Below are 144,179 nucleotides of genomic sequence, written 5' to 3' on the forward strand. Positions count from 1 at the left end.
GTGATATTACTAACCAAGGAACCGGCTTTACTGACGAGATGCGCGTGACAATCACATGCGATTTATCGCACAGCCCTACTGTGAGCACATTTACACCTGGTACTAAGAGTGGACGAGAGAGACGCATGTTTGTTCACACCTGTCTTTTTATCAGTCTCTTTTGTCCATTTCCTGATTACTTCAAGGGATTGTCTATGGACGAGTCATTTAAGCATGAGCGGGAGAAATTACAAGTTTAAAGTGCCCATCTTATGACTGCTTTTCCACAAGTTAAATAGGTGTATGAGTTCCATAAAACTTGTTTGCTCGAAATAGCTTGTAGGAAAAGCTATAGTAGTCTCTAGTAGCCTCTGTTTCAGGGCATTTCAGTTTTGAGTTGGTCATTACATATTTATGAGATGCTGCTCCTTTGGCCACGCCCCACTACTAACATCATGTGCTCGTGCTCAGTGATATCGTGAGCAGTACAGACCATACTGTGTTAGTATTTATATATATTATTATTAACGGTTTATGTTGCCAACAGACAAATCAAGCAGAAAAGTATAGAAGAAACTCATGACACATAATGATTCAAGAGTAAATTGTGATGTAGCAGTCTCAACAATACACTCGTTATCCCTGGACAATGCTAACATATGCCTGTTATAAAACATATTCGAACCCGGCGGGGGATGTATACTGCTTGTGGACCGCATGCTAATTGCTAGAAGCTAGCTGGAGGTCCGGACCGTATCTTGGGAAAGTGATAGAGACTCAGGGGTACGTTAGCCTCGTCAGAAAAGCTGGGTCGGTAAGGCTCGGTTAGTTTGGCAAAACACTTTTAGTTTGGCAAAGCACTATTACTTAGTTCATGTAGAATTGTAAAATAAAGCCGTTAAATTTTTTTTTTTACTTTCGAAACCACGCTGCAAACTATCTGGCCTGCAAAAAATATCTATATAGCCTACTGTCTACAAACATTAATATTAACATTACTATACATTTAAAAGGTTTAATTTACGGGATTAGCATCAATGTGGTCTCTGTTTTGAGATACAGATGGTCTAACATCATAAATGCAGTATTTTGTGACAGAAGATGACAACATGCAAAATATAAACGTGACTTCTTACCTTTTGTGTTGATATAACGATCGCGAATCGAATCCAGTCTGTTTCAGATGTGTCAATAATCCATGAAAACCGTCTAGAATACATCCAATGCCCATTTTTGTCCACAAATGCGTATAATCCGTGAAATATAGATATATAGTCTGTTGTTTACATCAGATTTCGCATAAACGTTTTGTAATAGAAAATAATATTTCCTACAATCTAAGGACTATTTACGGCGTAACAAACTGTATATGAGATTTCACTTTAGGTTCCAATAAACACACGTTAAAACTTTGTTTTTAAAAGTAGGTGGGAGTATAATCCATAATATCCAAAAAGCGCTGTTATTTCCGTGAGACATGATGATATCAGCGAAGTGATTGCTCTGTGCTCTCTAGCTACCTGGTGAGTGGAGACCTGCGAGTGGGGTGGTGGGCGGGAAAATTCAAACTGAATGTGACGAAACGGTTTGTTACGTAACAACGGAGCTGAGTTTGAAACCGTGTAATCTGAGACTCAAGGCAGAGGATATTCAGAAACACCTTTATCTCACTCAAAACAGCATGGATGGATTTTTTTCCAGGTTTGTATGCGTGTGGAAGCATCAGAGACACAAATTAACACCCCGAAACCCAGAAAAAGTGAGTTTTTCATAATATGGGCACTTTAAGTTGACGCGCTTTGTACATGAGTGTGTAAGGGCTTTCTCAAAAAGTTTTAAAGCAATTGATGAAATAAGCTCGCACAACTTTCACACGCTCACAAAGTGAAACTGAAATGAAAGAGGCAGAGCGCAGCCGCTTTCGTTTTAGCAATGCTAGGCCGTTTCTCAATGTCAAGGATACTTTCTTGGCTAGGCGAGGCTCCTCTTAAGCATTTGGAGAACACGTAAATGGCTACGTCATTATGTCATTGCGTCAATGAAAGGTGTAGGGCTGTGCAAAAAATCGGTGCATGCGATTCTCATGCGCGTTTGTTCAGTAAAGCCGGTTCCGTGATTACAAGTAAATTGCCATCAGCTGCTTTCAGATGGATCGGCATTTACTTCAGAGAACCGTAGTTCACAGAGAAGCTAGGCAAAATTGACATTCTTGACATTCAGAAACGGCTTGAGTCTAAAGGCCGTGCTGCCCACTGTGGGTTTGTGCTAGAAGTTAGGACCGATGTAAAAACATTGTGCTCTGCAAATCCCATTAGATAAATGGGTGGAGATTAGGCGGTCTCTTGTGTCTGTTTGAACGCATTCGACCACATGAGCGTCTACACCACAATACCAATCAGGTGTTTTCGACTTCCTCTGAAAGTGGTTTAAAGTGGACACACTAAAAATGTTTCTGTTTACACCTGTATTTAGTGGCGTCCTCTTGTGATCTGATTGACCAGAACACATCTTAATACCAGGTGTAAACAGGACCTGTGTGTCTGTTAGGGCTGTCACGATTATGAAATTTCGCTGATGGTTGATTGACGAATAAATTGTGATGATTAATTGTCTGTTTTTTTTATTTGTTTCTTGTTTTTCATGAAATAATGGACCACATGTCTGTAGTGGCTTCAAAAAAATAAATTCCTTACAGATCCTTAAGAATTGCATCCTTCACTTCCCTAAATTTGGAATTGCTGTTTTGGAAATGTTTGTTTTACCTGGCAGTTCATACTGCTTATCAAAGTTTTGTAGCATTTCTTTAAATGCTGTTTTTTCCAATGTATTGAATGGCTTTGCAATGCATTGCGTTACACTGTCACTTAAGGAGCGCCATCTGATACTGTCTCATTCATACAGGTGCTGCAGCTCCCCCTTGTGTTTTTAAAGAGATGTGCAATCATTGCGGTGATCTGAAATCATCCGATGAGGTCAAACAATCGCGATGAGACGATTATTTAATCATTGTGACAGCCCCAGTGTCTGTAATCTGACCATAATATCTCCACAGAAATAAACTGTGTTGAGTCTGAAACACAGAATCAAAGTTGATGGGATGTTGTGTTGTCTCCATAATGTGTCAGATGGACGTTTAGGGGTGGTTTCCCAGACAGGGGTTTGCTTAAGCCAGGACTAGGCCTTAGTTTAATTATGAAATATAACTAGTTTTAACAAGCATGATATGCTAAAAACATTACTTGTGTGCATTTTGAGGCAAAACAAAGGGCACTGATGTATTTTAAGATATGTCAGTGTAAGTTGTTTTCAGTTTGGACAGCTCTTACATTTATTTTAGTCTAGGACTATTGTAACCCCCGTCCAGGAAACCGCCCCTTACAGTATCAGTATGTAATAATTTAACTCAAGATTCAGAGTTTTCTGTCTTGAATCATATGATTTTCTTTCTGATCTAGATTTAAGGGTTTGTCCTGTTGTAACAGGACTGTGACACAAACCTTTCTCAAACGCTTCAAAAACCGGTTACACTGGAAATGTGAGACAAAACTGATACAAAAGGTGCTTTAATCTGACATCTGACTCAGATCAGAGATATACTAAGCTGGGAATGTGTATATAACAGGGTGCGATTTGGGAAAAAATCAGAGGGGGGATGTTTTTCAATTTTTTTTATTTATGAAAATACATTTTTAACCACAGGCCTATATTAATTATTCAGCATATTAAGCTATTGTAACTGTTGAAATAAAATATTTATAGAAATGTAACCAGTCCTGCTCGTACCCGCACTGAGCGAGATTTGAACCGCTCTGGTCTGGCATGAGAGTCAACGTTTTGATTTAGTATTTGGCTTGATTTTCACGCTGAAATAGACTATTGGTGCTTGTTGACAATTGGAAAATCTTGGCATGGCTTTAAAAAGGATCATGATATAACCTGTCACCTATTGTCAGAAAAGCGGAAGCGCTGACAGTAATACTTAATTCCTGATTTACTGTTGTTTGCACTATTGCATGCCAGCGTTTATATACATTATTATAATAGTAATGTGTTGCATAAGTGAAACCGAGTTAAATCATCAACTATTTCCACCAATTATATAGTTAAAAGTCTTTACATGACAAGATGTTGGACAAGTTGAGAGTTGGGAAGATATTTATTGGAAATAACTTTATGAAACATTGTCAATTTATTGCCACTTACGATTTCGTTGACCTTGTCTCTCTCTCTCTTTTAGGTGCCTTTGCAAAGGTGAAGGAGTCTCAGCGTATGAGCGATGAGGGGAAAATGGATCAAGAGGAAGCTGACGGTATCCGTAAACGCTGCAGGACTGTAGGTTTTGCCCTGCAGGCCGAGATGAATCACTTTCATCAACGCAGGGAGGTGGATTTTAAAGAGATGATGCAAGCGTACATCCGCCAACAGATCGCCTTTTACCAGCGCGTGGGTCAGCAGTTAGAGAGAACCCTACGCATGTATGACAACCTCTAGATCCTTTGGATTGTAACAGAGACACGACACTCCTGTGAATGGATACGTACGAGACTTTTTTTTACTCCCAGCGCTGTTGGAATTTTTACATTTTGCGAAAAAACTGGACCTTCCTGCTTCTGCACTTAAAAATGTCACTTTTAACTACCAGAAACCAACAATATAGTTGCCTTTGATACGCCATACATGTTCATACTGTATCTTTGCGTTAACTATGACATTTATTTAAATTTCTATGAGAATATTGTTACAATGTTACACGTTCGTATCGAGTCAGGCGTGCGAGTGACGTTACCTGTGTGTGTTAGCAGGTACAGACGCTAATCAGGTTTGCCATCATGTCATATTGAAAGAAAAACATTTGAAATATTAAACGCTTGCTGTAACTGTAAGCTAGGTTTTAATATACTACGCTAGTTTGTTGTAAAACTAGCGTATGATGCAGTGCGTTTACACAAATATTTGACACAATACAATATCTCTTTCAAAACCAAAGGATGACAATTATATATTCACACTGAAATTACAGCATAGTAACACTGTCGCAAAAATTTAAGTTTCGTTGACGCAGGAAGTTGTATTTTAAAGAAATTATGAAATGCAGGTCAGCAAAAAAATGATTGGCAGTGGTTTTGTCACTTTGCACAGGATTTTACATTCGATAACGATGGAAAGTACTTGACACTGCAAAATTTCCGTTGGGTTTAGTTACAGTAGACACGTTTCCATTACTTTTCAAAATGCGCAAATTGAAATTCCGAGTTAATAATGTCCCCAACGGTAACACATCAATTTCGCAAAAACTTCCATATATCGCAAAAAAGGTTTTTAGGCTCGGGTGAGGTGGTTTTTTAGGCAATTCACAAAAGGAATATATCGCAAAACTGCATCGGAAACTTTTTTTTGCATTTACAGGTCACTTGATGTGCGTTAAAGTTATGAAGAGTTATGTTCAACAAGTGCACGACATTAAAATACAGTGAGCGCGATTAGTTGAGTCGACTGCTCTGTATGCTTTCGAGTCGCTCTTGCGGTACGTTGATGTCATCTGCATGTCGGTCTGCGTGGTGCTGTATGAAGTGGACCACACCTTTTGCCAAAATTACAGTTTGGTTGCATAATATCGCAAATATTTAGAAAATAACGCTAAAGTTTTGCGCAAATCTTTTTTAATGGAAACCAGGCTACTGAGGTGTAAATTTAAGGATTGTAACTAACTGTCTGCTGAATTTGTTGAACGTTTCAAGTAGATAAGCAGGAAACACGTAACAGGTTCGTGTGGTTACTGTTCATTTCCATAATGTTGAACTGGCTCAGATGCTGTATGAATATCGAGTTGAAAGTGAGGTTCTGCTACATTGATTGTCTTTACAAAGCGCACATGGAAGTCATATGAAATGAATTCAGGTGAGAGATTTAGACTTATTCTGATCCCAGATCCAGCATGTATCATTTTTGCATTGTTTTTCATGTTTTACATGTAGTTTACACCCTACTTCCTGTCAAGTGTTACTAAAGCTGCTGTAAGTGATTGTAGCCATTTTGCTAACTCCTGCTACACTTCATTTGTGAAAATGAACCATGGTTTTACAACAAATAAAACAAACAAACATATATAGTTTATCACAAATTAATCGTGGTTTTGCTGCAGTAACCATGAATGTTAATCTGACAAATACATGGTTACTACACTTTTACTATAATAAAACGACACTCTTAACAAAATTGAGTTGTTTTAACCCATGGTTGGGTAAATATTGGACAGAACCAACTGATGGGTTATAAATAAACCGATGCTGGGTTGTTCAGCTTAAATGCTGGCTGTTTTTACCTGTGGTTGGTTGGTTTATTTAAACCCCAATATTTTTTTTACAGTGCATGGTTCATTTTGGGGTTGGCCATTGAATTTGATCATCTCATCTCTTTAATAGTCTCTGAAAGACATGTAAGCAGCCAGAATTTCAGCAAAATGACTGACAGGCAAAAGGCATTTTTGAGCGCTAATTTAATTTGGCTAAATTGAGGATAGGCCTCCCCTGACTCTTGTTTTGATTTCTCAGGGCCCCTATGTCAAGTACGTTGAGTATGAGATCCCTTTACATCATGTTTTTTGTGAATTCTGAAGATATCATACAAAGACATTCAGAATTTCAAAGACTTTGCTGTTAGCATTAGCATTTTAGAATTAGCAAAATTGTATGTTCAGGGTTTTTTAAGGCAAAGGGGGTCTCATCCTACTCTCTGAGCCCTCAGGAAACCTCAAGAGGACGTAAACGTAACACAGTTTTTTAATGTTGATGTTGATGTTTTCATTTCCTCAGAATCTTTACATTTTATTCATTAGCTTTAAGAGGTTCATGGGTTTATGTAAATTGCGAGCTTGCGACTTTTCGTGTACCTGTAAAACTTGTCTCGAGTTTCAGATTGTGAACTTGAATATTTTTGCACACTTTTCTCGAGGACCAACGTGCAAACCTTTAGTAGCCTTGTCTACTTATAATAACTGCTCTTATTGTGAACATTCCTCTGTGCACATTTTTTAAAAATGTATTAAAAAAGTTGTCTTTATAACTCTTTCTAAACCAGTCAAAATGTAATAACATGCTACGCCTCTGATATGACTTTATTTTGGCTGACACCACCGAGCCCTCCCACCCAAACACGTCCAAATGGTGTAGATGTATTCCAGTAGATTTCCCCCGTTTATGTTTTGCTTCAAATATTGTATTTGCACACCAGTATGTGTACAGTGAAATGGGTTGCGAATGTTGTTTCATGTTGACTTCGATACAAAGAGTATTTTTAAATACATGAGAACCGACCGGTCTTGTGGTTTCCAGAAATGTTTTATTTTTTTGGGTACACAGATGTTTATCTGCTCAAAGGAATTGTTCATAGGTTTCATATATACTGTAAGTTAAAGAAACATTTACACATCCTTTAGGGGCTTTCTTTTTCTGGAAAATCGACATAAACACAGACCTCTGCTCTCAATTCTCTGGAAAACACAAACAGACGCTGTTGTGGTTGCGTGTGTCCACTTGGCGCCTTCAAAGCATTCCAAGATACAGCTGAGCTCAGACTCGCATACCAAAACGGGACGTTTTCCAGGAGTGGACTAATCCAAATACTCATTTTCCAAATGGTCTTCATGCGTTTTGAGACGCAGGAGTGTTTTATCAGGGTATAAATATCTGAAGATGGATTACACGGATTGTGAGAGAAATATTTCTTGTTTAAGTGAGCAAAATGGAGAGGAAATGTCAAACAGGAACTGCAAATGAACTTCCCTTGAGGTTCGTGAGAAGAAAATGATTTGTAGCTTTAATAAATGGGTTCTGGAGGAATCTCACGCGGATGATTTCGGACCGTTTGAGGACGTGTGAGGACAGAACCAGCACATTGCTCTGTGTTTACTCACTGTACATTAGAATTTATATAATGTGTAGATTTTTTCACTTTTCTGGTGTTAAACAGGGGATCTGAATAAAAGATCTCGAAATTGCTTCGGTGGTTTTGTGTTGTATTTTCCACATCTGCCAATGGCTGATGACTTAAACAAACATAATATAATTATTACTGGCCATAAATCACATTGTTTACATCTACATTAACTTATTTAAGGGTGCCAAAGAATGCATTGAAATGATCTGTTAAATTGTTATCTGATATCTACATAGAAGGTGTGTGGCTTTATTAAGTGCAAGAAGGTTTTGAATAATGGCCATGAATAATAATGTTGAGCTCTGCTCTGATTGGCTGTTTCTCAGAGCTGCTGCTTCAGTAGCTCTGTGTGTGTGTGTGTGTAAACAGGCCTTATGTTTGAGCCTTTAACAGACGAAGATACAGAATTTGAGGAATAATCTATTATTTGGAGATTGTTAATGGGCATTTCTGAGTGGTAAGTTTGTGTTTTTTCAGTATGGATGGGAAAAACGTAACTGTAACTTCAATAGTAGAACTTCAGCCTAAACGTTAGCATATAGCATTAACTAGCATAGGCTACAGCGCTAATTCAGCGTCACAATTTTGTTTTTTAGCATTGTAATTAATTTAATGTGTAATTTAATGTTGGGGGGTACATCTTGACTGAGACGCACTGCCCTCGTGGGCAGGGAGCTAGCCAGATACAATGTGGATATTGCTGCCCTTAGTGAAACTCGGTTGGCCGACACTGGTCAAGTGACTGAAGTGGGAGCAGGTTATACATTCTTCTGGAGCGGACGAGGCCAGGAGGAGAGACGCGATGCTGGTGTTGGCTTTGCAGTAAAAAACCATCTGGTCAACCAACTGGCAAGCCAACCCATGGGAATAAACGACCGTTTAATGACCCTACAGCTCCACCTATCTGGTAAAAAGGCGGCCACCATCATTAGCGCATATGCCCCTACTATGACCAACTCCAACGAGATCAAAACAAAGTTTTATAATGACCTGGGAGTCATTATTGCTGCCACAGCCAGTACGGATAAACTCCTGATACTGGGTGACTTCAACGCCAGAGTTGGAAGTGACCATCAATCATGGAATGGAGTCATAGGTGCACATGGTATTGGAAAATGTAACAGTAACGGTCTTCTACTGCTGCAAACATGCGCTGAATTTAACCTACTTATCACCAACACGTTATTCCAATTACCAAAGCGCAAGAAAAATTCATGGATGCATCCTCGCTCACACCACTGGCACTTGATTGACTACGTCATCGTGAGGAGGAGTGACCGGCACGATGTTAGGGTGACCAAGGCAATGTGTGGTGCTGAATGTTGGACTGACCATCGTCTCATTATCTCCAAACTTAACATCCGGATTAAGCCTAGCAGACGCCCACAAGGACAAAGACATGTTAAGCGTCTTAACATCACCCGCCTACAACAGGAACATACCAGACTGGCCTTTGTTGACGCTTTAGAACATCATCTGGAGTCTCTAAGCTTCGAGCATATAGATGCTGAGGCAGACTGGACTGCTCTCAAGACCGTGCTGCATTCTACAGCCCTTGAATCACTTGGTGTTACATTACGTACACACCAGGACTGGTTCGATGAGAACGATGCAGATATCCGAGCACTCCTTGACGAAAAACATCGCCTGCATAAATTATATCTGAATGACAGCAGCTCAAGTGCAAAGAAAACTGCCTTCCTTAACATTCGCAGGACTGTTCAGCAGAAACTTAGAGTCATGCAAGATGCCTGGTTGTGCACAAAAGCTGAGGAGATTCAATCTTATGCTGACAGTAACAACACCAAGTGCCTCTATAATGCACTCAAGCAGGTCTATGGCCCGCAACACTCAGGAACTTCACCTCTCCTGAACCTAGATGGAACAACACTCCTTACGGAGAAGGACAAAATACTCGAAAGGTGGGTCGAACACTACAGTGCGGTCCTAAATCGGCCATCATCCATAAATGAGGAGGCAATTGCGAGATTGCCGCAAGTTGAAATAAACCAGTCCTTGGCGGTTCTACCAACCACTGAGGAAACCTGTAAAGCCATAACACTTCTCTCATCAGGCAAAGCTCCTGGGTCCGATGCCATTCCAGCAGAAATCTACAAGGCTGTAGGGCCTCGTTTAGTCAAGAAACTGACCGAGCTCTTCCAGATGATGTGGAAGTTAGAAGCCGTTCCCAAGGAGTTCAAGGATACTACTATAATCAATCTATATAAAACAAAAGGCAATTGGCAGGACTGCGACAACCACAGAGGCATCTCCATACTATCAGTCGCTGGCAAAATCTTGGCGAGAATTCTTCTGAACCGCCTAACTGTTCATCTAGACCAGGATCTGCTACCCGAGAGTCAGTGTGGTTTCAGAAAAGACAGAGGAACCACTGACATGGTGTTTATTGCTCGGCAGTTACAGGAAAAATGCCAAGAACAAAATGTTGATCTATATATGGCCTTCGTTGATCTAACAAAAGCATTCGACACAGTCAGCCGGGAGGGCCTATGGAAAATCATGGCCAAGTATGGTTGTCCAGATAAGTTTATTGGCATTGTGCGTAATCTCCATGAGGGCATGATGGCCAGTATCAGAGAGCAGCAAGAACATTCTGATCCGTTCCCAATCACAAACGGGGTGAAGCAAAGCTGCATCTAAGCGCCAACGCTGTTCAGCATGGTGTTTTCTGCCATGCTGCAAGACTCATTCCAGAATTACAACACTGGGATCAAATTCATCTACCGTTTTGTGGGTGGGCTATTCAATCTGTGGAGGTTGCAAGCCAAAACTAGAGTGGAGGAAGTCACTGTTCGAGAACTTCTGTTTGCTGATGACTGTGCTTTGGCTGCTGGCTCAAATAAAGATCTACAGGACAGTATGGACCACCTCTCCTCAGCTTGCAACAACTTCGGCCTGACAATCAGCACAAAGAAGACGAAAGTCCTATACCAACCCGCTCCTGGGAAACCCTACACTGAGCCAACCATCCTTGTTAATGGGCAAAAGCTTTCAGCTGTTGACAAGTTTATATACCTTGGTAGTACACTGTCTCGTGCTGTGCACATAGATGATGAAGTTAGCATCAGGACTGTCAAGGCCAGCGCTGCCTTTGGACGTCTACGTGACTCGGTATGGGAAAGGACTGGCATCAAGCAGGAGACAAAACTCAAGGTCTATCGGGCTGTTGTCTTACCAACTCTCCTGTATGGGTGTGAAACTTGGACAGTCTACCAGCGTCATGCCAAAAAACTGAACCAATTCCACTTGAGCTGTCTGAGGAAACTGCTGAGGATCAAGTGGCAGGATAAAATCCCTGACACGGAAGTCCTCAGCAAGGCAAATATCCCCAGCATTTACACCATGCTTGCGAAGGAACAGCTTAGATGGACTGGCCACGTCACCAGAATGCCCTACGTGAGACTTCCAAAACAAGTCTTCTTTGGCGAGTTGAAAAATGGCAAGCGAGCACAAGGTGGACCTAAAAAGCGCTACAAGGACACCCTTAAAGCTTCCATGAAGAGCTTTGGACTAGACCTGAAAAGCTGGGAATCCCTAGCACAGGATCGACCTGCCTGGAGAAGAAAAGTCCAGGACGGTGCAGTTCTCTGTGAGAGTAGGAGAAGCTCCTGTGCTATCTTGAAGAGGCAGCAGCGCAAATCTACCAAGAAAGTATATATGGCTGCACCACAAAGCTCAACATCCTCCCTGACCTGTCCAGTGTGCCATAGGGAATTCCAGGCCCGAATTGGCCTCTTCAGCCATCTGCGCACTCATCAAAACCTAACATAATGACAAATGTGCCATGGTCATCATCAACTTTGATGGACGAACAAGAACGTCACAGTTGGTGTTATGTTGAGATTGGTCTGTTTCTAGCGATCTTTTGCATGCACAAGGTTTACACAAGAATGAGGAAACAATAGCGTTTATGGCTTATAATATGTCATTACCATGTACAGAACTCTTATTATTCATCTATGCCTAGATAAAGACAGTTTTACATACTACGGCACCTTTAAGTAACACTATTCAATAAGGTATTACCATTAGTTGACCTTAACGGATAATAAATGAAGAGTTTCGTTGCAAAACGAGATAAATCCATTTTTTAGCATTTTTGTCAAAACATGTTTATTATTATGTTATCATGTTATTATTTTGTTTTATGGTGCTACTTAGCTGTATTTTTTAAGTTATGAAGGTTTAAATCAAAACAAACCAACTGCAGTTGCATTGAAATTAATTGGAATACAACCAAAAAACGAGATTTCTGAACAATTTAAAAAACGGTGGTTCTCGTTTTGCAACAAAACTCTTCAATTGTATTTGTATCAACATTAACAAATCACAAATGCTTTTTTAACATATATTAGATTTTATCATTCTTCTCACTGTCTGTGTGCAGTATCACATACAAGTCAGTCTCTTTGTAATCCTTCACCATAGTACTGTCGTGAGTTTGTAATGTTTGCGTTTTGGTGTTTGAACCCCCCGCAGCGCTGCACTCAACGATTGGGTAATGACGTCGAAGTACCATGAGAGCGATTCACCAGAGATGTTCTCGACTTGTTCTCACGTTATGGCCGTTTCATATAGACAGTTTCATCGGACGCACGTGCGTTGTCGCGGTGTCTGGACGGAACTTAACTTCCGGTCTCTGTTTGATCTGATTAGTTGCTAAACTGAACTCTGGAACAAATACCTAGTCGAAAATAACAAATGTTTTGGTTTACTAAAAACGAGAGGAGATGACAATCATTGATCACTGCTATGTGATGGGAGGTTTGGCACTCGATCTGTATACATTATAGTACACATTTTTACAAAGTAACGTTAGCTTGTGAAGTTTTTGATATGCTTCAGCTATGGTCTGAATGAAGGTAATCTTTTCATTTATTTCTTTTGTTATCAGAAATAATCTCTAAAAGGACTTATTATTGATTCTTTGTGGAAGTTTACCGGAAGTTACGTTTGTTCAATGAAAGCCGTTTGTTTATGTTGTTACTGCTGAAACCGTCAATAGACAGGTTTATCGGACGGACGCGTGATGTTGCTTTACGCGTCTTGCCCGCAGTTAACCGATCTATGTTTGACGATATGGGTAGTGGCTATACTTGACCTCTGGAAAAAATACAAGTGATGCACCGATGTATCGGCCGCCGATATTTATCGGCCGATTTTTGATGAATTTGAAACCATCGGCATATCGGCAAAAGCACGAGAAAGGCCGATACCGATTGTTTATTAATTAACCGCATAAAGGCAATGAGTTGCATGTCTGTTGTTCAATTAAAATGATTTTATGTTTGTGGTGCACTATACTTAAGCACAGACAGAAAACCTTTGTTAAGCTGGCTCAAATGTCTTGGACAATTAAAGAAACAGACTGCACTTTAGTGAGGGAAAAGAAGTCCAACATTTTTTGAATCAGCAAAATTTATACTCTGTTTAAAGCAATAGCACTGGCATTATTTATGTTTATTAAAGAAATCCATAATATGTAAAAAAAAAGAGCTAATATTGTTAATAAAAAAATTAAATCGGTTTTCTAAAGATGAGGGCAGACAGCGAAGCACAGATCACCGCTGTGTGAAGAGAGGTTTGGCAGCCGATCTTTAGCTAACATTGTATACATCACAGTAACGGTACGTTAACACTTCCCATTCACTTTTAATGGATGACGTCATCCGTTGCCGAACTGAATTGTGGATCCTTTGGCGCCGCCTCACTGCCGTTGCTCGCTTCAAAAGGTGAACATTTCTCAACTTTTCAAGCAGCAACGCGTGCGTCAGCCAATCAGATCGCCTTATGCAATAAACCTAGGCAGAGCCAGCCAATTACGTTTATAGAAGACCAGAGCATGTGTTGCGGCCACTGTGATTGGCAGTTGGCCACGCTTCAGACAAGCCTTCCGTCAAGCGTTATAGGATTAGTCAATTTTCTTATAAGAAAAATCCAGATAATTTACTCACCACCAAGTCATCCAAAATGTTGATGTCTTTCTTTGTTCAGTCGAGAAGAATTTATGTTTTTTGAGGAAAACATTCCAGGATTTTTTTTCATTTTAATGGACTTTAATGGACCCCAACACTTAACAGTTTTAATGCAGTTTAAAATTGCAGTTTCAAAGGACTCTAAAATATCCCAAACGAGGCATAAGGGTCGTATTTAACGAAACGATTGTCATTTTTTACAAGAAAAATAAAAAATATGCACTTTTAAACCACAACTTCTCGTCTAGCTGGTCCTGTGAAGCGCCAGCACGACCTCACGTAATTGCGTAATGACGTTGAAAGGTCACGTGTTACATATATATATATATGAAACGCACATATGCGGACGATTTTAAACAACAAGCTGACAAAAAAAAGACATTAATTAGTATCATTCCACATACAACAATGTCAAACAGTCCTCTTTATCCTCACTTGTAAACACTGCGGCGTAGTATCGATACACTGGCACGTCACACGACTGGAGGAAGAAGAGTAGTTGTGGTTTAAAAGTGCATATTTTTACTTTTTTCTTTCCAAAAAAGTAAAAAGTTCGCTAGATAAGACCCTTATGGCTCGTTTTAGATCATTTAGAGTCCTTTGAAACTACAAATTTACACTGCATTAAAATTGTTAAGTATTGGGGTCCATTAAAGTCCATTAAAATGAGAAAAATCTTGGAATGTTTTCCCCAAAATACATAATTTCTTCTTGACTGAACAAAGAAAGACATCAACATTTTGGATGACATGGTGGTGAGTAAATTATCTTGATTTTTTTTAAGAAAATGGACTAATCCTTTAATGCTTTCACCCCGTGTGAATACAAATCACACAGAATGCATTTATAGCAGTGGGAGGCACCTTTTTAAAATTGTTTTCTATGGGCAGTGAGCATTATACCTGCCACGCATTTTTGCAGGAGTACTTTGAGCAGCTAAAGTTGAAAAAGTCGCCTCTGAGCGGAAAAGCATCCGACGTGATTCACATTTTTTTCATCGTCCAAATGAATGCAGAAAGAGGCGGACTTTCAGTTGTGGTGAAAGAAGCATGATGACTGCATTCACTTACTGTCTCCTGCGTGATTGACCCCTAACGTATAGCTCAGTGTTGTAGTTGATACGCTTTAGCTATAATGTATGAATTAAAGTTATTGTTGATTTCTTCAAAAGGAACACATAAACATTTTACTTAATAGGAAACATGTGGACACAAAAAATATGTCTAAAATGTGTACTCTGAATTGAAAGTGACATAAACAGTAGTGTGTGTGGTATAAAAATGTGGATGTAACTTTACAGTTTCCACACAGATTTAACACAAATTGACAGCTGCCAGACCTACCAAAATGGTTTTCCACAAACAGTTGGTTAAAAACTTTTTATGATTAGTTATAAAGAAACATACTTTGGGTTGCCCCAGGAGATAAATCTTAAATGCAGAAAGTGTCTAAAAATAAAAACACCAGTTCAGCTGTCTTTCTAAAGATAATTCTTGCATTATTGTTTAAAGAGATCCTTGGTTTTGAATTTTCATTTAAAGTTTTATGAGCTTTGAAGGATTTATAAATGGCAGATTTTTTCTTTGATCAAACGTAAAGCACATGAGCATCTGCAGTGTGTCTCCGACTGCGAACGTCCAGTAAGCAGATCCATAAATATCACCTTCAAAGACTCGTTCACCAGGAATGACCTAAATCAGGCCAGAGGTCTTTTGACTCCTTAGAGAAAATTTCTTCCAGTCACAGTCAAAACACAAAACAGCTGTTACTGTATTGTCATGATTATACAAAACTGTATGTGTGTGCGTGCTTGCGTGCTTGTGTGTGTGCGCGCACATGTGTCTGTGTGTGTGTTTGAGTGCAATGAAAGCATAAAAGTAAAATCTTGGGAGTCCAGATGGTAAAAGTGTAAAGAATTGACTCTGTCATTCCCACAGTTCCCTGTTTCAATTTTGACATCAGTATTTCCAAGGTAATGCCATTTATACATTGTGCGTGTTTACGGTTTGAAATATAAGTTTACTTTGTTAAATATGAGCAAACATGTTCGTCATTCGTCGTGTTTATTTGATAAACAGCCAACAGGGATACAGTCACTGGAGAAAATAAAACTGTATTTTAGTACATATTTTCAACAAAGCATTGGGTCAAAATTTAACAAACCCAACCCATTGGCTTGTAATTTAACCCTTTACTAGGTTGTTTTAACCCATTGTTGGTAAGGCTGTCACAATGATTAAATAATCGTCTCATTGGGATGATTTCAGATCACCGCAATGATTGCACATCTCTCTAAAAAACACAACAGGGAGCTGCAGTGCATGTATAAAAGTATCAAATTAATTTTAAATATGTGTTATGTTTATCAATATTTACTGCCAGGTAAACCTTGCAGAAGATTTAATATAAATAATCAACAATGTGTGAAAATTATTTCATAAACAAAGAAAAAAATAAATTTGTTAAAATGTATGAGAATAAATTTGTTCATCACCGTCAGTACCGATCAAAACTACAAAAATAACTCTTTAATTGCCAAGTTCATAAGTGATAGTCACTGTTTTTGGTGAAAAATACACAAAATGACAGATTTTCAATATAAAAAGTGATTGTGGACTTTTTTTACAATTTTCACAGTCTTGGGCATGTCAAAGATTAGTAGAAACATTGGCTTTGATGCATTTTTGGTTTTTGTGCAGCATCCGATTTTATTTTTTCTCAATGTACTCAATGTACAAGATCTACTAAAGGGTTAATTGTGCCACATGGTGATCAACAGTAAAAATGACAAATTTGACCTCTTAGCAAAAGGAAAAAACGCCAACAATCAAGAATGCATGATAATATGGTGTCATGGCGTTGCAATAAAAAATATTGTTATAATGGAAGTCAATGGGGCAAAAAAAGCCACGAACAATAAATTAGGGAGAAAAAAATCTGATGCTGCACAAAATCTAAAAATGCATCAAAGCCAATGTTTTTCCTAATCTTTGACAAGCCCAAGACTGTGAAAAAGGTAAAAAAAAATCCAGTCCCCATCACATGTGTGTTTTTCCCCCAAATCAGTGACATCACTTATGAACTTGACAATTAAAGAGTTAAAATCATGGAATTTGTGTCAACATTTGGTAGTTTTGATCAGTCCTGAGGGTGATTAACAGATTTAAGCAAAAAAAAAAAAACAAAAAAAAAAATTTGATTACAGCCGTTTAATTTAGTGGCTTTTTTGTACACTTACAACCTGAAAGGGTAGAAAATTTTCCACTGTATATTGTTGAGTTTTTAATTTTTTTTAAAGCATTTTCTTAAAATATGTGTCAATATAAGATTTGTCACCAAAAATTATTCCATTTGCTGAAACACAGAGAAAATTGTGGCCAAATTAAGACAAAAATGGCCTCAACAACCCATAAGGGTTAAATCTGAGTAAACATATTTGTCATTTATCGTGTTTATTTGATAAACAGCCAACAGGGATGCAGTCACGGGAGCTAATAAAACTGTATTTTAGTACTTATTTGCAACAAAGCATTTGGTCAAAATGTGAAAAACCCAACCCATCGGCTTGTAATTTAACCTATAGGTTGTTTTAACCCATTGTTGGTAGGGCTGTCACAATGATCAAATAATCGCCTCATCGTGATGATTTATTTTAGTACTAAAAAATGCTGGCTTATTTTCAACAAAGCATTGCGTCAAAATGGGACAAACCCAACCCATTGGGTTGTAATTTAACCTATACTGGGTTGTTTTAACCCATTGCTGGGTCAAATATAATAATTTTCTGGTGTAATTTTTATATTTAACCCAACGGCTGGTTTTGTCCCTTTTCGACCCAATGCTGGGCTGAGTGTATGGAAAAAAACAGTATTGATTTACATGATCAGTTAAACCTTCTAAGACCTGGATAAAAAAATTATGTACAAATTTATCAGATAATTATTTTTTACATTTATTTTGCATAAATTTGTTAATCAGCGTCAGTACTGATCAAACCTACCAAATGTTTACAAAAATTACATGATTTTAACTCTTTAACTGCCAAGTTCATAAGTAATAGTGACTGATTTTGGGGGGAAAACACAAAATTACCAATTTTCAATATAAAAAGTGATAGTGGACTTTATTGCTTTTTAACATTTTCACAGTATTGGGCATGTCAAAGCTTAATAAAAACATTGGCTTTGATGCATTGTTGGTTTTTGTGCAGCATCAGATATTATTTGTTTCTCAATGTACTCAATGTACAAGCCAGAAATTAAGCTCTGTTTTTTGCATAGGCCTATTAAAGGGTTAATATTGCGTGCCACATGGTGATCAACAGTAAAAATTTCAAATTAGCAAAAAGAAAAACTGCAATTCAAGAATGCATGATTATATGGTGTCATTGCTTTGCAATCAAAAAATGTTGTTATAATGGAAGTCAATGGGAGCAAAAACAGCCACAAACAACTCATTAGGGCGAAAAAAAATCTAATGCTGCACAAAAACTCATAATGCATCAAAGCCAACTAATATTTGGCATCCCCAAGACTGTGAAAAGGTTTAAAAAAATCCAGTCCACAATCACTTTTTTTGTGTTTTTTGCCCCATAATAATAATTAATCCTTGTGGGTTGTTCAAATTCAATACCCTTTCGGTTCGTGTACAAAAAATATGTAAAAATGTTTCAAATAATTAAATGTTAATCACTGTCAGTACTGATCAAAACTACCAAATGTTTACAAAAATTTTATTATTTTAACTCTTTAATTGCCAAGTTCCAAGTGATAGTCAAAGATTTTGGGGAAAAATACACAAAATGACAGATTTCAATATAAAAAGTGATTGTGGACTTGATTTTTTTTACCATTTTTAAAAATCCAGTCCACAATAATTGTTTTGTGTTTTTCACCCAAATCAGTGACATCACTTATGAACTTGGCAATTAAAGAGTTAAAATCATGGAAATTTTGTAAGCATTTGGTAGTTTTGATCAGTGTTAAGGGTGATTAACAGATGTATGCAAAAAAAATGAAAAATTTTTTTTGATTTACAGCGGTTTAATTTAGTGGCTTTTTTGTACACGAACATCCCGAAAGGTTAGTAAAATTGCCCACGGTATATTGTTGAGGTTTTTTTTATTTCTACACATTTTCTCAAAATATGTGTCAATATAAGATTTGTCACCAAAAATCATTCCATTTGCTAAAACACAGAGAAAGTTGCGGCCAAATTAAGACTGAAAAGGCCAAAAATGGCCCAAACAACCCATAAGGGTTCATTCGATGTAACTGAAACCTGTTGTACACAAACGTGGACAATTACACTGCTTAGTGTTCAAAGAAAAATATTTGGTTGTTATATTTATTGGTTCTTCTTAACTCCAAAATAGCTGGAAGATATCTGAAAAAGGCAAACCAAAGCTCGGGTCTTAGGAGGTTAAAGAGAAAATTCTGTTATCATTGTCATATTGTAAATTTCTTTGTTCTGATGAACATGAAAGAAGATATTTTGAGGAATGTTTGTATCACGAGCCTCATTCACTTCCAGATACAACTCATGATACAAACATTCCTCAAAATATCTTCCTTTGTGGTCATCAAAACAAAGAAATTTACAACAATAATGACAGAATTTTTATTTTTGGGTGAACTATCCCTTTAACTGTATCCTTTCCCTTAAACTATCACATATTTGTTGTTTTGTACATATAAATGATTGAAAAACTACTGCTGGGTGTAGTTTTGTAAAGAAAGCAAAAGTGGATTAATAAACTCAGCAGATGTAAACACTGGACGCAGGCCAGATCAAAGAAAACCAGAGCAAGGATGAGGAAATGTTTGGACCACACCCCCCAATCATGAGACCCTTCCTCTGACTCCGCCCCTTGTCTTCAAGCCAAGCAAAGTTCCCAGAAGACAACAGTTACTTCCTCAGAACATTCAGGCTACATTCTTCAAATGCTTTCAGATCTCTTTAAACAAGAACCCGTTAATTCCGCCCCTCCTGTTTTAGGTCTCATTTTAGGGCACAAACATCTGCTAATCAGATTCACTCGAGGCCAAACGCAAGACAATTCCAGTGGACGTCTAGTCGACCGCAATAAAACACTGGTACTTGATGTTTCTCCAGACTAAGAAATATGATGCACATGTTGCACTTTTTTATTATTTAATTATACGACCCACCTCGAAAGTTTACAGGAGGCCCTGTTGAGAATCATTACACCTGTGGTTCCCAATGCCAGTCCTGAGGAACCACACCAATGCATATTTTGTGCATACTTATGTATCCAGAAACACTTCATCTCTGCTTGAAACCATTTTGTTACATAACAGAGACACAAAATGTGCAGGACTGGAACTGAGAAGCACAAGCCAGATAGTTTCTCATATCAGAAAAAAAACATCAACAAAAACATTAAAGTCGAACATGCACATGAAGAGAATGCTTAAAGGGATAGTTCACCCCAAAATGAATTTTATTCACCCTCATGTTATTACAAACCTGTATAAATTTCTTTAGACTGTATGTTAAAGACCATATGCCATCATGCATAATGCCAGAAGAACCATTTTTGATTTCATCAAACCTGTTTCACAAAAGTTTGTTCAAATTATAAAATACGATAAAACAAATAACAAATGGTTTTTCTATGGCATCGCTGTGAAAGCACTTTTATTTTTAAGGGTGTGGTGCAGGTTGGTTCTAAAGTCTATGTTTTAATCTAGAGCATTGAGATCAGTACGGTCATGAAACAGCAGAGCGGCTGTTGTGTTATTTAAACTCTAAGTCTCCCGCCTGAGTCAATAAAATCCCTGCCAATGCACCACTGCCCTGATATTGACTGATAAAATACTGGGCGTTTTTCAGCAAAAATGAAAATATCCCAATCCTGCGTACAATCTTAAAAATTAAAAGAGCTGGATGTAGGCTATACTACATAAAAAAATATTTGTAGATATTTAGAAAACGTGCTAAGTTCACATATCTGTTCTTCTGGAAAACAATGCTGTAACCAGTTATTCTCTTTATGAAATGCGCCTTCTGGGTCAGAATATCTGTTTTTGTTTTGGTCTGTGTGATCCTGTTCACTGCTAATTTACCCAATAGTGTATTTCGACAGTTCACTTGCCATTGCCAGTGATTATGGTCGCATAAATGAGGCCGCAAGGGTCTATAAATGCGACCTCCGGAATGAGCCGCAGATTGAGTTAGAAAAATCCACACAAGTGGGTTTGACATTTGCAGACAAAAAAAAAAACGGAAAAATGAGCAGATAAACATGCTTTCCATCGTTAGTTGCGCTTCTGTGGCATGTTTCAGTGGTTACGCCAGTAAGTTTGGATTTAGTTGAAGTTTGGGTTTAGTTTGCTCTGGTTCTTCGGTCATACAAAAGTAGAACTTCCCACCTTTTTAGCCTGGGAGGAACAAAAAGTCCTAGGAGGGAAAAAACCCTTGGGGGATGTATATATATATATTTATATTTATATTTATATGGGATGTAAACAGATTAGGAGATTAAACGGGTTCTGTAGGTGGTCGTTGGTCAGGCATCGGCTGGGCTTCACGTTGAACACATTCATTTCATTTGTACAGAGAGTCTGGCCACGCTCCATTGCAAAGCGTTACTTCCTTTAAGGAGGGTCCTCTGTTGAAGTTTAACACTATTGGATCTGCCCAGAGTCACTCAGGATCTGCCATAGCCAATCGCTAACGTGTGGTCGTGACGTGTATCATGCAACGAAACTGGCCGGAAACAACAAGTCCGAATGATCAGACCAACAAAACTTAGCAAACATTGTTCTTGCTCCGGCTTTAACTTCTGAATATTCGGCAGTTTTGCAAGAACGACCCAAATAGCTTTTCTCACGTCTTTCTCTGCTGCCATTACTGAACTACAACAAAAAATGACGCACGACCTCAACATCATCGTTCTTAGCCACCCCCCTCTGTTCGCTGATTGGACCTGCAGATTTTTGCAGGAGAAAACGAAACTCTACACAGCAGTCCCAGACGTTGTACTGAAGCGAAATGAAAATTAAGCGGAAGCACGTAGGAGGGCGGAGCCAGGCTAGTGTCACACAGTGTTGTGTTTTAATATATGCTCAGTTCCAGACAGGCTAGCTATTGCGGCATTAGTTTATTACCCACACGAGTTATGTGAATGCTTTGTTCCGTACAGGCCAACTATTGCAAGATAATTATAATTTACTAGACAAATTATGTGAATGCTTTGTTAAAGGAAAAGTCTTAAGTTTAGATTTAAAGTGATCGACTGTGTCTGATTAGTTGGCAAATCAATCCAGAGCTTAGGGGCTAAGTAGGACAAGGATCTACCACCTTTAAGCACTTTTGATACTCTAGGGATAATTAAGAGACCAGAATTTTTCGACCGCAGTGTACGTGATGGATTGTATTCTGACAGTAATTCTTTAATATACGAGGGTGCTAGGCCATTTAAGGCTTTGTAGGTGATTAGTGATATTTTAAATTGTATGCGATATTTAACTGGTAGCCAGTGTAAAGATGCCAGAATTGGGCTTATGTGGTCATACTTCTTAGATTGAGTAAGCACTATAGCAATGGCATTTTGAACTAGCTGAAGCCTGTTTACCTGATTTGCATGGCATCCCCAAGTAACGAGTTACAATAGTCTATTCTAGCAGTCATAAAAGCGTGGATAAGCTTCTCTGCATCTGATACAGACAGTATATGGCGTATTTTTTGAGATATGTCTAAGATGGAAGAATGCAGCAGATGTTGGAGATATGACTATCGAAGAATAAATTGCTGTCGAACACCACACCTAAGTTCTTAACCGTGGAAGATGGCACCAATGGGCAACTTGTAATCTGATATATTTTGTTTTGAGCGATTTGGTTCAATATTAAGTATCTCTGTATTATTAAAGTTTAGCATAAGGAAGTTATGTGCCACCCAGTCGCTTATATCGCCAAAACAGTGTGTTAGTTTACATAACTGGTGTGTTTCCCTAGGATGAGAGGAGATGTAAAGCTGGGTATCATCCGCATAGCAGTGAAAACTTACGTTATTGATGTCTCCTAGAGGTAACATAAATAACGAGAACAGGATAGGACCTAAAACTGATCCCTGCGGTACACCGTATTTAACCGGGGAGTGATATGGCCCTTCCTCATTTACATAAACCAAATGATAGCGATCGGTTAGATACGATCTAAACTATGCTAGTCCCTGACCACTGATGCCAACATAGTTTTTTAGTCTATTGAGTAAGATTGTGTGATCTATTGTGTCAAAGGCTGCACTAAGGTCTAGTAATATAAGAATTGAGATTTCACCACGATCGGATAAAGCTTAAAGGGGACATTTCACAAGACATCTTTGGATGTCAAATAAATCTTTGGTGTCCCTATAGTATGTTTGTGAAGTTTTAGCTCAAAATATCATATAGATTATTTATTATACTATGTTAAAATTGCCAGCAAAAATTTGTCATTTTTCAGAGTGTCCCAAACGAGCTGGTAAAATGCAAAGACTGATCGTAGTAATGGTGGTTTGTTGAAATTAAAACTCAATTGTGCTGTCAATTATTTTTTCTCTCTGCACTAAAAGGCAGTGACGTGGTTGGATGGTGCAGATTAAGGGGTAGTATTATTATAACTGTGCGTTCACACCAAACGCGGAAAAGGCGGCAAGCGCGAGTGATTTACATGTTACGTCAATGCAAAGACGCGAATAGGCATCCTGCGGCACGGTAAGCACGAATGGCGCAGAACGCGCGCCGTTCTGAACTTTGGCGGATTTTTGCGTCGTGTTTTCCAATCAGGAGCTTGTTCTAAAAGTGACGTGATTACAGGAAGCAAGCGGAGGCAGAAAACAAAACAACAATGGAGGACAATCATCATCACTACACGAGACATCTTCGTACTTTTACAGGAATTAAAAGGATTTTGTTTGGAAGAAAGTGAGGGCAAGGTCGAACAATCTGGTAAGTTTACTCAATTTGAGCCCCTCTAACACGAATTTCCGCGTGAAGGTCTGGAATGACTAGAATTTCACGTGTGAATGAAGCGAGTAAACTCAAAATGTTCAAGCGTCCAACTACGCACGAATAGCTCGAATGGAATTCTGACATCACAAGGGGAGCCAAATTTACCTATTTTGCATGCTTGCAGAGAATGGTTTGCCAAAAAAAGTTACTGGGTTGTTCTTTTTCACATTTTGTAAGTTGATAGAAGCACTCAAGTATATCACTTAAACATGGAAAAGTCCGATTTTCCTGATATGTCCCCTTTAAGTTAATTCAAACTTTAATTTATAGCAACTGCTCACAAAGTGTCTTGTTCCTTGAACTTTTAACTGATAGCTTTACACAATTCTGTCAAACATTTGTGTATTATTGAAATACGTAAGTTTTGAATGATTATTCCTTGTGTGCATGCTCTCTGCTGCAGAAACGTCTGAAGTGATTTACCAGAACTCATTTCTTAAAGGTACAGCGCAGTCTGCTACTGTGGATTATTTCCTGTCCTGGGCATCAGACCCATCCTGCAGACAGCATTATGAAAACCAAAGCCTTCTCAGCCATGTGACAATGACGACAGGTCTCCGATCACAGACCCAGACAGACACTTTAACTAGAGCACTGTTTCCAGCGTTCACCCTGAGATCTGCAGATCTCAGCTACATTTCGCTTTAACAACTCAAACCCTTTAAACCGTGTTTGTAATAGGTCATCGTAACCACATTAAATGTCATGTTTGAAGCAATTAGGAGCAAGATTGTGAGATGATTTCATGGATACAGAATTGAGCTCACATGGAAACATGGGTGTTGTAATCATAGTTTGAAAGCAGGAAAGGACAATTTAAGGGTTGGAAATGTTAACACAGATGCAGGATGTAAAAAACAGAACTGTAGGGAAGATTTTACCCAGACGTGATGAACGAAACCAGAAGAGGGAGTTTATTTTTTATTTTATGTACACAATTTATATTTATTCATTTATCAGCCACTTTATCCAAAGCAACTTACAATTGGGGGTGTTCAACGTTTTACATAAAAAGTCATTCTCAATAAACTACTTGAAGAGACTGATGTTTTTTTCGGAGGGTGGGGGGTGCAGATGACAAAAAATAGATAAATTATCTGGCCAAAAATATTAAATATAAATACATTTGGTAGAAAGTGCAGCCTAATGAAATATATATTTGAATTTGAAAAAAATATTTATTTTAAGGGCAAGCAAATAATTTTCGAATTTTACTGTCCATATGGCAAGAAACTTATTTTTGGCCAAAACATATTTTAAATATATGCTAAATACAAGTACATTTTATAAAGTATATTTTTGAAGTTGAAAATATATTTAATTTAACCATATTCAAATCTGTTATTTTTAAAAGTTTTGTAACGCGAACATAAAGTTTTTCTTCCAATGCCATGTGAATATATTTCCTTTGCTTTAAAATATATTTATTTCTAAAATATATGTCAAAATATGCAAAAAATGACCAAAAGTATATTGTGAAAAATACATTTTGTAAACATATTAAAATATATGGAGGGCTAAATTTATATTTTAAATGCTTTAAAATATATGTATTTCTTAAATATATTTCAAAATATACAAAAATGGCCAAAAACTATATTGTGAAAAATAGATTTTGTAAAAATATTAAAATATATGGAGGACTAAATATATATTTTAAATGCTTTAAAATATATTTATTTCTAAAATATATTTCAAAATATGCAAAAAATGACCAAAAGTATATTGTGAAAAATACATTTTGTAAACATAATAAAATATATGGAGGGCTAAATATATATTTTAAATGCTTTAAAATATATTTATTTCTTAAATATATTTCAAAATATACAACAAATGGCCAAAAACTATATTGTGAAAAACAGATTTTGTAAAAATATTAAAATATATGGAGGACTAAATATATATTTTAAATGCTTTAAAATATATTTATTTCTAAAATATATTTCAAAATATGCAAAAATGACCAAAAGTATATTGTGAAAAATAAATTTTGTAAACATATTAATATATATGGAGGGCTATATATTTTAAATGCTTTAAAATATATTTATTTCTAAAATATATTTCAAAATATACAAAAGTGGCCAAAAACTGTATTGTGAAAATAGATTTTTATAAAATATTAAAATATATGGAGGGCTAAATATATATTTTAAATGCTTTGAAATATATTTATTTCTAAAATATATTTCAAAATATACAAAAATGGCCAAAAACTGTATTGTGAAAAAATTTATTTTGTAAACATATTGAAATATACGGAGGGCTAAATATATATTTTAAATGCTTTAAAATATATTTATTTCTAAAATATATTTCAAAATATACAAAAATGGCCAAAAACTGTATTGTGAAAAATAGATTTTGTAAACATATTTCAAAGTATATTTCAGCTAATATATATTTTGGCCATTTTTTGTATTTTGAAATATATTAAAATTATTTATTTTTTTGCCGGGATACAACAGACTTACAATGAAAAGAGATCCTGTTCTTTTTCTTTTGACCTTTAATACCTTTGTTTTTTTCTGCTGAAAGATTCTGCAAAGCAAGAAGCACTTCTGCATTTCTATGCAAATATTTGCAGTTTCTGAATTTTTAAACCCGATCAAGTGCAGACCTGTGTCAACATCCAGTCTCACAAATAATATGAATTATTATATTGATCACAATTATTGGTCATTTTTAAAAATTAGTAATTTCATATGTACTTTAGGTACTAAAACATAATTTATTTATTATTATGTATTTTATTTATTCAAAACTTGGAATGTACTTTAGATTATGAAATAGTAAAAAATAATTTTTGGGGAACTGAAAATGTGTTTTTATGGCATCACTGTAAAGACCCTTTTGTAGCAGAATTATTTTAAGAGTGTAATGTGATGTGAACCCATGACTTCCCTCTCTTGGTAAAGAAAATGTATTTATAGTTAAGAACCTGCTTAGTTTAAAATCAGTCTGACGAGAACTAAAGTCAGCAGACTAAAGTTTTGTCAATGTTAGCAAATACTGAACTGAGAAACCAAAAGCATCCAGAGTTAAATCTATCCCACTGTTGTCATGGTGACTTCACGCTTTCAGGGTTCGTGGTTAAAAGGGATACGGCTACGGCCAAAATCTCGTGAAATCTCGCCGGATGAGCGCTGTTTTCCTTCTAATCCTTCCCCCAAACCTAACCCTAAACTCAACATTTTATGGGATTTAGGCAGTAACTGTATCCCATTTAGTCAGAACATCTGTTTTCTTCCAAATCCTACTCATAGATCCTACTCCCAAACCTACCCCTAAACCCAAACTCTCGCGAGATTTCACCCCATCTAGCCAAAACCCATCCTCAGTTTGTATAAAATGGGCGTGGCGTTTGTAGAGTGACATTTGATTGGTTGAGTATGATGGACTGAGCCGTCTGTCTGAGCTGTATGGTGAGTAAAACTTCATAATAAAAGCGTATAGTTCGGCAACTTTTGCAGAACATCACGGATTGATTAATATGCAAAGAAAATTACATTTGTAAATAAAAGATTAAAAAGACGGTGAATAGCTTTCACAGATTTGTTTTTGACATTGAGTCTAATTCCAAAGAAAGAGTCAGGAATGTGAAAAGAGCGCTTGTAGACCCATTACAAACTAAAGGACACCCTTGCGCCCTCTTCTGGTCAAATACAGGTACCGCGTGATACAACTTCAAAATTATTTTTAAATATCAGTATTTAACATTAGCATTTTTTATATTTATAAAAATATACTTATTTAATGAGTTAACATTTGAATGTTATTTATTAAAATTGAACTGATAAAAAACAATCCAACAAACATTTTTGTATTTTTATTTTTGTTGTTGGGGACATATCTTTTGTTCTACAGGGGCATAATAAAATGCATGTTCACAAACTTGAAAAAGTAAACTTAATAGAGCGGTTAAAAATAAATTATAACACTAGAAAAAAAGGAAAGTCTCACCCACAAATGAAATCTTCAAAAAGCTGGGGGAAAGTGCATTTTGATTCTTATGACAGGTTATTTGATCTGAAACGATATTTACAAGCAAACTGAATCTAAAACACAAATAAGAGGGTTGTGGGTGGATTTACCTGGTTTAGGGTTAAGGGTAAAGCATCCCCATACAGTAAATACCCAGAGAACAAACATTATGGATATCCTGAGTTTTCATGTAATCTCAATCTGCTGTGCAGAACACACAAAATGTCCTGAGAGGTCTCAGATGGGCTATTATAACCCCAGGATATGCAGTTTACACTTGTTTAATAAAGAAATACAAGGGAAATTTTCTGATTCAACAGTGATATTGGTTCCATATGCAGTAGATTGGGAACAGAGACCATGTTTTTTAAACCCTGGAATGATCATTAGGAATTTGTGTATGATCATCAGAAACCTCAGTGTTGTTAAAGAAGCACATCAAGCAGGATATTTTATCTAGATTAACGTGTTGGAACAACATGCTGTCCCGAATTTTAAAAATCTGGTTGATTGGAAAGTATTCCAAGATCATCATGAATACTAAAAAAGACCTATTTGGGAAAAAATGTGACCTAGTTGGAAAAACCAACATCAGTGTACAATTCAGGCAGTGAAGATTCCCAATGACGTAATGTAGCCCAAGTTAGCCATACCAGTGACATACATTTTCTGTGTTTTCTGCCAGAATTTAGGGCTTGAATCGCAGTTCCCAAATTTCCTAAAATGCAATCTTGACACTGCGAATGTTTTTTCTTCCAGAACAGCCAGAATACTGCAAATGCTTTCATGTCTTAAATGACATGAAACCACACAACCACCGCATAATTTTTTGTTACCAACTCTAAATGTGAATAAAGATGCTACAGTCCGAATAATAATGACCTCATGCCTTCCCTGCAGCCAATCAGGAGACGGCGAGAATATAAACTGCTGACTCACTTCCTGTCTGAGCTGTGATTCTGGAGGAGGATATTGTAAAGTTTTTCAGTGCCTGTTATCAGTGCAGCGGATGAGCATTAACAGACAAAACAAAATTGAACAAACAAACAGAAAATAAAAGCATTCGGTAAAGCTTGACACTGCACCGCTGTCTTGGTTAGCGAACATGAATCTCTTTGCGTTCGAATGTATAAACTTTGTACAACACCATGACATAGCTTTGAAATAACACTTCAGGCACAAAATGGTTTTAAAATAGTACTGCAATTTGACAAAACAAAGACTTTAAGATTTTAAAGGAATGCTGTGGGTTTAAAGGGATAGTTCACCCTCCCAAAAAAAATCAGTTTTCATTTACTCATCCTCATGTTGTCACAAACCTGCATCAATGTATTTGTTCTGATGAACCCAAATGAACATACTCTAAGGAACGTCTAAAACCGAACCGATCAGAGGCCCCTTTTTATTTTTTTCCTACTATGGAAGTCAATGGGGCCTCTGATCCATTCGGTTTCAAACATTCCGCAAAATATCTCCATCTGTGTTCATCAGAACAAATACATTTAAACAGGTTTGCATCAACATGAGAGCGAGCAAATGAAGACAGAATTTCTATTTTTGGGTGAACTCTCCCTTTAATGAAAGTTAAGCTTAATATACACATCTATAAACAACAACATCTGTGGCATGCTTTGGACTGACACAAAAATTTTTCTCAAGTATTTTTCCTTTAATCAAGTATCTGTTCTTTATCAGAGTTTTTTTATTTACTTTACTCCTCTACATTGTCACAGTGTCAAACTGTGTTCTGTGTTTGTAATTATGTATTTGTGTTGTTCCCTGAGTAGCCACCAGATGTCTCTTGTCTTCACTGCCACATGTGTCATGAACTGCATATCCCATAATCCTGTCTGTCATCATTGATCATTGTTTTCAGCTGTTCCCACTCACCTTGTTAGTGTTGTGTATTTAAGCCCTGTCTGTTCAGTCTTTGTTGTGGATTCCTTGTTGTATGTTACATCGCCTTCTGTGTCTGTATTTTGGATTATTGTTTGGACTGCGTTTATGGATATTGACCTTTTGCCTGCACGGATTATGATTTTGGATCACCCCTAATAAACTGCTTTTGGATCTTACTTTTCGTGTGTGCGAGTCGAGACAGAAGGAATCCACCATGAAAAGATCCAGCGGATTGGGGATCCGGATCAGTCCGCCCGCTACTGCTAGGGAGAGAGTCGGGCGGATAAGCAACGTAAGGGCCTTACGCCAGCAGGGTCAACCGGTGGGTTGTCTGGCCCAAAGGTTTTGGACCTTGTCTCGGGGCCTGGACTATAACGATGCAGCACTGAAGGACCTGTTTAATTCCTGCCTGGATGACCCTTTACCTAGGTGGGAGATGAATGGACTGGAAATTTTGGATTTCTGGGGATTTACCCGTTACTTAGAGCATCGTAGCCAGTGGGATAATCCAGCCACACCTGCGATGCCAGACAAGATGGCCACCACCAAGCCAGCAGCAGTTCCTAAGGTGGCTGTCTACAAGGCTGAACCTATTTTCGAGACTGCCACTACTATACCCGCACCTGTTCATCAGAGGTTCACGGTGGTAGAGGGGACTGTTTTCGACAGAGCTGTGTCCATGCCGGCACCCGTTCTCAAAATGGCCGCCACTAAGCCAGCAGCTGTTCCCAAGATGGCCGTCACAATGCCTACACCTACGTTTGAGACCGCCACGGTGATACCGGCCTTTGCGTACCAGAGGGCCGTTGTCTCACAGTCACCTGCTCTCAGGAGAGCCATCTTCACACCCGCACCTGTGCTCAGAGAGGCACCTGAGGTATGTTCTTTAGACTCAGTGCTTTCCGTGTTTGCCATGGCCCTGTGGTGCGGGTGGTCTGTCTTCTGTTTTGTTGTTCAGCACGACTCTGAGCCGAGTGAGTCATCTGAGCCGAGTGAGTCATCTGAGCCGAGTGAGTCATCTGAGCCGAGTGAGTCATCTGAGCCGAGTGAGTCATCTGAGCCGAGTGAGTCATCTGAGCCGAGTGAGTCATCTGAGCCGAGTGAGTCATCTGAGCCGAGTGAGTCATCTGAGCCGAGTGCTGAACTTTCGGCCTGTTACAAGATGGCGGTTCCCAAGCTCCCTGCCCACACTGCCTGGTCCAAGATGGCTAGTTTCGAACTCTCTGCCCTATTTAACCTGGCCCAGAGGGCCTCTTTCTATTGTCTCCCTCTACCCAGGTTCCTGACACCACCAGTACCACCCTGGGTTCCGGTCCAGCCGGCTCCGCCCAGGTTTCCTGCCCTGTTTTGGTCCCTGCCTCCGCCCGCGGCTCCGCCCTGGCTCCAGCCTCCGCCCGCGGCTCCGCCCTGGCTCCAGCCTCCGCCCGCGGCTCCGCCCTGGCTCCAGCCAACGCCCGCGGCTCCGCCCTGGCTCCAGCCTCCGCCCGCGGCTCCGCCCTGGCTCCAGCCTCCGCCCGCGGACCCGCCCTGGCTCCAGCCTCCGCCCGCGGACCCGCCCTGGCCTCCTTCTCTGCCGGACCCGCCCTGGCCTCCTTCTCTGCCGGACCCGCCCTGGCCTCCTTCTCTGCCGGACCCGCCCTGGCCTCCTGCTCTGCTGGACCCGCCCTGGCCTCCTGCTCTGCCGGACCCGCCCTGGGTTCTAGACCCTCCATCCCTCCCCCAGGTCCACCTCCATTCCTCCACCCACCTGAACTTTTGTGTTTTGTCGTTTGGAGTGTCTGGAAGCCACTCCTTTAGAGGGGGGTACTGTCACAGTGTCAAACTGTGTTCTGTGTTTGTAATTATGTATTTGTGTTGTTCCCTGAGTAGCCACCAGATGTCTCTTGTCTTCACTGCCACATGTGTCATGAACTGCATATCCCATAATCCTGTCTGTCATCATTGATCATTGTTTTCAGCTGGTCCCACTCACCTTGTTAGTGTTGTGTATTTAAGCCCTGTCTGTTCAGTCTTTGTTGTGGATTCCTTGTTATATGTTACATCGCCTTCTGTGTCTGTATTTTGGATTATTGTTTGGACTGCGTTTATGGATATTGACCTTTTGCCTGCACGGATTATGATTTTGGATCACCCCTAATAAACTGCTTTTGGATCTTACTTTTCGTGTGTGCGAGTCGTGACATACATTTCATATTTCATTAATTTAATAATTAATTACATTAAACATCTAGTACAAAATTACTTTTACTGAAGTTGTAATTGCGTATAAATAATAATGTACTACATTTTAAATTGTAAAAAATTGCATTGAAGGTAAAAAACAACAACTTATATTTAGGAAATGCAGTGGAGTGAAAAGTAAATATTATGCATTGGAATGTAGTTAAGTAAAAGCTTGCCAAAGAAGAAACAATGTTAAAGTACAGATACTTGAGTAGCGAATAAAAATACTATACTTTATACCTTTGGAACTAGTTACTTAGTTTGTAAAAGCAAACAAAAATAATGTTATGCACTTACTACATTGTAAAAAGTAAAAGTCGAATCAACGTAAAAATACATTTTAATTGGTAATCCTAAAAGATGTGATTTTTTTCCTACTTAAATTTACTCACTTTTAGTTGAAAAGTTGAAAAGGTTTAAATAATTTAAGTGTAACCAATTTAAGTAAGTTTTTAAGCAGAACAGCTTTAATTTTTACAGGTTTTTTTTAGAGTGTATGGTGCAAAATTCAGCAGTTTATATTCTTGTATTATTGTTTCTTTTGTAAATCTAAAAAATATTGTGTCTAAATCCATCTTGTCTAAAGAATTAAAGATTGTGTGTCAAACTTGATTCCTGTGGGCAGATTTGCTTCATGAAAACAATCTTTTTGGTATTATGCATGTATAATATGAAGCATGTGACCCAGTCTGTGAAAACTCAGCTAAAGTCGTTGTTTTGTGATTAGCAAATTCCTGCTTAAAATCATCCGACATAATGTAAAGAACATTCTGTGAATATAACGGTGATATATTTAAAGGTGCCAACGAATGCATTGAAATAATCTGTTGAATTGTTCTCTAATATTTACATAGAAGGTTTGTGGCTAAAATGTGAGTAAAATTGTCTAGAGATGGTTTAACATGTCCAATTATAACCCTAGAATTTGCTTTTAGAATTAAATTGTCTCTTATTACCTTATTTGAAAGGGTCATGAATAATAATGTTGAGCTCTGCTCTGATTGGCTGTTTCTCAGAGGGGCTCATTTCAGTAGCTCTGTGTGTGCTTATGTTTGAGTCTGTATCAGACACAGATACAGATCTTGAGGAATAATAGATTGTTTGGAGATTGTTAATGGGTGGTATAGACCAGTATAGACCTGCAAAACATAACTGTAACATTAGACCTTCAGCCTAAACGTTAGCATATAGCATTAACTAGCATACAGCACTAACTCAGCAGTCACAACTTTGTTTTCAGCATTGTAACAACATTGTAATTACTTTAATGAGTTATTTAATGTTGGGGCGGCGTACATCTAGACTGTAACGTCACAGTTGGTGTTATGTTGAGATTGGTCTGTTTTCCAGCAGTCTTTTGCATGCACGCGGTTTACATAAGAATGAGGAAACGATCGTGTTTGAAGCTCATGACATGTCATTACACTGTACAGAACTCTTATTATTCCTCTATACCTACATAAATACAGTTTTACATTCTACGGCACCTTTAATATTAACTAAGATCAAGTAAAAAGATCAATGCAACTTTGATGCTTTGATTAATTTGATTATGAGACTTTAACTTGTATTTCACAGACAGCGTCACATGTGCACAGCTTAACCCAGAACATTCCTAAAAACATGAAAAAGTTTTGGAAGATGAAGGAAAATTATCAATTTTAAAATATGTAATGTGTCATAAAAAACGGGCTGCTGAAAATGCACATAAATATTGACCAAGGCACACAAAACACAGAAATGTACCTGACACTGAAAAACGGAGATTTTAAGATAATTTAACGGTGAAACATACATACAAATGACTGCTCAAACATATCAAACATATGTTTTTGTCCAAAAGTACCATAAAAAGTTCTCATTTGTCTAATTCTTTCTTAGGAGAAATCACCATCAGCAAATACAGTTCAGGTTGCGACTCTACATTATCAAATATGTGCTGAACTTCAATTCAACATTAGCATCATTATGGCAAGAAATCTGTAGAACACTGACTGGAATGATTCAAGGAAACACCGTCCGGTCTCAAACCCAGTATTGGTTTTTTTTCAGGGGTGGGTTCGTTGTCCGACAGTGCTGTATCAACTCGGGATCTGCCCCTTTGGAGTCCATGTTAGACATAGGGATGTTGTTCGCCGGATCGGTTTTCCTGAACGTCTCCTGACTCATCTCTCCGTTCTTCGGCTTGGCGGCCACCGTCTGGACATTGTGCTTCCCGGTTTTGTTGCGTCGGATCAGGTAGTAGACCAGAATACCAGCGAGGATCATTAAAAGAAGAATGACGAGGATGGGTATGAGAATCGCCCAAAGGGTGTTCCTTCTGGCCACCACAGGAGTGGCAACGGTGCCATCAGAAGGCACGTCACCGTCACCTCTCCACCTGGGTTCAGGCTGACCTTCTGGCACGGGTGGTGGAACTTTTAGAAGAGTTGCGGCGTACGTGCTTGAAGGATCATAAGCCGTCGTGTGGAACGGCAAGACGCATTCTGCCGGAGGAACCCCGTGAGCCTTCAGGAGAAACCGAGCTTCATCTTGACCATCTTGAGTTGTGTTTAGGATCTCCAGTGCAACCTTTCCATCATCTAGGTCTTTCTGAGTGAAGGAACTCACGGGATGGCCGTCCTCTGGGCCACCCCTCTTGACGAACCGAGCTCCTTGCGGTTGTTGTATCATGGTGAAGGTTGGAGAAGATCTGGTCTTGTTGGCTAGAGGTGTAGCGTCCAACAACTTTCTATCAACCAGTACGGTTGTGCCTCTGGGCAGGAGGGGATTCTGGGCTACCTTAGCCAGCGGTTTTACTGTAATGTTGAGGGCGGAGGAAACGTTCGCCGCTCGGCTTCGGGCCGCAAAGGCCACGGTGTCCCTCGGCGAGGTGGACTTGACGAAACGTACGCTCACTCTTCCTTCTTTGATCTGCTTTTGCGTGAACGCCGAGGTGGGCTGTCTGTCTACCATCACCGCTGCGTATTTTGGGACGCTGGTGATCTTGTAGATCACGTCTTCATCTATGACCCCTCCGGTGGAGGCGCTCAGCATGTCTTCAGTGATCAGCGTCTCATCATCACCCTGCCTCACATGGATCTCAGGAACTTTGTTCAGGACCAGAGTCTTGGCCATGACGCCAATATGCAGCGTGTATGGTTCCGTTTGGTGTTTTCCATCAGACACCGTGAACTCCATGAAGCCGACAGACAGGCTTCCGTCACTGACGAACGCAACCCGGCCCGCGTTGACATCTTCCTGACTGAACCGTCCGATCTGGGCTCCGGTGTCCGTGTAGATCAGATATCCATTTGCGGGGCTCTTGGAAATGGTGAATCGGATCTCGTCAGGTGTGTTGTCCTGGTCCACCGTGTTGAGGTAGTCTTTGGAGATGATGGTCGTGGAACCCTGCAAGACCTCCAGGAGCCGGTCCAAGTTCATGACCTCCGGAGGGTTCGAGTCTCGCCGCCTGATGGCGATTCGAAAGATCTCCTCCAGTACCACAGATCCTGGCTGGGCCTGCGGAGGTTGGCCTCTGGGGTTCAAGCGGATGCGGAAAGAGAAACTATCAGAAGATGCACCAGAGTCATCATGGTAGTACTCCAGATCACCACGTGCCACGTCGTCCTGCAGGAAGTGAGGAGCGTTGCGGGACAGTTCGGACCCGCCGAGCATGAGTCGTCCATGAGCGGGGAACTGACGCACCTCGTACACAATGTCCTGTCCCGACCGTTTCTGTTCAGGCAAACTGGCCAGTAGATTAGAGGCGTCCAAAACAGAGAGGTCAATCACTTTAGACTGTCCCTGCACCACTGATGCACCTGCAAAACATTAACAAACCACCAGAAGAAATTATGATTATGTATCTTGAGTTTTGGGACTGCAGATTTAATAATGAATGAGAGTGGAAGATTACAAGAGTAATTTCAAAATTTAAGCATATACCTTCAGATTAAAACAGAAGGTATATGCTTAAATTTTGAAATTACTTTTCATTGAAATTTTTTATAACTTAGTAGTGTAGATGACTTCACGTTCACGAGACTCTCAAAAGCCAGTAGCTACATCCCAAATGGCGCACTTCATGTTGACTTGCAGTCTTGTGGACGTACACCGCCATGTGCCTGTGTCCGTGTCCCATTAGTCAATTTTGGCTTCAAATGGGTGCTCATAAGCGCTCCCTTTTTATTGCATATGTGCCCTTGATGCTCACTTTTCTTCCCGGACATTCCGAGCTCAACTTCCTCCCAACATCAAAAATGTGCGGACTTGCAGGCAGACGTGAGTGTTTAGGGTGCAATTTGAGACAGGACCAATGAGATCTGGAGTTATCAATGTGCATACTTGATTTTAGCACTTGTTTTGCTTTCAATTTCAGTCACTGAAAACATTACTCATTTTCTTTTACAAATGTATCATCTTACTTTAAAACGGCATGGGGGGAGTAAAATATTCCAGAATTTTCATTTTCATTTTTGTGATCAAAAGCCTGTAACCATCATTAGTTTTTGCCTTTCTCTAGTTTATTAAATGTTGTACCAATGTAACAATGTTTTATTGTGAAAAGTTACATTTAACCAGTGTTCGAATTATGTCAAAGCTTATAGGGATCCCCACTAGCCCCCATCATTATAGGGTCGCAATGATATCACAAAGTAAGATGTGATCCTGGATCAACAAATTACTACAGTATCTTTTTTCAATGCGTGCACTTTTAATCTTTGTACAGCGCCTCGTGAATGTGTTAGCATTTAGCCTAGTCCCATTCATTCCTATGGCTCCAAAAAAAGTTTTATTTTGTGCCACCATGTAACAGTCTTTAAATAGGTAAAACATGAAAGTGTTTGGTGGCTGCTAAATTTATCCCTGTTTGGATCCTAAGGAATGAATGGGGCTAGGCTAAATGCTAACACATTCACGAGGCGCTGTACAAAGATTAAAAGTGCACACATTGAAAAAAGATACTGTATTAATTTGAGGTAAAAACATAGTAAAATATTAAAAAACTGTGGTGTTTTCCTTTAAATCCTTATCATTTTTGGCCAGTATCGCTTTGTGGCAGTGTAGCATGAAAATTTTAAAATTCATGTGCTATGTTCATTGTAATAAAAACTGGGGACCCCCTAATTCATATTTTTGTGCATTATGGGGTCAATGCTTATAGGGGGTCTGGGACCCCCCAGCCCCTCCTCAATTCGAACACTGCATTTAACAGGCAGCTACCTTTGTTCTTCCAGAGCTGTGACGACACGTTTCGATTGGCCGCGTAGTATGAAACAGTAACCGGGAGGCTGTACAGTAACTCTGCTGCCGGAGGAGAGGACAGAGACAGCTCGACCGTATCTCTCAACACCCAGAAGGGCTCAGAGGGCATCTGGTGTTCATAATACACTGCACCTGCATCCACCTGTATACACAGAATGAAACTGTGCTTTAAACAAAATCAATGCTGTACATTAACAGCTCAGACATGACATATACTGGAATCCCACTGACAGCTATTAAAAGAATCAATGTAAGAGAAAGAGTTTAATATTAAACATTTATCAACTATATCATTTATTTAGGCTTTAGAATAAAGCACAGAATGTGAGCACAGTGGTGGCCCCTACAGTCCATTAATAAAAAAATGACACGGTGGCGCCCTCTAGAGGCAACACAAGCACAAGCACACAGGTTTGATTGACAGTATGGTCATTTTTTACTTCAGTCTGTGTGAATTTGTTGATCTCTTCGAACTGTCCGAGCCGGTTGGGTCTGATGATTCGTCCCAGGCGAGCAGGCTTCACCAGAGAGTACGAGACTTCATCACCGTCTTCACTTGTCATAGCTCTCAAAATATCTCTACTGATCACCTGTCTGGTACCTGAGGAACATCATCAAACAGTCAATGTACTTTATTAGTCTGAAAGTTTATATTTCCCTGCTTTACACATGAAGTTTTCTTACACTAGTACTGAAAATATGTGATATAAAAATACAGAGGGTCCAAAAGACTTACATTTTAAGATTTAAATCTAATTTAAACCTGAAAATAAACAGAAACTTTTAGGATTTTGGAAGGATTTTAGGAGGTGTAAAAAAGTAGCACATTTCAAAGAAATGTAATTTAATTTTTATGAATTTTTTTTATATTTATTTATTATATTAATGTTTAATATTTGTGTTTTAATACATAAATAAATACTACTAATAATACTACTAATAATAAATTAAATCACATTCTGCTGACTTGTTTTCACATTTTCTGTCTTTTAAATGTTTTATTTCTTTTTTATATTATGCAACACAGCACTTACAGAACTGAAGTTTTATCTAGTTGCCTTCTTCAGTGACTCTTTTTTGAATCATTTTTTTAGTAATTTTGATTTAAAGAAGCTTTTTTATTATTAATCAGACATTTGTATCCCACTATTTATCATAAAAACTTACTTATCTACTTGGTATTATACTACCTTATTTTGTCTTTGTGAACAGGTTTATTTTGTAAACTTTATGTCCAGTTTGATTCTCCATAGACGGAGTAAATATCTGAAGAGATCTTTCGGATGGGAGAGATCTTGCCGATGGCATTGTCAGAGAGAAAGAGAGATTTGGATTTAAGCTCTGGATGTGTGAAGCCCACCTGGGAAGACCATGAGTTCTCCATGCGTTTCCATGGAGATGGTGAGCTGTCTCGCTGTGACAACGAAATGGTGAAGAGGTGAGGTGTGCTCTCCATCAGTCACGGTGAAACTGAAACCTCCAGACGCCGAGCCTGAGATCAGACACAAACACAACAATCACATTCAAACCAGAACATGTTGGTTGTTTGGCTCTTCTGAGATCGAGAAGGTTCATGATGTTACATTTGAAGAGTTCAGATGCAAAACCCTCTATGTGCGTCTGACATGTTTTTTCGTAAATTAGGATTTTTTTATTAGGCTCTTATGTTTATGAGTAATTTCACTTTAATGGCAATGAAAAGGTTATTATGTAATATGTGTGCCTGATAAAGATCTTTTGATCGGAACGTTGCCACTTTTAATTTTTATAATTTAAGGAAGAAGAACAGTGTGCAGACTTTCTCTTTATTAAATAAAAAGGTTATTAGTCAGCAATTGAAACACCTTACTTTTACACATAATCATATATAAATATGAATACTTCAGTTAGTGATGCACCGATGTATCGGCCGCCGATATTTATAGGCCGATATTTGATGAATTTGAAACCATCGGCATATCGGTAATAGAACGAGAAAGGCCGAAACCGGTTGTTTATTAATTTACCATATAAAGGCAATGAGTTGCATGTCTGTTGTTCAATTAAAATGATTTAATGTTCTGGTGTGCACTATACTTAAGCACCGACAGAAAACCACCTTTGAAGGTTGTCATGTTGTCTTATTATTATATTTGTTTTATCTTAATTTGTGCCTCTCTTATTCTGTTGGTCAGTTGAATGTTAATTAGATCCAATCCATGTTCAGTAAAAATAATTTGATGCAGAAATAAACTAGCTAATAGACCAACTGTATAATATTGTATACAAGTGTTTAATATCGGTATCGGCCAGAAGTTGTCTGTTTAAATCGGTATCGGCCCAAAAAAATCCTAATCTCACTTGACAAAATCAGTTCGAGCTGAAGGGCAACAGTTAAAATCTGACATATGAGTGCGGTTGTTCATCAAATTCTTAATTCTTCTGAATAATTAGTAGGGCTGTCGAAAGATTAATCGCGATTAATTGCATACAAAATAAACGTTTTTGCATATATATATGTGTGTTGTAAACAAACAAACAATGGCGGGGCATTGAATACACGGAATCCTAGTTTTCCTCATCTTGTACTTCGTGATCAACAAACAAAAACAAAATAATATTTTAATGGCAACATAAGCCATCAACATCTAATAATTTACGCGAGAGGGGCTCGGGTGATGGAAAATGCCGGTTGCTTGTTCTCCCGACAGCATCAAGCTTCTCTCATGCTAACACATTGACCCCAGGGAATCTTATGAAAACTTTCCATTATTTTATGCAAAGCCAACGAAAATCGAGCAGGACCAAAACATTTTACAGCTAATCGCTGTGAAAAATGTTAAGCGACGACGTCAAGTATAACCGCAGCAATGACAGTGTTCTTAATATGATAAAGTAAGTGTTTTGATTGATGCCATTAATGTTGATTTTTTTAATCATTGTATACCACTAGTCAACTAAATGAATATAACATGGCAAAGATGAATGTACATTTATATATTGATTCAATAGATTTATAGCATTTTGAAAAAAAAAAACTTGTCATGGATTATGGATTTAAATTTTTTATGTTTTATAACCTAAAGATGCTGTGTGAAAGTTTCTAACAGAAAATAGTGCTTTTCATCTTGTCACTTTCTTGGTGTAAAAACAATTTTTTACCGAAATTAGTTTTGGAACCAAACTCTTCTATATATATAAATGAAGAGTTTAGTTGCAAAACGAGATAAATCCATTTTTTAACATTTTTGTCGAAACATGTTTATTATTATGTTATCATGTTATTATTTTGTTTTATGGTGCTACTTAGCTGTATTTTTTAAGTTATGAAGGTTTAAAAAAAAACTGCAGTTGCATTGAAATTAATTGGAATGCACAAACAAAAAACGTGATTTTCAGAACAATTAAAAAAACGATGGTCATCTCGTTTTGCAACAAAACTATTCATATATATAGTGCACACACATATATTATGCAAAAACAAACTTTTATTTTGTATGCAATTAAACGCAATTAATCTTACTTTATATATATGGATATTGATGGAAGTATTCATATTTATATATAATATAGATTATGTATAAATATAGAAATGTAAATATTTCTTAAATATATACATGCATATGTGTATTTATATTTACATAGTTATTATACACAACACACACACACACACACACACACACACAAATTGATTCTGCAAACGATTAGTTGCGATTAATCGTAAGCAGAATATTATGCAAACGCAAACTTTTCATTTGTATGCGATTAATTTTTTGACAATCCTAGTTATTAGTTGAACTTGAAGTATGTTGAAGTATGAGTGTACACGTATGAATGGAGGCATTTTTTTTACCAAAACAACCTATGCTACATTAAATCTTTCCCCACCATTGATGAGTTATTTCATCAATTAAGAGAAAACATATGCATAAAAAAGTGTTCCTGATGAATTTTTATGTTAATCTGCACTACTGCGATTATCTACTAGATGTATGAAAAAACTGAAGCCAAAAACGTTATTTACTTTAACTCTGTGTATGTTTTGATAATTAATCTGAATCTGATCTCTAACAACATTCCTTCGCAAAAATGCAATTATTTCAGCTTTTTGCTAAAAATTCAGTCCTTCCAGAAAAACGCGGCGTTTTTTTGTGATTGTTGCAGGCAAAAATCCTCGATTTTGCGGCACGTTTTCTTAAAAAATGCGATGGAATATGCGGGATATTTATGCAATTTATGCGATGGAATTGCGGGAATTTGCGAAAATTGCGGAACTTGCAAAAACTGCGGAAACTTGCAAAAGCTGCAATGATGTTCACGTCACATAATCACGTCACTTCATAACGTTGCCATGGCAATAGAGGACACGGCTGCGCTTTTGGGAAGTAAATGCAACAGCTTTCAACTTTCTGCTAATATATATGTGACTTTTTGCTACGAAAATGCGGAGATTATGAAATCATGCAAGCCCCGCATATTTTGTGCGCGGAAATATGTAATTAATGCGGCGAAAGTGCGTCGTATTTGGAAAAAATGCAGCCCCGCATAAATATGCGGACTTTGGCTGATTATGCAATATATCGCGCGATCGCACAATCATGTTTTTCTGGAGGGACTGAAAATTTGTTTTTTAAAAGAAAAATACACATGTATTACGGAGACCCTAAGGGGACACTCTGTGCTTACCATCATTTATCAAATATTTTTTCGCATGCGAAACTAAACTTTAAAAAAAAATTCGCACATGAAGGTTTCGCGTGAGCACAAGAAACAAGAAATGTCACCTTAGGGGCTCCGTATATATTTAAGAGTTTATAAGCAGAGAAAAAATATAGATAGGATGAAACGTGTCCCACCCGTTTTGGTTTGTTTGTTTAATGTTTGTTTGAAAGCAGATGGTCTGTTCTTTCATTTGAAATATTTGTATGTTTATATATTTTTAGAAGAAAATTTTCCTGGAAGGCATTTTGTAAAACTTTTGTGAAAATCACAAAAAAATCTGGCGGGCAACTTAAAAAAATGGCCGGTGGGAAATAAGTTAAAGTTTCTTTACATCTTATCAGTCTTGGGGATCAAACCCATGACCTTGACATTTTGATCAAAAGCAACTTCTAGCCTATCAAAGCTGTTCATTTGATCAGTATGTGTGTGAATCAAACCCATGTGCTTTTGTGCTCCTAACACAATGCTCTACCAGTTGAGCTGCATGGGAATCTGTCAATATTGTACTTTAATGTTTTATTGTTGTTGGTAGCCCTGAGTGCGTTGTTATGCTGAGCTGCTTAACCTATCATTCACGCCTGATGTACAAACATTATGGGATGAGTTGCACCTCATCCAGTTTTAATGCTTATGGTTATGGGTTTGAACAAAGCACCACTTTCTATTTTGACCTCCACTATATAAAGATCGATGTTTCTTTAGTGCCTGATATTCAGTTTTGTGGATGTGATTCGGAGCAATGAACATCAACCCACCGTGATGAATGAATAAAACTTCTCCGTTATTGATCTGAGCCTGCGTGAAGCTGTCCACACTGTCATCGGGTGACACCTTAAGCGCTACGATCCCATTGGAGGGCGTCTCGATGGAATAAACCAGGTCCTCTGAAGGCGTGTCTTCATCGATACTGTTCAACATATTAGCTGTGATTTCAGACTCCTCGCCGGCAAGAAGCTAAAGTGAGAGAGGAACACAGAAAAGGCGAGATAAACAAAACCATAAACAAGATGAAACAAGTTGTTGCGCTTTTAACTGCGGAGGTGACTAACTGTCTGATGTTATTGGGATGGGAAAATGTTGGGCTAATGGATATGTAATGGTCGAATCGTTGGCGTTCTTAAACCATCATATTCAGCCGGGAGCGCAAAGGGCTGCTGAGAGCCACACATCCATTTATCTGTTCCTGCTCGCTTTCACTCGCTCCATCTACCGCTCTCATGAGAGACGGCGAGAAGGGGGAAAATGAAATTGAGTCGGTGACGTAATGCGGTGGAACAGGAAATGTTGGGCCCTGGGCACCCACTAAACAAGTTAAAAATAAAATTTAAAGGGTGAAACACATTTACAAACCAAATATTTTGACTCAAATAACAAATAAACACATATTTCAAAAAGTTACTTGCAAGTTGGGTTTAAAGGGATAGTTCACATTAAAATGAAAAATCTGTCATCATTTACTCTTCCTCAGTTTGACGTGAGCCCGCGATAGTTTCACGTGAGCACGCGATAGTTTCACGTGCGCACGCAAAACTAAACTTTATTCAATTTTTGCTCCATGTCCCCTTAGGGGCTCCGTAAGATAGTGACCATTGACTTCGATAGTAGGATTAAAAAATATGATGGAATTTAATGGGTACTGTGAACTGTGTGCTTACCATCATTTATCACAATATTTCCAAATTTTTTCCTACTATGGAAGTTAATGGTACCGAGCCCCTAAGGTGACATTGGAGTAAAAAAAATTAAAGTTTAGTTTACGTGAAACTTTTGCGCGCGCACGTGAAACTATCTTTAAAAAATTGTGCCGTAAAACGCGGTAGTTTCACATGCGCAAGCTATAGTTTTACGTGAGCACGTGAAAGTTTCACGTGAGCACGCGATAGTTTCACGTGAGCACGCGGTAGTTTCACGTGCGCACGCAAAACTAAATGTTCAAAAAAATTGTGCGGTAAAAACTAAATGTTCAAAAAAATTTTGCGGTAAAACGCGATAGTTTAACATGCGCACGTGAAAGTTTCACATGAGCATGCGATAGTTTCACGTGCGCACTCGATAGTTTCACGTGCGCACTCGATAGTTTCACGTGCGCACGCGATAGTTTCACGTGAGCACGCGAAGGTAAACTTTATTTAATTTTTGCTCCATGTCCCTTTAGGGGCTCCGTACAATGGTCCATCTGCTGTGTGTTTACCATTATTTCATTTTTGTTTATCAGAAAAAATTCATTCATACATGTTTAGAACAATATGAGGATGAGTAAATGATGACAATTTTCATTTTAATGTGAACTATCCCTTTAACGTCATAAGAAACTGAAGCGTATGTTTGAGAAGAAAGTGACACAAACAATTTAAAGTCACAATGAAACGGAGTATAGCGAATGTCTTATTTTTCCGATCGTGACGTATATCCGAGTGAAATGGCTTCTGAAATAAGAAAAAGGATAGGGTGGGAGTTGAATTAATCTGTTGAGTATTGATTGGATTGTTGGAAGTTAAATCATGTTGCTATTTGCTAATCGCTGCAATCTTTTTCCAAGCCCAGTCCTTTTCGCCATTACTCATGAACGGAAGTAAAGAAAGATAATTTCGTGGAGGAGAGGAGATTTACGTTTTTGATAAAAGATTATGAGGGCAGGTGAACTTCAATAATAAGTCATTTGTAAAACAAAATACCACATTTAAAAAAAAAGAAGTACGTTTTTAATTTCATTGTGACTTTTAAAGGGACGTTCCACTTTTTTTGAAAATATGCTCATTTTCCAGCTCCCCAGAGTTGAACATTTGATTTTTGCCGTTTTGGAGTCTTTTCGGCTGATCTCCGGGTCTGGCGCTGGCACTTTTAGCATAGCTTAGCATAATCCATTGAATCAGATTAGACCATTAGCATCGCGCTAAAAATAATCAAAGAGTTTCAATATTTTTCCTATTTAAAACTTCTGTAGTTTCATCGTGTACTAAGACCGACGGAAAATTAAAAGTTGTGATTTTCTAGGCCGATATGTCTAAGAACTATACTCTCATTCTGGAGTAATAATCAAGGACTTTGCTGCCGTAACATGACTGCAGGAAGAGCAATGATATTACGCAGCACCCAAAAATAGTTCCCTTGCTGGTAACTTTTAATAGCAGCTATTTTCAGGCGCTGCGTAATAAGTCTTCTTTCATTGATTATGAACCATCTCGCATATTTCTTATATGAACCCAGTTATTAAATAATGTGAAGGACATTCTGTGGAAATATAACCTTGATATCTTTATACTGACTGAGTAAGATCATGTCAAAAATTGAAAATAATATGAAATCAAATTTATGTTCCTAATAATCCCATCATTAGATTATGCGACTTTAGCCAGGATTTTATACACTGGGTCAAATATAACATATATCACATAAACAATAATGCAAAGACATTTTATTATATATAGTATATTTTCTCAGTCGAGTCATTTTAGCAGGCTTGTCAATAACAAAACAGCTCAATGAAGGGGTCTGTGTCCCTAAGACCTCTATGCAATCCATCACATAACATTCTGTGTATTATATTCATCATCAGCCACGAGGTGGCAGCACCAGATTAATGTCAAACAGATCATAGGACAAGTATCCCATGAATTGAGCAGGAACTGCTGTTTCTTCATACTCAATATTTATCGGATGTGACATTGATCGGAAACTGTGTGGCAAATTTAATTTGATGGCGAACAGGCGTCTCCACAAGGTCTCTGAATCATAGATACATTACTGTGTGTGTGTCTAAGTTAATGATGTTGTTGTGATTCTGTACATCTTGAAAAAAGTGTCAGGACATATCTGGGTCATAGCAGAAGAAACAATGCTTTCATTTTGAAGATGCACAAAGATGAGTTTTAAGACCATTATGATTTTTTGCAATGTCACATTTAGCAACTAAGCATGTGGGTATAATGAGTAAAGATATATACTATTTAAATATTTAGTATGCTTGCATTACAATAATGTCAGTGAACGTTCTCATGCATTTTAGAGGAGGGCAGCAAGCTTAAAAAATGTAAACCATGTGATAATTTAAGTATAATTAAAATTTTTCCCTTTAATTTTCTTTATGCAAAATGTAACTCATTCTTTTTGAGTCTTGGGGTTTAAGAGATATGATAGATATTTCCCTCTGAGATTCGCCGTGTATGTGTGTGTGTTTGTTTACATTGAAATCGAGGTCGTCTCTGTTATCATCCGTAATCATGGAAAATTGCGGCGTTCTGCATTTAAGCGTTCCCGATACAAAAAGAAAGGGACACATCAAAACCAATCCGCATGTGAAAAAAACACCCATATCATTATTTCGCATTTTGCGGGAGTCACTTGGCGCCTCTGATTGGTTGGTTTCTCTTCATCCCAGAAGCTGAATTCTCTCCATCGTCATGGTTTTCCAAAAATATGAGTTTCCACGGCGACCAGAAACCACTGACAACATCAAGCGCGCATTGAATGACACTCTCTGTTCCATCTGAATTTTCCGAATACGTCTCTGTTCTCCGACCTTCATCAATGTTTAAAAAGAGAGAGGAGAGACGGGACGGCTCTGCTTACCTCCAATCCCGTGTTGAGTTGAATGCTGGGAGCCTCGTCGTTCACGGGAATGACGGTGATGCCGATGGTCAGTGATGGACTCCGGCGAGTTATGTTAAAAATCGTAGCCGTGAGGGTCAAGTTGTCTTCTGTGGTCTCGCTGGTGTCGTGGAAGTAGTAGACCTTTCCTTGCTGTACCTGAGGACGTACGTACAGTACACAACAGATAATAATGAGTCCGTGGCTTAGCATCACCAGAGGTCATGGGTTCGACCCAAGCACATGCTGATAAAACTGGAGTCATTTTGGATAAAAGCATTTGCCAAATACATAAATTTAAGAGGAAGCGTAAACAAATTTGGAGCCAGAATATGGTTACGTACACACCCCAATCATCTATTTTCTCATTATTTACATTTATGCTTTAAAGGGACACTCCACTTTTTTAAAAAATATGCTCATTTTCAAGCTCCCCTAGAGTTAAACATTTGATCCCTACAGTTTTGGAATCCATTCAGCCGATCTCCGGGTCCGGCGCTAGCACTTTTAGCATAGCTTAGCATAATCCATTAAATCTGATTAGACCATTAGCATCGCGCAAAAAAATAACCAAAGAGTTTTGATATTTTTCCTTTTTAAAACTTGACTCTTCTGTAGTTACATCGTGTACTAAAAGAAAATTAAAAGTTGCGATTTTCTAGGCCGATATGGCTAGGAACTATACTCTTATTCTGTCGTAATAATCAAGGACTTTGCTGTCGTAACATGGCGGCAGGAGGCGCAATGATATTACGCAGCGCCCGAAAATAGTCCCGTTGGTAACTTTTAATAACAGAGGACTATTTTTGGGCATTGCGTAATATCATTAATAAAATATCTTAACTCTTTGGTTATTTTTGAGCGCGATGCTAATGGTCTAATCGGATTCAAGGGATTTTGCTAAGCTATGCTAAAAGTGCTACCGCCAGACATTGAGATCAGCTGAATGGATTCCAAAACGGTAAAAATCAAATGTTTAACTCTAGGGGAGCTGAAAAAGAGCATTTTTTTTAAAGTGTAGTGTCCGTTTAAGCAGATGCTTTTATCCAAAGTGACATACAGTGTATACATTTTTATCAGCATGATCGAACCCATAATGAAATTACGTTAATCAACTAGATAAAAAACAAGATTATTTGTAAATTTACAGCATGTGCACAAATGTGTCCGAGCACGTGCTCGAACCACTAAGCCACGGCTCCAACTGCACGTTCATCAATAACGCTGACGCGATTGTTAATAGCACATCTGTTCTTCTCTACAGACATTGTAAACAAGCCATTTTCCGGTCTGTTCCATCAGTACAACATATTTAATATACATCCGTCACACTAAAATCTGTGTGTGGTCAGGCGCTTATTTAAACAAAGCACAGATTTAATCCAGCTTACACGATGCAGTTACAAGAAGCAGTATAACTATGAGCGTCTCATGTGAGATTTGTGTATCTTAGAGCATCTGGGGCAGTAGGCCGGACGTTTGTATTATAATGCACAGTTAAAACATTTGGAGAGGTTTGAAAAATAAAAAAAAATCATTTGTAATGTAATGTAAAGAACGTTGTGTGAAAATATAACCTTGATATCTTTATTACCGACTGAGTACGATTGAAATCAATGACAGAAATCAAACGTCGATGCATCATTAGATTATGAGACTTTCCAGCAAATACAAAATGTTCTCCTAATGTTAGTTTTTGGTTCCTTTTAGGTAAAGGTTATGAGAACATTTGTTAGCTGGGTTTAGCCTTGATTTTACAGACAGGGTCACATATGGGTGAAAAAAATCACAAATCCCACTACAGATGGGAGTCAGGTGTCGGGTGGTCTCTATTGACTTTGGGAATCACAGAATATCCTGACATTATTTGAAATATCGTGGGAAATCTGTCTGGTCACCTCCAGCATTCTGGTGATGATGTTTGTGCACATCTGAAAATGTATTAAGATAAATAATATTAATATTTATAATTATAATAATAATAATCACAATAAACTATAATAATAATAATAATAATAATAGTAACAACAACAACAACAACAACAACCATAATAATAATAATAATAATAATAATAATAATAATAATAATAATAATAATAATAATACTATAATAATAATAATAATAATAATAATAATAATAATAATAATAATAATAATAATAATAATAATAATAATAATAGTATAATATACAGGGTTCCCACACCTTAAAGTTAACTTCAAATTCAAGGACCTTTCAAGGACTTTCCAGGTCCAATACCCTCAAATTCAAGGACTAAATGTGGGGACACATTTCAAGTGGGGGCAAGGTTACATCGTGTTACCTTTTGAGATGCATTGTTACAGTTCCCTTTTGAGGGTACTCGCGCTGCGTCACTGTGGTGACACTTTGGGGACGCCTCCAGGGGGAAGGGGGTCTGAATGTGTATATCAAATTCAACCAATGGTGAGGCCAAACGACAAAGTCAGGGTGACGCGGGAGCCAGGAAGTATATCGCTATCTGAAATATTGCCAAAGACGGCGTTACAGGGATGCAGAAAGTATGGCAAGGGAGACGCAGCGTCTTGTTCCCTTCTCAGTGAACAATAATTAAATACGTAACCCGAGATGTTTTCATATGTCAATTACAATTATGAAAAAAACATTTTGGTATGAATCAGCATTCGCATACAGAAGATATAAGCATTTAAAGCGAACAGTTTAGCACGTGTGCTTAAAAAGTCTAGAATTTTTATGATATTATCCTACACTACACAGGCAATATGGATTTTTTCCCAGAAAACTTCTTGCATAAAATAGATTCAAGCACTTTCAATGACCTGTATCTATGTATATTTTCAAAAACTTCCCAGGGCCTTGAATTTTTCCCCTCGGATTCACAAACTTTCAAGAATTTCAAGGACCCGTGGGAACCCTGAATATAATTATGATAATAATAATAATAACAATAAACTAATTCTAAACCACACGCCACAGCTACCACCGAATCGTCACCGGAGAAAAGCAATGCCTCATTTCTTCCGGCAGCCGTTTAGCCGGAACATTGGCATGTTTGTCAGGAAATCGATAACTGTTGGCAAGCGTTTACGGAAGCTGTCATTTTTGTAATAGGGGTGAAGCGTTTTTCCGGATTGTTTCACGTAAGGCGCTAATGGTTCGATCTTTTCTCCCAGAGCTGTTTTGAAATGTTTTGATCTGAATGTGTCGTGAATGTCTGCTACTATACTCCGCCGTAGACTGTGATTACAGCCTATCCCCTGAGGAAGCTTCGACTGCCAATATACAAACCAACCACTGACTCCACAACACAGAAGAAAGAAACTCCACATTCTGTCCAGTAATGGGAATGACGCACACATCTTTCATGTAGGAACAATTCTGCTGTAGCTGAACTCAGGCACATATGGAACGTATTAATACGAGATTTATTTCACAAATCATTGCATAACCCTTCAACAAAGGAGTAGGAGATGTAGAGCAGAGGACAGCATGAGCCTGTGGTGTTAAGACTTCGTGTATTACAGTGCCGAGTCCAACAGATCTTATAAAGCATATAATGAAGTTATTCTGACAGCTGGACATAAACCACCCGAGGACATTGATTCTGAACTTCCCCATCTGCGATCAATCGCATTCATCCGGCGTTTCAACTCGCTCCGTCTGTGACCGGCTTTCATCTTATTAGATACCTGCCAATCTTACAAGAGCCTTAACCATATGAAGGAGTCGTTTGTGTCGTATGCAAGTAAAATGTCCATAAAACAGTGGCTCGGACTGTCAACCTCGACAACAATTAGACCACAATTACCATCGTGATTTAGCATAAAAATCGTAATTTTGCATTTTGTGAAATTTCAGCAGGTCCTAGTCAATATAGGTTTTCAACATGGAAAACAATAAGGTTGTATTTGTTAACATTATGCATTAACCGCCATCAACTAACAATGAACAATACAAGAGTTCCTTAAAGGTCGGGGTATACTTTTTTCCGCATCCGCGCAGCTTTCCAAGTATATTCCCCGCGGCTACACACGGATGGCCGTGTTCGACACTATACGCAATACAAATGATTTCTTATTGAAATTATTAGTCTAACAGGCCGTAAGGGCAGCACTGATTTGGCGACATTTACAGTACATTAAAACATTAGGATAGGTGTAGAAAAGTAACCGATCCACCATTGCAAGAACAAACAACAAGACAACAAAGAACAGGAATCAAACATTATGGTAACAAACATGCTCCACAGCTTTCTGTTCTTGAAAGAAGTAAAAATTAAAGAAGAAAAACGATAGTGTGTGCAAATGCTGTCTATTACCTTTGCATAATTGTTTATAGTGGAGTATCCTGTCTAAATATTTTCACGCGCATGCGCTGTTGTCCATGGACTGTTCGAGCACTGTCCACGTGGTCTCAAATTTTGGGCTGCACGTAAACGGTCCGCGCGGCCGACCGCGGTCCCTCCAGATGACGAAACTTATGTCAAGCGGATGGCGCGCATACGCGGACGTCCCTATTATACTTTCGGCTTTAGGGAAGTCGAGCCACTAGGCACAGTGGGTGGCCATGTTTGTTATTTTAGCCATGCAAAACTAAAGTCCTATCGACTTCTTGAATGGGAAAAGACCATAGACTGTAAAAAATATGGACGTAGTGTCCGTGACGTCATCCATAGGTTTCTGAAGATCGTTTTTGAAGCCAAAAGTAGGCGGTGCCTGTCGTCGGCATCTTGACCGCGCATCAATCGCATATATCCAAAAATGGGTAAAAAGACGGGACGTGGGTGAAGCTGAGGTGGCTGGTTGCTGAAACCACACCCGCTTGGCTCGACTATAGTGACAGCAGTGGCCGTTCAACTGTCACTCAAATGGCCACACCCTTAATTATGCAGAAATTTAAGGCTTAATATAATTTAAACGAATGAGGCTGTAAACATATTATTTTCTGCTGTAAAGTTGGCATTTTAACATGGGGGTCTATGGGAATTGACTCCCTTTTGGGCCAGCCTCTAGTGGCCCATTGATGAATTGCAGTTTGAATCACTTCCGTATTGGCTTCATCAGAGAGATCGGAAGGTCTTCCCTCAGGAAAGACGGATATCTCTAAATTTGTGGCTGAAATGTGACACTGGACCACATATGGGTCAATTTTTTTAAATCGCTAAATGAAAAGATTTCCATTGATTTTTGTTTTTTAGGATAGGATAAATTTGGCTGATACAAATATTTTGAAAATCTGTAATCCGAGGGTGCAAAAATTGAAATATTGGGAAAATCGCATGTAATGTTCAAAGTCCAAATTAAGTCCTTAGCTATGCATATTACTAATAAAAAAGTTTGTTTTAGTGCTCTTTACTGGCTTATTGCTGTAATGACTTTGTGGACTGAATTGGGAAATTGTTTGCTTGTACATAAAAAACACACTTGAATTGGAAATACCCAATTAGCGGGTAGGAACAAGTGCAAGTTTGTAGACAAGTTTCGTAATATTGAGCAATGCAATGTATTTTTGACTTTTTCTACAAATATTCCCATGTGACTTGGTTTTGTGGTCCAGGGTCATAAATCACAAATAAAAAACATATTTCTGACCAACAATTAAGCCTGACAACAACTGTGCCATATATTTCGATCCATAAACTCAAATTGCACTAAAACACATTTTTTCAAAGTCGTTTCAGCTTCTGCACATGCACACAAGTTGGCAAGTGCCTCACGTGACTCTGTATAGAGCCCATCCGGTGACTTCCGACTGCCTCAACCAATTGCGTGTGTTTGGGGCGGGACAATATCTGCATTTTGCATTTGGCACACACTTTTATCCAAAGCGACTTACAGTGCATTTAATATATACAATTCTTTTAGTATGTGTTCCTGGGATCGAACCCATGACCTTTGTGGTGCTAATCCAATGCTTTACCCATTGAGCCACAGAAACATTTTGGGGATGTTCAGTTTCACACTTCAGTTTAAAATTGAAAATAACTCCTAATACTGATCTGAAGACAGAGTTCATATGTTCTGACTTTATGGCCCCTGAGTTAATCTGATCTCAGGTCTCGATGGTGTGAGCCTGGCGGGGTATTGCGAATGCTTCATTACAGGGATATATGGGCCAGTTTATTCTGGCCCGGAGCAGCGCAGTCAGAATTTCCATCATGTTGAAGCAGAAGAGAACAGCAGTCATAAGAGCGACGACTAACCGCTCTCGAGAACAACAGCGTATACATCCTACAGCCAGATTTTCCCTGCTCATTTTTCCACTAGAAGACCTCTGGGCCCCTCCGCTCAGTGTCATAACGCACAGTAGTTTCGGGGGCCCAGTGGAAACTAAGAGAGCTATGAAATATCTGAAAAAAGACAGCGAGAAATTGTTTTTTTTGTGACTCAGGCACGGAAAGGTGAAGTGATCAATGTCCATCTCAATGACTGTTTTTTTCTGACCGGCTTGTAATTAAGATGCAGAAAATGCTATTTTACGCCTGACTGTACTTTACCGACATGGGAAGCATCATGCAGGGGCGCTGGTAATCTCTCAGAAACCATTACGTGCTGCTGTTCGTCCTTTTAATTAAAGCTACCGAAAGCTCAGGTGGCTGCTCTGTTGTTGTCGGGAGAAAAATGAACTCTCATTTCCGAAACACAAAGTACAAACAAACACCCTGTAATTAGACAATCATTAACTGTTCCCACTGTTTAATACAAATTAGGATTTAAAGAAATAATTCCCAAATAATAAAACTTTCCCTTGTGTCATTTTCTTTCTTCTGTGGATACAGAAGAATTCAACGGCCTAAAGTTTGATACATATCTATATGACTTGTGCTATCATCTCAAGACAAAGGATAGCTCTGTACTCAATATTTAAATTAATTAGTAAAAGTGTGGACCATTTCTTTAAAGGGCCCATATTACGCAAAATCCACTTTAAAAAAATGTGTGCACATAAATGTATGTTGGTAGTGTGTGAACACAATCACCCACCCTTTTTAATCCCCATTAAACCAGAGAAGACTCATTAGACATGCTGTTTAGATTCTTTTGTTAATGTGATGTAACACTGATAAAGCCCCACCCACAACCACTGACTGACTGGTTAATTTTACCCCCAATCTTTTCGAAATGTGTTTGTTAGCACGTTGTAGCACTAATGCGGCTAAAGATCCTATTTTCCAAGACTGTATTCACAGAAATCAGATCTATTTTTAACCAAAAGCATTTAAAGGTACACACTAGAGGTCTTCACGGGTCCACTTAGATCCGAAAACCAGAGGTCCGACCCAAGGAAAAGAAAACCCGAACTCTCTTGGGTGTGTGCATCAATGTCTTTTTCAAACCACTCCTCTGTTTGCCAAGAGTGCTTGCGACATTGTGTGGCACGTGGTAGGTTAATTTTTGTTGAGAGGGACATATCAGTCAATTTTAAATGTACATTTTAGCGGTTACCTGGGTGTCGTTTTTAGATAACAAAGTAAAACAAATGGAGCAGCTCGCCAAATTGGTTGCTTGACCAGCGGGGTTTCTGTCTGACTGCTTCGGGTCCAGTAGCATTAAAAATAAAGCCACTGGTTTGGGTCGGACTCGGGTCAAGTTTTGTCTGGTTTGTCTCGGGTAGGGACTTTCTTTTAAAAAAATATTTATGCACGTCAAGTTCGGTTATAAAGTGATTCGGGTCATTTCAGGTCGGGTACATTTATTTGGACAAATGATCTGTAGGGTATTTTGAGCTAAAACTTCACAGACACATTCTAGGCACACCGGAGACTTATATTACACCTAATAACATAATAGGCATAACAGCAAAACAGAAGTACACAAGTGCGTTTTCACTTACTTCCATCCATGTGAAGCTTCCAATCTCATCCTCTTGGTCCACATATCTGATGTTTCCATGCTGAGGTGGCTCCTCAATAATAAACTCAATGTTTAAGGACCTGTAGAAGGGGTGTGTGATGTTCAAAACCTCTTGGGTCAATGCCACGGATCCACCTTCCCTCACGGTGAGGTTGACCACCTGGACGGGTATAAGCCGTGGAGCAATGTCCACCTGCACCTCCACTTTTTCCACGGTGGTGAAGCCATTGCTGACATCAACGGTGAAGTGATCTCTGCCTTGAAGAGAGGTGGAGACGTAGAATATTCTGCCCATATTTATATCTTCCTGTGTGAAAGTTTGAACGTAGTCCAGGATAAGTGATTCTGAGTCGTTGATAAGTTTGACCACGTGACCCAGGCGGGAAAACCCTTTGATGGAGTACACCATCTCTTTAGGTAGAATGTCTGTTTGTTCCACCTGACGGAAATGAAAACAAACCCTTCAATAGATGCAATAATATGTTACTTTTAAATGGAATGCACCTTCAGTTCAGTGCAACCCAATATCACGACACTGCGCCACCACTCCACGCATGGACCAGCGCGACAATGTCACGCTTTGCCGCGTTTGAGCGTGAGCATGTCACGCTTTTCTGATTGTGTCACTGTCACGTATTGGTTACTCAACTTTTTGTCCTAATTTCTTACCATTGTCGCTTCGGTTTAGGGTTAGATTTACATAAAATGACATCCTTACCTAAACAAACTCTAACCCCAACGTCAGGTGACAATTGGTTAAAGTTTAAAAATATAAAAGAATAAGTCTTGTATCTTTTTTTTATAAACCAATACTTAAAGTGACAAATACTTAAAGTGACATATAACACAAGCACCAAATCTAACCCTAAACCGAAGCGACAATAGTTTGAAAATAGGACAAAAAAGTTGAGTAACCAATACGTGACAGGGACACAATCAGAAAAGCGTGACATGCTCACGCTCAAACGCGGCAAAGCGTGACATTGTCACGCTGGTCCATGCGTGAAATAGTCACACAATTTCGTGATATAGGGTTGTTCAGTGTGGCATGCTAACCTTGAGAAAGACTTGTGTGAACTACTCCTTGAGATTACCTTGTAGCACTTTTTTAAAAGCATAAAAAGTTTTGAAATGTTTAATGGTTGCACTGGAAAAACCTGGAGCTGATATCATAAATGAGATTTATGCCAAAGCCTCTATTTTATGCGTGCTAAATCTCTGAAATACTTGTGGAAAAGCAGCGCATATAAACTAGTGTCAATGACCAATGAAGGCAGAGTTTTCTCTTCGGCAACATTTGGGTAATTACTAAAAGTACAATTAATGAGGCATAAACCTTGCAGCACATCTAGACCCACTGCAGAGCTAAACAATACATCTGAACCATTTTCCCTTCTTTTAAAATTTTGCTCCAAAATGCAAAAAAGCCCCTTGATGGATTTACGAGTCCATTGTTCAGAGAATTTGTGAGCAGTAATATTGCATTTCTGAAACCTCCCATGACTGTAACACACAGCTGTTGAACACAAATTATAGTTAAGTACTGATGGGAAATGCCAAAGGTCTTTGTAAACTAATCTAAATATGTCTGCTATACGAGACGCTGGTCGTAGCATTTACAGATGATATGTGTATTTGTCTTTTCTACTGTATTAGAAAGACTTGCCAAACACTGAAACAGAATTGGCTTTCCGTCCTGAGATAACAATAATTTATGACTTTGAGAGAAAAGACACGAAATAGACTCTCACAGCCTCATTCATGAAACACGAGCGGAAAAAATTCTGTGTAAACAGACTGTGTAAACTGTAATCCTGTTCAATTTGACAATTTAAGTAAGAATGGTTTTCCTAACTATTTATATCTACCGCATGTGTTTGACGAATTATCCTCAAATTCAACATTTTTAAATGTGTAGTTGATTATACAGAAAGCATAAAAGACAAAACAAAACCAACATTAAACAGTACTTAAACAGATTTAACTTCGTGTAGACAGAAACAATTTGTTTAGTTTAGACACAGTTGTGTTGAACCTACTCAAAACTATGCAACTATTGTAGTCACTTTTGCATTCAAAAAGAGGTTTTACCTTCAGGTGGTCTTGGTCAATAACTGAATGTTCTCCCTCGAACGCGATGATGACCTGGTTTGCCAAAACCTCTGGCTCCGATAGGTAACCTTTCTTGAATATCTTAATTTTGAAAGTTCCCTCTGTGGAAAAATCCTTGGCGTGCACGGTGAACGTGAAGGAATCTTTAGAGCTAAGGCTCTGGTCATTGTTTTCATAAGAGACCACACATTTCTTTAGGTCTTCTTGCGTGAACGTTGAAGATTCAATCCCACTGACTATAATTCTACCATCACTGGGAGCAGAAGTCACCTCATAAATGATCTCAGTTGCACTTCTAATGTCCAAGTTGGACTCTGCACTCAGCAGACTGGTGTTTAAAGTCTTGGTGCTACCATGATCTATGACCACCATGGTATTGTTGGTTATACGTAGATAAGGGTCACCTGCTTGAACCTGAAGCACAGCTGTTGTCTTGTGCAAACCATCAGACACTTGCATTTGGAATCGCTCACGGTCGGCCCCATGGTGGACGAAAGAAACTTTCCCATCTCTCAGGTCGGCCTGGGTGAAGCGGAAGAGTTGCCTTGTTGGGTCTGCTGATGAGACTATGTTTCCTGAAAGAATTCCCGCTCTGACATAAACGAGTTGTGTGTCATTAAAGTCAGAATCATCATCACTGAAGAGGATGTCATCTGTAGTCAACAAACGCTGGCCATTTCTTACCACGTTAAAAGGTTTGTCAATTACCCTTTGAGGCACATGGTCATTCTTGGTTTGTATTGTAATGTGAAACACCCCCTTCAGTACCTGATGACCCTCTGTGGCAGAAAAGGCCAAGAAAGTGAACTGGTCATGGCTGGTCTCTGATCCATCGTGTTTATAAACCAGCCTGTTCAAGAGCAGATCCTCATTACTAAACACCCTAATTGCACCCTCAAACCTTTGCACATCCGGTGGAGATTCTCTGATAAGACGACCGTGTTTGGGATCTTGGGCAATTCTATACACAAAGTCTGTTGAGTTGGAGGTTTGAACCCAGAGATATTCTTTGCTTAAAATGTTCTCATTGCCCTCCAACACCACCAACCTCTCATTAGTTAAGACAGGGGCATTTGAATCAGCCTGGATTTTGATAGGAAATGTGTATAATCTGGAGGCTTGATTGTCTACCAGTACACTAAAGTGAAAGTGATCTTCGAAATCAACGGCTCTGTGAATACGGGGACTATAACTAATGTCACCATTAAGTATGTCTTGTTGAGTGAAGCTTTCACCCTCAGATAGCTCTTTACTAACCAACATCAAGACTCCCTGGGTTGGGCGCTTCTTAATCATGTACCTTATTGATCCTGGATCAATCCTGTTAGCTACCCTAACAGCTGCTAATTCATTTGGCCCAATGACATTTTGCTTTCCACCTTCAACATGGAGAGGACCCATTTTAACCATTCTTACATGGCTGGGCATGATCTTAATGATAAAAGTGTTGTTTTGAAGGATGACCTGCCCGAGCTGTGCGTTGAAATGAATAAACTCTGTTTCTGTGTTCTCAAGGTCGACTGTGGTGTTGGGAATGTATCTTAGTCTGTTCTGCTCCAGATCAGATTGATGAAAAAGTGTTACTGTCTCTGGTTCCTCACTGTTTGAGATCAACTGCAGTTGCCCATATCTAAGTGGCTGAGTGATGTAATATGTAACATCGCCAGTTTTTGGAGTTGCAGAAATGGCCAAATGCTGTATTCCAATAGAAGCAGTGCTATCTTGAGTAAGCAGAAGTCCAGTATTGGTAACAAGATTCATCTGTGGCTGGGTAAGCACTAACTTAAATGTGGATGAGTGGGTAATCAAATCTCCATCCGAGACCTGTAGGCTAAGTTCTGTCACTGTCCCGCCTCTGTGGATGTAGTAGATGTTTCCCTCTTTTAGTTGTCGACAGGTAAACTCTCTTAGACTGATTCCTGGATGGTTAGCATTTTCCAGATATGCAGCAGGATTTGGTTCTGATGTGACCGTGACTTTGATGTCATCGCACCGATTATCCGAGTCTGAGATTCGGATAAGGTTTGGGCTCAGGCGTGTTCGTCCATTAGCCGTGACTGAGATGTCCCCCACACTGAGCTGAGGAATGTCATTCACGGGGATGATCTCCACTGGTAGTATATATTTGTGTGCAGCACTCAGGCACTCTGGGAGATTAGTTCCATGTGCGATTACTTCCAGCTCGATTTGATCATTATACTTTTCATTTCCATCATGTAGATATTTAATTTTCTTGTTGAGAACATCAAGAAGCGTAAACTTCTTTGTGCGTCTTGTGTTAATATTCATATCGACCAACCCATACCAGGGATCGTTTACCAGAGTAAAGATTATCTGAGACTGACGAACACCTTCAATGTTTAGATTGAACGTTGGATTTAGGTTTACAATGTCAATAACGGCCTCTCCTCCCTCGGGAACCAGGAGTGGAGTGATTTCCAAGAGTTTGGAAACATTGTGAAAGATCTTTGGCAAGTCATTTGTAGGTAAACAATGCCTTTCGTCAAGATTAATGTCAACATATCTGATTGTTACTGGAGGGGTAGTCGTCGTCTCCATATCATCGTAAGCCGAGTACTCATAGTCTCCTTCACATTTCACATGAATATCTTTAGTTATCAGAGCATCCTGCAGGGTTCTATCTTTCTGATTCACCTTGATTTCTCCTAAACACCCAATAAAAGATTCAGTTGTGATCTCCTCCTCCAAACGAGTCAAGTAATCATCCTGAAACACATCCTTCATCTTCTTTTGAATACCTCCCAGGTACAGGTTTCCCACCAGATCCAGCTTTTCTGACAGATTTAGAGGGAGCGAAACAAGTTGACTGTCTACATTAATTTGGAACTCATTACGATTCACCTGAATTTGGACTCTGTGCCACTGATCGTCATCTACTTTGACTTCCACGTTCTCCAGCACATGCATTCCACTCCCCAGATCGATCACACCTTTCAAGAACCCTCCCATCATTCCTACTGCAATGAAATCTGCTTGCTGTCCTGGGTGAAAGACCAACAAGGCATCCTCAATGGTCGTCTTCATTAGCATCTCCAGGATGCGGGAGTCAAAGCTGGTTCTGGTCCATGTAGGGAAAGAAATGAATGATTCAGGGCTGATAAAGCTGGTGGTTTCTCCATCTCCTGCCTCAAACTCAGCGCTACAGCTCTCCTTGGTGTCATAGCAGACTGTGGCTGCTGAAGCCAGAATATCAAAGTCGTGAGACTCAAACATAACATTGCTCATGCAGCCTCGCAAAGAAGGCACAGCTGTGCTCAAGTACTCCACATCCAAGTCTTTCACGCCTCCAAGGAACACACCCTGGTCGATGTTCAGGTCCTCGTCTGCTTTGTCCATTGGAATAAAGGTTGTGTATAGGCTGTCCACTGCCATGGTGAGTTTGGAGTCTCTCAGAGCGAGAGATACGTGATGATCCAGAACGTTATTGAGATGCAGACCATTTGCAGAGGTCAGAACCTTCTCTCCAGATCCCATGTTTATCCTCGCCTGTAGAGACACAAACATACAATTATTATACATCCAGCGATGGCAGTTAGAAATAGATTTTAAACTAGATTTTTTACATTTAAAATACACTTAGGTTTAGGAAAAAGGTTAAAGAAAGTGAAGCCTTATGGAGACAACCTCTTCATAGTAGGGATGGAAAGATTCCTTGACTTGCTCGGTGCATCAACATGAACAGTTAAGGATTTGATGCATCAGTTTAAAAACTGTGCATCAGATACAAATTAGCATTTGCATGGCGATGCATCGTTTAACATATTCTGCATCAGTAAACAGATTTAAAAACAGATTTATTTATGTATAATTATTAGTAGATGCTCTATACTTTTACGATTTAGAAAGTGACCAATATTTTACGATTGCTTTCTCCTTTCTAAACTGTTGCTTCATCCTGCTGACTTATCACCTGCTGGCGTATCACAACACTATGGAAACCGAGGCGCGTCACACATATGATTGTCACACGTATCTCATCAGTTAAGCTGGTTCCTTGATTAGTAGTAAATCGCCATCAGCTGCTTTCAGATCGAGCGGCATTTACTACACACAGCCGTAGTTCCGTGAGAATCGCAATTTCGCATTAATTATCGCAGACGTATTGCCTACGATATGGCCCAGTTTGTAAGTGAACTACGGTTTTGTGTAGTAAATGCCGCGTCATCTGAAAGCAGCTGATGGCATTTTACTACTAATTAAAGAACCGGCTTTACTGAGCCGCATCACCTAGTAATTACAAATCCATGGGCGTCGGAAGCAAACAATAAATAAATGTGGGTGGGCCCAAAGCATTTACTGGTAGTAGACGCCATTTTCTTGTATTCTGGTGCCTTTTATTAACTGAAATGTGCTTAAGTCTAGTCCCAGACTTAAATGTGTGGTTGAGCTGTCTTTACTGAAACAGCTTGCACATACTGTACATATCTTAAAATATATCAGAGCCATTGTTTTGTCTCAAGATACATACCTTACACCAGTAATGTTTAATGTTTACGTATCCTAAAATAACGAAGGCCTTGTCCTGATTTATTCTAAACCATGTCTTAGAAACAGTGACTTTTTGCATATATTTAAGCTCATATATGCACATACATTTTCAAACCATTCTTAATATTGTATGCAAATATGCTTCTTAACTAAATCAACCTTGTTCACATGTTTCTACTGGAAAACAAGACTTTCTAATCTATTATAAATGCAGTCACGAACCTTGCGTATTAAGAATCCCGATATCTGGTTTGTTTGATTTGTCTGCTCTTTCAAACACCACGCATCTTCTTAAAATGAAAATATCACAGAACTCATTTCACATCTGAAGCTTCCAAAGATGATGATGGATAAAGTAAATCTGAACGAATTGAATGTGGCAGTGGAAATGCGTTTTTAATGACAAATCCTGCCACGGATGAAACAGTCACGGTACTGTGTCATATGGCAACATAATGGCTGCAGTTTAAATGTGTGTTTATATGTGCAGAGCGGGAGCCATTTTCTAGTGAAGATCTATCTCCGTGCAAACCAGTAACTCATTCTAGTTGTGGTGTCATTTTCCATGTGTTGAGCTGACACAACGTGATGATACAGCCGCAGTGCAACTGGAAGCACACGTGAGTCATCCCTCTCACCACAAACCAGATAGCAAACCATCTCAAAAACTCACAAGAGAGTTGCTCAGTGTGTGGCTCATGCTGGTCTCGGTTGGCCATGAGAAAATACTCGAGATTGTATTTATTTGTGCAAACTGCTGACTTAATTTACAGAAGAGATTTTCAAGTATTTTTTGAAGTATTGCTGGCAGCGTCGGGTGAGGTTTTACTTGGCGACTGATAGGCCAAATGAAATGTCTTTCTTTGCTAAGTAAACAGTAATTTAGCAGGCACTTAAAAGGTCGAATCATGAGAAAATCTGAACTGGTCTCTTTGGCCTGTTTGTGAGAGAAAAGTCTCACAATCAACGGGCAACCTTTTGATCTCTCTCGTGAAGCCAACACTGAAGTAGCCTAAACTGCAATTTGGGTGGATCCAAAAGGGAGTCAATCCCATTAACCCCTATGTTAAAATAACCAGCTTTACAGGAGAAATAAATATGTAACTATAAAGTTTTGGGACACCTGCCTTTATATGCACATGAACCTGAATGACATCCCATTCTTAATCTATAGGGTTTAATATGGAATTGGCCCACCCTTTGCAGTTATAACAGCTTCAACTTTTCTTGGAAGACTTTCTACAAGGTTTAGGAGTGTGAATTTTTGACCATTCTTCTAAAAGCACATTTGTAAGGACAGAGACTGATGTTGGACGATAAGGCCTTAATCGGAGTCTCCACTATAATTCATCCCAAAGATCTTCTGTTGGGTTTAGGTGCCGGCCAGTCAAGTTTCCTCACACCATACTTGCTCATCCACGTTTTTAAAGACCTTGCTTTGTGCACTGGAGCACAGTAGCTCTCCTGATTTTGCCAAGTGGTTGATGCCCTCAGGGCAACATTATGTTGACCCTGGGACAACATTTCAATCAACCAATCATATTTCAGAAAAACTTTTACAGTTTGTTTTAAGTTTAAGCTTACAACCAGGATTAGCTGTTTCTAGACCATTGTTTTTCACTTATCATGTCCCTCTGATTTTAGGGTTTGGTTATGGTTAGGGTTGGGGTTTGGGGTGGGTTTGGGTTTTATTTAGAAAAATGTTGTCCTTGGGTCAACACAATATGTTGCCCTGAGGACATCAACCACTTGGCAAAATCAGTTCGAGCGGTGCACAGTCATTTTGAAACAGGAAGGGGACATCCCCAAACTGTTCCCACAAAGTTGGGAGCATGAAATTGTCGAAAATGTCTTGGTATGATGAAGCATTGAGAGTTCCTTTTACTGGAAGTAGCCGGAACAGCTGAATTATATACATACACACTGATTTTGTCAAGTGGTTGATGTCCTCAGAGCAACATTATGTTGTCCCTGGAACAACATTTCAATAAGTTTAAAGTTTGATGAGCTGTTTCTAGACCTGATTTTAGGGTTTGGTTATGGTTAGGGTTGGGGTTTTAGGTGGGTTTAGGTTTTATTTAGAAAAATGTTGTCCTTGGGTCAACACAATATGTTGCCCTGATGACATCAACCACTTGGAAGAATCAGTTTGAGCGCGTTATAGATGTGACAATAAAGACACAGGTTTTCAGGGGACAACATACAATGGACAAAGCAGAAGCAACCAACAAATGAAGGGAGGACTCTTCAAATAACGAATAATAGTCAGTATGGTTAAAACATTTGGTAAAAACTTAAGGTTAACATTTGCATGGAGTTGCTCCTATGCATTTAAAGCATAACAGAGCCTTGTTTCTCGCCTGTAATTTCCCATTGTAAAGCTCTAGTGAGAGGTATTCCGTGTGTCCCGCAGCCAGCAGGAGCAAACCGCTACGTCTGCTGGTCTTAAACTGGAGCGACACTTGAAAACTCGTGAGGTCTTGAACGGCATCTATCCGACAGTAACTGTCCCCAAAATAGGAAGCTGCAAACATAGAGTAAGAAAGAAATATTATATTAGTAATACTTTAATGATGACGTCTGGAATTAACGTGCGAGTCTGGAAGTCGGAAGACATACAGCAGATTAAAGTTAGCACTTAAAACGTTCCCAGCTGTCTTGTCAGCTGTTGTTTAAAAAAAATGATGCAGGAAAATGTTCTAGTAACAGCGTTGGCCCCATGAGAACGTTCATAGAAGTGCTTTGTTGCAGGATTTCCAGAACTTGGCGTAGTATTAGATCGACTCTATGCGAACATAGCCACCTGTCTTGTGATTTTTCTCTCGTTTAAGCTGCTTTATTAAATCATACATACACACGCATCACTCATGGGCTGCATGTCAAGGAGGTTCCCGAGATTTCCAAGGGCCAATATATCAGCATCTAAGCCATGGTTACATTACACGCTCAGACTCACTGGGAAACCCCTCCGTGGAATTCTGGACAGGATCCAGTTATGAAACGTTCTCACAGGAACAGTGGTCGAGGGTCAGGGGTCAGATGAGGTCAGTCTGTGTCTGCTTGCATCCTGTATTTTATGACTCCCTAGCCTAATTCCCCTATGCATTATACTTTTTTATCTTTATCAAATTTAGCATTGTAAATATGGTTTCCACCAAAATACTGTTGTTAGAGTAAATACTGCCGCAAAATTTTGTAAAAAGCATTAATATTATATCTAAAGTGCATCATGCAGTACACTGTAACTATCAATGGTAAAAATTTGACATGGTCATTCAATGACTTCAAAAACAATACACTGACTTGAATTAAAGAGATAGTTCACCCAAAAATGTAAATTCTGTCATCATTTACTCACCCTCATGTTGTTTTAAACCTGTATGAATTTCTTTATTATGATAAACACAAAAAAGCAACCCAGTCTCAAGGCAAGTCGTGTTATAGTAAAAAAATGATTAATTTATTTGTGTTTGATGACACGAATTTCCGCTGTTTTTCGTGTCTCTGGAGACGAATGTCTTTTTTGTCCTTCCCAGCACAAATTTCTATCAATGGCTGTTTGTGTCAGTGGCACGACTTTCTTTATCGTGTCGTTTTATATTTTGTTTTCTCATTGTTGTTTTCTATTTTTTGACCATTGTCGCTTTGAGTTTGGGTTAGAATTGCTTTCTGCAACTTCCTAAACCCAAAAACCCCAACTCCAGGTGAGAATAGTTTTAAAATTCATAAAATTACATCCTAACGCAAAGCCCTAATCTAACCCTAACCAACAATGATTTAAAAATAGGAAAGAACGATGAGGAAAAAAAGTTAAATATCACGATAAAGAAAGTCGTGCCACAGACACGAAGAGCCATTGATAGAAATTCATGCTGGGAAGGACGAAAAAGACATTCGTCTCCAGAGACACGAAAAACAGTGGAAATTTGTGTTATCAAACACAAATAAATTAATCAAAATATTCGTTACTATAACACGACTTGCCTTGAGACTGTGTTGCAAAAAAGATATTTGAATAAATTATGGTAAGCACACAGATGGTGGTTACCCATCGACTACCATAGTATCTGTTTCTTTCTCCTACTATGGAAGTCAATGTATACCGTCAACTGTATGGTTACCATTGGTTATCAAAGTATCAATGTTTGTGTAAATACAATTCATACAATTTTGAAAAAACATGATGGCAGAATTTTCTTTTTTGGCTAAACTGTCCCTTTAAAATCTTGAAAAATGAAAGGACCTATTATGCCCATTTTTACAAGATGTAATATAAGTCTCAGGTGTGCCCAAAATGTGTCCGTTAAGTTTCAGCTTAAAATACCCCCCCAGATCATTTATTATAGCATGGCCAAAATGCCCCTATTTGGGTGGGATCAAAAATGTGCAGTTTTCGTGTCTGTACCTTTAAATGCAAATGAGCTTCTGTTTCTTACTCCCTTGCCAAAGAGACAATGAGTGCTTTCAATTCAATAGTATCTCACTATTGAGGGATGGCGGACAGCCACATTGAGGGTGGAAAGTATACAGGACCACCAGTCAGTGGCAGTGGGCGGAGCTTTATCAGTGTGATGTCACATTAACAAGAGATTCAACACAGCATGTCTAATGAGACTGCTTTGGTTTAATGGGGACAAGAAAATATCTATTTATGTACAATAGGTGCCCTATAAGGTTGTGTCATTATTTACCCGCTCCAAAGCCTAATTGCTTTCCTCCATTACAAGTCTTCGAAATCCTCCTTTTGTGTTCCACAAGAGTAAATAAATGACAGAACTTTCATTTTCGGGTGAACCGTTCATTTAACTTGATAAATATTCATAGCAGAATGGCAGCTGAGATCACTTAGCAAAACTTACAAATGTTTAGCTAATCGCCAAGAGCTTATTCCTAAAAACTCTTCAAATGGCAACCGGCCCAGTTGTGGCTCTGTGTGCTCCTCCTGGTTCACACAAATTTTTTTCCATTAGAGAGCCGAACTTCAATACCGAACATAAATTGCATGAAAGAGAATTGAAAGTCTCAGAAAACCACTGGGAATAAACCAAATTCACACGCCAAGGCGTTTTTCATGAAGAAAGACGCGAGTGACTGAAACCCTCATTCACACTGTAATACATAAGAAAGCTTTAGAGATATTCACAGTTCAGTGAAAGGTTCTCACAGATACCTTCAAAAACACTTGGTTGATACACTCGAAATAACAAACGCATAAATCTCCCAGAAAGAGCCAAATGCTAACGCTCATGTAATCTCTCGCATAATAATCTATAATGTTGAAAAGGTTATAACATTTAGATCTGAGTTTGGAAAAGACCGTCCACGCGGATCTGAGAAACACAGATTGCATGTAAAGCAGAGAAAGGCGCTATGAATTTTAATGAATCTTTTTGAAGACAATTGATGTGATTTAGTTCATATCAGCGCTCAAAGAACTTCAAAACACTGCGGATATAGAGGCCAAAGAGAGAATAAATGGAATTATCTGGGAATATTTCCCTCGGCTTTACGATCGTCAGATCTGTTTTTGTTGGAATGCTCACGGCACGCACGGGAGACGAAATGGCTCAACTGGAGCCCAAGGACTACGAGGTTCAATCCCATAGAATCGCCGTCTGGCTGCACTGAGCATGCTCGGACTAGAAAAGACACAAGAGCCACAGTGAGCAGAGCACGCTTATATAAATCTGGAACCCATTAAAGATCTTTGAGGGGATTTTAAATGAGACACATATGTTGAGGACCCCCAACTACTTCCATCATTCACCATACATTTTACAAGGCCTTAACTTGGTTATCCTCTTTATAGGCCTGTCACGTTTCACTGCGAGATAAAAATGCAGGCGGCTTTTACGTTGTTTGTGAATGAGCATCATTGTTCTGTTGAATAGTTGATTATGAAACTCCAACCTTTTTAAACAAACAGCACATCTGTTTTGAATGTCTAATTTGCTTTGTTGGAGATCTATTAGCTGCAGCTGAATACTGTATATTGTGTAAATAGTATGTAGAAAAGCATTGTATACTACTAATCATTTCAATGTTGTAACTGTACATAATTGTCAAATTAGAAATAAGTTTACCAGTATGTACTGTGAGGATAGCAATCCATAATACTCTTCAAGAGTAAAAATACAAATAAAGAGATGAAATATACATTATATTTATACAATAGTTATATATATATGTATGCTCAACCTTGCGCGTCATCTTCTATAGTCTGTTTTAGCAGTAACAGCATAAACAAAACAGCTTTCGTAAAACAAACATAATTTTCGCTAAACTTGCTAAGAATCAATAACAATAGAGTGCTTTTAGAGTATTTTATTTCTGATAACTGGCACAATAAATACCAAGTAGATTTCCGTAGTTCAAATCATAGCTAAAGCGCATCAAAAAATACACTGAACTAACGTTACTGTGTACTATATAATGAATACAATGTTAACTAGATTGGCTGCCAAACCTCCCTTCACACCCCTCGTCTTTAGGAAACCAAAACGAGGTATTTGTTCCAGAGTTCAGTTTAGCTACTAGCCAGACCATTAAACAAACAGAGACCGGAAGTTAAAGCAACACTAAAAGTTTTTTTTTTACCTTAAAATAACGTTTCCAGTAAAGTTTCAGTGGTTCATTCACTCGAAACAGGGTGAACGGCACTTTCACATTTGCTTTGCAGCTCTCTATCAGCCAAAACCGCACTAAAGAAGTTTCCAACCATCGGGTCGCGGTCCTGTAGTTCGAGTGAAAACTACAAAAACTTGCTTTATGGCAGACCTACAATCCAATCAGAGCCAGCTTTGCTGCAGTAGGCTAAATTATTTACGACAGTGGTAATGGACAATTCCGCTTCCAACCTGTAGAGGGAGCAAAGAGCAAAAACTCTTTAGTGTTGCTTTAAGGTCCATCCAGACGCGTAACTGCGACAACGCGCGTACGTCCGATGAAACCGTCTATATTTACAGCAGTTGTCTTTGTTTGAGCTCTCCCATTGTTGTCATTCTGTGTAACAACAGCGGCTTTGGGCACGTTTGGGAGCCCCCTTTGCACCCTTGATGCAGTCTTCGGTGAAAACCACACTGCTGCAGGCTCCACAAACTTTACCAACCCAAGCCCTTGCGAACTAGCAACAGGGTTCCCACACCTTAGTTAACTTCAAATTCAAGGACCTTTCAAGGACTTTCCAGGTCCAATACCCTCAAATTCAAGGACTAAATGTGGGGACACATTTAAAGTGAGAGCAAGATTGCATCGTGTTACCTTTTAAGATACATTGTTACAGTTTCCTTTCGAGGGAACTCGCGCTGCGTCACTGCAGTAACACTTTGGGGACGCCTCCAGGGGTAAGTGCGTCTTAAATTTGTATATCAAATTCACCAAAGGTGAGGCTTAACAACAAAGACATGGGGGACGCGGGAGCCAGGAAGTATATCGCTATCTGAAATATTGCTAAAGACGGCGTTACAGGGACACAGGAAGTATGGCAAAGGAGACGCAGCATCTCGTTCCCTTCTCAGGTAACAACAGTTACATACGTAACCCGAGACGTTTTCATTTGTCAAACACAATTATGCAAAAAAAGCATTTTGGTATGACTCAACATTTGCATACAGAAGATATAAGCATTTAAAGACGAACAGTTTAGCACGTGTGCTTGAAAAGTCTAGAATTATGAATGATATTATATACTACACAGGGAATAATATGGATTTTTTTTCCATAAAACTTTCAAGCAGATTCAAGCACTTTTAATGACCTGTATCTACGTATATGTCCAAAAACTTCCCAGGGCCTTGAATTCCCTCCCAGATTCACAAACTTTCAAGGATTTCAACAACCCGTGGGAATCCTGGAGCAATCAGACATTTCATCCTATTTCCAGCGTAATGCTCAAGTCTGTCCCAAAATACAACTCCGGTGTGCCCTCATGGACTCGTGTCAAGTGTCCCTAAGGTCTGCACTACATGATGTCATCAAAGTGTATACTCTGAGGAAGTCCAATAGTCTGGAGTGTGCCTTTTGGGAGAGGGACATTGGTTAAAACGATTCATTTATTCAAATCTGTCATTCTTTTGAATCATTAATTGATTAGAATCTCAAGAAGTTTTATGTCCAACTGTAGCAAACACATTTTTTCCCCTCAAATTATAATGGATATTTGTCACACCAATCTTTATGAGCATATTAAATCTTTACAAAATTACTTAAAAAAAATCTTTCTTTATGCTTTAAAAAAAAACTTAACATCACAAAGAAAAGTAACAGACGTGATAATGAAATATAGGGAACAATCCTGCAAAAGGAAAATCCTGCTGCACTGTAATTTTGGGAACAAAATCGGTGCCCCTGAGCGTGAGATGAACTGTAAATGCAAATTGGGATGGAACCCATTTCTTTGATGTGTTTTTTACTCACATTAGTTTAATCAAATGATGGTGCTATTGCATTGCTCTCACCCTGGGAAGCAGAGTGTGTGTGTGTTTGGGTTTATGCCATGGCAGATGGCGCTATCTGCTCCAGTCTATATTTTTAGTGCATACAGGGAACTGAGTGTTTCTCTGTCTCCTCATCCTGTGAATGAATCAGTTCCCCAAACCAGTTCCCCAAAACCCTCCCGGTCTCCGGCTGACATCCGGAACATTCGCTCGGAAGAAGAGGCCAGGTTGTTTCCTCTGATCGAAGTTGCATTTAATTTGCCAGTTAAGAGAAATGTAGTTGCCAGGAAAAGGATGTTTTTTTGGGGGTTTTATAACTTAAAAGTTCACCCCAAAATGTAAATTCTAGTCTTACCATATAATTTATAATCTGCAAAAGTTCAAAATCTGATTATTAAATCTGGTTCTTAACGCATTTGCCGCCAGTATTTTTTTGGTAATTTTCACAAAAGTTCCAGGAATTTTTTCTTTAAAAATATATAAACATACAAATATATCAAATGAAAGAACAGACCCTCTGCTTTCAAACAAACAAACAAACAAACAAAACGGAAATAATTCAATTTTTGTGAAGGAATTTTGTTAGAGGTCAGATTTAGAACGATTATCAAAACATACACAGAGTTTAAAATGAGTTAATAACGTTTTGGCTTCCGTTTTTCCATAAATTGGGTATCTAATGTATAATCGCGGTATTGCAGATGAACATAAAAATTAATCAGGAACACGTTTTTTTTGTGCAAATGTTTTCTCTTAATTGACGAAGTAACTCGTAAACGGCGGGGAAAGAGTTTTCTATCGTTTTTTTCCTTCGTATAAGACCACAACAGATCACGTTGTGCGACCATGGATCTGATAAATGTATGGGACACGTATGTAGTCAGATGTTATATAAAATTAGAACTACCGTTGTTGTAAGCCATAACGCAATATAATTTATAATTTTCAAAAGATCAACATCTAATTTTTGAATCTGGATCTTAATTCATTTGCCGCCAGCCATTTTTTGAAAAGGTGCCCGCCAGCATTTTTTTTGTGTGTAATTTTCACAAAAGTTTCACAAAATGCCTTCCAGGAAAAAAATTCTAAAAATATATAAACATACAAATATCAAATGAAAAATCAGACCCTCTTTCAAACAAACAATAAACATACAAACAAACAAAACGGGGAAAAAAACGTTTCATCATATCTATATTTTTTTCTCTGCTCATAAACTCTTAAATATGGGTATTTTTCTTAACAAAATAAAAAAAGATTTTTAAGCAAAAAGCTGAAATAATTGCATTTTTGTTAAGGAATTTTGTTAGAGAACGATTTTCAAAACATACACAGAGTTTAAAATGGTTAAATAACGTTTTGGCTTCAGTTTTTTCATAAATTGGATAACATAAAAATTGATCAGCAACACGTTTTTTATGCAAATGTTTTCTCTTAATTGACAAAATAACTCTGGCGGGAATGAGTTAAAGCCTGCTTCATATGGTGCGATTTTTCCATCATATAAGATCACAACAAATCACGTCGTGCGACCATGAATCTAATAAATGTATGGGACACGTATGTAGTCAGATGGTATATTAATGAGAACTACTGTTTGTAGGCCATGACGCAAGTTAGTAAACGCTATCAGGCATGTTTAAAACAAACACTTATATAAATACACTGCCAGAAAATAATTGCAGGCTATCTTTGATTGCAACACCGTGACAACAGCCGTCTTTAAAACTTTATCACTGTACAATGAAGGACCACCGTTTAGGTACAATCGTAGAAATCACCACAAATGTTTCACAATGCAGACAAAAATTGCTTGGTGTAAACCCAGGACAGTTTATTTAAAGACAGTGACGCAATCATCTGGACCAGGAGCGAGATTCGCAGTCAGTAACTCAAATTTTAAGTTTCTAATCTTGAGAAGACTTGGCCACATGGGCCACATTTTGCATGTTGGACATAATCTTCAATTTCTTTGCTGTTTAATAAAAGAAAGACATATGATTTATATAATAATTGTTATCTTTGGCCGAACTATTCCTTTAACACGTCTGGAAGCATGTTTATATGGCCACTACACTCTGTCTAGACTGAATCTCTGAAGGTGACCTTATAGCGATTGCTAGCTTGGTGCTTAGTCCTGTTTGGCTCCCGGATGATTTGTCGTCCTCGACTGCAGTCATGAGAAATAAGCGGATCTTTCCCCGGATGAGCTCTGTGCTTGTGAAACAGTCCTGGACACGATCCAGCCTCTGTGTGTGTGTGTGTGTGTGTGTGTGTGTGTGTGTGTGTGTGTGTGAGCTGTAAAACGCACCTGCTCTGATAATCTGACTCCATCTGAAGGATGAACTTTCACCTGTGTACAGCATCCACAAATGAGGCGCATTTACGTCCCAAAATCATATTTGCTTAAGAAAATGAAAGCGGTGCCTTTTAAGCAACTATGATGTTGCTGGGTGGTTGTAAGGTGGTTTCTTACTGTACCAGCCCAGGTCAAAAGCGATCTCTATCATCTCCATCACTAAATCATGATATGTATCCAAGATAATCTGCTCAAACACAAATAACTGATCTTAAATATAACATTTTCAAGACGAGTCATGGTAAATATCTTTACAAGCGTGGTCTCCATGGTAACAGCGACTGACCGCTACATTAGCTAAAACAAACCACCGGGTTGCCATTAGATTAAAGATAGTAAATAGTGGTTATGCTGTTGATGTGTTCCTTTGGGTATGTAGTGGCTATGCGAGGGATGGTTGCAATTACATCAATCTTAGAGCTGTGTTTTACTGGAGTCTCTTTACATAGACTACGTGCTATTTGTGGGCATTGCTGTTACCATGGCAGATCAAAAACAGCCTCTGCGTTGATCAAAGTCTTTTAAGATATTTCAAGAAAATATAATTTTATCCGAAAATAAGGACGATGAGAGGTCGACAGTAAACAAGTATGCTTTTCCAGTAACTGTGGATTATTTTCTTAACCCTTAACGAGTCAACATTACACTCGTTTGTAATGTTTAATGTTTCACTTACATTATAAAAATGAATACAAATTTAAGATAACGTTGGCCTGTTTATTCCACAAAACTATTATAGTCATTATTAGTTTATAGCATGGTTCTCTTTTAAGGCTTTTTTTGTTATTTGCAGCTCTGGTGTCCATCTGCTTCAATTACATGTACATTGACAGCAACACGTTTTGCAGAACAACTGTATTGCATTTCATGGTGGAAAAACAAATGGGTTTGATTATAGCAACATGAGCGTTAGTAAAAGCTAACAGATTTTTCTTTTTCAGGTTTTGCAGGACAACTACATGTCTATACATATACTTTTTTTTTTTAGGGTGGACAAACTGAATTTATGTTGATATGCAAATGTTGGCAGTTAATTTGTTCAGGTACATTGTAACTAGTAGGGCAGCAAAATATTTAAGCAATATCGCTCTCGATATTTAAGCAATATCGCCTACGGCCTCGTGCCTCTGGCCAAATCACAGCCGTGATGATATAGAGCTATATCACACGACTCCGAGAGCGATATTGCTTTTATACAACAGTTCGAGGGCACACGTTTGAAAAACAAAAACTAGAAAACAACAACGGAGTAATTTTAAAAGCCTCTTTGTTTGAGAACTACTTCTTCCGCCACGGATTTGAGGGCGGCCAGAATGACAGGTAACACTTTCGGCTGCTTTGAATCTCATATTAACTCAATGGACGGATTCGCCGTTTTTAAATATTACAATTTCTTGGTCACAAAGTGTAGTTTTAAGATTAGTTCAGTCGAGAATATATATGTATTTTATTTAAATCTACAGTCGATTAGTAAAGATAGCGCCTGTTTGAACGTTTGCTTAGTGAGATTCGGTACATATGAGAACCAAAGCATGAGCGGACGTCAGTGTTTACTCAACCCGCTGACCACCGCCCTCTCTGGGCTACATCTCTGACAGGGATTCCCTGGCTCTCATGTTGGCCTGATGGTCAAAAATTAGATCAAATCAGCAGTATTTGGTGTCATGATGAAACTATTACTTGTTTTCTTATTCATATTTAGTGTCTTTTGTGTTGTTATTGTTTTGGCCCGAGGTAAAAGTTTATAAAACTATACTATATAATGTTACTATTGGTTTCCCATTTACTCTTAACGTGATACGAGCACTCGATTATTATTAGACTTTGTTCTTGTCAGTACTATATAAAACTGTTTTTTATAAGTGTCAGAGAGATGTTTTTGCATGCTGCTTATTAATATACCAGTGGCGATATCTCATAACATGTTTTAATAGTCACGTCGCAATTAAATAAATGATCAATGTCCACATTTAAAAGCTGCGGTGCTTACCTGCAGTTCCACTGTGTTTTCGCGTTCTAATAAGAGATATAGCTCCAGAAAAAAATTAGTGTTTACATTCCTCTTTCCAAGTGTCCACACGATGTGACAAGACATTAATCCCATTAAGTTTAACGTAACATCCAAGAGCGCTAATATTTGACGGAATATTTCGAGAACCAGAAAGAACTGTTGTATAAATCGAAATATCGCAAATACAGCAAATGTACATATAACGCAATGGTTTGCGGTAACTAAATTATGTTAATATTTTAAAAAATATGTATAGACTGTTTCATTGTGCGCACATGAGGTGGCGCGATAAGCGTCTGGTCCAAACTTTACTTCCGGTTTCTGTTTGTTTAATGATCGGACTAGTTGCTGAAACTGATCTCTTAAACAAATACCTCGTCGAAAATAACAAATGCACTTCAATTTTTAAGTTGAATCAACTTAAATGTACAATTAATTTTAACTTTAAATTCTTGAATCAGGTCGATAACTTAAGCTAATTTAACTCCTAACTAGTCTAGAAGTGCAGAAATAATGTAAAAAAAAAATGCAGCCAGATCTCACAAATAAGTGAAATAGTCACGCATTATTTTGCTCAATTTTTCGTGGCAAGTCATGTATTTCCACCATTTTACATGCCCATGCCACGCATTTCTTTTCCGTGTCAGTTTCACGTATTGGTTACTCAACTTTTTCTTACAATTGTCGCTTCGGTTTAGGGTTAGAACAACTTTCTGTTATATAAAATTACATCCTTCCCCAAACCCAACTCTAACCCTAACGTCAAGCGACAATGGTTTAAAAAGCATACGAAAAAATAGTGTAAACCAATACTTAAAGTGACATCGTAACGCAAACAGCAAATCTAACTCCAAACAGAAGCGACAATTGTTAAGAAAATACACTGAAAAAAATGATTCATTGAATTTAATCAATTTTTTTAAGGCAAGTGGTTGCAATCAATTTATTTAAGCTAAATTTAAACAAAAAAAGTAAAATTTTAAACTTTTGTTTAAATGTAGCTTAAAAAAATCGATTGCAACCACTTACCTTAAAAAAATTGATTAAATTCAATGAATATTTTTTTTTCAGTTGAGTAACCAATACGTGAAACTGACAAGGAAAAGAAATGCGTGGCATGAGCACGTAAAATGGTGGAAATACGTGACAATGCCACGGAAAACTGAGCAAAATAATGCATGACTATTTCACAGAAATACAGTTGTGTTCAAAATTATTCAACCCCCAATGCTGTTAAGGGTTTTAGGGAATTTAGTGTACATTTGTAATTGTATTCAGAATGAAATCCTACAATGACTTCTTAAAGAACCATATGCAACTAAAATGACATCAATTGGTTTTGTAATATAGTAGTAAATGTTTCTTTTGTGAATTCTTCATTGACACAATTATTCAACCCCTTAAAGAACTACCACTCTGAAGAACAGAGGTTCATTGAAGTGTTTTCAATCAGGTATTAGAAACACCTGTGGATGTCAGGGAACAGCAATAAAGCCTAATAAGCACCAATTAGGCAGCTTTAAAATGACTGTGATACTCAACTCCTTCTAAACATTTACTGGTGTGGTTACAAACATGGTGAAGTCAAAAGAATGGTCCAGGAAGACAAGAGAAGAGGTGATTAATCTTCACAGGAAGGGCAGTGGCTATAAGAAGATTGCAAAGATGTTAAACATACCAAGAGACACCATAGGAAGCATCATTCGCAAATTCAAGGCAAAGGGCACTGTTGAAACGCTTCCTGGTCGTGGCAGAAAAAAGATGCTAACTGCGACTGCTGTGCGCTATCTGAAGCGTAGAGTGGAAAAAAGTCCCCGTGTGACTGCTGAGGAACTGAGAAAAGATTTGTCAGATGTGGGTACTGAAGTTTCTGCTCAGACAATACAGCGCACCCTGCGTACTGAAGGCCTCCATGCCAGAACTCCCAGGCGCACCCCCTTGCTGTCTCCAAAGAATAAGAAGAGTCGACTGCAGTATGCCAAAAGTCATGTGGACAAACCACAGAAGTTTTGGGATAGTGTTCTGTGGACTGATGAAACAAAATTAGAACTGTTTGGGCCCATGGATCAACGCTATGTGTGAGGAGGAAAAACAAGGCCTATGAAGAAAAGAACACCTTGCCTACTGTGAAGCATGGTGGGGGGTCAATCATGGTTTGGGGCTGTTTTGCTTCTGCAGGTACAGGGAAACTTCAGCGTGTGCAAGGTACCATGAATTCTCTTCAGTACCAGGAGATATTGGATGACAATGTGTTGCAGTCCGTCACAAACCTGAGGCTTGGGAGACGTTGGACCTTTCAACAGGACAATGATCCCAAGCATACCTCCAAATCCACTAGAGCATGGTTGCAGAAAAAAGGCTGGAACATTTTGAAGTGGCCATCGCAGTCACCAGACTTAAATCCGATTGAGAACCTCTGGTGGGACTTAAAGAAAGCAGTTGCAGTGCGCAAGCCTAAGAATGTGACTGAACTGGAGGCTTTTGCCCATGATGAATGGGCGAAGATACCCGTAGATCACTGCAAGACACTTGTGTCAAGCTATGCTTCATGTTTAAAAGCTGTTTTAACTGTAAAAGGATGTTGTACTAAGTACTAAGATTGAATGTCACTTGGGGGTTGAATAAAACTGAAAATGATGTGAGCACAGAAAAGACATTTGTGGTTATTTCATTATAAATGTTATGTTATATTTGTCTGACCTACACATGCCTCTTTGATGTAATTGTAAGCAGGATGACTGAATGATCAAAATCAATGTCAAACCGGCCAAAACAATCAATTTCAGTTGGGGTTGAATAATTTTGAACACAACTGTATGTGAGATCAGGTTAAAAAAATAGATTTGTTATATAATTAGCAGTTTTAAAATATATTTTATAGGGATGGGCACGAGTACTCGATTGCTCAATGATCGATCATGAAAACGGGTTTATTTATTTTTTTGTGATTATGGCGGCATTTAAATGCCTAGTTAGCGTAACAAGCGCCTGTGGTAGTATAGACTGGGTGCGTGTTTAATGTTGTGTTGAGTTCCGGCGTGTGACATAAGGTGCCTCCGTTACGAAAATTAACCATATTTTTACTATGGTTAAAACCAAAAAAACATGGTTACTGTAGTAAAACCATGGTAACCACAAAATAACCATGCTTTTGACAATGGACATGGTCTCTTGTATAATACATTTATGTTGTATTTATGTTGGCTTAATATTAGAGTGCGTCATATAGAAATCGCTTCAATTTGTGTTTATTAACCCTTTAGTTTCACTTCATCACGCAGCTTTTCCTGTTAGAGGTTTCTGGTAAAAAAACATTAAATTCATTAATAATCTAGTATGTTTTCATTTTTGTCATAGTTTCTTCAAAATTAAGTTTTATTTGAGTGTTTTTAATACAAATATTTTAATTTTCTCAATGACGCATACGGCCCGCCTCCTTGATTGCCCCGCCCCCAGATAATCGAGTACTTGTTTTTTGGACCTATGGATTAATCGAAATGAAAAAAATGACTGATAATTTAAATAGATCTTACAGCTTTAAACTATTGCCGTATTGCATAATGTATAACGCATTAGTTAGAAAGTTATCACATATCGTATTTTCCCCTCAGTGCAGCCATAATCATAACCATGATGGTTTTCCATTTATTCACACTGAACTGTTTATTTTATATTTTTGTGTCTAAATCATTGTATATTTTATCATCAGTACAATAAATGAGTACTAGTTGCTGCACCACTGTGACTAGTTTAAGTCATGATATTGTCAAATTGGATTTTTTTTGCCACAGATGTTTTACTGGAGGTACAGAATTCAAGCACACGGTTTCATCGGACGCACGTGATACACGTCTGGATCCGAACCTTATCTCCGGTTTCGGTTTTTTAATGGTCTGACTAGTTGCTAAACTGATCTCTTGAACAAATGCCTGGTCGAAAATAACAAATGTTTTGGTTTCCCAGGTAATCTATGTGTTGTTTTTTTGCTTGTTATATAAATAAACTACATTTAAAGTACTTTGTTGTTATTTATTATTAGCGGAGTTTACCGGAAGTTACGTGCGGATTGCGACAGCCGCTTGTTTATGTTGTTACTGCTGAAACGGTCTATAGCGTGACCAGCAAAAAGGCACATTTTACATTAAAGGGATAGTTCCCCCCAAAATTTTTGTAGCCAAATATATCTGGGGCACTATTGACTCTCATAGTAGAAAAAATAATACTATGGAAGTCAATGGTGCCCCAGATTTGCTTGGATCTGCAAACCTTTATTTCATATCTTTGTGTTTGGCAAATCAAACAGATTTATACGAGTTTGAGTGAGGGAGAGTCAAGGATGACAGAATTTAAATTTTTGGGTGAACTATCCCTTAAACAGCAGTTCAGTACCTGTAGTACAGACTCTATTCAACCTCTATCTGTATTGGGGCATTTTTGCAAGTTGGTTTTAATAAATGCTCCTGGAGGACTGGGGAAGAATTGTTATTGTTTTGGAAAATCAGAGGATGTCTGCGTGATACATCAAAATCTTACTCCAAAAGAACAAGAAATCCTGTTTTCCATGATATGGCCCCTTTAAACGCAGCATTCTGGGAATCATATTGCCTACAAAGGAATGGCGCGGGTTTAGGAATATATCCAGGAAGATATCTGGGTGTATTCCATTTGCTGAGCTGTGGTTTCTCATGAGGGAAGGCACACAAGATTTGTGTTTTATAAGAACCAGAGCGAGTTTAACTTAACTCAGATTTACTGTTGACCCAGAGAGATTCACTTCTATTCCCTGACTATATTTCTTTCAGATTTGTCTCCGTCTCGCTTTTTCACACATGCATACACAGTGTTCAGAGGGAATTGTTTCCACAGCATGCAACTGACACTGATATTAATTAAACCATCCCAAGCGTAAAAATGAAATAAAATACAAACTATGTGTACAAGTGAGTCAGAAATAATGAGCGTAGAAGCATAATTGTTCGTAAAATACTCTAAAGAATACTCTCAAATACATTTAGCGCAGCAAACTCTGTGCTCTGTCTCTTTTCTTTGGTCAAGCTCAGTGAATAAAACCAGTAAATTGTATTTTAATGTGTTGACGTCATAAACGTCTGTAAATGCTCTCCACGGGAGCTGTGGTCTGTGTTTGCTTTGCAGTAGCTCACAGAGAACGAGGAGGATTATTTTTACTAGAGCGGTGTGTGCGCAACGCTTTACGCCCTTCCTTGCAGAAAGCTGAGAAGCTGACGTTACGTTCACCACTGTAGTGGGAAAATCGCCGTTCGGGAACGCCCCGTCGGCATGATGTCACTTACCTGCATGCTAAAGGGAGCCATTGTTCACTCATTCATTCTGGATGATTCGAAGCTTACTAGATTTGCTGTAGCTGTTGTTGCCCAGATTCCCTGGGGTTCAGACTACTTTAGGGTTTCCAACCCTGAAAAGTCACCTCTGACCCCTGACCTGCCATATTGTACATACACAGTCCAGCAGGACCTTAAATCTGGAGCACAGGAAATTATAGAGTCTTAGAGGTGAACCCATTTGGTTCAAGACAACACCCAGACCACCGTTACATGGCGGCAGTGTTTTTACAGGCAAGCACTTATTTATATGAAACTTAAGTATTTTTATTGCGATTTAATTTTATTTCCTCTCTACTCACGCAGCCGTGTTGGAACAGAAAAGATTTTGAAACAAAATCTTGTTTTTACAATGACCTGCACTAAAAATTGGGCACAGTGACCCCAAAATCTTTAGAGTTGGCTTGAAATGGAAGTTGCCAGTGTTGTAGCTGGATGTGAACTTGATGAACTCGACACTTGATCTCTGGTCTTGGTCTTGACTTGGACTCGACTACAACACTGGATCACAGTTGTGATTGTCTTTATTTCCCTACTGTAACGTGAAAATGCTTCTGAAACTAGGAAAAAATTGAGGGCGGGACTTGATATCGTCTATCAGGATCTTATTGGATCATTGACGTTGGGCAGTGGCAACCAGTGACTTCAGTCACAACATGTATGTAGCCCGTCATGTGTGTGATTCGTCATTTCAAAATATTTAAAGTAAACCTATGTTCATCACGTGTCTTGTCAAAATAAATGCTTGCTGCAGACGCGTCTAAAGTAAGGTGAACAAATTTTTTAAATGAAAACCAGGGACATTTTGTAGTTAAATGGTCAAAATATTATTAAAATCTCATTTGTTGTTATTTATGAATTAAAAAATGTGTACAAAATGTTTTCTTCTTTTTATTGTTGTGGGTTCACTGCAAAAAATTACTTACTTCTTACTTAATAGTATTTTTGTCTTGTTTTCAGTACAAATATCTAAACATTCTTAAATCAAGATGCATTTAATTCATAAGCAAAATCCCATAAGAAAAATCTAGCTTTAAGACGAAAAAAAAATTAATTGAAGTGAATTTGTGCTTAAAACATGCAAAAAATGTTTTCTTAAATTAAGTGTTGGCAATTTTTTTTTGCTTGTTTTAAGCACAAATTTACCGAGCCCCTAGGGTGACATTGGAGTAAGAAATATCTAAAGTTTGGTTTCGTGTGCTCGCGCGAAGCCTTCACGTGCAGATTTTTTTTTTAAGTTTATTTTCGCCTGCGCATGTGAAACTATCGCGTGGTCACGTGAAACTATCGTGCGCGCACGTGAAACTTTTGCTTTCACGTGAGCGTGCGATAGTTTCACGTGACCACGCGATAGTTTCACGTGACCACCCGATAGTTTCACGTGAGCACATGAAACTAAACTTTTAAAAAAATTCTGCACATGAAAGTTTCACGTGAGCACATGAAACTAAACTTTATTTAATTTTTGCTCCATGTCACCTTAGGGGCTCCGTACTAATTTGATATTTTGGTCTAAAAACTAGACTTATTTTCTTAGGTCATTTTGCCCATCAAGAAAATGCATCTTGATTTAGGAATTTTTTTATATTTGCACTGAAAACAAAAGAAAAAATACTAATAAGAAAGTCATTTTTTGCAGTGTTTCTAATTCAATTCATTGAACAATTTCTGTAGCCTAAATAATTTTTTTCCTTTTTTAAACAATGCACAGAGACATACCTCATCAAAAATGACTTCTAAGGTACTACTTCAGCTGGTTGCATAGCATTGTAAACGTGAAGAACAGAATAATGCAAAATGTAAACATATTTAGCCGACACAAAACAAATGCTCAGTACCATACTGTGATCAGTTCACTTCATTGGTTTATTACTTTAATTTAACATGAGTAGTTAGTACCTTACCCCCCGATAACTTTAGGGAGTATCTTGCGTGTATTTTGTAAACGTGAGCGTCTCTTTTATCATAAACGGTTTTGACGTGTTTACAGCAGGCACTTATTTCGACAAGACACGTGATGCACATGGTTTACATCAGTGGTTGTCAAACTTTTTTACCGTGCGGCCCCCCTTGTGTACGGCGCATTCCTTCGTGGCCCCCAAAGAAAATTTATGACAAAAAACGCTGGTTACGAATGTAACCGTGGTTCTATGAATAGTGGAAGACCGCCAGAGGCACAAACAGAGTGGAAACACCACGCGCTCGCGCATTGGTTACGAGAACTTATTGATTGGTTGTCATCCTATGACCTCATGACCCATATAAAAACCCATCACAACGTCATGAACCCTCTCAATGGTCACTCTCGCCAGACCGAGTGACCAAAGACTCTGGCGGTCTTCCACCATTCATAGAACCACGGTTACATTCGTAACCAGCGTTCTATTTCATAGCTCCAGACCGCCAGAGGCATAAACAGAGTGGAAGACTGATACCACCAAGTCACGAGGAATGTAATAAAGACATTAGACAGAATAAACTCAACATCTTTATTAACAAATATACAAACAAAAAATCACATCACACTGAACCAGTCAGTATGGCAGAAGAGACAGGCGGTAGTGAAACCACATTTAGTCTGTAAAACCTTGAAAAAGTGCACGGCGACGACCAAGTTGCCGCGGAACAAATGTCAGCAATAGAGATCCCCTTCAACGCAGCCCAAGAAGTTGCAACACCGCGCGTCGAATGACATCTCACAGAATTTGGAGCAGACCTGCCCATCGCACTGTAAGCACCACTAATGGCCTCTGTGACCCAGTGTGCCAATCTTTGTCTCGACAGGGCCGCCCCCTTCCGACACGCACCAAAACGAACAAACAACTGATCCGTTGTGCGCCACGGAGCGGTCACTTCAACATAGCGCCGCAAAGAACGTACCGGGCATAGCATCCGTCGAGAAGCGTCCGTAGGTTGAAACGCTGATAGAGACAGTGGTTGGTTGATGAACTGAGGAGTCAACACTTTAGTCAGGAAGACAGGATTAGGACAAATTGTGACTAGTTTAAAGTCAGGGCCCCATCTCAATCAATGAGCACTCACTGAAAGGGCATGTAGTTCACTGACCCTTTTTGGAGAAGTTATGGCCAACAAGAAAGCGGTCTTAACCGAGAGCCACTTAAGCTCGGCATGCTCCAAAGGTTCAAACGGCGGTAAGCATAGGCCATCCAAAACGATATTTAAATCCCAAGGGGCAAAGTCTAGCCGCGCACGGGGATGTAGACGCCGTGCGCCTTTGAGAAAAGCCACCACTAAAGCGTGCGCGCCCAAGGAAACACCATCCACTGGAGTCCGATAAGCTGAAAGTGCAGCAACATAAACTCTCAGCGTAGCTGGGGAACGCCCATCGTCTAAAAGCTTTAGTAGGAACTCAAGAATGACAAAGATAGGACACCCATAGGGGGTCCAGCACTCTTTCCGTACACCAAGTGACAAACAGCTTCCATCTGTTATCGTACATCGTCCTAGTGCATAAAGCATGAGCATTCAGAACAGTGTGTTTGACCCTGTCTGAACAGGCCAAGATGTCCCGACTCCTCCCAGCGGCCAAACCCAGAGTTTCAGCCTCTCCGGGCAGGGGTGCCACAAGGAGCATTTCATCTGGGACAGCAAGTCCCTCCTCAGGGGCAGCGGTCTGGTCGGTCCCGTCGTGAGAGCCAGAAGCAGATGAAACCATGGCATGCTCGGCCATTTGGGAGCAATCAGAAGTACCTTGTGTCTTTTCTCCCGGACCCGACTGAGTACCGCCCAGATCAAAGCTGTCGGCGGAAAAGCATACAGCACTGAGTCCGGCCATTCGTGAGCCAGGGCGTCTCTGCCCAGCGATCCGTGCTCCGTCCGTTCCGAGAACCACAGAGGACAATGAGTCGTGTCTCTGGAGGCGAACAGATCCACTGTCGCCTTGCCGTATGTACTCCAAATCCTTTGCACAACCTCTTTGTGCAGTTGCCAGTCCGTTGGCCTCGGTCCCCCCCGAGACAGCGAATCTGCTGCAATGTTGAGGCGGCCGGGGACGTGCGTCGCCCGCAGGGAAAGAAGACGCGGCTCCGCCCAAGTCAGGAGTTTCTGTGTCAGGCGCAGAGAAGGCAGTGATCTCGTGCCGCCCTGGTGATTTATATGGAACACTACCGACGTGTTGTCCGTCCTGACCAGAACATGCTTTCCCATCAGAACAGTTTCGAAGTGCTTGAGTGTCAGGAGAACCGCCTGTAGCTCTAGAACATTGATGTGACACCTCAGTAGATGCGGCTCCCACAGGCCGTTCACACCTTGATGTTGCCACACGCCGCCCCAGCCTGAAAGGGAGGCGTCCGTCGTGACCACCTCTCTGCGTGACGGGGGTGGACCCATCCGGACACCCGACCGTAGAAAGTCGTCCTGCCGCCACCGGGCAAGGGAAAGATGACCGGACCCCGAGATTCGTACAAGGGTTCGACGGTTGCGGACTGCTGATAGGCGGAGAGCGATCAGCCATCGCTGAAAAGGGCGTAGGTGAAGCAGACCCAAGCGGATCACTGTGGATGCTGCCGTGAGCAGACCCGCCAGTCTCAGCAGACGAATGTAAGGTATCCGGTGTCCCAAGCGGACACCCTGTAAGGTGTGGTGTATCACCGACCTCCTGGCATCGGTAAGAGAGGCTCGCATCGTCCGTGAGTCCAGATGCATGCCTAAGAAGTGTACTGACTGTGTAGGAGTGAGGTGGCATTTCTCCCAGTTGACACTGAAGCCCAGTGCTTCGATGTGTCTCAGCAGGCGGTCGGTGTCGGCCACAGCCTGCTCCGGTGTGGCTGCACACAATAGCCAGTCGTCCAAATAGGGAAGTACAAACACACCGTCCTGTTGCAGGGGCTCTAAGGCAATCTGCACACATTTTGTGAAAACACGGGGGGCCAGAGAGAGCCCGAATGGAAGGACCTTGAACTGGTAGGTCTTGTGTAGAAAGCTGAACCTTAGGAACTGTCTGTGCTCCACTGCAATGGGCACATGAAAATAGGCATCTTTCAGGTCCACGGGACCGAACCACACACCTGGAACAACGGCTCGAATTACATCGGCCGTGCGCAACATGCGGAACGGTAGGCGTTTTAAAAACCTGTTTAGGCGCCTTAAATCCAGGATGGGTCTGAACCCTCCATCCTTTTTGGGAACTAGAAAGTAGCGGGAATAGAAACCTCCCGAACACAGCAGAGGGTTTACCTCCTCTATGGCATTCCTCTGTATTAAACTTTGAACCTCCGCGATAAGGGTGAGGCGTTGTCGTACGTCTGAAACTGACGTGTGACAAACTCGGGTGTAAGAGGGAGGCCGACGGCGAAACTGCAGTCTGTAACCCTTCTCGAGTGTCTCGAGAAGCCAGGCGTTGGATGTTATGTCTCTCCAGCACCACATTTGAGATGCGGAAAAACCCGTCTCCGTCGACCCGAGTCCGTCAGCGGCGCCTAGCCGGAAATTCTGAAGGCTTGGGGGGGCGCTGATATGGTGGTTGCCTCATCGGCATAGGGTGTGAGTGTGTACCCGCAGTGCTACGGTGTAGCGGAGGGGCAGGGCGATTGTGTCGACCACGAGAGAAGCGGTTGGAAGACCCAACAGGTCCACGTTGCGAAGTGGGGGCCAGACGAGGCGGACGTATGGCCGGTTGCGGATCCTTAAATTGTGTGCGTCGTTCCACATGATGCGAACGGGACTCCGACACACGCACCCGTCTTTCTAGAGCTTCCTGAGCAGCCGGTCCGAACAAATGACCCGGTGTCAAGGGTAGCTGCCGTAGATTATTACGACAGACCTCTGGTAAGGGAGATTGGGCTAACCAAACTTGGCGTCGCATGTATGCAAGGAGGCCCAGGGCTCTCCCGCAGTCACCGGCTATAGCGCCAAGAGCCTGGAGAGAGGCGTCCATTAAGCTAGCCACTGTGTCATCATGGTTAGCGAAATCCAGGGACGAGTGTAACGCCAAAAGCAAATGCCCCATTGAGTTGCCAATACGCCCCAGTCTGGCCACTGTGTTATACGTCTTGACCAGTACGTCGTCCGTATGTCTGCACTCTTTGTTAGGACAGCGTACATCCTGTCGCAGGGCTTCGTCTGGCGAGACGATGAGAGAAGCCACACAGGGCTCCAAAGACGGCATCGAACCGAGGCCTACTGTGTCAGGTGCGGACATGTCTGCCAGCATGCGGGTAACACGGTCAGGCCGAAACGACAACGCTGATTGAAAAGCAGCTGATACTACCTCCGTAAAATCTTTGCAGTGTGGCAGACGTGCATCCTTTACCCCAGGCACCGAGCGGCACAACATGTTGGTTGGACCTGCAGACGCCGCTGGGACATCCAGCTCCAGTTTCGCCAACGCACTCTTTAAGGTGTCACGTAAAGAGAGTGCTGCGGAGGACGCCTCACTTCGCGTCCCCGGTTCGCTGCCACTGGCCGAGGGGAGCGGAGAAGACTGGGCAGGTGGCAACATAGCGTCGGACATAGGCTGACTAAAAGACTCACTGAAGAGCGAATCCGTTGCTGCCACAGATACGGCGTCGCACCCATCAACATCCGTTGAAAGAAAAGGTGAGCGATTAGTAGCGTCGGCTTGAGCGGTACATTCCCTTATCTCCGTGTGGCATTCGTTAACCGCTGAAGCAGCTGATCCGGCCAACAATGATTGTATCTGTTGTACCGTAGCAGTCAGCTCGTCCATACGTTTCGCCAGCGTAGATGACGACTTTTTTTTTCAGTTTCGGTTGTCCGCCGCCGTCATCGTGGTGCTTGCGTTTACGTTTACTTTCGCCCGTCGGAGCACACGTGACTCGATTTCCCGATGCAGGCGAACAAACGTTGAACAGACGTTGTTGGCGCAGCTCGACAGGCATAATACTGCATTCCGGGCAGGGGTTAGACAACGCGTCCTGCAGATGTTCTTTACCCAGGCACGACGGGCAGCGGTCATGTCCGTCCAGCATGTCCATCACGGTGAGGCACTGCGAGCAAGACGCATGCTCCATGGTAACCGTTCCACGAGCGATCCGCCGACCGCGTGATACAGGCGTCGAGCAAAGCTATCAAGCGGGCGTAGTAACGTCGCACGAGGGAACCCGGGGAAACCGCAGGTACTCGATGCGAGAGGTTAAAAGTTAGGCGAGGGAACCCTGGTAAACCAATAGGTACTCGCCGTCAATGCAGCCGCAAGAAGATCAACACGGTTTACCTGTGCGGTGTCAAATATCCTGTCATGTGATCCGCGCGAGAGAACCTCGTAAAACCAAGAGGTACTCGCTGGAAGACGCGACTCCGTTAGCGATCCAATAGTAGAGTAATGCAATAATCCAAATCCAAATCCAAACCAATCCAGCTGCTAACAGCTAAGTGGGGAGCGAATCGCCAGCCCAATAAGCTGCACACAGAACGAAGTTCTCACCAAGCGAGAATGACAAAGAGAAAGTTCATGACGTTGTGATAGGTTTTTATATGGGTCATGAGGTCATAGGATGACAACCAATCAATAAGTTCTCGTAACCAATGCGCGAGCGCATGATATTTCCACTCTGTTTATGCCTCTGGCGGTCTGGAGCTATGAAATAGAACTGTTCTAAAACTCCACTTTTAATTAAACAAAACATATTAAATGATAGAAAGTAGTGCTGTTGGTTAGTAACCTAATTTTTATAGGTTTAATTGCACAGAATTCATGATAAATTAATTTATTTTATAAAATGTCATAAAACTGGGGCCCCCCTGGCACCATCTCGCTGCCCCCAGTTTGAGAACCACTGGTTTACATGTCGCAACAAACACATATTTTGAAAACACGAGCAACACACGACACTCCGAGTCCGAACACATATTTTGAATAAGCGCCCCTCGTTGTTACGAGGGGGGTTGGAGGGTAAAGTTTTTGATTAAAGATTATGAGGGCACATGAATTAAATAAAAATAATGACGTGCTCAGATAAATCATTTATATAAGCACCACAATAAACCATAAAAATAAGAATAGTCAATTTCGATTTCATGGTGGCTTAAAGAGAGTACATTTTTATTCCGTAATGCCTTTGAACACGAATGTATTACATAATGATTGCGTAAATATTGACACGACTCGTCGCAGGGTGCAGATGGCAAACAACGTAGGCGCTGTGAGCTCAACATCAGCTTCTGATTCCTGACAGCTTCTCGTTGTTTTTGCGTGAGTGAAGCACTTCATTGAGCTGATGTAGAGCCATTTAAACTCTTGACAGCTGAACCTTTGTGTTCACATGTGTGCGTGAATTCCTCCGGGTCGCAAGCAGAAAAAAATTTGTTACGTTTGATCAGAAAAGCAGATGTGTGTCACACAAGTTTTTCTTTACATTTTACATAAATACTTATTTTTTTACCAGTGCTTGCCTTTGCAAAAGCCGTTGACATATTTGCAGGGGTTACGTTGTGGTTGCTAAGGCATCCTTAGCATTACTTCGCACATGTACAGTATTTGCTATGGAGTTAAAGGTGCAATGTGTATCTTTTAGAAGGATCTCTGGACAGAAATGCAATATAATATACATAACTATACACCACTTTTTTTGAAAATATGCTCATTTTCTATCTTCCCTAGAGTTAAACATGTGATTTTTACCGTTTTGGTACCACTTTTAGCATAGCTTAGCATAATCCATTTAATCTGATTAGACCATTAGCATTGCACTCAAAAATAACCAATGAGTTTTGATGTTTTTCCTATTTAAAAATTAAAAGTTGTGATTTTCTAGGCCGATATATCTAGGAACTATACTCTCATTCTGGCGTAATAATCAAGGTCTTTGCTGCCGTAACATGGCTGCTAAAGGCGCAATAATATTACGCAGCGCCCAAAAGTAGTCCCCTGCCATTGAAAGATGGGGACTATTTTCAGCTGCTGTGTAATATCATTGCGTCTCCTGCTGCCATGTTACGGCAGCAAAGTCCTTGATATTACGCCTAGAAACCAGTTTCTAGTTGAAACCAGTTGAAACGAACCAAAATTCAGTCATGTGATAAGATCCACATCACTCATTGGCCACATGCATTTAAACGTATTTCCTAAACTACTTCTCAGAATCAACTTGTGCGAAATTCCAACAGAACCCCAGAAGTAAACAAAAGGAGGAAAATACAGCAGACACTATGGACAGACGGCGGCATGCTGTAATTATGTCCGTGTTTGTTATACATAGTTTGTATACAGCACTCTAGACAAACTGTTCATTTTCAGAATGAATCGCGGATGCGGTTTGAAAACAAAATTTTAATGCACTACAAACGGCGAAGACACCAAATTTCTGAGGCTCCCTCCGCCCGCACCTCATCGCAACTCCAGGTATGTCCGCGATCTGTCATTGTGCTAATATTGGTAATAGAAATTGTCAACAAACACTTCCTCATCCGATAATGCACTGCGCAGCTGACTACGGCAGCTGGTTTAGTCCAAAATGTGCAGTACTTTTGCAGTTAGGTCGGTTAGATTTCGTATCTTGTTCTCACCATAAACAAACCGCTCTAGGGCTCTATCTTACACCCAGCGCAATGCAGCACAAAGCGCGACGCAAGTGTATTTTGCTAGTTTCGACCCAGCGCAATTATAATTTTCACGTTTAGCGCCACGTTGTTTAAATAGCAAATGCATTTGCGCCCATGTTTCTGGTCTGAAAACGAGGTGTGTTCAGGTGCATTGTTGGCGCGTTGCTATTTTGAGGCAACTAAAATAGACTACGCCATTGACCAACAAAAACCTGGTCTAAAGTGTAAAGTCAATGGCGCAATATGTTTTTTGTTATTTAAAGATCGCGTTAGAAATATGCGCTTTATAAACGGGACGAAAACGCAGGTTTGCTTATCACATATGAATACTTAGCAGCACAAAAACGCTTTTCAAATATAAAAAGATTAAAGGATTGAATGTAAAAGATTATTATTGAGTCTCTTGGACATAAATGAGGACTAATTATGAGACGTTAGAAGGCGCAAAAAGCTGCTTCACCTGCAGCCTGGTAAGTAAATAAATGCTTTGCTTTAAACAAATGCATCTGTTTTTAAATGTTTTTTTTTTAAATGCTACCTCATGGATTTATTGTATATGATGACTCTGTACCTGCGGATATGGTGAGATGAGAAACATTTTTAAGTAATGCTTTAAAAAACTCTTTGCTTAAAAAACGCTGTCCAAGTGCTGAAACGTTCGGAAAGCCGTATGTAAATTCTTTATCTCCTGTTTGTTACTAATAAAGTATTTTTAGAGTACAAACCTTATCTTACATACTTGTAAATAATTTTTTGATGATATTGGACAGCCATACATTTAAAGCAATTAAAAGCCTGCTTTTTTACTACCATGGCTAAAAGAAAACAGGTTTTAAAGGTTTTAATAAAAAATAAAATTTCAATACAAGTGAGAAACAACACAATTATTTAACATTAATCTTAAACTGGGGATCTTCTTCCTCCGCTTAGTTTTTCAGTTTACAAAATCCGTCATCTAAATAGGGATTAGACAGCGCCAGCGCAACTGGCTTTTAAAGGGGATGAGAGCTGAGACTCTCATTGGTTTATTGCACGTTACGCCAAAAACACTCCCATTACAATAGCACCAACCCTTTTCGACCATGTGCTTGGCGCACAAACCATTTTCCCCGTCGTTAAATTAGCAAAAGTGGATTCGGACACGCCCATTTAGACTTTGCGCTGTACGCTTTAGACAATGCGCTTAGATCGTTAAAATAGGGCCCCTAGAGTTCGTTTGAATGCGTACTGAGACCACCTCTTCAAGGAGGTCTCGGTCCGCTTGTTTGGTCCGCTTTTGGTGCACACCAGAGTTCAATTGCTGCATTCTCACCTGCCCAAACAAACCCCACCAATTGAGCAAATGAACTCTGGTATGATTCAACCGAACTAAATGAGGCAGGTGTGAAAACACCCTTAGTAACTTCAGAAGAGTCAAGTTTTAAATAGGAAAAATATCTAAACTCTTTGGTTATTTATTAGGCGCGATGCTAATGGTCTCAGATTCAATGGATTGTGCTAAGCTATGCTAAAAGTGCTAGGGCCAGACCTGGAGATCAGCTGAATGGATTCCAAAATGGTAAAAATCAAATGTTTTACTTAAGGGGAACTTTAGCATTTAGCATTTTTAAGTAGAGTGTCCCTTTAAGGATGGTTTCTTACTAGCCCAGCCCCATATTTCTATAATATATGTAGTCCCTAGATATGGCCTTGGTCCCTTAATGCCATAAGTTTATGAATTTGTTGAGCGGTTAAGAGTTAGCAATAGAATTAGCGATGCTTGTCTTTGCTAACAACTTTTCCAGAAGTGCATACTTGCACTCATCGCATGTTTGTTAAACCACAGGGTTTTAATTGTAATTGGGGACTGTTTAAATCCCTAAGGTGTCTGAGAGTAAGCTTTGAGGAGAGATGGCTCTGCTGGTTTTGGGCGTGCTGAGTATCACTCGCAGAGTAATGGTTTAAACATATGTCTCCGCTTTAGGCCTCTGCTGAGAAGGCATGTGTGTTTAAATCAAGCCCGTTCAATGTCAGCTTCACCCAGATCTCTATTCACCCCAAAAAATGCATCCTTTCATCCCATGCGACAAGTCATGCAACATCGATAGGCCTCTGAGATCTGCTCTGTTCATCTGTGTGTGATCTGTGAACGATCTGTAAGACAGATGCACATGCTGCGTTCATATCGCACGAAACAGACGCACACGTCTATATCACATCATAAAAAGTGTGTTTTTTACGAACATGTTCTTTTTGAGCACATACAAGTCTTACTCCTCAAACGGATCTGCCGGAGGATAAATGTCTTCGGGGAGATTACGAGCATGAGGAGAGAGACAGAAATGAAATGGCAAAGAGAAAAACAATAAGACGATGCAAATAATGCGGCCTCGAGTCCTTCTGGGACGCTCCCGCTCACGAGTTTGGAAATTGAAATTACGACGTGATGCGCTTTCAAGTGATTTCGGTTGGAGCGGCATAGAGGTGTTGGGTAATTTTATATTTCTTTCTCTCTCGATGTAGACAGATTCTAGGTGCCAAAATAAAGCGTGAAGCATAAGTGTTAGTTGTCTAATTGATTCATTTGAGTCTGTGTTTTGAAATAAAACACTTTTACTTTCCTGCAGTTTCTTGTGTGGTGTAAATTGTTTCCTGCTCAGTAAATCATTTTAATTTTAAAGAGACTTTGTAAAGCCCTCAGGTCCTCTTACTTTACTCCAGTCTGTGGTTATATCTCATACACGTACACGAGGGCGACTCCTGCCGTTTACTGACCTATAGAGGTCAGAGGTCACGTTATAACTGCAGTCAGTACTGCTGACACAAACATATGTTTGACATTATAAAGATAAATGATCATGATACAGAGAGACGAGCGTGCCGTCATTAAACATCTTTCAACTCGTCATTCTTCATCTGTGTACGCATACGGCAAATATTTGCTTATTATTAAAAACATTCAGAAGTTGTTTGTCAACATGTGTCAAAACTTTTGTTCTTTCTTTTTATCACTCCATTCTTTGTTTTGCTCATTTTTATTGCGTCTCTCTTTTGCTTGCGTCACTCCTGTCATTTATTATTTTGCTGCTCTTACTTCTTATATTCCTTTCATTCTTTCTTTCTGTCTTTCATTTTCTTTGGCTTCTTGCTTTTTTAATTTGACTTCCTTCATTGGCTTCTTTTTCTTTTACTCCATTCTTTAGCTTCTTTCTTTCTTTCACCCCATTTTTTGGCTTCTTTCTTTCTTTCTTTTACTACATACTTTGGCTACTTTCTTTCTATCACTCCTTTCTTTGGCTTCTTTCTTTCTTTCACCCAATTCTCTCTTGTGCTTGCATCACTGCTGTCATTTATTATTTTGCGTGTTTATGCTTTTACTCCTTTTATTCCTTTCATCCTTTCTTTCTTTCTTTTTCTCACTCCATTCTTTGGCTTCTTTCTTTCTATTAGTTCTTTCTTTCACTTTATTCTTTTGCTTCTGTCTTTCACTCCTTTCTTTGACTTATTTCTTTCTTTCACTCCTTTCTTTGGCTTCTGTCTTTCTCTCTTTCACTCCATACTTTGGCTTCTTTCTTTCACTCCTTTCTTTGACTTCTTTCTTTCTTTCTTTCTTTCACTCCTTTCTTTGACTTATTTCTTTCTTTCACTCCTTTCTTTGACTTCTTTTTTTTCTTTCACTTCTTTCTTTCACTTCTTTCTTTTTTTCACCCCATTCTTTGGCTTCTTTCTTTCCTTCTCTCACTCCATTCTTTGGCTTCTTTCTTTCTTTCTCTCACACCATTTTTTGGCTTCTTTCTTTCTTTCTCTCACTCCATTCTTTGGCTTCTTTCTTTCTATTAGTTCTTTCTTTCACTTTATTCTTTTGCTTCTGTCTTTCACTCCTTTCTTTGGCTTCTTTCTTTCTTTCACTCCTTTCTTTGGCTTCTTTCTTTCTTTCTTTCACTCCATACTTTGGCTTCTTTCTTTCACTCCTTTCTTTGAATTCTTTCTTTCTTTCTTTCTTTCTTTCAATCCATTCTTTGACTTCTTTCTTTCTTTCTTTTACTCCATACTTTGGCTTCTTTCTTTCACTCCTTTCTTTGCCTTCTTTCTTTCTTTCTTTAACTCCAGTCTTTTGCTTATTTCTTTCTTTCACTCAATATTTTGGCTTCTTTCGTTCTTTCTTTTACTCCATACTTTGGCTTCTGTCTTTCACTCCTTTCTTTGACTTCTTTCTTTCTTTGACTTATTTCTTGCTTTTACTCCATTCTTTGACTTCTTTCTTTCTTTCTTTTACTCCATACTTTGGCTTATTTCTTTCAATCCATTCTTTGACTTCTTTCTTTCTTTCTTTCACTCCTTTCTTTGACTTCTTTTTTTTCTTTCACTTCTTTCTTTCACTTCTTTCTTTTTTTCACCCCATTCTTTGGCTTCTTTCTTTCCTTCTCTCACTCCATTCTTTGGCTTCTTTCTTTCTTTCTCTCACTCCATTCTTTGGCTTCTTTCTTTCTTTCTCTCACTCCATTCTTTGGCTTCTTTCTTTCTATTAGTTCTTTCTTTCACTTTATTCTTTTGCTTCTGTCTTTCACTCCTTTCTTTGGCTTCTTTCTTTCCTTCCCTCACTCCATTCTTTAGCTTCTTTCTTTCTTTCACCCCATTTTTTGGCTTCTTTCTTTCTTTCACTCCATTCTTTGACTTCTTTCTTTCTTTCACTCCTTTCTTTGACGTCTTTATTTCTTTCTTTCAATCCATTCTTTGGCTTCTTTCTTTCTTTCTTTTACTCCATACTTTGGCTTCTTTCTTTCACTCCATTCTTTGACTTCTTTCTTTCTTTCTTTCTTTCACTCCTTTCTTTGGCTTCTTTCTTTCTTTCTTTCACTCCATACTTTGGCTTCTTTCTTTCACTCCTTTCTTTGACTTCTTTCTTTCTTTCTTTCTTTCTTTCACTCCATACTTTGGCTTCTTTCTTTCTTTCTTTTACTCCATACTTTGGCTTCTTTCTTTCACTCCTTTCTTTCACTCCTTTCTTTGGCTTCTTTCTTTCTTTCACTCCATTCTTTGACTTCTTTCTTTCTCTCACTCCATTCTTTGGCTTCTTTCTTTCTTTCTTTCTCTCACTCACTCCATTCTTTGGCTTCTTTCTTTCTTTCAGTTATTTCTTTCACTTCATTCTTTATCTTCTTTCTTTCACTCCTTTCTTTCTTTTGTTCATTTCTATTGCTTCCCTCCCTCTTTTGGTTGCGTCACTCTTGTCATTTATTTATTTGCTGCTTTTATGCTTTTACTCCTTTAATTCCTTTCTTTCACTCCATTCTTCTTCTTTCCTGTAATTCAATCTTTTACTGCTTTTATGCTTTTGCTCCTTTAATACATTTACTGTTTTACTTCTTTCTTTCATCTTAGTCTTTCTTTAATTTCTTTCTTTCACCTCTTATTTTTATTTTATATGTCTTTGCCTCTTTTTTCCTTATTGTTGTCTGTCTGTCTGTCTGTCTGTCTCTTTCTTTCTGTTGCTCCTTTCATTTCTTTCTTTTCTACCTACTATCTGTCTGTGTAAGTGTGAAAAAGCCATGTAAACTACCTACCTAGGCACTATTTTTAGGCATCATCATCATCGGCTCAGTCCTGAGGGCGTTTCCGAACAGTAGCCAGCAGTAGATCATTTTTTGCCAAATTTTACATCATTGCATGCAGTCTTCAAGGACAAGGTAATCCCAGCATGCATTACAATATGCTAAGTAAATATTTTTATCAAAGTTAAAGAAAAAGCCGATGATTACGTATAGAAATTGTACATAACGTACATAGAAGTGCATTTTCACCTCATTTTTATGTTTCGACCAATATTGCAAGCATTTTGCCCTTTGTCATTTTGTGTGAGACACATTATTTTTCAGACACGGGCTGTTTATTCAGTGAGTATTTGGGTTCCCCGGGTTAGTCCACACTGCCTCAACAAATATCTACAAACACATTTCAAACATAAACACAGCGTCTACGCTAGTAGTGATTAATGACACGTCACAACGGTTAATGGTCAAGGCTTTTACACTAAAGTGTCTCATTCTTAAAATGAGTAGTACCATGGACCAATCAGCTGTAAGCAGCTGTAAGCTGTAATACAAAATAGCGGACAATTAACATATATTTTTATGAAATCAAACTTGTTGTTTGTTTGCCATTTGTGGAAGGCAGTAGTATACATAGTTCACGGCTGTTGGTTTTCATTGGATCAGTATTTGAACCCTCTTGGTGTTTGTTGGGTGTGTGTGAAATGACATCTCTGTTTCTAAATCAAACAGCCTATTTTAGTGTGTATGAAGGGCGTTTGTCGGGGCAGTGTGATAAAGCTGTATAGTCTCATATAACTGTAGCCTCTTTGTTGAACAGACTGTTTTTTCATCGGTTTACTGTTGTTTTTTGCTTGCTTGTGACCAGAGAAACATTTCTTAACACTAGGACTGTCCTTCATCTTCATTTAAAAAAAAAAATCATGTTTAGTTGGGCGTTCCCTGGACTTACTTAAAAGCATTTCTCAGTAAAGTGATTAGGAATTTTACAGACACCTAGAGAGGTTTGTGGTGTCTAATGAACGGAGATAAGAAATGACAAAAACTGTCATATTTAAATAAGATTTGTAATTGTTTGACTTTGATTTGACAAAACATAATGCTAAAAAGACATAATATTTTGCTTTTGTTCATTAAAGTAAATCTGGATCTGAGACATAGACCCTTATGATCAAAATGCACTATTTTTTAGCTATTCTTTTTTCCTTGACTTCCACCCTAATGGTCGTCAAGGCCTCTTGCACCAACATCAGATGTAATTTAGTTTTGGTAACTTGGAAAGCTTAGTATGTAATTTAGCCCTGTTTTGATTGGTTAGTCTCGCGTTGCCAGACCCTCAAACTGACGGCAGAACGTCCGGACTCTGTAGCAGTTTTCATTGGCAAAGGACTCAATGTGCCTTCTGGTTTTTAAGCAACCAATCAATCACAGTTAAGCTTTTTTAAGGTGATAAGCGTGTATCTCGGACATCCTGTAGAATTTAACCAATCGAATGGCGACTTTGAAACTCATGAAGTATTTCTAATGTTGTGTGTTATATGCATCACACATTCAGCCAAATGCATCTTTGTGTGAAATCTGAGACTAATGTTTGACTAAATTTTACACAACTCAACACTTTTTTATTTATTTGTATCATTTGTTGATCAAGTTGCTAAATCCTAAACACATGATGTGTACATGTGCATCATATTGTATTCAGTTTTGTGTTGGGCTTTACAGTATTTTCTCAAATATACACTCAATAGCTGTAAAAATGTGTATGATATCTAATATACCTGGTAGAAATTGGTCTTCTGCACAATGTCAGAACCGACCAATCAGATTGAAGTATTTCAGAGAGGCGTGTTATGCAATCAGTAGAACATTGTTTAGATAAGCATGTGGTCCTGTAAAAATTGAATCAAGTTTCACATAGTTTGGATTTAACCGATCCTTCACGAGCTCTGTAACGAATCGCTTGTTCATGGGCGACATTTCCTCTTACCATCCCACAGTCATCTATCAAAGTTAATGACTGACAGAGATGGGAAGTGTGTGTGTATGAGACCACAGGACATGGATGTCTGACTCCACCCTTCTCTTGAGCTACTGCTACATTACTCCAAAGAAGCCACACACACACTCATCTCGCTGTTCTTCACACAAGACCACCACGAAACACCAGTGAATATCACGTCGCCCTCTAAATATCAGTAAGAAGAACCAATCATGCATACTAAATGCATGAAGTGTGTGCGTTTGTGTAATACAAAACTAAAGTCATTATTTGGTGATTTACTGTTTTCTAAAAACATCCTACATAATGTAAACAACATTCTGAGAAAATATGTGACACGTGCTGGGAAAATACGTAGAAATTAGCAAAATTTTAAACATTTGTTGTTATATATTAATTTTTTTTAATTAAAGGGGCCACGTCACAAGACTTTTTTAAGATGTTAAATAAATTGTCGGTGTCCCCAGAGTACACATGTGAAGTTTTAGCTTAAAACACCATACAGATAATTTATTATAACATATTAAAATTGACACTTTGTAGGTGTGAGCAAAAATGTTCCGTTTTGGGTGTGTCCTTTTAAATGCAAATGAGCTAATGAAATTCAAACACTGATCGCAATGATAGTGTTTTTTTGCAATTGAAACTCAGTTGTGCTGTCAATTATTTTCTCTCTCTCTCTTTCTCTCTCACTAAATGGCAGTGCTGTGGTTGGATAGTGCAGATTAAGGGGCGGTATTATTATAATAAGAGCTCCTTATGACATCATAAAGAGAGCCAAATTTCAATTACCTAATTTTTTACATGCTTGCAGAGAATGGTTTACCAAAACTAAGTTACTGGGTTGAACTTTTTCACATTTTCTAGGTTCATAGAAGCACTGGAAAACCAATTGTAGCACTTAAACACAGAACACGAGATCCAGGGGGCGGGGTTGGATTTAGATCCAGGGGCGGAGCTGGATCCAGAACCAGAGATCCCATTGGTCGGCAGTTTTACCACAAGACACGTCATATACGTGTTGTTGCGTTACCATTTCCGCATTAAGTCGTAACTAAATTAAGTTATTATTTTGACATACAAACGAACTTTACTTATGACAACATAAAAAGTAGTGCCTTTAGGGTGAAATGTACGTTTTTTTGCTATAATGTTTTGGAGTAAAACATTTCGGGTAAGCCTACTACGAGTAATCTTACCACATGCAGTTTAGGACCTATGAATGGATAGAGTATAAATATGCATAATTATTCAAATATAGGCTATGGCATGTTATTTAGAAATTAATAAATTGAAATTTTATTTTGTATGGACTTTGAACTTGTTTTAACGCGTATTTGCTTACAACCATTAGGAAACAGGTTTCCCTTGTAGATGGTTTACTTTTTTATTTTTATTTGCTAATAAAAGATATCAAATAAATTTGTTTTTAGATTTACTCGAATAGGAATAGTTGCGTAATAAGTGGGATAATGTACAAATAAATCCCTTCAGTGATATCACACGGTCGGGAACGTATCCCTTACCTCCCCTTACACCTAACTGTGATACTTTCTAAATTATGATTCTTTCTCGACTATATTATTAATCAAACGTACACTTAAACTGATAAGAGCAAACGTTGGCGAACACAGGTTGCAACTAATTTGCGGGCTGCAACAATGCAAATATACTGGTTCATTTGGCCAAACAAAGTATATAAAGTGGGAGGAGTTGGATCTAGATCCAACCCCGCCCCCTGGATGTTGTGTTTCGCAGTGAGAACCATCTCCTTAAACACGGACAAAGTCAGATTTTCATGGCATGGCCCCTTTAAAAAAAATTTCAAAACAATTTATGTTGAAATCTGAAAAAAAAATGACAGAGCTACACTGTTTGAAGTTGACAGAGTCAGCAAAGGAAATTTTGAGAAAATTTGAGTTAAAGACTTTTGAGGGTTCAAAAGCAAAATCACTAGCCTGGGTGCCAGCCGATCTTAGCCCCGCCCACAACATTTTGAGAACGGGAAGATCGGTCTGGGGTTTCTCTGTTGAGGAGCTACTATGCTAGACCCAAAGCTGGTCGAACCAATCAAATTGTCAGGGCGGGCTTTATACGATGATGGACAGATGATCAAGAGTAACGTAATGAACCACGTCACCAAAGAGCGCGTGTGTTGAATCTGTTTACAACGAAATGGCTGCCGCTGTAGAATTCATATGTGTTCTGACATTGAGTCTGTTTTAAAAGATATCGACAGAGCATTGATTTTAAAAGAGGAACAGAGAAACGCGAGCAAGGCATTTGTTGAATTTTGCCGTTCTTCCTACGGGATTCGGCAAAAGTTGGTCGCAACTGAAATTGGTATCACGGCAATGCAACTCGCGTGCATGACAAGATGGATGTAATTAGTGGTCGTTGCCAGCTTCTTTTTGGAAGCCCGGAATCGTGATTGCTGAATAAGTGGAGGGACATGTTAGGCTCCAATATTTTCAAGCCAGCGTAATGGGTATCGTCGTGGATAAAGTTCACCTAATGGTAAGAGATAGTCTTACTGTATGACTTAGTAAATACTTAATGTTGTGATATAAATGAAATGTTGTAAACAGTAGGTGTTGATGTACGTTCGCTAACTCAGACTTAGTATAATCACAATGTTAGTGTCATTGTAGCGAAATAACTAGCAGTTCGCTTCAGGCTGCAAAAGACGTAATTTCAACATACATCACACACTCCGTCCCTCTGATTGGTCGTAGGTCTATCCAATTGAGTGCAGAGGCATTTTTCGGTTGAGACACGCCTCATAATTATAGCTCAATGGAGCGGTATCCGACTCAAATTCTGACTAGAATTGAGTATGACAACGTCAGGCTACAAAATCACAGAATTCATACCTTAAAAGACTGGTACAACTAATAGATTGAGCACACAGTCAAAAACAACATTTATGGGAAAAATGTATGTTAAACTTTTTTCTTTTTTTATTGACATTAGCCATGTTTACCATCCCCATGATTTGAAGTATCGCATCAAAAACGAGTGATGGAAACGGCAAATTTCAAATAAAAATCCCTTAATTCGCAAAAAGTTTGTGTGCTTGCTTAATCTCTCTTAATAAGCATTTTAAAATTAAGTCCTGTACAGGTACACCTATCAGAAAACGTACAAATAAAGATCCTTTTGGATGTTTAATGACTATTTAGAGCATTGGGATTGCTAGCCGAGGGCTTCATTGGTTATTTTTTTGAAAACCTCAATTTCAACCAAAATCGACTTTTATATATATTTTGGCTGTAGCTCAAAATTACACTGTGCACATTCTGACTCATTTTGCCAGCACGGGTCACATATAATCTTGATATTTTTAATATTGATTGAGTGGAAATTAATATCCTATTGTTAACTAACATGTTGTAATTGAATGAGTGTTAACGCAAAGAATATAAATATATTAATACTGCATTTTAATGAAAACATTAAAAACGTATTATGGAAATGCATCATTGATATGGGTTGATTGTAATCTTTATATAACAGCATCCTCACGTATATAACTAACTGAATGAATGGATGGATGAGTGTGTGTGTGTGTGTGTGCTTGAATCAATGTTTTACCCATAGGTCCAATGCATGTTTAAAAGTCCTAATCTTACAAAAAAACATGCATTTTCCCAGTAATTTCCCAGCATCCCTCACTCCGTACATATGCGTGCCTGCCCTGTACATCACACGGTAGGGCCGTAACACCTTGTCAACGCTGCTCATTTCCTTTGGTTAACTCAACTGAATCATTATGGTTTAGTTATGAAATACACGTTGAATAATCACCTCCGCCCCAGCCTTGAGTTCTGCTTTGGCCGTCCTTGAAGTGGCTTTGCGCTCATTGGAGGGAGAGTTACTTTATTTAACTTTTACGAGGCGCTGGGCGAATCCATCTCAGACGGGAGGGGCCGACCAGAGGGGATTGGATGGGTGGAAAAGAAAAGTGTGCAAATAAAGTAAATAGTCTCAACAAAAGTCATTTTTCTGTATTAAGAAAGGATCTTTGTGCTGATAGACGACCCATGGACCTGGTGTACCTATGCATCATGGAAGAAATGCAGGTTGTGAATTAAAAATACCAAAAAAGGAGAACCTGAAGGGGATGTGTGTGAATAACGGCGCTTTCCAGAAGCTGCCTACTCAGTGCCAAATGGTCTGGCTGTTGGTTGAGGGCGTTTTCTCACTTGCCTCGCCGTGCCAATGACAACAGTAGAAATCAACAAAACTCAGTTTATTTTTACATACGGCTTACTTTGGTCCACACTGACACATCACGCATTAATACAACTTATAAAATAAATGCTGCGCACAAATTGTACATAGTATGGACTAAAAGAGCTCTAAAGTGCCAAACAACATGATTATTGTAGCTGAGTGGTTTGAGTAAAACCATTTTCCCAACATGTTATTTATGCCGCCTCTAGCCATGTCGCATTTTTCCACACACGTCTGTTTAGGGTTTGATGAGTATATGCTTGTATTTTAGATTTCAATGAAATATTACATTGAACTATTTTAAGCTGTTTGGCAACTGTTTCAGCCAGACGTTCCAGTGTTAAATTTCACATCCATTAAACAGAATAAAGTTCAGCATTGTCCTTGAACATGTTTTAGGCTTTTGTGTTCATCAGACGTTTTCCACGACTTGTTTCGCTAAGTCGAACTGCCAATGACGGCTCTGTTTGTCCTGTGAAATGTCTTTAAGTTGAATTCCTCCTACATTACTGGTAGCACTGACAGGACATGTGGAAAACGCTTTACGATCGTCACGCTTTCGTAGCGAAACGGCTTACAAGAAAGTGAGCATTGTGCTATGAGCGAAAACCAGATCAGGTAGTTCAGAACAAGTCAAATTCACTCCTTTCCAACATTCCTACGCCACAGCTGCTCATGCATTTATCAAAATGCAATTCCACCAAGGTCAGTTTATGGCCTTGTTTATTGGCTTAGATTGAATGATAATTAGATCTTTGCATCGTTTTTGAAGGATGCGGTTTGGCTTACAGATAAACGGTTTTAATTTTTCAGGCAGTTTTATTGTTTGATTCCCTGACCTTCCCTAGAACTGCCCAGACCTGACAAGCATTAGCGTTCTTCTGACTTTATTATCCGAGTTTATCGATTTCAACTCATGGCTGTTTACTGTCTGTTATGCAAACAAGAGCAACTGTTTGATTCCACTTCGGTGGTCTGTCTCGCTTCAAGAGTCCTTGGACTGGACCACAACACGACTCGGTCGATCCTAATTGGATCAGCAATGCAGTTTAAATTCAGCTCGGAGAATCCTATAAGCAAGAAATAACAGATGACATTCTGCTTTCAAAAGTTTGGCAGGATAGACTCATTCATAATAGAAAGCTTATCCTGTCGGACATATATGACTGTAAAGGATTCTGAGGCATTTCTGTGTTTATGTTGAGGACAGAGGTCAAAATTCATTGGAATTTACAAACCGAACATCTTGCATTTAATGCTCTGGAATTTTCCATGCACAGTAATTACAATTTTTTGTAGTTAGAGGCTGGGACCCCCAAACAGGAGGTTCATTTGTGTCCACAGAGTTGCTAATGGCTAATTGCCCTCCTAATGTTTCCCCCAGAGGCTAGTGAAGAATTAGAGCAAGCTATTACCCCCACCCGTATGCCGAACACATACGCAGATATGCTCCACAATGTAGTACACATGCTCTACCTATACATAACACAAAATCTACCAACATCGCACACAGAGTGGCAGTGGTAGCTTTTATTGTTCAGAAGGTCATTGTATTGAGTTGTGTTATAGACTGTGCTGTGTGGGATATCTGTTTAATTGACTATCGTTACAGGGTAATGTTGTAGACTGGTGTGTTAGATACAGTTGATTGTGTTGAGGTGTAAAGTTGCGCTATGGACTGTGTTGAGGTGTAAAGTTGTGCTGTACACTGTGTTGAGGGGTAAAGTTGTGCGATACACTGTGCTAAGGCTGAAGTTTTGCTGTTGATTGTGTTGTAATGCAGCATTTGGCGTAGACTGTTGCAGTATAAAGTTTTGTTCTGTGTTGAGGGGTAAAGTTGTGCTATACATTGGCTGAGGCTGAAGTTTTGCTGTAGATTTTGTTATAGTGTAATGTTTTGCATACAATGTGTTGCTGTATGTAAAGTTGTGGAATGCACTGTGCTGTGATGTAAATTGTGCTGTAGACTGTGTTGTGGTGCAAAGTTAGGCTACAGACTAAGATGAGGTTTAAAGTAGTGCTGTAGACTGTGCTGTGGTATAAAGTTGTGCTGTAGACTGTGTTAAGGTGTAAAGTTGTGCTGTAGACTGTGTTGAGGTGTAAAGTTGTGCTGTAGACTGTGTTGAGGTGTAAAGTTGTGCTGTAGACTGTGCTGAGGTGTAAAGTGGGGCAGTAGATTGTGTTGTAGTCTAAAGTTGAGCTATAGACTAAGCTGAGCTGTAAAGTTGTGCTGTAGATTGTGTTGTAATGTAAAGTTGTGCTATACATTGTATGGTAGTGTACATTTGTGCTGTAGATTGTGTTGTGGTGTAAAATTGGGCTATAGACAAAGCTGCGGTGTAAAGTTGTGGTGTAGACTTTGTTGTGGTGCAAAGTTAGGCTGTAGACTGTGCTGAGTTATAAGTTGTGCTGTAGAATGTATTGTAGTATAAAGTTGAGCTATAGACTAAGCTGAGCTGTAAAGTTGTGCTGTAGATTGTGTTGTGGTGTAAATTTGTGCTGTAGACTGTGTTGTGGTGTAAAGTTGGGCTATAGACAATGCTGCGGTGTAAAATTAGTCAATAGACTGTGCTGAGGTATAAAGTTGTGCTGTAGACTGTTAAATTTGGACTGTAAATTGTGTTGTATAGGTGTGCTATAGATTGTTTTGCAGTGTAAGGTTGTGCTGTAGAATTTGTTGTGGTGTAAAATTGGGCTATAGACAAAGCTGCGGTGTAAAGTTAGTCAATATACTGTGCTGAGGTATAAAGTTGTGCTGTAGACTGTGTTAAATTTGGACTGTAGATTATGCTGTATATGTGTGCTATAGATTGTGTTGCAGTGTAAGGTTGTGCTGTAGAATGTGTTGTGGTGTAAAGCTGAGCTATGTGCTGTGTTGGGGTGTAACGTTGTGCTACAGACTGACTTGTGTTGGAGCTTAATTGCACAACCCAACGTGTGTGACAGTTTTCCCACTGTGCTCTCAAAACGTTTATTCTCCCGTTTATTTTAAGCTCAGAATTGAGCGATGACGGAATAACAGTGTCCCTGTGACTCACAGTAACGGTCTGTTACCCCACCCTGTCCGCTAACAGCAGCCTCCGAGGCAGCACATGGCCCGTCTGAGGGCAGTTATATTTATCCATTTTGCTGCAGAAAGGCCTGTGCCAGCGCTCCACTCTGTCTCCAGAGAGCGCCTTTCTAAAGAGACGCTTGCAAATTACCCAGAACGCCTCTGGCTGGATGGAGGTTTAACGCAGGACAGAAGTCAGAGCTGATACGTAGACATGCTAACGGCTAAGTGAGGATCCCAGAGGAAAATTTTCGAATTGGCCACAATTTTCAGGCAGACCAGAGAGAATTGTAGCCCCTGAAGACTGGAAGGTCACCCGCAGTTAAAATGACAGCAGACGCTGACGAAAGGTTGCACAATGACTCTTTGCAAGAAAAACTCATTGTATGTTATATAAAAGAAAGTACTGTGGCTATAGAATGATACAGTAATGGTAACAGATATTGTGTTTAACATAGGAGATTGGTGAATACTCGGTGGTACTTTAAAGAACATGGTTTTGCCACTGTACTGTAACAAAAACAAAATGTATATAAATACAGTTTATCGTATCAGTCTTAGGGTGCTTGAATAAGAACTAGGGCTGCACAATATTAAAGAAAAATGCAATGCAGTATGTGATACTTGCTAAAAAATACGCTAACCAGTTTCACAAGGTTTCGTAATATAGTCACGTACATTTTTTTTATTCTTTTTTCGTGATATTATCACGAATTTGCACGTTTTTTCGTGACCGTATAACGAATTCCTGTTTTCGTGTGATTATCACATATTGGTTACTCAAATGGTTTTGCCTATTTTCAAACCATTGTCGCTTCGGTTTAGGATTAGATTTGGTGCTTGTGTATTGGTTTTTTAGTATTTTTTCAGATTTATTTTTTATATGTCGCCTGGTGTTAGGGTTAGAGTTGGGTAGGGATGTCATTTTATGTAAATCTAACCCTAAACCGAAGCAACAATGGTAAGAAAATAGGACAAAACAGTTGAGTAACCAATATGTGATAATCACACGAAAACAGGAATTCGTTATATGGTCACAAAAAAAGAAGAAAAAAGAATTTACGTGACTATATAACGAAATTTCGTGAGACTGGGCTGAAAATACGATATACCAGTGGTTCTCAAACTGTGCCGGTGGGCCCCAGTTTTATGACATTTTATAAAATACATGAAATTATCATAAATTATGTGTATTTAAACCTCAGAAAAATAGGGCTATTAACCAACAGCACTACATTGTATATGTTAATGTTTTGTTTATGTCATAAATTGTATTTAGGGGGGCCATGAAGGGCACATTGGGTGCCACCTTACAGAAGGGGGGCCGCATGCCGAAGAACCACTGCGATATATACAATCTGTGATATGATAATGTTTGTAACATCAGATTTAAGCTTTATTAAAATGTAGTAAAAAAAATTTAAGGTATTTAACAAACATACGATTCACATCCTTTTCATGATCGTTGATCAAAACTGACTGTACATAACCTTTCAAAGTATTGAAATAGTTTAGATATTGCAATATTTTGCCGTTTCGATAGATCTTGCAGCCCTAGCAAGAACTCAATAGCACTTTTTTACAGAAACACAAAACTTTAGAAGGTTCTCTTATGGGATCATTTGAACTGAAAAAGTTTCTTATATGGCTTTCAGGCTTTTCAAGAACTGTTATTTTGTAGCAGGATTTCAATTTAGAAATGAAAGATTTATGGATTTTTAATACATTCGCCATATAAACTAAATGCTGTTCTGTGTTAATCATCGTTTTCCGTTTTTTTTTTTTTTTTTGAGTACCTTTAATAATACATTTGTCTTATCATATCTGTCTGTCACAGCATGGCCTTCAATCTCAATGGTTGGTGCAGCTGTGCCGCTCTTTGTGCAAGTGATATTCTTTCAAATGATTTTGTTGAGCCAAGATGGTGGCTTCTGGCGTGGTTTTCCGATCAGCTGACTGGAAAGAGTGCGTCTCAGAGGAAACTCTGGGATTTTGTGGCTTTCCCCGCTGCTACTTCATAACGATGAGTCATGACAAACGCACCCCGAGGAAAGACCAAACCAGCTTGATCTGTATTCTCCCACCATATATTTTCTAATCACTGTTGAAAATTTTACCATAACCAGTAAAACTCGCATTCATTAGTGGACTCTAAACTTTTCCAGATGTTTTTTTATGAAACAGCCCCTTTAAAGGGTCATGTTTAATATTAATTTTTAATATCAAATCTTAGAATATTTTGTCTCCATCCAAAGAAGATCTTTAATATAATTGTTTCTCCTAGACAGCAAAACGAATAAATAGAGAGCAAATACAGGCTCATGTCTCCGGCTTATTAGATCCCTGACTCCCAAGTGTACGCAATAGTAATAGCGATGTTTGTCATAGCCAAAGTGACTGAGAAAAGCCCATAAGGGTTTATGCAGGGTTATTTCTCCATTTTTAGGACACAAGCGGACCTCATACTGCACTGTGACATTCCTGAACCCTGAGTGTGTGTATCACGCTGTGCGGGCCAATAGTTGAGCGGTGATCTCAAAGGTAAATTTAACTGATCTATGTTGACAGTGACTCGGGCTAGGAGCCACCGTGGGGACGACTGCATGGACCATGCCATATATACTGTATATAAACCCACAATCCCTCTATATCTCGGTAGTGCCTCATGAGATGGGATTAAATGAATATAAAATGACAGGAATATGAAGTCTGTCTTTATCTTTTCCCTGCGGTCTGGTGTTATAGAGGTTAGAGCGTGTGTGGTGTATTATACCAGCAGATCAATTATTAAGGAGGACAGTGAGAAGTCTCCAGCATCACGGTTTTAAACTTTCTGCATAGTTTCCTGTGTGGATGACAGGTTTCAATGTGGACCGGTAACTGTATGTACAGTACGCTTCTGATCTGACCTGACTGCTGGGTAGCAGTATGTTCACATAGCTTTTGACAGCCAACTTAATGTCTGGTCCACTTGACAGCTTGTTATGACCACGAACTGAGCACTTATTGGATGTAAAAGTAAAATGACAAGTTACTGTTTATTTTTAATGTGATGCTTGGATTAAATCTGATATTGAAATTCATTGCATCTTATTCTACCAAAGAATTGTTCACCTAAAAAAAGGGCTGTCTGATTGACAGGTTAAAGGGACAGTTTACCAAAATATGTATATTACTTCCTTTCTTAAGCTGAATAATTTTTTTAATAAAAATATCCGTTGCTTTATCAACCCGAAATCCCTAAAATGTTGAAGCTTCAAAAACACTCTTAGAACAGATGTGTTAAAAACAACACATTTGTGTTACTTTTAACACAACTTGTGTTTTATTTTAACACAGAATCAACACAAAATGACACATAATAATGTGTTAAAAGCTTAACACAAAAAGATGTGTAAAAAATTAACACATCCATTCTGACTGTGGGTTCACACCAGATGTGAGTTCAACGATTTGCGCGAGTAGATTACATACAAAGTCAACGCGAAGACACGATCAGACGTGTCCTCGCGTGGGGCGATGGGAATGACGCAATATGGGCGCAGCGTTTGCCGCGAAAACACGCACTATTTGCCTCAAACGCGTCTTTGCCCAAGTTGAAAATATTCAACTCGAACGAAAAATTCAAATGACATGAAGTTAAATCCCGCGAGTAATCTAGGGCGAGTAACGTGATGCCCTGTGTTTGGTGTGTACGTAGCATAGGAGTGAAGCACATCCATTCATTGTAAAAGTAATCCGACTGCAGTGGGTTAAAGGAATATTTCACTTTCATAAAAAAATCTGATAATATACTCACCCCCATATCATCCAAGATGTCTCTAAACGATCCCAACCAAGGCATAAGGGTCTTATCTAGCGAAATGATCGTCATTTTTGCCCATTTAAATAAAAAAATATACTTTAAAACCACAACTTCTCGTCTTGCGTGTGATGCGCCAGTGTGAACTTACGTATTGCGTAATCATGTTGAAAGGTCACGCATGACATACGCGAAACTACCGCTCCAGTTCAGACGTTGTTGTATGTGGAATGATACCAATTAATGTCATTGTGTCAGTTTATTGTTTAAAATAGTCCGCAAGTGTGCATTTCACATATGTAACACATGCCCTTTTAACGTGATCACGTAAAATGTAAGGTTGCGCTGGCTATTGCAAGACGACAAGTTGTGGTTTAAAAGTACTTTTTTTTGGCGAAAATGACAATCATTTCACAAGACCCTTATGCTGCATTTACACTAGCCGTGGTAGAGGCGTCAAACGCGAGTGATTTCAATGTTAAGTCAATGTGAAGACACGTTGACGCGCATCTGGAGGTCTCGCGGCACAAATGAGGCGTTTAATGCGGCGTGGTACACGCGATTCTGCGCGGCGTGAATTGAGCGTTGCCACAGCAAACACGTGAGTTTAAAAATTTTTACTTTGGCGGAAAAACGTGCCGCGTTAACCAATCAGGAGCTTGCTCTAGTAGTGACATGATTACAGAAAGCGAGCGGAGTCGCATAAGTCCCTCCCATGACGCGAATTTCCACCTGAATGTCTCGATGACTAGAATTTCAAGCGCAAATGAAGCGAGTTAACTCAAACTGTTCAAGCGCCAAACTAGCTGTGGTAGACGCGATTTTGACACCTCAAACACGGCTGGTGTGAACTAACGGTTATGCATCAGTTGGGAGTCCTTTAAAGCTGCATTGAGACTGCAATTTTAAACTGCATTGAAACTGTGAAGTGTTCAATAAAGTCAATTAAATTAAGAAATTTGAGATTTTCCTCCAAAAACTTAATTTCTCTGCGACTGAACAAAGAAAGACATAAACATCTTGGATGACATGGGGGTGAGTAAATTATCGGGGTTTATTTTATATGAAAGTGGTGTTAATTAATGTCTTTTAAAGCAAAACAGTAGGTGTGTGTGTGTGTGTGTGGGAACATGATTCATATTTTAAGCTTATTTTCCAAAATTTAAACCAAAAAAGGCACATCTAAGTAGTGCTGCATAACGATTAATCACAACTAATCGTTTGCAAAATAAACATTTTTGTTTACATTATATATGTGTGTGTACTGTGTATAATACAAATTATGTATTTATAAATATACACATTCATGTATTTAATTAATATTTAAATGTGTATATCAATTTTTTATATATATTTATAATTTATATATAATTTTTTTTCTTAAAATTATACATGTATGTGTTTGTATTTATATATATGCAAAATTATAACACACAAAACACACAAATATATGATGTAAACAAAAACTTTTATTCTGCAAATGATTAATCGCTATGCAGCCCTAATACATCCATGCACTACATTTTATGATAATTGTTCTTGTCTGTCTTATGACAAATATGAATATTTTGTCACGGTATGCATGAACTAATGAGATTTAAAGTTATCGACCATACTTGAATTTAAGATGCACTCAAATGCGCTGGTTTTGGTTTGATTTTTTACTAAATAACCATACGCAGTCATGCTGTATGTGTATAAGGTTAAGAGCAGGGTAGCATTGGAAGGATCGACAGATTTACAGCTCTACAGAAAATCTCGACATTCGTTTCATTATTTAATAACAAACAGCACCCGCTGAGAGATCAGGAAAAGATAAATGTTTGCCTTCTGTCTTTGAGACAGCCCAAGTCGCGCTGGAAGTGGCTTCTCTCTGTGCGACCGCCTAACTAATCTCCTGAATTTACAAATCCAGATATTGTGTTTATTAATTTAATGTGCAGGGCTGTGCAAACATATATTACACCGCCAACTGTCCAGATCCAAACATATGGACTTCTGCCATCACAACACGCATTCACACACAGTCACAAACTCCTTGTATAGCCTTAAATTCCCAACAGCTCACGAGCCTGTTTGTGTTGCACGTTGCCATAGTTACAAGCAGCAGCCCGGAGACGGATTCAACATCCAATGCTATCGATGTAATGGATACTAAGTCTTATCCAATGAACCCAATTTACCATGATTCAGTCCAGGCATGACACTTTTCCTATTCCCCCTCTTTAACACGAATCATTTCATTTGTCACTGAAGTTTTATTGCTGTGGCACTAGCATCAGTCCTGCTAACTGCCCATTGGCTGGCAAGCAGATAGTTTGACCCCAAACGCCATTGGTTGAGCTAATGGGGCTTGTTAGATTGTTTAACCAAACAAATGAATGTTTTGATTGAGCCGCAGTGTTTACACTCTTCAGGGGATTTAACTAACCCATTGCTTACTTATGGTTGTCTCTGTATAGAAAGCTAGGAAAGGAGGAAGTATTTTAACAGTACATGTTAACACATTACAGCTAAAAGGCTGTTTCCATTTATTAACATTGTTAGTGGCGTACTGTAACCACAATTTTCTTTTAATACTCAGGGATGAGTCACAATTATTTCCATGGTTATCAACATGTCCAAAATAGGGGTCGACTGATATGTGTTTTTCAGGGTCGATGCAGATTATTAGGCTGGATACAAAATATTGATTCTCAGATTTTAATCAATCTTATATTTAACAAAACAATATTGAAATCCCTGAATCGATTCCTAATGTGTGTACTTTACTTTCGGCAGGGCTCGTGAGGAGTGCCCAATGGCCCGGGGCAAGCGTGAATGATGCTCGGGCCAGTGCTACATCGCCACAAAATTGTATTATTTGCAAATTTTTAGACCTTTCTCATTTTAAAATCGAAGCAAAGAAGATGCAAAACAGATTCAATACGCTTCTCGCACGTTGTTTGGGAAGTCTGAAATGCACAGCTGCCAAGCAGCATCTCAACATTTTAGACAGCGTGCATATACTGGGTTTATGTTTCCTTTAACACAGACATATTTACACAAAATGATTTAAAAATGCTGCGATTACGTAACAGTATATTGTATCTGTGCATTACATGTAGGTCTTAAAGTGCACCTATTTATTTGCTAAAAAACAACATAATTTTTTGCATTTGGTATAATACAATGTGTTTGTGTGGTTAATGGTTAAAAAACAAAAACATAATTTTCCACATACTGTACATTTTTGTACAGATATACTGCCATCCTCAAACGTTCTGATTTTGTACAAAGCTTATCGATCTAGTGCTGTGTCCCTGATTAGCCAGCTTACCAGTAGGTTGTGATTGGCCTGAATACCTCTGACGTCAGCTGGAAAGTGACGCTCCTTACCATGTTTGAAAGATTTGCTCACAATGCAATACTAACAGGTGTTAACTTACAGGCTATGAGCCAAAGTGGGAGGAATTATGATAATGTCGGTCTTGTCTACATCACCAATCCCAGGAAGTAAACTGTTGCCTACAATCCGTGTGTTTGTTGTAGTCCAAAAAAAGTTTACATTGGAGATGATAACTAGCGTCATCGTTTATTTTGGCGTTTGTACCTTTTGCATATCGTTAACATGTACTAATATACACCTACAAACCAAAGAAAATGTCAAATGAATCGGACCATAGTTGCAAGTGACTGCACACAAAATAAAATCCATGCCTGCAAAACAATTTTTTCAATGCAATATTGATAACTAATCGATATTGGACTTAATCAAAATCAAATCAAAAACATATACAAAAGAATCAAATAGAATCTCCAGATTGGTTGCAATACACAGCCTTAACGATTATTACAGATCAAGTAGACAGATAACCGATATTTTAACCGATATATTATGACATGTTCAAAAATGTAAATTAATGCCAAAGTATTAACAAGGGCTCTGACAAAAACTCTTTAAAATGCTTTTAAACATATCTTTAATTCTGAGAACTGTTAATACTAACATTCATTTTAATAATAATAAACCGAAAAGTGCCACGCCCGTGACTCCGAAATAGCGCATTTAAAAATTAAATAGTTTTATCAGCAAATCAAACAAACAAATAAACTAAACTAAACTAATCTAATCAGTTTTGAAAATGACAAATGCGATAACCATAAAAAAAATTTATAATCTTGCCGATAATCCGCCAGGCTGATAATCGGTCGACTCCCTAGTCCAAAAAGGACATTTTAGGATCAAATACAGAAGTCAAATTTTTTTAAATATTTCAAAATGAATTATATTATCAACAAATCAGATTTGAAAATGACTGATACAATAAACATAAAGGGGCGGTTTCCCAGACAGCAATTAGACTAGTCCTAGACCAAAACATTTTTAAAAGCTGTCCAAACTGAAAACAACTTGCACTGACATATCTTAAAATACATCATGCCCTTTGTTTTGCCCCAAAAACGCTTAATATCGGTGTCGATAATCTGCCAGGCTGATAATCGGTCGACCCCCTAGTCCAAAATAGACATTTTAGGATCAAATCCAGAAGTCAAATTCTAAAAAAAAACTAATTTCAAAATTGAATTATTTTATCAACAAATCAGATTTGAAAATGACTGATACAATAAACATAAAAATGCTTAATATCGGTGCCGATAATCCGCCAGGCTGATAATCGGTCGACCCCCTAGTCCAAAATGAAAATTTTAGGATCAAATCCAGAAGTCAAATTCTAAAAAAAAAAACATTTAAAAATTGTATTATTCTATCAACAAATCGGATTTAAAAATTACTGATACAATAAACATAAAAATGCCTAATATCGGTGCCGATAATCCGCCAGGCTGATAATCGGTTGACCCCCTAGTGGAAAATAAAAGTTTTAGGATAAAAGTACAGTCAAATTCTAAAAACTAATTTCAAAATGAATTAATGACTGATACAATAAACATAAAAATGCTTAGTATCGGCGCCGATTATCATCCAGGCAGATAATCATCCAGGCCGATAATCTGTTGCCCCCAAGTCCAAAAGGAACACCTTAAAAACAAACCCAGAAGTCTATCTAAAAAGCTGTGTGCCACGCCCTTTCACGCCCCACACTTTTATAGTACAGCTCGAATCAGAGGTCTCAGGTAATGAATGATTTGTACTGTTTTATTGCCTCAGCACTTGGTACTCATGGTGTCTAATGTTGCAGGAAATCTATGTAAACAAATACAGCAAAACATTCCTGCTGGTTTATAAGCATCTTAAGTAAGTTCAACTTGACCGGTGTGTTACTGTACAAACCGAACAAGCAACACTGGGTTCTCTACTACGGGATAAGCTCGCAGCAGCTGGCAACGATGAAACGCTTTGATCCGAAGCTATGAACAACGGACACTTCAGTAGCACTTTAACTCGCGTGCTAATTAATCTGCAGAACTGACAGCCGACTCTAAGGATCTCACGGAGGGAGAGAGGAGCGGAAAACCAGCAACATCTGTGCGAAAGGCAGCTGATCGCACATCTGAAAGTGACTCTTTATTTAGGGACCTCTGAACGGCCTGAGCGCCTTTCCAGCTCGCCCAGCGGGTGCCAAACACCCGAGTGCATGCACAGACCTTCTGAACGGAAATGCGGAATGAGAGGGAAAGAGAGAGAGAGAAACAGAGAGGGAGGGGTGGCCGAACTGTGAGCTTATTGTATACCGGCTGAACAGTTTCAAGCTTCACTAGTATGAATGAGTTTATCTGTGAGACGCAGAGGAGCCTTACCTTAAACACGCACACAGACACACATGCATACAATTTGAAATACACTTTCATAGATGAAGCTCGTCCACAAAATTCACATTAATTAAACTTTTTAGCACTACTTATTTTGTAATTTCACAATGAACAAAAAATGCGAACGCGAGTCTTACCTCCATGAGCATTCTGGAGCAGGTACAGCAGTGACAGCACGGGCAGCAACAGGGCAGACAGGAGCGGGCAGGCGCCTCTCATCTTGCCACTTTAGTCCGAGTTTCAGAGTCTATGTGGCCACTTTGAGACCTGGAGTTGTGTGCTGGTTGTACTGATGAAGGAGGCGGGACAGCCATGGATGAAAATGACACCCTGAGCCCCCCAAATGCAGAGAAAGAGATCCAACCCTTTACACACCAGAGACTCGCACACACCCCTGCCCAACCCTACAACGCCCCTTTGGAAAACTGCTCAACTTTCTCCACCCCTCCTGTCTTCATCCTCTGCTCTGTAAAGATGATGTAGCTTTTATTTAGATCGGTGGAGATAAATATTATTAAACAGTTTCTCCAAATCTTTTAAAGCTGTAGCTTATTTAAAGTAAGTATGATGTGATGACGGGACTCTTGTAACTTTTACAAAGAGCTTTTTGTGTAGTTTGGTAGGGCGAGCATTTGAACAAACATCTAACCCTAATAATATGAAACTTCAGAAACACTTGGCCCACAGCGTTTGTGCTACATGCATGGATAATACTTAAATCATGTGGTTGGTTGAGATGCTTGGTGGAATTTTTAAACGGTTGGAAATAAAAAAAGACAAAAATCCCATAGACTCACGAAGGAGGGACTCGAGCCGTGACCAGAATATCCTGGGGATATGGGGGTGGGCTTTATTGAATTGGGTAGGAAAAACTGAAAATTGTGTGGGTACATAGCAAATACACACATGTATACAGAATATAATACATACACACACATTTGTGGTTAAGTATTACTTTTCAAATTAGTAGTATAATGAACTGTCAGATCAGATCAGTCTATATACTTAGTTTGGACTTGGAGCTAAAAATGGTCTCACACAGACTCGCTAACCAAAACCAGACGTGACCCCCACTTCATGTCTGCTGCTGTGCTTCTCTGATTACACACAAACTGTGTGGGTCTCTGTGTGTGTGAGTGTGTTGGGGTTGTTTCTTACCCTTTGACAGCACCCAAAGAAAACACTCCTAACAGTTTCCAGATTCTTACAAAGAGCCATTCTTACCAATTTTAGTGTTAAATATACACAGCGGTTGTGTGTGTGTCTGTAAGATCGTTCACCGCTATGGACCGTTCGATGGTTTTGTGATGATGTCATGTGGGATTGTACACTCTTATGTTTACATTAGTCATCTCTGGGTTGCTGGATTGTTACTTGGTGATGAGTTCTGTTATCTATTGTATTAACAGAAAACATATTATTAAATACCTCTGTTACATAACAGATATAACAGCCCTAGAAAGTATTTGGACACTTGAATCACACTTAAGGGCTGTTCACACTATGGATGATAACTATGACAGTATAGTTTGGCTTTTGAATGTAGCAGCATTTCACCATAATTCATTGAGAAGTATAGCAAGCAAATCACACAATTTATCGTTTCACCCCTTACTTACTATATATAACTACAGTGAGTAAGCTTACAAGATATATGCTTTGCATGCCAGTGACGAGCACATTTTTAGCCTTCAAAGCAGGCCCGGTACTAGGCTTGCTGGACTGGGGGGCATTCATGAATTTTGGGTGGGCAAACAAAAAAATACATAACTCATGTTCTGTGTCTTATCAATATAGCTGACTGTCAGAATCCTGCCGGTTCCTGTTGGTATTTAGATCTAGTTTAGCATGGCAGGGTTCTGACAGTACATATGTTCTATGTGGGAAATGTGTGGTTGTAGAATTGGTTTATTCTGACCACACATTTCCCGGGTCTCGTCACTTTTTCCCCGATCCCTTACTCGTGATTATTTTCCAGGTGTATGTAATTTACTTTGTCCCTATTTATTGTCCTTGTGTTTGCTGTTCTGTGCACGTTCGTCTTGTCTCATGCCCTGTTGATGTTCTTAGTCTTGATCTGTTTAAATCTGTTGAAGAGTTTATTGTTAGTTTTTGTCAAGTTTAGTATTAGTTTAGTGTCGTGTTTCCCTCGTCTTGTTTTGCCCCCTCGTGGGTTTTGTTTTCCTGTTTTTCCCCTGTTTTATAATAAATCCCTTTGTTATTTATGTCTGCATTTGGGTTCGTGTTTTGTGTCCGCTAAATCCTGACAGATGACATTTTCGCAGACATTGGTGAGCAGGGACTTATATAAATTTCTTTTGCCAACAAAGGATGCTATTTTTGTAAAGAGAAACTCTATTTTATATGATTGGCTGGACATTTTGGAGGTGCAAAAGGAAAATCTGGGGGCCAATGCCCCCCTAACCCCCCTGTAGACCTGGCCTTGCTTCAGAGACAGCATCCAGCTTCTGCAGTAAGATTTTGGGGGAACGATGTTTGACGTTGAAAACGTAAAGCCATCTAAATCTATTTGTAGACGCATGGTCGAAATTTGAAACACACTTCATTTGACTCGTACATGTACACAGATGTTTGCCACATGCACATTGCGAAAAAAAAGTCAATACGTACATACTACATACTCATGTACGCGCATACGGACTACCGGCACATCCGGGAACTTGACTGTAAATTTCGTCACCGCCCACTTTTGGGGGAAACAAACTAGACTTCTTATAGACTTCCATACAAAATAGCAGAACAAAGCAACGTTCGTACACAGCCGACAGGCGTAAATAACTTAAAGGAACACGCCCACATTTTGGGAATTTAGCTTATTCACCGTATCCCCCAGAGTTAGATAAGTCCATACATACCTCTCTCATCTCCGTGCGTGCTGTAACTCTGTCTGACGCAGCCCCCGCTAGCTTAGCTTAGCACAAAGACTGGAAGTGGGTGGCTTTAGCTAGCATACTGCTCCCAATAAGTGACAAAATAACGCGATCATTTTCCTATTTATGTGTTGTGATTTGTATAGTCAAACCGTGTACAAATAACAAGGTGATATGAGACACAGCGATCTTTTAACAGTATACATACTGAGAACTATATTCTCTGAAGACGAAGCACTGCCGCATGGGCGGAGTGATTTGCACAATTCTGACCGAACTCTCTGCTCCTCACCAGGGGCTTCTCGTGTGCTGCGAGCAGATCACTCCGCCCATGCGGCAGTGCTTCGTCTTCAGAGAATATAGTTCTCAGTATGTATACTGTTAAAAGATCGCTGTGTCTCATATCACCTTGTTATTTGTACACGGTTTGACTATACAAATCACAACACATAAATAGGAAAATGATCGCGTTATTTTGTCACTTATTGGGAGCAGTATACTAGCTGGAGCCATGCATTTCCAGTCTTTGTGCTAAGCTAAGCTAGCGGGGGGATACGGTGAATAAGCTAAATTCCCAAAATGTGGGCGTGTTCCTTTAAGAAATCACTCAGATTAAACATGTCAGTAATTATCTGTCCACCCTGTCTGCCATAGAGTGCGAAAGATACATTAAAACATTTAATTTGGTCTTCCAGCGTCAAATTTGTGTAACAACTTTATCCAGTGATTGCTGGAAATTTCACTAAGGCTAGTTGTATGGCTAGACAGAAAAGTGCACTCATTACTCTAAATATAAAGACATAATATAAAAATACGAAGTAACTTTCTATTACGTAAAATCATTCACTGGCTTCCCTGTTGACTCGATGAGGTACGAGTAGATGTCCGGGTAAGACACCTCTGGCCAATGGGGAGCATTGTTACACAAATTTGACGCTGTGAGAATGAAAGGGACATGTTTTTGTATTGACCAAATTAAATATGTTAATGTATCTTTCGTGCTCTATGGCAGGCAGGGTGGACAGATAATTACTCAACATGTTTAATTTGAGTGATTTCTTAAGTTATTTACGCCTGCCGGGTGTATACGAACGTTGCTTTGTTCCGCTATTTTGTATGGAAGTCAATGGGGAGTCTAGTTTGTTTTCCCCCAAAAGTGGGCGTGAACCTGTTCAGAGACATTCTATGACGTTGTGCCGGTTGCGCGTATGTGCAACCTATGCGTACAAAGTACGCACAATTACTAAAATCTGCCGTTGGACTTAGTTTCTGATTGAGAAAATTGCATTACACACATTGTACTATACTTCAGGCTTAACACTGCAGACGTGAGTATAAAATGAACAATTTTAGCGTTAACACACTAACGAACGATAACAATAACGCTATGTTATAGTTAAAGACAGGGGCAGAGCCAGACATTGTAGACATTGGGGGCTTAAAAGCATGGCCCCCTGCTAATATTTTTTCTCCATTTACGGCAGCTTTATAAAGTATTTTTTTATCCTATTACTATTTTTTTATCCTATCTTATCCTATTTTTGGATAAGAGAAGTTAAAGTGTCAATGTCAAAATTTGTTATGTTACAGTTTCAGAGTGACAATACAGAGAACCCATCAAGGTTCTCTGTATTGTCATTTTGAAACTGTAACATAAAAATTTTTGACAATGACACTATAACTTCTCTTATCAAAAATAGGCTATATATGTTTGCTGTAGGCTAATCCAGTAACTAGAAAGCTACATAAGAAAGAATAACAATTTTGACTTTACTAGCAGAACAATTTCTCAGCTGCTTATGGAAGCGTTTTCTCTCTTGCTCTCTCTCTCTCTTTCTCTGTGATATCTCTCCACCCTCCTTTCTCTGACAATTATGACAATGCACTGACAATTATCACACATAATGGTATTTTAATGTAAGAGATTGACGATTCACATTTTATAACTATCAATGTATTTCTGAGGTGAAATCATTGCGAATTTCAGGGAAATGGGACAAAACATAAGCTGCCTAAGTAACTATTCTCACCTTCTTACTTCTGACGTCTTTAAAAAATAAATTGTACATCCATCTATAAAAAAGGGATATGTACAATGAGCAAGGTTTTTCAGAGTTTTAATTCACTGTGATTAAATGTACTTTAAATATAACGACAGTGTGCAGCAGAGCAGGCAGACTAGACCAGAGCGCTAACACATTAGCCGTTAGCCATGCAGATAAAATATTAGTTGACGCTATTTAACAGAATTTACATCACATAACTATAAATATACACTTACAGTTATAACGAAGGCACTGTAATAATAAACACTTTGAAAATGCATTTACTTTGGGGAGATTCAGCATACGGACTACCGGCACATACGCAAACTTGACTGTAAATTTCGTCACCGCCCCATTTTGGGGGAAAACAAACCGGACTTCTCATGGACTTCCATGCGAGGTGGCGGAGGAGGGCAGCGTTCGTGCACAGCCGGCAGGCGTAGGTAACTTGTGAAATCACTCAGATTAAACACGTTGAGTAATTATCTGTCCACCCTGCCTGCCATAGAGCGCGAAAGATACATTAACACATTTAATTTGGTCAATATAAAAACATGTCCCTTTCATTCTCCCAGCGTCAAATTTGTGTAATAACGCTCCCCAGTGATTGCTGAAAATATCGCTAAGCTAGTTAGTTGTATGGCTGGACGGAAAAGTGGACTCAGTACTCTAAATATAAAGACATAATATATAAATAATAAGGAACTTTTAAATACGAAGTAAAATCATTTACTGGCTTCCCTGTTGACTCGATGGGGTACAAGTAAATGTCCGGGTAAGACACCTCTGGCCAATGGGGAGCGTTGTTACACAAATTTGACGCTGTGAGAATGAAAGGGACATGTTTTTATATTGACCAACTTAAATGTGTTAATGTATCTTTCGTGCTCTATGGCATACAGGGTGGACAGATAATTACTCAACGTGTTTAATCTGAGTGATTTCTTAAGTTATTTACGCCTGCCGGGTGTGTACGAACGTTGTTTGTTCCGCTATTTTGTATGGAAGTCAATGGGAGGTCTAGTTTGTTTTTCCCCCAAAAGTGGGCGTGAAGCTGTTCAGAGATATTCTATGACGTTGCGCCCGTTGTGCGTATATTTATTTGCCTTCAACTCGCATCTTTCATTCGTTTTCACTGGAGTGCGGGACCGAAGAGTTTAAAGCTGAATGCCGCCACCTAGCGTCCTGGATGAATTCATACATTCGGGGCTTGAGCCCAGAAGCCACCCCCTCGCTCTGCCCATGGTTAGAGATATCATCTAATAACCGAATTAAATCAAGTGGACTTTTCGAGAAGTTTTTAGGTAAGTTGTGAAACAGATGTGAGATATTACCCATGTCTCTGCTATTGAACTCGACTTTGTAAACAGCAAAAAAAAAATTTTGTGCAACTTGTGTGTGACAGCCAATCAGTCACGTTAGGAACCAGGAAGAAGACTGAAGGTAAGTAAATAGTATTTTATTGAAACACACAGAGGTTGAGAATAAACAGGTGAGTATTTGTAATAGGCAGTTCTTGTAGCACTTAGCTGAATGGTTAATAATGTCTCTTTTGCAGATGGAGAAGACTGGAGATGCGTACGAGATCGGAAGAGGAGCAGGTAAGTGAGACGGGTCAGTCTAGCGTTCAGTGATGAGACCAGACGATGACTGAATGTGAAGGTGAGGTTTTTAAAGGGATATGGTGATGGTGGTGATTAGTACTCCCGGGGACTGGGAACGAGTGGGAGAAGTGAATGATGAAGTGGATGGTGAAGGTGATGGGAGCCGGAGAGATGCTCTGGACACGTTGACACGTTGTGATTTATTTAGGCTGTACATGTTCTTGAATCAACATTCCTATCAAACAATCACTGTTGGGTGCAAATCTTACCCTAACTAAGCTGTACGGCTGGAGAGATGGGATTGGTTGAATAAGATTCGAACAGGCCTTGCTTAAAGGGACAGTTCACCCAAAATTTTTAATTCTGTCATCATTTACTCTCATGTTGTTACAAACCTGTAGTTTTGAGAAATGTTTGTAACCAAACCGATCAGAAGCCCAATTGACTTTAATAGTAGTAAAAAATAATAGTGTGGAAGTCGAAGGGGCTTCTGATTGGTTTGTGTCAAAATATCTTCCTTTGTGTTCATCAGAACAAAAATATTAATACAGGTTTGTAATAACATAAGAGTAGGTAAATGACAGAATTTTCATCTCCATTTTCATTTTCAGCTCAGTGGTAGAGCATTGCATTAGCAGCGCAAAAGGTCATGGGTCCGAACACATAACGATAAAAAATTTATGTTTTGTAATGCAATGTAAGCCGCTTTGGATAAAAGCGTTTGCCAAATGCATAAATGAATGAACTTTAATTTTCAAAATAAGATTTGTTGCTAGGAAGTTTTGCAGACTAACTGTAGCCCCGGTCACACTAGACTTTCAGCATGCAAAATTTCTACACAGACCCTTGCAGTAAACAGATATTAGTAATTATACAACAGTTCTTTCTGGTTCTCGAATCTGATTGGCTAAGAGCCATACGATATTGTGCTGATAACAGCACTGTAGCCGCTTCACCTTTAGTATTATTCCGCCACCTAGTGAATGGAGGTCCTAAACAGGCTCATCTCTGAATGGAAAAACACAGACGCGCTGTTTGAATCACTCTCCGTGTATCTCATTAGTTTACTAGCTCATAAATCAGTCTGAATCCCCAATCTGAAGTTATTAGTCAAAGATCGGCGCTCTTGGATGTTACGTTACAGTTAATGGGAGAAATGTCTTGTCACATCGTGTGGATTATTAACACTTGGAAAGAGGAATATAAACACTCGTTTTTTTTCTGGAGCTATATTTCTTATCAGAACGCGAAAACACCGTGAAACAGCAGGTAAGCACCGCAGCTTTTAAATGTGGACATTGATCATTTACTTTATCGTGACCTGACTATTAAAACATGTTATGAGATATCGCCACTGGTATATTTATAAGCAGCATGCAAAAACATATCTCTGACACTTATAAAAAAACAGTTTTATATAGTACTGACAAGAACAAAGTTTAATAATAATAATCGAGTGCTCGTATCACGTTAAGAATAAATGAGAAAGCAATAGTAACGTTATACAAATAGTTTTATTAACTTTTACCTCGCGCCAAAACAATAACAACACAAAAGACACTAAATATGAATTAAAAAACAAGTAATAGTTTGATCATGACACCAAATACTGCTGATTTGATCTCATTTTGACGCTCATAAACAAACAAGGCCAACATGAGAGCCAGGGTATCTCTGTCAGAAATGTAGCCCAGAGAGGGCAGTGGTCAGCGGGGCGAGTGAACACTGATGTCCGCTCATGCTTTGGTTCTCATTCGTACCGAATCTCACTAAGCAAACGTTCAAACAGGCGCTATCTTTACTAATCGACTGCAGATTTAAATATAATACATATACATTCTCGACTGAACTAATCTTAAAACTACACTTTGTGAACAAGAAACGGTAATATAAAGTAACGGCTTTTCCGTCCATTGAGTTGTTATGAGCTTCAAAGCAGCCGAAAGTTTTACCTGTCATTCTGGCCGCCCTCAAATCCGTGGCGGAAGAAGTAGTTCTCAAACAAAGAGGCTTTTAATATAACTCCGTTGTTGTTTTCTAGTTTTCGTTTTTCAAACGTGTGCCGTCGAACTGTTGTATAAAAGCAATATCGCTCTCGGAGTCGTGTGATATAGCTCTATATCATCACGGCTGTGATTGCCTCCGGCACTCGGCCTGCGGCCTCGTGCCTCTGGCCTAATCACAGCCGTGATGATATAGAGCTATATCGCACTCCTACTCGAGCGATATTGCTTAAATATATAATCACACGCAGTGTTGGGGAAAGTTACGTTTAAAAGTAATGTATTACAATATTAAGTTACTTCCTAAAAAAGTAACTAATTGCTTTACATTTAAGTTACTTTTGCGTTTTTCTTACTTGGCTGAGGCTTGATCTCTTTCAGGCCTTGCAGGTGTTTTTTATAACTGAGAAGTTCTGCATTCAGAAATTGCATTTTCCATCGCAAAAATGTCAAGCTCTGGCCTGCTATCTCCGTTTCTGACTCAAACTCTTTCCGCTCAGGTGCGCACGCATATAGTGCGTAATTCTGTGTGACTACGTTCCGTTTAATTCAGTACATTATTATTAAAGTTTAGTTACTCACATTAATAAAAAAAGAACTCAAATATTAATGTGTACATTTATAAAGTAATGCTTTGCTACTTCAGAAAAGTAATATTATTACGTAATGCATGTTACTTGTAGTGCGTTACCCTAAACACTGATTACACGTGAAAGGATTTTGTTTTAATTCACACTTTATGGATTCTGGACTTGTGCTTACACCAATATGGTTGCTTTTATTATTATTGTACAAAATAGGATTGTGGGATATTGTCATTTTCAGTTTTCCTCCATCTGAAAAAATTATGCTTTGATGTATCGATCATCTGTTGGTCACACGCGTTCACGTGATACAAATTTGCATGTCAGATTTCACCAAACCTAAACTTTAAATGCAAAAAAAATATTTTTGCACAAGCCTGCATTTCCGGTCTGATGTATTTGCATGCGTACAAATGAAAGTTAATGGAACAAAAAAGCAGTGTGACCTCATCCTAACTCAGAGTAGTGATGTTTATAACTTGAAGCCGCAATCCATAACTTTATGCGGTTAAAAATAAAGAAAAAATATATAAAATAGCAAATATATTAGTGGTTTACAACAATAAGCCTATTGATAATTTTTGCAAGTAACTTGCAGTTTTGTGTTTCAAATGGTGGTACACTGAAAAAAATGATTCATTGAATTTAATCAATTTTTTTAAGGTAAGTGGTTGCAATCAATTTATTTAAGCTACATTAAAACAAAAGTTTTATATTTTATTTTACTTTACAATTTTTTTTGTTTAAATGTAGCTTAAATAAATTGATGCAACCACTTACCTTAAAAAAAATTATTAAATTCAATGAATCCTTTTTTTCAGTGTAGAGAAGCAAAAGATATGGATTGCATGCTTAAAAATCTTTTAAAACTTTTGTATATTGTATTATGGTATTGCCCTATACGTACTTTTCCCAAAGAGTGCAGTAGGTTGAATTTAGCTTACTACTTTATTTTGCCAAGCTACGTGCGACTTATAATTTACAGTAAGTTTTCCAACATGGGATTGACTGGAATGTTGTTCTGGGCCTAACAAAGATGTTGCTCCAGGAATGTATGTTTTATTTAATGTAAATCACACTATGCCAAGACACTTTTCTGTTACAGCACAGCCATTATCATTTATCACTCGGACTTATAAACCATAAAAACATTACAGTACTGTATATCAGGCCCTCATACTGACTAAGATTTGAGTCAGTCGGTGAAAAAAACATCTGTCAGTCTGTCTGGAATTCAAAAATTTGACAGGTCTGTGTGGAAAATATATATATTCATAGATCACACTGTGTCGGATATAGTGTTTGACCATATTACAAAATTTAAAAGTGATACAAAAATGTGAGTTTTGATGATACAAAAAGTATTTTCTAGTAGCTCAATCGGTAGTTAGCAACACAAAAGGTCATGGCAAAAGGCACATACTGAACAAATAATATATCTTGTAATCTGCTGTAAATCAGTTTAGATAAAATGAATAAATGTAAATGTAAAAGAAAAGTACAACAAACTATATTAACATAATTTTTATACAGTTGCTTGTGGTTTCTTGGTGGTTGCTAGGTGTTTTCTTACTGGCTTTATAGATATTCCTTAATGTGGTATGGGTTTCTTTCCTTATCTAGGTTATTTTTGTCTCAAAAAGCAATAGCTACAGTTCTTCTTAAACCACATAATTTGAGGTATCCGAGGTATCATTGTCCCTGTAGTGTAAACAGAATTGGACAGTAGGATATAAGATGTGGGCAGCAGGGGTAGTTTTGAAAATATCGCCCTCTAGTGGAGAAATCTGTACAGAGGCAGTTTGTAGCATGTTGTTTACACTGCAAGTCTATAATCTTGACTTCATAACATCTTTACAACATAGTTGATTTATCTTCCACACACAAACACTCTTCTGCACGTGAGATGTTGTTTACATCCACCAGGGAAGACAAGCTTTTGGTCCTGTTGCAACCTGATGGCCCAGGGGCCTCATTTATCAACATTGCGTAGAAAATGTTCTATATTTTTACCTACAAATGAAATTTAGTATGTGCGTAAATACAAAAAAATCGGAATTCGTGGTTCGTACGCACATCAGTAAATAATCCTTGATGATAAATCCCATGTGTTCTTAAGCGCCATGCTCGTGCACCTTCATGGTCATTTGCATTCCGAAACGCCTCCAATGAACCATATATGGTGACAACATCTCCCGTTATAAGTCACGTGGTTGTGCTTTTTTTCCTCATCGCAATAATGGCAAAGAGAGCATAAAAGATGAACTTTACAGACACAGAAATTGAGTTACTGGTGGATGAGGTTAAATCCTAATAACACATCCTGTTTGGTTCACTTAGCGCGGGAGGAATGACTAACAAAAGAAAACAAATCTGCATGGGAACATGTTACCAGTGAGTTTAATTCCGTTGGGTATAAGAACACTTCTAGAAATAAAAAAGTGGTTTGACATTTAATTATCAGCCAAAAAAAAAAAAAACGCGTCACAGCACGCCGACATGAAATAAGTGCAACTGTAGGAGGACAGACAATGAAAAAACTTTCCTTGGATAGCCGCATAACCACATCATCATTGGCGCGATCTTTGAAAACGCACTCCCAGCAGAATGGATGATTTGTCAAGTCTTCCAATAATGCAAGATAAGCCATTGTACTGTGTCAAGCATTTGACAGAGCTTTCTTATATAGGGTTAGACACTAATTTCATTAATTAACTTCAACACTGTTTTGCAGTTACTTTATTAACAGTAGTCATTTTTAACACCTGGGGGTGGATAATAAATAGTCATAATAAATATGCGTACGCATATGTCACAGGTCGGAGCGGACCACCAGGGCCGGAGTGGGGCCACTTTTCAGCCCGGGAGTTTCAGGCCCAAGACCGGCCCACTTTTTCCATAGTGTTATTCCAAATTAGCACTTTTTTCAAATTGGATAAATAAAGCAACAGTTCAGCTCTTACTATAGTTTTTATTAATATCATCGTTCAACAAATAAGGTAAAAGTTAAATAATATTTCACTTAAGATGAGAAGTTAACAAAATATTCCTCTACACTCTAAAAAAGGCTGGGTTATTTTTTTACCCATAATGGGTAAATATTGGACAGAACAAATGCTGGGTTAAAATAACCCAATGTTGGGTTGTTGTTATGCAACCATGGATTATAGTAACCCAACAGTTGGGTTAAAACAACCCAGCATTGGGTCGGTTTTGACCCAGCGGCGTGTTCTGTCCAGTGTTTACCCGTTGTGGGTCAGAAGTGACCCAGCCCTGTTTAGAGTCTATTCCACAAGGAAAGGTTGATAAATTATTAGCATTGCTAATGCTATGACGCCTATGATTAATCAGGTGCAAATAGAAATATAAAACCCAAAAAAGAAAACAGTTTGACAAAAAATATTAAATCCAATATTGGGTAAATATATAGCATAAAAAGTGATTTATAAGCTTTTTTTGGGCTGCTCATTTTTGACTGGGAACACAAAAGGTGTTATATGGTTCTGAACACAACCTGAGGGTTAAATAACTTTAATTCATATTGTTTACTCATTGCCTCCTCGTTTTCAGCGGGGAACTGGCTTATCTGCTGCTCAGAACCTGCTTGCATAATATTTGCAAAGTCTATGAATCGCATGTATACACAAAAGGCTAATATTTTAACAAAAAAAATGTTGGCTTGTAAATAGTTTGAAAACGGTATTAGCCGAATAATTACGTTGCTAATGCTAACCATTACTAGGCGTATTTCTCTTTAAGTTACCTGTTGTCACTTTTGTTTGTCCTCTTGAAAATAAATCTGTAAGTTTGTCACATTTGGCAGCATCATCCTAAGGGATTTTTTCTTCAACCTGTTTTTTTCGCCCTCCTCCTCTCAGACACGTATTGTTACGGTAGGGCCGGCCCAGCCTACCGGAGAAAAGTTTTCTTGGACGCGCTATGGACCGAACCAACTCTATGGGAGGGGAGGGGAAAATTCCTTCACATGGTACAACCCATGCAGAGGCTGCAGTGTCAATGGGAAACGTGTGAAGTGTCATTTAAGAGAAGACAGACTCACTAACGTGACAAATGAAAAAAAAAAAAAACTCGACCGGCCCAAAAGTGAAGCGGCCCACCGGGAATTCTCCCGGTTCTCCCGATTACCCACTCCGGGCCTGCGGACCACAGATGTCGTGAGTCTCGCCCCTCCCTAGTTTCCACCTTGAGGAGGTCCCAAGAGCACCCCAATGACCAGACACACAGAGAGCGTAAGTAAAGTTTAAAACAAGCTTTATTAAATTATTTAAAAAGTAAGTGGGAAGGGGGAAAGGGAGGCTAAAATCCAACTCTCGGGCCAGAGAGTAAGTAGTCTCGAGTCGCTCGGACTCCGTCGCGGGAAATCTCAGGTGGGTCCTCCACTACTCTTATTTCTCCATTTGTGCGACGTCAATCAGATTATTCACAGTATGCCTTCATTCTGTTTTGCAGGGGGACTGTCAGGGGGCCCTTTCCTTTCCTGGATGTGAAAGATGCAGATGGTAAGTACCACGGAATGATATGCGAGGTGAGTACCTGATGCTATACATGGCGAGTTCCTGGGCAGCCCAGCGTGTTGGACTCCTGACCTTCCAGATACAGGTTGAGGTGCACAATGACTGCACGGGATCTGGCTTGGATCGTCCTGGTAAGTGTACAGAGAACAAACACTGCTTTATATTGCTTAGTGACAGGTTGACGTACAGACAGGCACACTGGAATCCTCCCGGGTGCTACGCGGCCTCCCAACCTTGGACGTTCAGGTAAGTATTTCAGAAGGGTACGCTAGATCTTTACTGGAGCATACAGGTAAGTATAACAATGCAATACACTGGCTTTAGCTTTGGGCGTACGGTGAGTGTACAGAAGGGCAACGGGGTCTTCACTTAGGCATACAGGTGAGTATACAATACAATACGCTGGCTTTAGCTTTGGACGTACGGTAAGTATACAGAAGGGCAACTGGGTCCTTACGTGGGCATACAGGTGAGTATACAAAAGGGCAACTGGGTCTCCACTTGGGCATCCAGGTGAGTATACAAAAGGGCAACTGGTGAGTATACAATACAATATGCTGGCTTTAGCTTTGGGCGTACGGTGAGTATACAGAAGGACAACTGGATCTTTACTTAGGCGTACAGGTGAATATGCAAACACTACACTGGCTTTAGCTTTGGGCGTATACAGAAGGGCAGGAAATGGTTATAACTCACAGACCTTCGGGGAGGTGGACGTCTGGCTTTAGCCTTTTCTGAAGCTTTGAGAGACTGGAGAGGATATCTTCGCCACGACACTGGTGGCCTTCTTCGCCGGGACAGTCTTCCCGCACAGCACTCCACACGGTCCCTTTCAACCGTAGACAACACTTTCATGACGACCCGAGGTGTAACACAAGAGAGGAACGAACGCTTCCCTCTCCTCTTCTCTATCCAACAGGACAAGAGATCTAGACAGAGGCGAACCTCTGAAGACACTCCACAAACAGGTAGTCATACACACACAGCTGGTTTTCCCATACAGCAGCCACAACTTCTCACCGTTAATGTTTCCCACAGTATTCACACTGTTCTTACTTGATAACGTTGCCTTGCCACCGCCAAGTGGGGAAAAGGGATCAGGATGTCACAAGCGGCATATATGTAAAGATGGTCATTCACCAGCACCAATACCCAATCTCTTCAACAGGATTTCCGTCCGGACTAAAGGGTGGTTACTGACAACATGGACACTGCACGACACTGCAAGTTCCAAGTGTACACACACAACAAAGCAAAAGACTCACCCACTGCACTCCACACACTCTCAGTGAAATAGGGTCAGAACCACATCGGACCTGGGACTCCAGCCTTAGTCAAACGGGTTGACACGTATGGTCAGGTTGCAATGTTGGCGTTTTCTCGTGATCTTGTAAATAGTATGCAATATAGACCCGTTTGCCACTGAACCTGCATTAACGACGACAGTGGGGTTACAGGCCTTAGTCAAATGGGTCGACAGGTTTCATTTTCTCTTAAAAATCGGAAGGTGACCCTTAGTTACCATATATACCATCGCAGTGGGCCCCCAATTTGCAAAATCCTCAACTGTGGATAAAACAATTATGCCTCAATAGTTAGTCTGTCTGAAACTAAGCTGATTAAACCACATCACTGTGTGACACTTGCATTACATGTGAACGGCCCCTACGCTAATATGATTTTGTTTTTCTCTCCCTGTCTCGTCCCTGGGTCCCATTGACCCTGAGGACAATGGGACAAACAGACCCAGTTCCGGTAGATGTGAAAGTTGGCACACCTCTGATCTACTGGTCGTCCTTCAATGTGATGCCCAGCTGATGCCTGACCAACGACCACCGGCAGGACCCGCTTAATATCTGCTTAATCTCTGCTTAATCTCCGCTTAAGCTCCTTATCCGTTAATATGTGTGTATATACATGTATATCTCCCAAGGGTTTTTCCCTCCTAGGACTTTTATTTTTATTTCCTCTGCTAAACAACCCGGGGTTTTTGTTTTTTTTCTCCTAGGGGGTTTTTTACCCCGGGGAGGTAGCCTGCTTTGGCTTAACTTAGCTTCTTCTTCTAGACGTTACATTATTAATATGCTCGCTCATAATGTCGCGTCATAGCCGCAGCAAATTTGACTGCTTATGCTATTGTGTATTATGTTATGCTATCTGTCGTTTTTCTGTGCTTTTACTGCTTCTATTAATGTAAAGCTGCTTTGAAACAATTGAGTATTGTGAAAAGCGCTATATAAATAAAATTGAATTGAATTGAACTCGTCCTGGGAATTGTTGGGGCACTGATGCAACGAGTGGCCGGATATAAGTGTCGCCGCCACGACAATCCAGCGTCCTCCCTCGCTAACTGTTTTCGGCTCACCCACAACTCCTTTCCACGGTGGGGCCGCTCACACACTTTGCCACAACTCACAATAGGCTCACTGGTTTTTCACACTCATGCCACAACTCACTTTCGAGGCTCCCTTTATACTCCTCCTCTTCTTCGAATCGCCCAATCCACGAACGCCACGCTCATCTGTACACCTGCGATCAATAAAGCCCAGATTTCGTTGCCCGGAGTTCCCGGAAGAAGCTGGTGTTCGGGGATTATTGTCCGGGCGGAACTAATCTCCATCACTTTCAGTTCCACCCTTAAAAAGTCACTCCGTGACACATACTCTGAGGTGTGCGCATATTTACACACATTTCTACGTATAAGTGCAATTTGATAAATTCCACACCTTGCGTAAAACTGTTCCTACGCACACTTTACGTACACTGTTCGTACGCAACCTTGATAAATGAGGCCCCTGGTCTTTTCTTGAGGCCAGTATTCTTTCTGCATTTGCCATAAAATGTTGTTAAAGACCATGTATTATGATATCGCGGAAATTACCTTTCATGCAGTGTTCGTAAATGTAAACAGTCTGCAAAAGCTGCAAAGCTGAAAGTGAACCTTAACTCAAGTTATTGGCTTTCAGTCACTGTCGCTGGAACGAGTTGTCCAGAGTTCGAATCCCTTTTCCGTAAAGTTGCTACGTCACGTCTGGCAATGTGTTCTAAATCTCTACAGCAAATACACACCATGTATATTACGTCATGCCGATGCTGTGCTCTCTCTCTGCGATGTAAAAGCGAATTCGGTTCATTTTCACATCCAACGACGTGGCTGTGAACAATCAGTAGTAAAAATTCATCTGCGATACCACGACAGGCCTTTATGACTGCTTCTCTAATCTGTAAACCGGGTTAACTATTAAGGATGGGTTAGTGCCTAGTTTATTTGGACCAGAATGTTTCTCCGAATCACAACCTGTAGGTACAATTAATAGTTGATGCTTTTAGGTTCTGTTGAGTGTGATAAATATGTTGTTTTGTACGTTGTGTTGTGATCGCTCAAGCTAACCGGCTAAATCAGGCTCAAGCTAAGTGGCTTACTTAAATGTATAGTTCTGCTAATCTGCAATCGGGCCGCAATTGTATACAAATGTGTTGATTAATGGAGCAGCAGTGGCTCAGTGGTTCATGTAGGTTGTTTACAAACCAGAAGGTTGGTGGTTCAAACCCGGCTTTACCTGACCAAGTGTCGAGGTGTCCTTGAGTAAGACACCTAACCCCAGCTGGTCCCGACAAGCTGGATGGCGCCTTGCGTGGATGGTGCCTTGCGTGGCTGACACCGCCATTGGTGTATGAATGAGTGGGTGAATGTGAGGCAACTTGTAAAGCGCTTTGGATGGCCATGGGTCTGTTGAAGGCGCTATATAAATGCAGTCCATTTAGAATTAAAATAAAATATCTGGCATTCTTATTATGGGCGTTTCAAATGGTACGCGGGAGTCGAGTCGCGAGTGTCAATTTAATTTTTATTTCCAAGAAAGTTCCATCCATGTTATTCCTCTCTTGACGATTGAAATGTTTAATGCTTATTCCAGCTTTAAAAGTCCACTTTACAGTCATGGTGATAATAACGCAGTTTTACATTTGTTGTGTATCGGGTCAACTTGCTTAATAATGTTTGCCCATTTGGATTATAATAATGATTGCTCATTCAGTGCCATGGCTGCTTTCGTTAGCTTTACTTCTTTGCTATCATCTCTCTGTGCTCTTTGAGCAGAGTCGCAAAAACTTTAGATATAACAGCAAGACGGTCAATTTATAATATTATTATAAACATTAGAGAAGTCAGTGCAAAATGCGCGGTACGGCGGAATAGGTCCTGCCTTTACATAAAAGAGCCAATTGTCAAAGGTAAAGTCATTGCGTCTCACTGCAGAAGCTCCAGAGAAACATTAAAAGAGCACATGCGCGTTAGCTGCCTGGTTGGAGCAACCAAATATAAACTTAACACAATTTTAGCGTCATAGAAAAAAAATGTTGTTGCTGTTTTTGAAATATTTTATTTAAATGTGAGTGTGTGTTATCCGAGTCCGATCGACCTCAGGTATTACCCGCAATGTTAAACAGACCCAGGACCCGAAGTAATAGATTGAGACCCGACCCGGCTGATCATTTAAAATATAGGGTCTTCCGTGTAGTAGACCTCTACTTTGAGTCACGATAAAAGTCCCTTTCAGAGCGTCTGCTATATAACATACTAGAAAATAAAAGTGCATTGATGCTTACCCATTTTTTCTGAGACGATCCCATTTTCGTATGTCTTGCTAAATCCATTGTTGTTGTTTTTTTTCCGTCCAAGCTGCAAAAACATGGTGATCACCATAGGTAGGCTACGAGGCACAGCTACCAGACTGCTGTGCGAGGGATGATGTCACCTTAGCATGCATACATGTTCAAAATGATGTAAATAATGATCTGCATGCTTCATTAAAATTTTTTTTGCTATGGTTATAAATATTAAAGAATGCTGTGAAAAATGACACTATATATTATTATTATTATTTTAAATTATATGTTTTACCACAGATATTTGGTTTTGGACAAGTTCACAACATTCGACGAATAGATAGCACATTATCAAATATACGGTTAGAAATTTATGTTAATTTAAATATATTTTTTGTGTAAATTTATTGCTCTCTACAGCCAGATACGGCGAACATAAATCGGCCCAGTGCTTTACAGTCGTAACAAAACTGCATGTGCAAGCCGGCCACACTCGGCCCGGTTAACAAATGTCGATGCCGAGTCTGAGCCACATGTGCCGCGGGGCAGCTAAGCACGGGCCGATTACTACATGCTATCTGGGATAGAGCAATACGTTGGTTTACAAACTACAGTGCTTTATCCGTTCCGCTAACACATATAACGTTATTGTTTGGTTGTTTACTACCAAGCTGTGCTTGGCCCTGTTCGCTAACCTAAGTGTTAAGCAACTTTATCCTTTTGAGGCCTTATTTATATAACTGTGTGGAACAGTATCATTATTATAAAGAATGAGAAAGATGCAAGCACCGTACACTGTAATGTGTAATGTGCAACTGTGACCAATCAGAGCAAAGTTGCGTTACGCAAAAAAGAGGTTTGTCAAATTGAATCTTCGAACTATTGATTTGAGAGTTGTTTGGAAATAAGGAAACATTAAATGCATATTATTAAAAACATTGTTGGGGACTCCCAAACGCATGGATTAACCTTTCTAATAGGGTGATTCTCACGAAACCATTAAAACACCACGGCACTAATGATTTTAGCTTTAAAATGTGTAATATAGTAACATTAAAAAGCATCAGAATTAACACAATACTGTGTTCTACCTTGCACAATGTGTGATTTCAACATAAGAATTTATCAATGGAAATTTTATCTCATTTTCTGCTGAAATTCTCATTACCGCAATGTGTCCGGCTGTGTTTGAACATGCGTTATGTTGTAATTTAATCAAATTAACACAAAAATATTAAGAAAAAAAATAAATGGATGTTTTGCTAGACTACTTTAGATGACAGAAAAAATATTTACTGAATATTCATGTATAATAATAATGAAGAAAAATTAGGAAAATGATGTGTCCATGCCTGATGTTCTCATCCTCCGCAACACTTTTTGAGAACAGTTTAAGCACACATACAGAATTTTAATAAAGTTTGATTTTGAGTGACCAAGCACATGGACCAGTTACTTCAAGATGGCTACCAGGTAAGATCATTTTTTTACAGTTAATTTGAAATATTGTCTTGTCAGAATGCTTACACGACATTTTGATTATCATTACCGCAACAGATGCTTATTAAATGTTAATTTAATTAATAGAAGCATAATACTTTGATTTTAAATGCATGTGCAGAATCTCCAAATTATGTTCTTTCAGGTTTGTCATGTCATTTTGAAAATATGTCAGTGTTGATGTTTTCTGACTGTTACGGTAATGAGATTTTTTAGGACTACTTTTTTAATTTATGTTACAAAAAGTGTTAAATGATAAGTAAAAGTTTTTAAAATTAATGTTCCCATTTACTCCAGACTTTGTTTTTCAATGTCTGGTGGGAAAAAAAGTAAATTTAAGCAATTTTTTAAACCAAGTTTTCGTGATAATCACCCAATAGCATTATATGTCTTCTATAAAAAACCTGAAAATCCTGTAGTGTGAGCCCAGGTTAGGACTGAATTGGTGATGTTTATTTTTAAATAAACTAAGATTCAAAGAATTCCCAAAATTCTGCCACAACTGCATACGTACTGTACACAAGCATGTTTGTGTACCAACACACAGCAACAATTGTGAATTCAAGCATTTTACCTGGACACCAGATGATCTCTCTCTCTCTCTCTCTCTCTCTCTCTCTCTCTCTCTCTCTTTCTCAGGATGAAACAAGTGTGACAAAGGAGAGTCAATAATTATAGCCTAATGCCCCTCAAGCAATAAACAACAGATTCAGAAGAACAGGAGACCTTTCAAAACTCACTCTTTTGTTTTTGTATTCATGGTGATGTCTATTTCCCTGAGCGCAGAGCTCCTCCCGAGTCTATGTAAACTCCCCGTTCTCTCACGCTGAGAGAGGTAAGGAGGAGAGAAACAGCAGAGAGAGAGAAAGCAATGTTTTAGGGATGTTTTCCAAAAGAACTCATCAAAAATCTGCAGGAGTAAAATGAACCGCAGCAGGAATGAGAACAGGAAACCCTCTGAGACATAAACACTCTCTCTCTCAGACTGGTAAGGGAGAAGCGTTTCGGGTTTAAAGGATAGTCTGGTAAGCGGCAGCTCGATATTCAGCTGACACGCATGTGAAGTACAGAAGTGAGGAAAAGAGAAGGATTGATTGCAGGAAGAAGACAAGCATGTTGTTACAGATGAAATGTGTACTTTTTGTGATGCTAAAATGCTTTCCATCATAATATGAGGAGAAAACCCAAGTTACTTTTAAAATGATGTCAAAACAACCTCTTTTCATTTGACAATCCTAGCTGTCCTCCCTTAGAAACAAATCTACCTGTATGATTTCTCATATCGTGCCATAGGCATTTGATGGACACATCTATATTTATGCATATGGCAGCTTTTATCCGAAGTCATACATCTGCTTTACTATTTTTACTGCTTTGTTTTAGAGATGCACTTTTCTTGACTGATTTCTCTAAGAACTATAATTGACAGCATATAGGTAACAACCAAAAATCTACTTTTCTTTAAAGCGACACCATGTAATTTTTCAACCTTCATAATAAATTTTAAAGACCCTTGTGATAGTACATTGACTTTAAATAGGTTGAATGACATGTCTACCATAGCCTGACAGGCAGAGGTGGAAAGTAACGAATTACATTTACTCACGTTACTGTAATTGAGTAGTTTTTTTGTGTATTTTTACTTTTTTGAGTAGTTTTTAAAATCTGTACTTTTACTTTTACTTAAGTATGTTTTATTTAAAGTAGTGTACTTCGCTACATTTTAAATCATATCCGTTACTGAGTAAAAAAATATTTTAAAAAGCAAGGTGATAAAGACGCGCAACGGATGTAAATGGGCGGGGCCCGGGGGAACGCGCAAAAAGAACCATGGAGACGGATGAGACAGGCGCGCGCTAATGCAGACCCGCCTCAGTTCAAATCTTATGAAAGAAACCCCTGGTCATATTTAAGCGACCACTTTCCACTGACGCGAAGCGAGTGTTTCATTTCTATGAAAGGTAGGATTCATGCTCTTAAGTACGAAATTGCACGACGCGTTTTTAATAGCATGCGCATTATCTTCCGAGGTCTAGCAGCTTCGCGTCAAGTCAAACACAACTTCAAAACGTCCTCGAATGCGCAGGTCATTAGACATTGCAGAGAGAGAGAGCGAGAGAGAGCGAGAGAGAGCGAGAGAGAGCGAGAGCGAGAGAGAGAGAGAGAGAGAGAGAGAGAGAGAGAGAGAGAGAGAGAGAGAATAAAGGTCATCAGGTACCCAGGTCAGGGAAGTAAGAAGATAATAAACGTGTCAAATGTATATAGACATGGCACTCATCTCATTATATGCTCATTTAAACTATATATAGTTTAATAAAATAATGTATGTTACCAGCAATACATCAATTACAACCTTACTATAGTGATTGTATTTACAAGCTGCTGACCACCTTCAAAAGTGCATAACTCACATGTAAAAATCATTAAACAATTCCATAAATGTTTCTTACTTTAAAAAAGCTTTTTATTTTATTAACTTTTTGTTATTGCACTTTAATTGTAAAGATGTTCCTACAATTAAAAACAACTAGTTTGAGATGAATATTCCCTTGTCGTTTTTGAACTATACTAGAATCCTCCACCTCTTCCCGCTGTAAAAAGTAACTATTACTCTGAGTAAAGTTAAAATGATTTACTTTTTACTTTTACTTGAGTAGATTTTTAGACAAGTAACTTTACTTTTACTTAAGTAAAATATTATTAAAGTAACTTTACTTTTACTTGAGTACAATATTTTATTACTTTTTCCACCTCTGCTGACAGGGAATGTATACTTTAAAACTTAGGGTTTCGGGTAGTAACCAGAGCACAAAAAAAACTATAAAATTCGACTGCTTTACAGCATACGTCACTTCCTCCACACAATTTTTTTAAAGTGAATTTTGCTGGAGGCTACTTAAGGAGTGTAGAGAGCAACTTCTATGATGTGATTCTGTGGCACTGTGTTAGTGTCCTGGACCTATGACACGGGCGACTCGGGTTCGATTCCCCTTTAAGGCAATTTTTAATATAAACTCACGATCTTGATTCATACATAAATGCGATCTTCTTTATAAATGATGGCGATTATCTTGCATATAGTTCCCTGTATTCAGATGCTGCATTCACGTGTTCAAGTATTTACCTTTCTTTTACTGTCTATGGTATTTACATTACAATCCAGGATGCTATAGCAGTCAAACTTGCTCAAACTCACACAGTGTAAAACCAAACCCTATTCATTCACCAATCCCTATTCATAGGGGACGATGATGCAACAGGAAATAAGACAGTCTTGATGACGCTTGCAGCTTAGAAATACGACATCCGGAGGCTGCAACCTTCAGATTGAGAAATGGCTTCCTCATCAGAAAGTTGTAACATGACTGCGTTTCTCCCTGATGCCTCAAAATGTTGGTCGTTTAGCGTTTTAACTCATTTACCGCCATTGACGAGTTATCTCGTCATTTATGAGTTCATATTTAACTAATAAATATGCCTTTCTGGACGAATTTCAAAGTGAAAGTGTAATACCGCTTTTATCCACCAGATGGCAAACCAAACCGAATTTATCAAAAACGGAAGTTAAAAAGATTTAATGATTTATTTTAACTGCCTTTATGTTTGATAGTCATTCTGAGTCTGATCTCTAACATAAATTTCTTCACAAAAACGCAATTTTTTAAGCTTTTTGCTCAAAATTTTGTATTTTTGAAGAGAAATATCCATATTTCAGTGGTTAAATTAAGTAGAAAAATAATTATATAATGAAACGTTTTTCCCCATTTTGTTTGTTTGTTTATTGTTTGTTTGAAAGCAGAGGGTGTGTTCTTTAATTTGATATAATTTGTATGTTTATATATTTATAGAAAATAATTTTTCCTGCAAGGAATTTTGTGAAAATTTTGTTAAAATCACAAAAATGCAGGTGGGCAACTTTTCTCAAAAAGGCTGGCGTGAATGAGTTAAAGATTTAGTTTTTAGATTAGTTTCAAGGGTGGCCCGTTCTTTTCCTTTGCGACAGTGATGCGGCGCTTGTGGCCACTAGGGGCGCTAGGCGTGAAAAATGCATGTCTATTGCCCCCTAGTGGCCAAAAAGTTCTGCGGTGTGCCTTATTAAAATATTTTCATAAAAGAAATGATTAAACATTGCTTTTTTACCAAACTGCATTAAATTACAGAATCTTCTTTGATTTTAACAGATCTCAAAATAAAGCACTCTCAGACTCACTGACATTATGTTAGATGTCCAAATATCAGTTGTGAAAAGCAGGGATGGGCTTATATATTTGGGGGTTATATTTGGGGGTTATGGCGCTATTTGGAGGTCTAATGTGGCATTCACACTAGACGCAGAAGAGGCGGCAAGCGCGAGTGATTTACATGTGAAGTCAATGCAAAGATGCGAATAGGCCTCCTGCGGCGCGGTATAGTGCGAATGGGTCGGAACACGAGGATGCCGCATTCCGCACAAATTAAGTGTTGCCACGTGTGAGTTGAAAAATCTGTGGATAATCGTGCCCCGTTAACCAATTAGGAGCTTGCTCTAGTTGTGATGTGATGAGATATGTACACTAGATGTCGCCTTGGGGTTCTAAGCATGCGTCAAAACCACCGCCATCTTGGAACAGGGATCTTGTCATAGGAAGTAGCTAGGTAACGCTATATCCGCCTGTAATTCGAATTCATGGACGATGCTGGACTTTTGTGTGTGTATGCTATGCATTACAGTTAGAAAAAGTAGATTTTCATAATATCAAAACTTAGATTTTTTCTGGACTCAATGCTAAATAAATGTCTGACTGTTGAAAATCGCATTCATGATGATTTAAGGTAATTTTATTTCCATTACAACATTGCCCTACAATGATGCTGATGCAGGGCTCCCCTGTTTCAAGATGGTGGCTCTATTTGACGCATTCGTTCCAATGAACTGCCGTAGCTAAGGCGAGATCCAGGTTGCGTTCCACTCCAGTTTTAGACACGCACTCGGGAACTTCCCAAAACACTTCCCCTCGGGGGAATCCCTGTTGCCATTTTGAAGTGCGTTCCACTTCGTCAAGTGAATGAGGGATGTTTATATGGACAGACCCTCGCTCCCTTGATTTTGACCCACTTTAGGCAGCTTTATATACCACAATGCAACACGATTGTGACGTCACTTCAGCAGCTCGCGCTTTGCATACTATAAATGATGGCTTAGGGCGATCCAATTGAACCCACTTCAAGTGGCAGTAGCGGGCACTCGTACAACGTAAGTAATGATGTACATCCGATTGAACGAGACTGGGGGGAAGTTAGCAAGGGAAGGTCATAAAAACGAATTGGAACGCAGGGCTAGTGTCCATATCTATCAGAGGGAGAGAGTGGAATCACAAAAGCCCCTCCCATGGCGCGAATTTCCAAGTGAATGTCTCAAATGAATTTTTCGCGCTGCTTTCATGCACGAATGAAACGAGTAAACTTAAAGTGTTCAAGCCTCCAACTAAGCGTGAATAGCGTGTTTTTGCGGTCTATGCTGCAGCTGGTGTGAATGCCACATGACTGGTTAGGGTTACAAGCGCCTGTAGTCCACAGTAACTGGGGGCATGTTTGACGTTGTGTTGCGCTGCGCAGACTGAGCAACGTATGACATCAGTACCATGATGATTCAAAAACAACGCTCCACACCACACAAATCAGTCTTGATACACATAAATTAACATAAATTAAAACAACATATTATACGATGTGCATCTATTTGCACAACATGCAAGACTTAAACCAAGTTATGTACTGGACACAAAGTTTAACTGGATGCATGCCAACATAACAGCACGCTTTAAAACACGTCCAATGGAAGCACAAGGTTTCATAACATTAATTAGCAGCTTTAAGACTTTTGCTATTATTTTAGTGAATAACTGATTTTACCTTTTCTCTGGCTGTGACGTTATTCTTGCGCCACTGGCAACAAAAGTACTGGCTCGGAATCGGAATGTCGCAAGACTGACCGGCCGGTTACCGATCCGGCGGATCATGCGTAAAATAGGCCAATTCTGGTCTCTGGCCGGTCGATCGGTGCATCTCTAGTTTATTCAACTAAGTTCAGGAGGAGCATGGTCATGTAATCTGACCAATCAGCATGAAGAGATCCCTAACCTCTGTCTCTGACAGTTTTTGCAGCATCCCTTCTTCACCCCTCCTCCTCACTCATGGCTGGTACCTATCCCAGAAAGTACCTAAGAAGGGTACTCTGGGTTCGGAGCCCTCGCCTTGTACAGCACCCCAAATATGCCGTATTATCGTGAATTTTTGTCATCCTGGGATCGAATTCATTAATTTTGCATTACTAATCCAAAGTCCACACACAAACTCCTCAACAAGGCAATTCATTGCATGTTGGTTTATTATTGTGTTTCATCAGTTTCAGACATACCCACCTGGAAATGTTGTGTTAGCACATGTGGTCACGTTAGATTTCGGTCAGAGGTCTCTTAAGTGGTCATTATTTAGCTTGAATAAATTGCAGAGTGGATCAGACTTTATGCCGGGAGACGTAAAGTCTGCATGACTACGCACATAGACTCGCAGTCTGAATCTGGTTTTCAAACGATCATCATAGGTGGTTATTGAATCAGTCCAAAAGACAAAACAGCATATTGTCAAGAGTTGATCTGAATAGCAAACGGTCTGTGGTTATTGAACGACGCGCCAAGAAAACAGGCTTACCGTTATTCAGTTTATTGTTTTCAGTTCAATAGTCTGCAACAATAAGCGCCTACGTTTTCGGCACGCTGGGTTCTGAAAGTATTTTTCCATTCGTTTTCTCCTCATTGAACGCTTTTCCTCGGTGACTAAGATGAATGACGGAACTGAATCGGAAGATTGTGTGCTTTTACGAGGTAATGGACGAATTCGTCCCATTAACCGTAGTAAATGATATGAGCAAAACAAGTCTGGGTTTCTGACTCTTTAATGTGTTTTCTCAAAACATCACTACTAGATTTTATGCTCTGATTGGGACAACATCCCATTTACCAAAGCACAATCCTGCTTCCGTCAACCAACCACTTATACTGTTTTTTATTGAGGTCTCTTGTTAGTACAGAATGAGTAATTAACTAGTTGCTCTGTAAAATTAGCGTCCACCAGTATTTTTGACATGTACATTTATACATTAAGCTATTCATTTGATCACACCAACTTAATTCGAAACATAAGTCTGCTTCAGGCGCTCATAGTCGGCCTGTTTTATCATTGTTTATATACCTTCTTTTATAGAGATAATGAACGGCATTTTTATTTCAGGGACCCAACTGCGCTCCATTTCCGAATGCTTACACAAACACACAGGAGAGGAGGGGGCCGAGTCGAGTTGCTTTATGAGAAGTGTATCAGACCTGAACAGTATCAGTGACGGGCATCAATCCAGCTTCCCTGCGGGGACCTGTGGGGACCCCACACTATCAGCTCAGGGTCGATAAACGGCTCACAGCAGAGGGGACTCATCCAAACATCATAAACGCACAGATAAACAAAAGTAACAGTGTAAAGAGTGTGTTGCGTGTGGGGAAATTGGATTTAGGTACGGTGGTCTTCATTAGCAGCACCTGCTGAGTTTCCTCAAGGGATTCTGGCAGTGCAGGAACAAAACAAACACCGACACAACAGCCAACTGCGCTACGAGAGGCTCCTGGAATCAACACAAAGACTTTTATGCACAGATGCAAACATGCAAGATGCACACACACAATGCCAGTCTTATCTAGATTCTCAATACTAGCATCAGCCATATGAGACCTGTAGGGGGAGCTGTTGCTCAATCGTTTGCACAGAGAGCGAAAGAGAGAGAGAGAGAAAGAGAGAGAGAGAGATTGTAGGGAGACAGCCAGAGAATGTTGTTTGGAATAGTTCTTGTGTTTGTGAGCAGATGGAGACACTGAATTCCATTTATTATTAGACAAACCTGATGAAGACAAACTGAAAGCAGTGCTTTCAGCCTTACTGCACTCACGTTTATTTGGATATCTAAATGAGGACATACTATAGACCTTCTATTAGGGTTGCTAGTTTAACATGATAGTATAAATATAGTAGGATGGAGTATTATTTGATAAGGTTATAAAATAATTCACTGCCCTATCAGAGGCTTGATTTTTTTACCATCTGAGCACTTCAAGCTTAGAGCACCACCAAATATCTTTTTGTGTTTGTTGTTCTGTCATTGTAGGCTTTTCTTAATGTATTTTCTTTACTTAAAACTAAGCTTTATATAAACCTTTTTACATTTCTCGATTTACAATATGACATTTAGTATGTTTGTTAAGCTTGTTTCTTTATAGGGACTATCAATTAGCTGCTCCTGACCCCCCCAAATGCAAACACATAGGAATGAACAAATACAGTATAGCATATAGCATAAATATATTTAAATAAAGGATGCTGAATTTGATTTTAAACTGTGGTTGTGCTACAGGACCCATATTTTGCATAGTTTTCTTGATGGTTTTCGGGATGAGGTCATGTTTTGCAGCCTGCCCGTATTGGCATCTATTTTATTTGGCCAGTGCTAAGCGACAGATGAATCTGCACCAAAATACTGCTGAGTGTGTATACTGTCTTTAACATGCCTCTGCACCTAAAGAGTTTATGCATGTTATTACAAAAAGGCTTACTAGTACCTCAAAGATGCATATTAGTACCTCAGAGGTAGATGTAGGTACCAAGGAGGGCTTGTCAGTACCTCAAAGATGCATATTATTACCACAGAGGTACATGTCGGTACCAAAGAGGGCTATTCAGTGCCTCAAAGATGCATATTAGTACCTCAGAGGTCAGTGGTGGATGAATTACACAAATCGTATACTTGAGTAAAAGTAAAGATACCCAGGGTAAAATATTACTAAAGTAAAAGTAGAAGTACTTGCTTAAAATGTTTACTTGAGTAAAAGTACAAAAGTATCTGCCTCAAAATGTACTTAAGTACAAAAGTACTGTGATTTATTATGGCCGTATCATTTTTGTCACAGAACTCAAATTATGTGAAATAACTCTCTTGGCTAACCAATCAATTAATAGAAGGACATTAATAAATCAGAGACTGATGTCTATTAAAATTATCATAAGCCTAAAACCTTAAAAACAAAAAATTTCCTTTAGCATTAAATGAAATAACAGGATTTGAGAGCAGTAAGTCTCATTTCAAGATTTATTTGTTAAATAATTTAACAGTTTAAGTGTAATAACAACTTAACTTAAGCACAGGTTCACAATAGTTTTCAAAACATTAAATACATAACGTTATCTAGAAATCAGTCTCCCTTTCTTTGACAAATAAAACAAGCCTTACAGAATATAATTTCAGAAACGTTTCATGTGGTTTAGCATGTCATATGTATATTGTAATACATAATTAAATGTATTTATATATTTTGGAAGCAAAACTTTTGAAAATATTAATAACAATCTCAGTTAATAGGGAGCACTCCAATCCACCTGCCTGTTTAAGCATCATACACTGCATGGCTAGTCAAAATGTCATTTATATTTTACAACAGTGTTGATAGTGATTATTTGTCATTTCAAAATAACAATGCACTGAGCTTCAAATACAACGAACTTAAGTGAAACAGCTAACTATACGGCTAAAAATAGCTTCAGCCTGCATAGCTTAAAGTTCATTCATGATAACGTCGTATATATTTTAGCAACACAATTAACAGTTTTCTGCAAGCTACTGTTAGGATTGCTCATTTAAAATATAACCAGAATAAAAATGGCTTACCTCTACGCATTTCCTTAGATTTGAAAGAGTATTCTTTTAAAACGAAATAGCACAGTTTCAAGGCAGGCAGAGAAGACACGAAGGACTCGTTCTTTTATTCAAGGACTTAAAAAAACGCGCGTAAATAAGGCCATTGTTGTTGTTATCTCCTCCGTTGTTATAGAATGCAGTTACATTCTCCAAAAGATGCTTAGGCTGGCTGCTGCACTCGCGTGACAACCATAGCTTACGTGAACCACCGCGGAAACCAAAACAACTTCAAAACGAAGCGCATGCTGTACCCTGTTTGGTGGTTTGACGCATCACGTGTGCATCTTAGTTTTTTTGTGCAGCTTTAGTTTGCCCAGTTACGTTTTTTATCCACTGATAAATAAAAAGGAATGACCGATTTTTTAAAATGTAGTGGAGTAAAAAGTAAGATATTTGACTTTAAAATGTAGTAAAGTAAAAGTAAAAGTCTCCCAAAATAAAAGTACTTGAGTAAAGTACAGATACGCGAAAAAACTACTTAAGTACAGTAACGAATTACATTTACTTCGTTACTGTCCACCACTGTCAGAGGTACATGTACCAAAGAGGGCTTATCAGTACCTCAAATATGCATCCTGTATTACTACCTCAGAGGTACATGCTGGTACCAAAGACGCTTACTAGTACCTCAGTGATGCATATTAGTACCTCAGAGGTACACGTTGGTACCAGCGAGGGGTTGTCAGTACCTCAAAGAAGCATGTTAGTACCTCAGAGGTACATGTCGTTACAAACGAGGGCTTATCAGTACCTCAAAAATGGATATTAGTAACTTGGAAGTAGATGTTGATTCCAAACAGGGCTTATCAGTGCCTCAAAGATGCATATTAGTACCTCAGAGGTACATGTCGGTACCAAAACGAGACTTTTCAGTGCCTCAAAGATGCATATTAGTACCTCAGAGGTACACGTCGGTACCACAGAGGGGTTCACAGTACCTCAAAGATGCATCTTAGTACCTCAGAGGTACATGTCGGTACAAAAGAGGGCTTATCAGTACTCAAAGATGCATATTAGTACCTCAGAGGTACATGTCGGTACAAAAAGGGCTGATCAGTACCTCAAAGATGCCTATTAGTACCTGAGAGGTACATGTTGGTACCAGCGAGGGCTTGTCATTACCTCAAAGATGCATATTATTACCCCAGAGGTACATGTCGGTACCAAACAGGGCTTTTCAGTGCCTCAAAGATGCATATTAGTACCTCAGAGGTACATGTCGGTACCAAAGACGGCTTTTCAGTGCTTCAAAGATGCATATTAGTACCTCAGAGGTACAGGTTGGTACCAAACAGGGCTCTTCAGTGCCTCAAAGATGCATATTAGTACCTTAGGGGTACATGTTGGGACCAGCAAGAGCTTGTCAGTACCTTAAAGATGCATATTAGTACCTCAGAGGTACATGTTGGTACCAAAGACGGCTTACTAGTACCTCAAAGATGCATATTAGTACCTCAGAGGTACATGTTGGTACCGAAGAGGGCTTATCAGTACCTCAAAAATGCGTATTAGTACCTCAGAGGTATATGTCG

At 39.1% G+C, this 144,179-nt stretch overlaps 2 protein-coding genes across 4 annotated transcripts in view; one reads left to right on the top strand and one right to left on the bottom strand.

Annotated features, from left to right (window-relative positions):
- Positions 1–6,057, top strand: part of snx33 (sorting nexin 33) — a 24,345-nt gene extending 18,288 nt beyond the window's left edge. For all 3 annotated transcript variants that reach the window (XM_055193446.2, XM_055193447.2, XM_055193448.2), the window contains exon 3: positions 4,217–6,057. In XM_055193446.2, the coding sequence (XP_055049421.1) occupies positions 4,217–4,470 (254 nt within the window). In that variant the 3' untranslated portion in view covers positions 4,471–6,057. The remainder of the gene's footprint in view (positions 1–4,216) is intronic.
- A 27,700-nt stretch (positions 6,058–33,757) lies between these two features.
- On the bottom strand, positions 33,758–113,736 carry cspg4 (chondroitin sulfate proteoglycan 4). Its single transcript, XM_055193445.2, has 10 exons — positions 113,240–113,736; positions 63,405–63,568; positions 56,515–60,042; positions 54,404–54,862; positions 46,555–46,731; positions 42,741–42,939; positions 38,645–38,776; positions 37,725–37,885; positions 37,243–37,426; positions 33,758–35,840 (listed from the first exon to the last, which is right to left on the bottom strand). The coding sequence occupies exons 1-10, from the start codon at positions 113,319–113,321 to the stop codon at positions 34,063–34,065; spliced, it is 6,864 nt and encodes a 2,287-aa protein (XP_055049420.2). The 5' UTR covers positions 113,322–113,736; the 3' UTR covers positions 33,758–34,062.
- Positions 113,737–144,179: the final 30,443 nt, after the last annotated feature.

Source organism: Misgurnus anguillicaudatus, chromosome 6 (genome assembly GCF_027580225.2).
Source record: "Misgurnus anguillicaudatus chromosome 6, ASM2758022v2, whole genome shotgun sequence".
Taxonomy (NCBI): domain Eukaryota; kingdom Metazoa; phylum Chordata; class Actinopteri; order Cypriniformes; family Cobitidae; genus Misgurnus; species Misgurnus anguillicaudatus.

What these genes read in the sequence shown, in the direction of transcription:
- cspg4 (XM_055193445.2), bottom strand. Translation starts at nt 113,321, where the DNA reads ATGAGAGGCGCCTGCCCGCTCCTGTCTGCCCTGTTGCTGCCCGTGCTG. An exon ending in TTTACAATGGGAAATTACAG is followed by an intron (nt 60,043 to 63,404) that starts GCGAGAAACAAG and finishes GTGTCTCTACAG; the next exon opens with GCGAGGATAAACATGGGATC. An exon ending in AACTCAACACGGGATTGGAG is followed by an intron (nt 42,940 to 46,554) that starts GTAAGCAGAGCC and finishes CTCTCACTTTAG; the next exon opens with CTTCTTGCCGGCGAGGAGTC.